The sequence below is a fragment of the Salvia splendens genome, chromosome 15 (assembly GCF_004379255.2).
Source record: "Salvia splendens isolate huo1 chromosome 15, SspV2, whole genome shotgun sequence".
NCBI classification, from domain to species: Eukaryota; Viridiplantae; Streptophyta; class Magnoliopsida; order Lamiales; family Lamiaceae; genus Salvia; species Salvia splendens.
Window position 1 is genome coordinate 14434495 of NC_056046.1, and position 143494 is coordinate 14577988.

General features: G+C 37.2%; 11 protein-coding genes and 2 pseudogenes across 22 annotated transcripts; 4 read left to right on the plus strand and 9 right to left on the minus strand.

The window, feature by feature from the left end:
• Nucleotides 1–3054: 3054 nt before the first annotated feature.
• On the plus strand, nucleotides 3055–3720 carry LOC121766735 (annotated as a pseudogene).
• A 646-nt stretch (nucleotides 3721–4366) lies between these two features.
• Nucleotides 4367–11537, minus strand: LOC121767475. 2 transcript variants are annotated; one of them, XM_042163745.1, is made up of 11 exons: nucleotides 11303–11537; nucleotides 9768–9917; nucleotides 9592–9690; nucleotides 8984–9088; nucleotides 7923–8039; nucleotides 7433–7540; nucleotides 6965–7072; nucleotides 6782–6877; nucleotides 6502–6648; nucleotides 5707–5764; nucleotides 4367–5607 (listed from the first exon to the last, which is right to left on the minus strand). In XM_042163745.1, the coding sequence occupies exons 1-11, from the start codon at nucleotides 11381–11383 to the stop codon at nucleotides 4616–4618; spliced, it is 2061 nt and encodes a 686-aa protein (XP_042019679.1). In that variant the 5' UTR covers nucleotides 11384–11537; the 3' UTR covers nucleotides 4367–4615. The 2 variants fall into 2 exon arrangements, with proteins under 2 accessions (XP_042019679.1, XP_042019680.1); XM_042163746.1 differs by having other exon boundaries at nucleotides 7932–8039; nucleotides 11303–11533.
• Nucleotides 11538–16231: 4694 nt separating this feature from the next.
• On the minus strand, nucleotides 16232–19317 carry LOC121766569 (tetraspanin-10-like). Its single transcript, XM_042162838.1, has 11 exons — nucleotides 19070–19317; nucleotides 18475–18587; nucleotides 18326–18380; nucleotides 18180–18235; nucleotides 17641–17688; nucleotides 17437–17485; nucleotides 17253–17336; nucleotides 17085–17152; nucleotides 16875–17000; nucleotides 16710–16785; nucleotides 16232–16592 (listed from the first exon to the last, which is right to left on the minus strand). Exons 1-11 carry the CDS (start codon nucleotides 19127–19129, stop codon nucleotides 16527–16529), a joined length of 801 nt encoding a protein of 266 aa, XP_042018772.1. The 5' UTR covers nucleotides 19130–19317; the 3' UTR covers nucleotides 16232–16526.
• A 528-nt stretch (nucleotides 19318–19845) lies between these two features.
• On the minus strand, nucleotides 19846–21832 carry LOC121767857 (LIM domain-containing protein WLIM2b-like). Its single transcript, XM_042164184.1, has 5 exons — nucleotides 21310–21832; nucleotides 20711–20810; nucleotides 20610–20629; nucleotides 20414–20506; nucleotides 19846–20330 (listed from the first exon to the last, which is right to left on the minus strand). Exons 1-5 carry the CDS (start codon nucleotides 21442–21444, stop codon nucleotides 19989–19991), a joined length of 690 nt encoding a protein of 229 aa, XP_042020118.1. The 5' UTR covers nucleotides 21445–21832; the 3' UTR covers nucleotides 19846–19988.
• Nucleotides 21833–21955: 123 nt separating this feature from the next.
• LOC121767858 (remorin-like) lies at nucleotides 21956–23636 on the minus strand. Of its 3 annotated transcripts, XM_042164185.1 has the most exons (5): nucleotides 23364–23633; nucleotides 23213–23236; nucleotides 23041–23128; nucleotides 22628–22709; nucleotides 21956–22311 (listed from the first exon to the last, which is right to left on the minus strand). In XM_042164185.1, the coding sequence occupies exons 1-5, from the start codon at nucleotides 23524–23526 to the stop codon at nucleotides 22111–22113; spliced, it is 558 nt and encodes a 185-aa protein (XP_042020119.1). In that variant the 5' UTR covers nucleotides 23527–23633; the 3' UTR covers nucleotides 21956–22110. The 3 variants fall into 3 exon arrangements, with proteins under 3 accessions (XP_042020119.1, XP_042020120.1, XP_042020121.1); XM_042164186.1 differs by lacking the exon at nucleotides 23213–23236 and having other exon boundaries at nucleotides 23364–23636; XM_042164187.1 differs by having other exon boundaries at nucleotides 23209–23506.
• Nucleotides 23637–43770: 20134 nt separating this feature from the next.
• Nucleotides 43771–48353, plus strand: LOC121769468 (myosin heavy chain, striated muscle-like). 2 transcript variants are annotated; one of them, XM_042166277.1, is made up of 8 exons: nucleotides 43771–44243; nucleotides 44473–44673; nucleotides 44777–44899; nucleotides 45040–45068; nucleotides 45163–45244; nucleotides 45472–47628; nucleotides 47717–47842; nucleotides 47945–48353. In XM_042166277.1, the coding sequence occupies exons 1-8, from the start codon at nucleotides 44166–44168 to the stop codon at nucleotides 48218–48220; spliced, it is 3072 nt and encodes a 1023-aa protein (XP_042022211.1). In that variant the 5' UTR covers nucleotides 43771–44165; the 3' UTR covers nucleotides 48221–48353. The 2 variants fall into 2 exon arrangements, with proteins under 2 accessions (XP_042022211.1, XP_042022212.1); XM_042166278.1 differs by lacking the exons at nucleotides 43771–44243; nucleotides 44473–44673 and having other exon boundaries at nucleotides 44992–45068.
• A 408-nt stretch (nucleotides 48354–48761) lies between these two features.
• LOC121769469 (pentatricopeptide repeat-containing protein At1g56690, mitochondrial-like) lies at nucleotides 48762–53229 on the minus strand. Of its 8 annotated transcripts, none has more exons than XM_042166285.1 (6): nucleotides 52865–53229; nucleotides 50160–52510; nucleotides 49307–49395; nucleotides 49156–49207; nucleotides 49013–49059; nucleotides 48762–48866 (listed from the first exon to the last, which is right to left on the minus strand). In XM_042166285.1, the coding sequence occupies exons 1-2, from the start codon at nucleotides 52997–52999 to the stop codon at nucleotides 50390–50392; spliced, it is 2256 nt and encodes a 751-aa protein (XP_042022219.1). In that variant the 5' UTR covers nucleotides 53000–53229; the 3' UTR covers nucleotides 48762–48866; nucleotides 49013–49059; nucleotides 49156–49207; nucleotides 49307–49395; nucleotides 50160–50389. The 8 variants fall into 8 exon arrangements, with proteins under 8 accessions (XP_042022219.1, XP_042022220.1, XP_042022218.1 ...); XM_042166286.1 differs by having other exon boundaries at nucleotides 49156–49210; XM_042166284.1 differs by having other exon boundaries at nucleotides 49013–49207.
• Nucleotides 53230–57919: 4690 nt separating this feature from the next.
• LOC121766736 (protein LURP-one-related 3-like) lies at nucleotides 57920–58753 on the minus strand. Its single transcript, XM_042162992.1, has 3 exons — nucleotides 58508–58753; nucleotides 58158–58388; nucleotides 57920–58054 (listed from the first exon to the last, which is right to left on the minus strand). The coding sequence occupies exons 1-3, from the start codon at nucleotides 58751–58753 to the stop codon at nucleotides 57920–57922; spliced, it is 612 nt and encodes a 203-aa protein (XP_042018926.1).
• A 13237-nt stretch (nucleotides 58754–71990) lies between these two features.
• On the minus strand, nucleotides 71991–73045 carry LOC121767934 (protein LURP-one-related 4-like). The gene is made up of 3 exons (XM_042164260.1): nucleotides 72735–73045; nucleotides 72427–72645; nucleotides 71991–72319 (listed from the first exon to the last, which is right to left on the minus strand). The coding sequence occupies exons 1-3, from the start codon at nucleotides 72960–72962 to the stop codon at nucleotides 72185–72187; spliced, it is 582 nt and encodes a 193-aa protein (XP_042020194.1). The 5' UTR covers nucleotides 72963–73045; the 3' UTR covers nucleotides 71991–72184.
• A 4219-nt stretch (nucleotides 73046–77264) lies between these two features.
• On the minus strand, nucleotides 77265–78090 carry LOC121768079 (protein LURP-one-related 11-like). The gene is made up of 2 exons (XM_042164431.1): nucleotides 77791–78090; nucleotides 77265–77693 (listed from the first exon to the last, which is right to left on the minus strand). The coding sequence occupies exons 1-2, from the start codon at nucleotides 78037–78039 to the stop codon at nucleotides 77352–77354; spliced, it is 591 nt and encodes a 196-aa protein (XP_042020365.1). The 5' UTR covers nucleotides 78040–78090; the 3' UTR covers nucleotides 77265–77351.
• An 18301-nt stretch (nucleotides 78091–96391) lies between these two features.
• Nucleotides 96392–100943, plus strand: LOC121769013 (probable LRR receptor-like serine/threonine-protein kinase At1g63430). The gene is made up of 13 exons (XM_042165652.1): nucleotides 96392–97126; nucleotides 97417–97555; nucleotides 97687–97758; nucleotides 97845–97988; nucleotides 98094–98240; nucleotides 98581–98697; nucleotides 98793–98857; nucleotides 99005–99259; nucleotides 99383–99588; nucleotides 99673–99805; nucleotides 99898–100055; nucleotides 100134–100349; nucleotides 100421–100943. Exons 1-13 carry the CDS (start codon nucleotides 97039–97041, stop codon nucleotides 100664–100666), a joined length of 1986 nt encoding a protein of 661 aa, XP_042021586.1. The 5' UTR covers nucleotides 96392–97038; the 3' UTR covers nucleotides 100667–100943.
• A 6569-nt stretch (nucleotides 100944–107512) lies between these two features.
• On the plus strand, nucleotides 107513–110772 carry LOC121768095 (tubulin beta chain-like). Its single transcript, XM_042164457.1, has 3 exons — nucleotides 107513–107997; nucleotides 108742–109011; nucleotides 109926–110772. Exons 1-3 carry the CDS (start codon nucleotides 107604–107606, stop codon nucleotides 110600–110602), a joined length of 1341 nt encoding a protein of 446 aa, XP_042020391.1. The 5' UTR covers nucleotides 107513–107603; the 3' UTR covers nucleotides 110603–110772.
• Nucleotides 110773–111013: 241 nt separating this feature from the next.
• LOC121768096 lies at nucleotides 111014–113062 on the minus strand (annotated as a pseudogene).
• Nucleotides 113063–143494: the final 30432 nt, after the last annotated feature.

The following is a 143494-nucleotide window of genomic DNA, read 5'->3' on the forward strand; positions in this document are numbered from 1 at the left end:
TACTTCATCCGTCCGCCATTTATAATCTCATTTGACTCGGCACGGATTTTAAGAAATTGTTTAATTTTAAAAAGAAAAATGAAAAAATGAGTTAGTAGAGTGTGAACCCTATTTTTATATTATTGATTTTATAATTGAATGTGAGTGTAATGAATTAGACGAATATTATGGTCCATGTATTTAGAATGGAAAAAAGGTAAATGAGACTTTAAATCACAGATACCCTGAAATAGCAAAATGAGACATTATTTCACGGACGGAGGAACTATGTTAAATATTTGTAAATGTTCTAATTGTGTTGATTAGATTGTCATAACAAAAAAGAGTTACTTCATTTGTCTACAAAAAAATAGTTTCATTTCGCTATTTTGGATTATCTAGAAAAATTAGTCTCATTTCAAAAATAGAAACTAATCTCTCATAACTTATTCATTTTGTCTCATCCCTCATATTTTACACACTTTTTTTACTTCTCTATTTTATTTTACCAATTCATCATTAAATCAGTGCCGTATATAAATGAGACTGTTTTTTATAGACTGAGAGAGTATAACTTTGACCATATCATTTGTCCTCACGTACAATATCATTTCAACAAAATGCTCATGCTCTTTCATAATTTATTTGGTAATTTGCCTACTAGAAAAACATGGCATGATGGAAACATGTTTAGAAAGAGATGGGAAATCGAAGTTTTCTGGTCTTTGAGGTCATCGCGGTGCCTCAGGGATGATGCCAATACAGTGGCACAAGAGAATTTTGCTTTAAATTTTAGATTGTGTAAGTAATTATTTTAAGAGAATTAAAATTGGTACTCCTTCCGAATTTGATTGTCAGGGAAAATCATCTTATCAATAAATAAACTACGGAGTATAACTTTCGAATATTATACTCAATGATCTTCATGTTTAATAAAAATCAAGTACTTTAAGTTTTAGAAAAAAAATTTAAATAAAAAAGGCTATCCACTTATTTAATATACTACTAATGAGGTAAGTATCAATTAATACCTTAATTTTCATAAAATTTTCAGTTTTAACACGATTTTCAAAAAATAATATGTATATCCATAATACGAGAATTAAGTGACAAAATCAATAATAGTTCAAAGTTCCTCTTAGGAACACTAGTCCAATTTGTGATTGTCAAATGGAATTTAAACTCAAACATTAGTTATTAGTAACAAAATGGCCACTGTAATAGTAAATTAATATTTGTGCCTCATATATTTGGTACAGGGCCGGACCTGAGGGGGGGCAAGTGGAGCGGCCGCCCTGGGCCCCCAAATTTGCAGGGCCCCTCCCTAGCCTCAGGTATATATATATATATATAGGGGTGTGATAAAATACAAACTCTCTAAAATACAAACTATACAAACTTTAATCATACTCACTTAATATAATTAATCAACGGTTAATATAAGAGATTTTTCTAATGTCAACATTTTGACATCGAAAAATCAGAATTTGGACACCCCCGTCGACAGAATTTGTACACTCCGTACATCCCCCGGTGACATAATTTGTACATTCTGTTGACATCGACCCCCGGTGACAGAATTTGTACAGTCCGTTGACATAATTTGTACACTCCGGTGACACAATTTGTACACTCCGGTGACATAGTTTGTATAGTTTGTATTTTAGAGAGTTTGTATTTGATCACACCTCTATATATATATATATATATATATATATATATATATATATATATGTAAACCCATATATCCTTTTCTACCTTTCTCTCTCTACAATTCGCTCCTCAACTAATTTTATGCTTTGGAATATCTCTCGCTCAAGAGTCATGTCGCCATGTCGGTATGCAATTGAAATTCGATTTTTTCTTCATTCGATTCTCTTTTGATTTATTTGAGCTCGTTTGTGGAATTGTGGTCCTTTCCCTCGTTATTTGCACCGGCAAAACTCTTCTTTTTTGTTGTATTTTGATTTGTTTGATCGATCGCCTGGCTTTGGGGTATATTTTCACAGGATTGGGTGTAGTCGACTGTTTATTTCTTCGATTGTTTGTTTATAACTGTTTATTTGTTTTCTCTTGTTATTTGTGTCAGCTATCCAGATTCTCTGTTTTGATATTGCTACTCATCCACCGATCGTGATCGTGAGCCTTCATCAAGCAGCTAGAAACACAAGTCACCAAGCAGCAAGGATTAAGGAACACAAGAAGTCAAGAAGGTATGTAGACAGTAGACATGTAGTACTAGTACGTTCATGTCTTTTGGCTTCAACACCGATTGATTGATTAATTGATCTTGATCAGTTCTTTTTTTCTTCTAAAACATTCTCTTCGAATGACACATCTGATGTGGAGGTAAATGATCTAATATCTGAGTTGAAGGTTTTGAAGCTAAGTTTGCCGGAAAGGCCAATGTCTTCTATGGACATTTTTGAGTATGTTAGAAAAATGGATTCTTATCCAAATATCTCAATTGCTTATAGCATATTATTTACTGTGCCTGTGACTGTGGCATCGGCAGAAAGAAGCTTTTCAAAGTTGAAACTGTTGAAGAATTATTTAAGATCTACGATGTCTCAACAACGGCTGAACGGGCTTGCCACTTTATGTATTGAGAAGAAATTATTAGACGAGGTTGACAGCAACACCATCATCAACGACTTCGCATCAAGAAATGTTAGAAGAAATTTTTGAAGGTAATATGTAATAATTATTAGAAGTGAATTTCTTTTGATATGCTATTAGTTTTTTGCTGGATGAAACTTATTATAAAATGGAAGGAAAAAATATATAAATAGGGCCTCAACTTTTAGTCTCGCCCCGGGTCTTTGGAACCTCAGGACCGGCGCTGATTTGGTAGCATAGAATCCCACTCTACTACTCTAGCAATATTGTTTGAATAAGTAACAACGACATAAAATTTGAATGGTGAATTTTATAGTAAGAAAAGTCATAACATTTGAAATGTCTAATTGATTAATTAATATACCAAATTCGTTATGCTTACGCAATCAATCCATGCATGCGAATCCTCTCTATAAATAACCCCCATTCCTTCACACCACAACTCATCTCAACAATATGCCTCCCTTCACCTTCCCAGCTTCCCTCATCCTGGCCCTGGCCCTCGCCCTCCTCTCCTCCTCCCACGCCGCCACCGTCGACGTCACCAACCGTTGCAGCTACCCCATGTGGGCGGCGGCCACGTGGCCTTCCTCGCCACCCCTGGGTCGTGGCAGGTGAACGTCCCGCCTGGCACCGTCCATGCCCGCGTGTGGGGGCGCACGAACTGCAATGGGGGGGCGGTGCGAGACCGGGGACTGCAACAGCGGCGCCATCGAGTGCACTGGGTACGGACAGGCCCCCAACACGCTGGCCGAGTTCGCACTCAACCAGCCCAACAACCTCGACTTCGTCGAAATCTCGCTCGTCCACGGCTTCAACATCCCCATGGAGTTCAGCCCCGTCAACACCGGCGAGTGCAAGAACCTGCGGTGTACGGCCAACATCAAAGGGGAGTGCCCGGCCGAGCTCAGGGCCCCGGGGGGGTGTAACAACCCGTGCACCGTGTATAAGGTTATCTTCTGCCCGTGAATTAATTAATTCATCTGTGTTATACTCTAAATAATAATTGTTCAGGGTGGTTTCATTAGCTCTGAATCTATATGTGAGTGATGTGGTATGTTGTGTATGTACAAGACCCCTTGTACTTGTTCCAGATTGAAATAATAAAGTTTTATTTATATTTCCTCGCTCCCACCACGCCTTCAGTCATTTCATTTTTCTACTCCATAACACTTGTTTAGCCATGAAACCATGAGACAATACATGTTTGATACTGGACTGCGGAGATTATTTATGGGACAAATGATCTAAATCGTTATAAATGAAACAACTCAATTTGGGCTTATACAAGTTGTACATTATAATAATACTATGAAATGGGATTAAACAGTACAAGCATAAAAACAGAAATTACCTTTTTTATATGAAAATAACAATGGATGAGAACTCCAATACTTTTCTGACGCGTGTAAATTCATTTTATAGTAATACTTATTTGAACTGCAGATTGCAGAAATTAATAAATTAGGTTCACCACCTTTCGTGTTTTCGTGCCCTTTTCAAAGAGGACAAAATAATTTCGTAACAAGTTAATTTCTGTTTATTTTCTAAACTTTGCCACATAACTATCGTGTCATGTAGATAATACTAATTAATTGAATGTTGACACAATAACAATCGGACACGTAACTTGTAAGCCATGTTGATATTTTAGGCCGTTTTTAGGACTTGAGAAGTACACATTGATGACCCAAGCTATAAATAGTCGTAAATACCAATCAAGAAACACACGATTGAAATAGTTACACAACACAACACAACACAACCCTTCCAAATATCAAATATGACTATCTAACAAAAGATGTTCCATCACAGTTGGGAGTATTCACAGAAAACACTGTAGTTTTACATGGACCACACTGATTCATAGTTTTGCATAATTGCGTCGACGTACACCAAAACATCTACACTTATAGTACTATCAGTTAAATCAAACACGACGATTTTATATTTAAGCACATGCGCTAGTACAAAAAATTCAACCATTGGTCCGGCATGCTGTTTCCTTTTGTTTCTTCTAAGGGTTAAATTTGGTCTGCGAATCCTTCTTCCCCACCTCTGTGCTAGGCTGGAAGTTGAAGCCACCGCAAGAACTGAAGCCCAGGCCAGAGAATGACACTGACGACGGATCAACACCATTTTGTTTCTTCGATGATTCAGAATGGGGTGGAAATTCGCTTTGGAAGTTAACGGGAGCATCAAAATTTGATTGCTTCAACCACAAATCAGCCTCCTTGAAAGTGGCGTCCAACGGCTCCCTTAAGCAACTTGGAAATGTCAGGGTATCCTCAATCGGAAACTCCCCAGTCAGAGTCTTCAAGGCGAATTCCAACGGATTAGTCCACGAGTCCCCAAAATCATAGCAAAGCTGTGAAACTTGTGATTGTTGACCATCAACGAATGGATTCGTACCAGCTGCCCCTGTTGCACCTGGCTGCTCTGCTGGAATAGTTGAGCCCTCTGTAGGCGTAGGCTTTTCAACTTCTTTCGGCTGATTAGCATCTTGACAAGTTTCCATGCCTATAACTACTTGCTCGACAGCCTCTTTGGCTGGCTCGATATTTGATGACTGAGAAATATCTGAAGCCTTAAGTGGAGCAATTGGAGAAGCAACAACTACTTTAGCAGTTGATCCTCTCAGAGCAGCCGTTAGAGAGGGTTTGTTCAAATCCAAGTTGATTTTCATCTCAGGTTTAGAACCTGCAAGCCTTTTCGAAGTTCGTGTTGGCGTGCTGCTGCTCTCCCTTCTTTTCTTGGGTTTTCTTGAGCCGGTCTTAATTCTACGGCCACTTTCTGGAAGCTGCTGATTGGTTGAGGGATCAGCCACAGGGGAGCTCGTAGCTGCATCTACGGCCATAACTCTAACGGCCTTTTTAGAGACATCATTTTCTGGTTCAATCTTATTTCCTATTTTGGCACTCTTGACAGAATTTTCTTGATTAACTTGCTCCCGTTCTAAAGTGTTGGTGTCCAATTCTGCTGGAACCTTTGTACCCGAACTTTCTGCACCTGCACAAGACAATTCAATCGAACTATCAGAATTACACAAGTTTATTAAAGGTTAACAAGGAGCATTAAATATAGCTAGTTTTACTAGATTATTCTTACCACCATTTGACTCTTCACCAAGAAAAGGCCGTGTCTTGAGCTTAGCTGGAGTTGAAGACTGAACAGAAAAGAGGTATTTCAAAAACTAACTCTGCCAGCAATTGTGTAATAGGAAAAAGAATATGAAGTTGGAAAAACAAATACAAAGATGCACATAAAAAGCATGACAGTTTTAGCGGTATAGCTTATTAAAACGATACCACTAAAGTCTATCCACATCTTCGCACACATTTTGCATTCTGGTTCTTAATTGGGCAGCTTCCAACACACATTAAACAATAATGGTGTCAAAACACTTTATCCATATGAATTGGAATAAATTTCTACACAAAGACACCCATCCTCATCTAACACATAAAAAAATCTGTAGACAACACTCCTTCACGAAAAACAGTTTTTTATTGAAAACTCCATAACAATATAAGTTACCTCATAAAACAAATAAACATATATTTATAAGCCTACTAAAAAAAACCCTGCTTTGAAAAGGAATGAAAATTCTAAAAGAAAATTAAGTAATAGGAGTACAATATTAAAATGGCCTGAAATGATGGAATACGGGATTTCAAGCATCACATCAAAAGTTATGTGTCATCACTTTCCATGTGCTTTAACTTGTATATAAAATTTCGACTAATGGTTTTTTGATAATTGGGAGAAATTTCACATTTAAATGAACTTCAATTCATATGCCTATGGATCTATTTGTGGCCCTAGTGTACCATGGAATTGAAGACTGGACAGGGGAGATGCACCAAAATGTATAGATGAGGATAACCAAGCAAGAAAACTCACAAGGTTTATGTTCTCAATTGATTTGATATCATCCAATTCCCTTTTCCGGGGTTTGCAGGCGCAGCTACCAATATCATTTGTTTCCAGATATCGCAAGGCATCTGGTTTAGAACGAAACATGTAACCGCTGACCGGATCTGTGTAAAACTGCATAGTAATATGATAACACATGAGATTTTGAAAACGCAAACAGGATATCACCATAAATAATGTCAAAATTGTCGAAAGGAAATTGAGAAATTTTTTGAAGAGCTAATAAAAGGTTAAACAAATCAATTACCGGATCTTTTCTTATCCTATCCCCAGATTTGCTTGTCCTGATTTCTTTTATCCAGCCATCAGGCAGGTCCTTATCAGTTGACCACTCAATAGCTACCTACTTAACCTCGATATGTCAGAAGCGAAATTCATTGGATAGTTTTATCGGATCTAGAGTAAGTACTGAACTGATCACAGCACAAACCATCACAAAAGAACTGATCCTCCTTTTCTTTTCACGAATGCCATCATTATTGGTCATGGATACGACCTGTGGTGACATCTCTGGAAATGGTTCACCCACATTGTCTATCTGAAAGAATTAAGTAACACAGAATCAATACTATGAGAAGAATTGCCAAATGGAACACAAAATAAAGTTCAATAAATGAAGCATCCATATACTAGCTTCTATAGAGTAGTAAAAGTTGTAAAACTGAACAACTTTAAAATAAAAATCAATCTATTACTTCTCTTATCTCAATGAAGAGTAACATAAGACATACAAAACCATATATTTAAAGCAAACTTTACATAACTTGACAAATGAGGCAGGTAAGGGGCTTTTTTTTGCTCTCAAAGTTAACCTAGAAAACCTCAATGCATTAAAGACTAAACAGTAGTATGGTTCTATTAGATCTAGGATACATATAGAGCTCATCAAAGCACAAACCTTTACAAGAGAGTTTCCCTTCCTTCTATCTTCATGGCCGGCATCATTATTTGTCATGGATTGGATCTGTGGAGACTGCTTTGGGACATTCTCATCCACATTATCAATCTGAAAAGATGAACACCCAAACATATATTAGAAGAGAGTAGAATATCATAGAATAGTGCTATGAAATATTAGCAAAAGGAATCATAAAGTGAATTCAACAAATGAAGCATCAATCTAGTATCTCCAAAAGTGTAAACTGTAAACTTAAATTTGATGAACCATTCAGTCCATCACCTACCTGTTACTACTTACTTCAAGTACAAATAATTAATGAAATAATTTTTTATTTGAAACAAACTTTATGTGAATAGTCTATGATCCAAAATGTGGCAGTTCATGCACGTCGTGCTTTCAAAGGCTAATCTAGAAATATTGAATCTAAAAGCTTATTATTAATAATAAATGTTCCTATCAGATCTTTGTAAGTATCTGAGGTCATTACAGCACAAACCGTTGTAAGAGAGTCGGCCTTCCTTTTATTTACAGAAATGCTACCAGTATTTCTGACAGGTGATATCTGCAGAGATGTGTCTATGAGTGGCTCATCCACTTTGTCAATCTGATAAGATTATTAGCATCCAAAAATTATAAGATGAAAACAATAAACATCAAGAATCGATGCTCGAAAACTATCAAATCACAAACCAAACTTTTACCATTGAAGCATCCATCTAGTGTCTCCTAAAATCAACTATCAACTATAACTAAAAAACGTAAACTAATGAATGCATATTTTCTCTCTTATCTCAAGACAAATAAAAATGAACAAACAGTATATATATTGAAGCAAACTAAATATGTGAAGGAACCACGCAAAAAAAATATCGATGATCGGTAGATAAATCAATAATAGTTTGCTTATTTTGCAAATACGACATGAGTTTTGAAGCATTGCAATAATACCACCTTCTGATGATTATTTTTAGCAAATTCAACATCCCAATTTTGTCAGCAAATTGTCCTTGAAACAGCTAGTTTCGTTAATGAAATGCTATTGTTCTAACACTAAATAGAATTACGAATGTACACTTTGCTTCGAATGGAAAGGCAGTGGTGCAGTGGTGGTATTATTTTAACATTTTAGAATTTGCAGAAATATGGCAAAAGTCATGATTTATTTAGCAATTATCCCTAATATTAAGATAATTATACTTCAGCTTATTAATTTGTCACTGAAAAAGAACATATATTCTTTTTAACAACTACATAGATTAAATGTGAACTATATTAATAAGAGAAGGACCTTCATCCTCTCATAAAAAGGGCAAGACCTTCATAAACCATTTGGAGATTGGTCACCAAGATTGACCTTAGCAAGTTACAAATTATTCACTAATATTTTCCCTTATCTTTTTCCCAAAAGTGTTGGCGACAAATCCAATTCAGTATTGACAAAAAAATGTTCAACTTTACATCTTTCACCAGGGACTAAATGCACTACATGAGCAATATAGGATTAAATCAATTCAAGAGCAATGATTTACTAAAAGATCCAGTGCATACTTTATTTTGCTTAGTCATGATGTCAGTATGGGCTATGTTATCCAAGTATCGAGTGACAGATGCCTTAGAATAAAATTTTCTTCCAGTTGACGATTCAGTATATATCTGCAAGGATACAAGAATGAGCAGGCATGTAAGTAATTCAATGTTTATACTGAGTGTAAGTAGAACGATGTAGCAGTAAATGACTAAAAATAAAGATGAAAGCTAACTTGTAGCCGAACTTCATAATAAAACAGAGAATTATATTAAGAAACCCCTTCAAAGAATGCCCAAGAAATAGGTTTACACCATGAAGGTAAGGAGAGACAAAATATAATAGAGGCTGAACATAAATTCATGCCCCTAGTCCCTAGTCCCAAAAAACTGCTGAGCCCATCTGATGCATATATCCAAGAGAAACTTAACCTACACCGACACAAGTGTGGTAGCTAAAGGCACATGACAAAGGAGATTTATTATCAAAAGGTATAAAAATGACTAATTGAAGAAATTTGGCAATTCAGCAGCCTTCTCAATAGTGTTCTTTCAAGCTTAAGAGATTCCAATACAGGAATTACATTGGTAAGTATTGAAAAACGGAATTTCTCATTATGTATGACACAGACCTTGTAAGATAATCCCGCTGTTGAGCCACTCTTTCTACTTCTTTCTTCCACTGTCCATCCATTAGGCAACCATGCAGAATCATTTGTTTTTTCTGCTATCTATAAAAGGTACATTTAGACAGGGAACAAATGTGCAGAAGAATAGAAATCTCCAATCAATTAGTGTAAAAATCTACCACATCAACTTTGGTAATTGAGGAGGGCCCACTGTCATCGGCACTTTTCGTTTGAGGTGTAACAAGCAGAATATTGTTGTTTTCTTTGGCACAACAAATGACCTCATTCTTGGAATTATATTTCTTACCGGTTGCAACATTGAGATAGTACTGCAACATTAAGACATCAAGTAAGTAAGAATTCTTTTAATTTTTTTTATTTTTGTTATTATAGTTTTCAAATATTTGAATCATTTTACAGTTGGAAGAAGTGGACGGGTGAGGGTCTGAACCCCCAACCATCACGTGACCCATCAGTTCTAATTTTTCAAATTGACATCACCTTTTCCTTCTTCAAGACTATATCCGCAAAATATCGCACGAAGATAAACCTAAATGGGTACCATACAGAAAATGAAATTCATCCACCAGCCAACAATCAACACACCCTCCTTTTCAGGTGGACCGTGGATCATTTCTAGAATGTTTTATATTCCCTCGCTATCCAATTACATATAGTACTCCATCCGTCCCCCATTAATTGTTCCCTTTCACTTTTACCATAAATGGTAAGTAGGCCTCACATTCCAATAACTTATTCCACTCACATTTTATTATAAAACCAATAAATAAAAGTGGAACCCATATTCCACTAACTTTTTAACACACTTTCCTTCACATTTCTTAAAACCCGTGCCGGAACCAAAGTGGACAATTAATGGGGGACGGAGGGAGTATAAAGCATATATTCCACTTTGGGATATATGTTGCCATTAGTACACTCGCTCCATATCCACAGAAATAACTGCAATTTTAAAGTGCTGCATGGCTAATTCAGAATCTTGTTGGATCAATATGTGGCTAATGAGATTCTAATACAACGTACTCCTCCCAGCATATGCCAAAGGAAACTCATAAGTACTGGGATTCTTTAAGAGGCAATAGCTTGCTTATAAATTGCACCGCCAAATTTTTAGTTTATAGCCTTCGCCTTTATAATAAACTACCGACCAAATTATAACAATCTAGCACATGACAGCTTCAAATTTTTTAGCATATTTCTACAAGCTGAAAGAACGGGAACTAAAGTAGCCAATCCACCAATTCTCTCTCACCATGTAATCCCAACACAATAAAAACAAATAAAAGTTTCACCTTACATACTCTCTACAATATGTATAAGCTCATAAAAATCACAACTTTACACCACCAAGCATTCGTATGCCTCGGTTTTAAATCAATCAACATAACACAAGGCAAATAGGAATTAAATTCAAGTGAATATAGCTGCTCCCACTTCGACATGCAACCATTCAATTCAACCAAGTCGAGTAACAATACAAAACCTAATTTTGATTGGAAGATGCCAAAGCCATATAGTTTTATAGGCACAATAGCTCCACGGATTCAATTACGAACTTGCAAAAACCAAGATTCCTTTCCATTTTTCACCCAACAGTTCACCAAATTTAGCAACTCAAAGTCATGCACAGTGAAAACTAAAATTTCTAATTTTATTTCCCACACAAGCTGAAAATAATAAACCAAGTGATTACCTTAACTTTCTTCCCAGACCTGTACTCAGCCTTGACCATGAAGCCAGGAGGAAGCCACTCAGGCGAGTCCGCAACGACCATTTCCGCCAAAATTCGGAGAGTAAACCCTTTGGTGAAGGTCGGAAATTGTCTGATTGAGAAAGATTTTGTTTGTGGGGAAATAGAGGAGAATCTATATTTATATTGGTTGAAAATTGAAATTGAGAAAGGTGGGTGAGTCGGTCCAAACCCTTAGGGCTAGTTTGGTTTGCCTTTATGGTTTCTCAAGAAAAGGAAGGGCTAGTGATTCCCTTTTCATGGCAGGAGAGAAATATTTCTATTATTTGGTTTTACTTCTATGGTTTCTATAGTTTAAATTCGAAGGTTTAGTTTGGATTTTAGGCACTTAAGAATAGCTTGTAATACCATAAATATATTCTCATATATTTTTCTTATTTTCTATATTATCCTCATCTAACCCTAGCAATAAATTTATTGAGGAGCCGCCAAAATTCACAGCCTCCTCGCGACCTCTTCATCAAGATTTCGTCTCTTCGCAGGCTTGAGTATCGATTTCACTTCAATTTGCTGGAGAACCCGCCAAAAAAGTGTTGATAGGATACACGTGTTTATATATACTCTGCTACAGTTGGAGAGTTCGACTGGAAAAAAATCTTAAAAGCACTCAAGGATAAAAGATCAGAAAATCGAAAAACAAATTATAATTGGGACCTCGGATTTCAGATGAGGGAAATCAGACATTACAAAATTTAATAGATTGTGATGTGAATCTATCTTACCGACTTTAACAAAATCCATGAAATAATGCACGACAAATAAATATTACGCTATCTATTTGTAAATATTAAAGCATAAAAAACTAAATAATAAAATGTCTTAGGATTCAATCCTCAATGTTTATTTTTCCTCTACTAATAAAAAAATGGGTGAAGATTACATTAATTTCCAAAGAGTTAATGTGGATGGATAGTCTCAGAGAGTCAGAGATCCAACTAAAGAAAATTTTCAATCTTATTGAATCGTTAGTTTGTTTATACAACTCTAATAACCATTGTTATAGTAATTAAAAAAATCTACTGTGACTGTATAACCGTATTAAATATTCCATATGTTAGCTTTACATCTAATATATGTATTACAAATATAACCAAAGGTATAGCCGCCACTATTGGTGAGAAATGAAGAAAAAGTAGTAGACGAACATGTGACTGAGAATCAGAGTTGCGAGTTTATGTGATAATTTTATTTTAATTACCTATTTATTGAGAGAGAAGTACGGTAACTTGGATCTAAATGCCATATGCATAGAAGGCCCAATGCAAAGACCCACACCAATGATCCTTTTCCTATGGGCTGGGCTGGGGGGCTCTGGCCTTTGTGCACTTTATTTATATCAATTAATTCCTTCTATTTTTATTGAAATACTAGAAAAAAACAAAAAGGTATAAAAAATAAATATGAATATAGGAACTCTAAAAATTATATATATCCTTAACTCTAAGTTAAATGATAAATAGGCCAAGTATAATATAAAATTTATTGATAACAACAATAATTGTGCATTTTATGATGAAATATTCAAATCTATATAAAACTAATAATAATAAATTATTAGTAGTATTATTCAAATATTTTACATTACTACTTCTCTTTTGTGTTTCTATAGAGATGGCCGAAAGATAGTGATTCGACTCTAATAGGGCCACAAGGGTATAATAGTCATAAGAAACATTTATGATTTCAAATTATTTAAATGTTTTACTAGACCATTAGAAAATGAACCAAATTTTATTTAAATTAGAGTCTGGTATAAGTTACTTTATAATGACCAAGAGCCCTAAAGCCCACCCTATTTATGATTTCAAATTATTAAAATGTTTTACTAGACCATTAGAAAATGAACCATATTTTATTTAAATTAGAGTCTGGTATAAGTTACTTTATAATGACTAAGAGCCACGGATGGGCGCCCTAAAGCCCGCCCTATGCACCGCCACGTCAGTATTTTATCCTCCTGCCCTTCCACCTGCAGTGGGGTGCCCTAAGCATTTTCTTCTATTTGAATACTTAAATAACTACAAAAATTGGGAAAAACCTTCATTTCATTTATAAAATTAATACATTACAATACGGATTACAAAAAAAATACGCAAACTCAGCGACGGCGGTTACGGGCCCACACTTTTTCAACCATGTCGTTCATGAGCTGCGCATGGTCGTGTTGGTTGCGCATTGAGGCCTGTCTAGATAGAACCTCATTGAAGCCTGTCGGTAATCCTCGAGCGGGGGGCTCGGTCACCTTGCTGGAGGAGCTAGATGCACTTTCGTCATCGGTCCAATCAGTGATGCTCCCACCTTCATGTTCGACTATCATGTTGTGCAAGATTATGCACGCATACATGACATCGGCGAGGGCTTCCTTGAACCAAAGACGGCCCCGGCCCTTTCATTATTGCCCACCGTGCTTGGAGCACACCAAATGTCCGCTCCACATCCTTCCGCGCCGCCTCCTGCTTTTGCTTAAATAAAACTCTCTCCTCACCAATTGGACAGCTGATCGTCTTCAGAAAAACAGGCCACCTTGGGTATATGCCATCGGCCAAGTAGTACCACATGTGGTATTGGCGCCTGTTGGCGGTGAACTCGATGGCCGGGCCGTTGCCGTTGCATTGCTCGGTGAAGAGGGTGGATGAGTTGAGGACGTTGATGTCGTTATTCGACCCGGCTACACCGAAGTAAGCATGCCAGATCCAGAGCCGATGGTCAGCAACGGCTTCAAGGATCATCGTTGGGTGGCTGCCCTTGTATCCACTAGTGAATTGGTCTCTCAACGCCGTCGGACAATTCTTCCACGCCCAGTGCATACAGTCGATGCTCCATAGCATACTAGGAAAACCGTGCGTCGTCTCGCGCATTCTCATTAGGCCCTGGCAATCTAAAGCTGTCTTTCACAAATATGTGTCGTTGTAGGCCTCCACAACTCCCCTACAAAATGTCTTCAGGCACTCGCGGCCTGTTGTATCCCCGATGTGGAGGTACTCGTCGAACATGTCAACGCTGGTGCCGTAGGCCAACTGACGGAGTGCAACTGTGCACTTTTGCAACGGCGTAAGTCCGGGTCTCCCGATGCCATCTTCCCGATACTGGAAGTATTCATCACGTGACTGTAACGTCTGGACAATGCTGAGAAAAAGGTAACGAGGCATTCTAAAACGGCGGCGGAAAACAGTCGGGCCCCACCGTGGTTGCTCGGCAAAATAGTCTGTATGTAGACGTTCGTGAGCTGCGGCGTGGTCGCGTCGGACAAACGTCCGACCTCGAATAGGCCTGGGGATCTGCTCCGCCGCTGCCGCCTCCTCGCATTGCATTATGGCTAAGCATTCCGCCATTGCGTCGTGCACGACTGAATTTAAGGCTCGAGTCAAGGTCGGACCACCGTCCTCCGAGGAACTCCGGTCGTCGTCGTGGTTCATTTTGGTTTGTGAGAGATGGAGAAACGTGAGAGATGAGAGAAATGAGAGATGCGAGAAATGTACGTATGAAAAATAGAATGACAATCGAGGTTTAAATAAACAAATTTTGAATTAAAAAAAAAAACAAAACAAAAACGCGTTGCATCGTCCGCGGCGCCCACAGTGGGCGGACAATAGCGCGGACGATGCCCTATCGTCCCCGGAACCACAGTGCATCGGGCGCGCTATCATCCGCCCCACTGTGGATGTCCTAATATCAATTTTCAATCAATACCTAACATCAATTTTCAATCAATACTTTATTAAATCCTCACAAAGTGATGTTGCATTGATTTTTCTTGTCAATTAGTGATTCCTAGTTTCCTACATTCGATGACATTGAGATGGTGTACTAAATATGCCCTTAGATTCGAATATAGTATGAATCGCCTTCACACTGAATTTTCATCATTTCATGTGTATATATGTCCCCAATTTCGATATTCTCAAGTCTCAACTCAAGAAGTTGGCATCTATTTTTCACACTTATTAGCTGTAATTTGTCAACACCATATTAACTATAAATACAACATGATCATAAATGTGTCAGCTTCCGACACAATTTCACAATTTATTCTCATCTTTGAAACATTTGTTTCTCCTTTTCCCCTCACTCAACAAATTTCGATCTTCATAGAAATTTTTATGCTTCAAGGTATATAATTATGTCATCATAAAGAGAAAAAGAAAAACTGATACAAAAGAAAGAGATGCATCGTCATACGATATCACAGGTCTGTTTTTTTTTTTTTCAAATACTGGAAATTACGAGTAATTAATGGATTTCAGTGTGTCCTTATTTGTTTTTGGTACCATACCTTCAATCAGGTTTATATACCAACACTTTGGCTACTTCTACCCTTCCTAAACCACGTAGTCAAAGCGGGCGATGCAGAGATCAGAAACGACGAGAAAGAAGCGAAACGACGCTACAAAAGGGCTCTGATATTCATCCTAGGATACACTATAATGACACTGATCTTCGTCATTTTCGTCTACCTAAGAAAACAAAGATGCAGACACAGAAACGAAGAAGCAGAAGCTGCAGCAGTACAGCACGACGAACATATCACAACAGCAACAAGGAAACTTGACACACGAATAATAGACTCGTTTCCAGAGATAATATTCCCGCAGACAGATGGCAAGTTTCACTTCACAGATTGTCACATATGCTTGGAAGAGTTCAAAGAAGGCGAGGGTTTAGTAATGCTACCTACCTGCGGCCACGCTTATCACAAGCACTGCATTTACCGCTGGATGGCCACCAGAAACTCGTGTTGCCCTGATTGCCGCCATGATTATGGGCTTGTCTATGATCATGTATAGCATTCATACCTCAACAATGTTTTGGGGATTACTTAGTTGATCAGGTTATATATCATAGCAAGATTTCAAGAAAACGTGGAAAAATGAATGTCGTATCAAGCAATGAATCGAATGATGTATTTAAAAAGTGTAGCACCAATGTACATGGCACAACACAACTCATTTTGGCAATCTCAAATACAATAAAGTAATATGAGCTCTCATCGTTTTATGGTCAACTGGCCTAGACCTGGAATGTGAATATGATGAAGCGAATAATGAATCTGGCTTTCTGTGATACCTCGCGAATCAGTAATCTGTGTCCACGTTTCCACAATAATGGCTAGGAGAGATGTCGGGAATGTTAATTCGCCTGGACAAAATGCCTGGACTTCGTATCCTTTTCACACTTTGGAGTTACTCCTGGAAGCATGTCGTCTTGCACAGCACCCAACAAAGTAGATCGTCGACTGCAATGAGATGAGCAGAAAATACAGGAAAAGGAATTAGATAAGAAAGCAATTTCTCTAGAAACAACGTAAGCAACAAATCATTGAAAACCGACCAAAAAGAAAACATGCTATTACCAGGACCACGAAGAGAATAATGTTGAAGATTGCAACAACCCTCCACTCGACTTTCATGTATTGTGCCACTCCAGCCCTTGGTTGTTGGTAACGTGGAATGAAACGACCTGTAAGACTTTATTGGCATATAAAGAGGAATATGGAAAGAAGTTTAGAGGTATATACTTGCAGGAGTCGCAACTATAGCACTTGGTAGCCTTAGAGTTTTTGTAGAGCCTGCAATCTTTGTTGGAACTTATCGGGTGGAAGCTCATGTCATAGAAAGAGGCATTGACAGCAGGGTAACCACACCTGATATGAAAAGATGATACCAATACGTCACCAGTGGAGAGTAGCTTGCCAAAGGCGAAAAAAGGAAGAGAATAGAAAACATACTCAGATGGTGGTCGACAACAACCCGCTTCAATGGGGCTCAATTTGGCGGATTTGTATTGCTTGAGAGTCTGCAACATGCAGGTCAGAAACACAAAATCGGACTGTGAAAAAATGAATTTGCAATAAAAATAAGAAGAAGATGGTGGGAACTAAAAGTCACATGATAACCTTGTATTTTTTGGAAAGGTTATTGCAATCATCTGATCTGACAAGACAACTCTTCAGTTGTCCCCAGTTATGAGAATTGTTAAGCTGAAACATAGGTGGAAAGTGGAAAACATGACTTCTACTCATGATTCGATTTGGTTAATGCTGATTGCCAACCTTCTATGATGTGTAAATGGAAGCTTACTTGTTTCAGAAACCAGGAACTATAATCCTGAAGCTGATACTCCTTATACCTAAATCGGGAGTAGTTGATATCTTAGTTGATAAGGAGTGAGATGCAACGAGCACTTAAGTGAACAGCGGGGTAACAACACTAGAGTGTGCAATAACAAGAAGGAAAAAAGAGCCGAACTAAGTAGTAACTAGTAAGTTGTCATACGACTCATACCTGAGACCTTCGACGTTATGACCAGAGCCATTGTTTGTTATTATAAACCTGCAGCAACGACACAGAAGATAAGTTCATACTACTTCTTAGTGAATGGTAGTCTAATGTGGCTTCTAAAAAAATATGAAAACAGATTATGGTAAAGTCTGTACAAATATCCAACAACGGAGAAGAATTTCGAGCAGTCATAGCTTAATAAAAGTAAAATTGAAGATATTGTGCTTACATCCAATTCTCCTCGAATAATAAAATTTTGAAGAGTTCTGGAAAAACTAAAGCCGAGTTGTAGAAAACCTTATTCAAGTAAGTACAGTAAATACAAGACCTCCCAAACTAAGTGTTAATTGATAGACATTTCGATCTCTCAAATTAGAAAGCAAATAGTGTGTGAAGGGCTCAAATAAGTGATAACACAAAAGATAAACTCAAACAAGCTTGGAAAAGAAACTGCGGAAGATATTCCAGTAAGATCTATTACTTGGAAATAACCACTAGCAAATCAAAAGATTATAACGGAATTCCACAATGAGGGTACTCACGCCAAGACCGTAAAGAGCAAAATCGCCACCAGTATAATGCAAAGCAAGATGAGATACTGCAAAGTAAACGCTAAGGAAGAACTGAGCATAAGTACAAAAGAGAGCAAGAAAAGAAAATTAGGCAAACAAGAAGCTGGTAAGGATACAATCCACAACAATATTGAATTGTTCTTCAATGCACCCAAAAATCCAACAACTGATCTGAAAAGATGAACAACACATTAATTGGCAACAAGTAAGATAAGTTTCGGATTCTAGCCAGTAAAGAACAAGTTATAGAATAACGAAAGCTTACACTACAAAGATAACGGCGCCAAGTCCTATAACAGGGAGTGTAAGAGACTTCCTACAACTGTCATGATGAGAGTTCATCCACACCCCAAAACCAACAATGCCCACAGCTATCAACTAAAAACACATTGAACACCACAGCTTTAAAAAATAGGCAATAGTAAAGGAAGAATCGGTGGCATTATAACTATCCACCTATTAAGACTTTCCAAAATTTTCAAGTCAGCATTGTGTATTAGTATATGTAGTATATAAGTTTTGAAGGTAAAAATTAAAGAAGCAGGTTAACCAAATGAAGCATCCACGATTTTCTCAAAATAGGAATTAGCCTCCAACAATGCGAAAAACATAATGAAGCATCATATTCAACACAAATACACATAAATATATCCACTTCAACGACGATTATGAAGCAATTGAAATCAAATGAGGTGGCATGATTTCCCTTGCTCTGCAGAAACTAAAGCATTAGTTACACGCTGCAAGAACCCATTTTTTAAAAATGGGTCGATCAAAAAGCTACAAAATAAATTAAAATCAGAAGCCCACGTGAAAAGAAGGGTCTTTTAACATAGCTGAACATTCAAAGGAGGTGATACCATTGTCAGAAAATTGATCCATCGGATTACAAAAGTACTTGTTCCTGCCTCTGAACTCATCTTTTTCTCCGCACCTCTCTCAATGTCAAGAACTCCACACACAAGGCAAAAGATGGACACTTTAGAAATGGGAGTAATGGCGGTTGCAGAGTGGAAGCAACAAGCAAGAGAATGGATAGGGACAAGGAAAGGTCAGGACAAACGGGCAAATTTGCCATCATTCTTTTCAATTTTAGGGAGAAGGCCGCGGGCGAAAAGCGAGGGTAGTTTGGAGATTTGGGGTGTGAGAGAAGGGTAGTTTGGGGTGAGGAAACAAATGCCCACATGCTCAGTTACCAGCTTCCGAAATAAGACGACAGAAATGAAGGAGTTGTTCAAGGTTTTTAGTAAACTGTGCTGTCATATGAAATAATTTTAATCCAAAGTCGAGAATTTTTTTGACCATCGACTTGTGCTTGTCTGTCCTCGTTTGAGTAACTGTAAGAACAATTACATTTATTAAATAATTGTATTTCTAATAAAAAATTAGTATTAAAATCAAAAGTTTGGCTTCTTTCCAAATTCCAATCAAGGCCCAAATAACCCTTATCTGGGCTAATCAGCCTTATCCAACGAGTCTTATGTCGTGTAAACACCAACAACTTTTCAATTTAGTAAAATCCTACATACATATGGAGTAATTAGGTAGATGAAATAAAATATAAAGAGATAAAAGTTTAAATGAATTCAAATTGTAAATAAAGAGCTAATAAGATACTACTTATTACATACGCGCAAACATTCTTAATCAATTGTGACCCTATGCAATCCTGAGAAATATAAAATCATACATGCAATAAAATTGGATGAAATTTCGAAATAAATTAGAAAACAATAACAAAAAAGGCAAGAAAATGATATAAATTGTTGTCTTCCCTCCCTAATTCTCAACTGCTTGGGGTGATCCACTCGGTTGATCAGCCTCAGGCTCGGGCTCGGGTTCAGGTTCAGCCTCAACGGCAGCCACAACCTCATCCTCGGGTGCAGAGGCAGGCTCGGGGTCATTGTCTGGCTCAGCCTCAGAGTCGTTGGGCGTGGAATCTCCAGCATTCTTCTTCTTAGTGATATTGGAGTAGCTACCTTTCTCCTTGAAGAGCTGAGCAAAGTGGATTTTGCAGTAGACTGTTCCATCCAAAGCAGCATAGGATGAGGGTGTGATGATGCACCCTCCATGAGCACACTTGAAGCAATTCTTGTGGTAGAAATCACCCTCCACTGTTATCTATATATACAACAATGTTTGTTTTGTATGTACTAGTATTAACTTAATTTTGTCTTCAAAATGACTTAATATCAACAATTTACCTTCTCCAATGGATACACTGTCTTCTTGCAGTTTGCACATTTTTCTTGAGTGCCAGAGAAAATGGAAGAGAATTTACTAGGGGTAGTCTTATTCTGCATTTAGTTACATACAGTATTATTTATTTATTTATTCATTCATTCTTATGCAAAGTGTATGGGGTTAAATACACTGGATATGATAATCAATTACATGTACCTGTGATTCTGCTGGTTTTGCTGCAGGAAATAAATTTAAAATATTAAACTTTTAAGTAATAATTACTTATTTTTTTAATTGAGTGTTTGGAAAAAGCTAACCTGGAGACTTGCTAAAATTGTAGTTTCCACTTTCTTTGAAGAGTTGTTCATAGTGAGGCTTGCAGTATAGTTCTCCATCCACAGCAGAGTAGCTACTCATCTGCAAACACATTCATGTTACTCCTATTTATCTCTTGTAGACTTTGTAGAGACAATCATCTCATCTTATAAAAGATTTTATTGATGATAGGCTCAATTAAAAAATAAGTAATTATTACTCTCTCTGTCCCATAATAGATGTCACACTTTTCTTTTTAGTTTGTCCCACAAAAGATGTCATATTTATTTTTTTTAGAAAAAGCTCACTCTCACATTAATATAAATATACTATTTTCTCTCTCCACCTAACACACAAAACAACATCACCTAAAATCTCGTGTCAATTCCCAAGTGTGTCATCTATTATGGGACGGAGGGGGTAATATGTATGTGCAATTGATAGGACATATTGAAACTATGTTTGTCCCATATAAGGGGTAAATGGCTTATTTATTTTAATACTAGTAAACATACACCACATGCATATGAAATATATAACATAACATATTGAGATTTTTTAGTATACAAGATTGAAAATATATAGAGACGAAGAATCATACAGAGAGACGTCCATTGCATTGATTGCATTTGAAGCATGACTTATGATATGGAACTCCATTCACGGACATCATCTCTACAAAATGTACAGTTTTATCACAACATTTGCATTTCTGCGTTGTCCCATAACCTGCCATTTTCTTTTTGTTGAAGAATTACTAAAACTAATAAATAGTCAGAAGGGATTAGAAATGTTTTTTTGAAAAGTGAATTGATCTCATTTTGTTCTTAATATGTTTGATTATGAGGCTAAAAATGAAGTGAGAAAAATATTAGTGGAGCAAACAAATTTAGCCTAATATCAAGGGAATGGAGTGGAAGAGCTACTTTTATTGAAACTTCAAATTATATACGGAAAATAGCGAATATGTTAGTGGATACGATTATTCTTAGTTGAGTAGGACCCTTGAAATAAAACAAAAGAATATACTATGATGAAAGAGAGATTTTTTTTCACTAAATTAATCTATAGTATTTGCCCAATTCACAGGTAAATAGCTCTTCCTGTCATGATAGTGAAATGAATAAAATTTCAAGTAGATGTACGAGAAAAAAACTTCCATTGAATTAAATCATGATTTTTTTGATGAATTAGATAAGTGTATAAATTTTGTTGTGTAGCATTATAACATAATAATATATTCCGACTTAAAAAAGAATTAAAGAGTTATAATTTATACAGAGTGATCCAAATATATCATACAGTAATAACAAACCAAGCAGAAACTACCAAAAGCTGAAGCAATGAAGAGAAAAGTAGGCCTAAAACATGAAATAAAAGTGCAATGGATGAGAAAGCAGAATTAGAAAGTAAAGCATGCACACGATTTCTTGGGTATGGTGGCTGTGGTTCGATATTTGGCAGCCATTTCCTCTGCATTCAAAGAGTCTTTGCTGCGATTTTCTTCAATCGTCGCTCTCTTTTCCTCAGCTGCCTTATGAATTAAAGCCTCCTTATTCTTCATCTTCTCTGCATATTCTGTCTTTTTTTTCTCAAACTTTTCCTGTTTTTTAATTAATTCATCAAAGTAAATTATGGATCAGTCTTGATTATTGTTTTACGGAGTATCTTTTTTACAGTACCATATTTTAGTGGTTATAGTATCTTTTTTATCTCATGGTATCTAGAGTTGAATTATTTTTTATATTAATAATTTTTGGTCATGTATGGTTGGTTAATATTTTTCACATATTCTGTTTCCATAAACATTTCAGTTTTGATGAAAACACAGAATACAACAGGCTGTATTAGTAAAGAAGAAAAACTTAAGAAAATTAAGAAGTTATTGTAGATGGTAAAACTGAGACAGAAATCCTTACCTCAATCTGCTTCAGTTCTGCTTCCACAGCTGCTCTTTTGGTATTCTCCCAAGCATCTATGGCTGATAACTTTTTATGTGCCCTGAATCATAGTAAAAAAATTTGTTGCTTTTAATCAAATATAATTATTTGAACACAACAAGTAGTCTATTTGCTTTGACATAGACCATAAAAGGGTTCAATGCTATAAACAAGACAACATTTTTATATGAATTTGCAGTTTTTTAAAAATAATGTAATCACAGCACCATCTTTTAAACGCTTATGATCACAACATTCTCAAATTTCATTTATAATTAATATTACAACTTATTTCTAGGGCCCCCTTCATACAAATTCTATTATAAAAAGTTAAAAGATTTAAATTACTACAAACTAAATAGTAGGAGTAAAAGAGAGTAGTGTAGTAGTACTTGTTTTCAGCTTTTGTTTTCTCGTTTTCTTCCCATGCTTTGATAAGAGAGAATTTCTTTTCAATCTCCACTTTTGCAAGCACAGCATCTAAACATAGAAAACCATAGATGCAATTGGAATAAATCCCAAAAAAGGAAAATCCAAGAAAGATTAGTAATAGTAATTACCCACCCCTGTCCTTGGGCATCCCTGCAGCTTAATTTCCCAACAACATTTATTTGACAAAAGGAATAGAAAAATTATCATTTACTATAAAAAAATCTAATGCAATAGTAATAATCTTCAAAAGAGTCACATGTAACAAAAAGATAAAGAGAAATACTTAAAGAAGTAGGAGGTGGATAAGAGATTAATGATTGAGAATCCTGCAATGAAAATTGGGTGATTGGTTTTTCACTATCATCTGCTTTTTCTTCAGCAGACAAAACTGTGGCTGCTGCTGTTGATTCATCTTTCCCATTCACCGATTTTGTTTCTTCTCCCATCTCTTTCTCTTTGTGAAGTGTGAGTTTAAAGAGTGGGATGTGAGATAAAGAATTGGAGATGAAGAGTGAGTAAAAGCAAGGTTTGGAAGGTGGGTGAAAATAGGATACCTATGCAGTTGGAAAATGCCAAAATAAGGTGGTCACATCACATCATAGTATTGGTAAGTTCGGTTGAATATAGCTCGCATTTTTTTGAAAAGGAGAAAAGAATGAAACTTTTCAAAAGAAAATATTAGAATTTCTTTGGATTAGTTTTATAGTGGAAAAAAAAATCATGAATAGACTAATCGCATATGTGAAGTTGAAGTCTACAAAAATATAAAATCAAAGAAACAATGACTCCATTAACAGGTGGAGCATCTTACATGAAGAGAGAGACGCCGAAGAAAATATTTTTTTTCCAAAAAAAATATTTTCAGATTTAATCAATGACAAGATTTGTGTAGTTTTTAATTAATCAGTTATATCCACATTATTTCGTGTCGCACTTGGGAGTTTAGTGGCATATTGATATTCAACGTCAGAAATTGATTTAGGTGACATAGATATTTAGGCCATGTTTGGTTGGCGAGAAAGTAAAGTTGGCAAGGAAAACGATTCCTGGGAAAATGAATCCCGGGAATATGATTTCTAATAACTTTACTTTCCCGTGTTTGGAAAATATCAAGATTTGAAAGTATATATTTGATTTAAACACTAAACTAAAAATATACTTATCATTTTTTATTTATAAAAAATAATAATACATATTATTTAATAAATTATTAATTACAAATGATAATAATTATATTATTTTATTTATTATTACGATGGATAGTTTAAATATGGATTATACATCATAATATATAATAATATAATAATAAATAAGATTATTATTATTATTATAATTATATTTACTTAATTTTTAATTGAATAAATTTTACAATTTAAAATTTCACTACAATTTTATTGTTAATTACTAATTTATAAATTAATAATTATTATATTATTTTATAATTATAATTATATTTAATTATTTAATAAATAATAATTATTATTATGATAATAAAAATAAATATTAATAATATAGTTGTAATTATGATAATTTGAATTATAGTTATTTATTATCCTGAAATTAAGTATGGTTTATACTTTTAAATTATTTTTAAAACATTGTTATAAATAATAACAATAATGATGATGATGATAATAATAATAATAATAATAATAATAATAATAATAATAATAATAATAAACTGTACTATATTGCATTAAATATGTAAGAATCCTAAAACTGGGAAAAAAAATACCTAAGAAAAGTTAGGATTCAGAATCCTGGAAAGTTGTACTAACTTTCCTTGTTTCAGGATTTTGATTACTTTCCTAGTTTGATTAAAAACGGAAACAAGCACAGGAATTTAAAATTTAAGGAATCAGATTACTTTCCCAGATAGAATCCTGACAACCAAACATGACCTTAAGGTTTTATTCTTGAAATGTCTCTCACTGGCTATTCAGTTTTTCTAATCTAAGCTCCGTTGGAAATAGACAACCAAGAATATGTTCTAATTAAGGATTTACATTCCACTATCTTTTTTTAATCAACTTTTCTTTATTTTTTAAAAATTTGTGACGAATTCAAGTGGGACGGAGGGAGTAGTATTCTATTAATATAATAATTAAGATTGATCACTTCTCACCAGTGGCGTCACTTGATTGGGTGTACCTGTTTTAGAAGTCAATGTAATTGATTGCCTAAAACTTTGCTTTCTGTACTACTGTTAGTAATTAACTATATATTAATAATAGTAGTGATAATTAAATAGATAATTAGTCTAGCCGACCATATATGCTCAGTTGACAAATTGACCCAATGGTTATTTATGTTTATTTTAGATTTGTTGATGTGAAAATTCAGTACCCATATTTAATTTAACTAGAGAGTTACTATTAGAATTGAGCCCATCATCAAAGGGCCCTCCAACTAGGAATCGCTCGGTTTAAAATATTATACTATCTCCTAATTAAATATATATATGTTTGATTTAAAGCATCCCCATCCATGCTGTTTGCCAAGAGCATGAATGTGGACCCGGACCTACTTTTATTCATTTTTTACTCTCGGCTCTTTGGCAAAAGCATAACACTCACATTCATGCTCTTCCGCAAGGACATGCTCAAGGGTCCCATCATTCTATTATTCAATTAAAATAAAAAAATTTCCACAATATTAAAATGCATTAAAAATACCCAAAATACTATTACTAATTACTAAAAAATTAAAAATTACTTAATTAAAATCCTAAAAATTAAAAATTAGAAAGGGTTTGAGTGAGAGAGGAAGATGTAGATGAGTTGTATGAAAAAATAGATGATGAATGTGTGTATTTATAGATGATTTTTGGATTAAATTTTTAAAAAAAAAATTCAAAAAAATTTCAGAAAAACGCTAATATAACGGCTATATTTTTGGGAATCCGGAAATATTTTTTTGTTATTTTTGGTATTATTTTTGCTTCTTTTTTTTTAAAAAAAAAAGAAAAGAAAATGCCAACGTCATTGCAGTTGGTCAATAGAAACGCGTCACGTCGCCCTGCTCAGCGTCACGGACGTGCTCGATGTATCGAGCAGAGCCGTGCCATCGGCGGACAGGGGCATGCCGTGCCGACGGCACGGGCGCCGTCCTTCCCCACAAGCACCGATGCGGATGCTATATGAGATTGAATCTTGCAACTTAATTCTAAATAGATAATCATTCGATGATTAGTAATAGGCGTTCCCTTCTAATTAAAATAATATTATAACTTAATCTTAAATGAAACCGAAAATACCATAATATTCTAAAAGCATGAATATGATGATTGGACAAGTATTTTGTTTGTGTATAGATGAAACATGAAGGATGAGATCTTTATGTAGTTGTACGACTAATTAAGCACCAGAATGATAGTAGAATTGTTGAAAATATCTCAAATGTATGCAAATGCAATGCAATAATCTCTCCAAAAAAAGCATAAAGATCACTTAAACTAAAAGCAACAATCAGTTGAAAATACTGCTGGAAAATAAAGTTTTTTTAAAAAAAATTCGACTCATGCAACCCAACATATAACTTTTTACTGTTCTAGTCCAATATTTTGTAGTAGGAATTAATATCCAAACAAGAGCTTTGTAAGTATTTTGCAACAATATGAAAAATCAACAAACCAAAGACCGAACTCAGATTCACCTGATATATATTGGATCATGGTTACATAATGAAAGCCTTTCAATGACCTAGTGTCAGACTTAACTTTCCAAAGAAAAGTTGCAAATATTCCCATACAGATACTGAGATACAGAGTCCTTAATATGGTCCTATAGTGTATATTGGTTGAACTTGAACCCTTCAGCTACTAAGCTAACTACTACTACTACTACTTTTTTTCCTACCCAAATCAGTATCAAATACACATATTACTAAAACGCATAAGCCTCTTTCCTTCCTGAAACATAATATGGGGTTAGCTTAGGTATCTAATGAGCCTTTTTTAAATAGTACTACTATGAAGACTGGTATGATAGTCAAATCAAGGTATCATCATTATTGGTGTTTTCGCCTATACATGTTTGATTATTAACATGCTAAGAAAGGCAGTCCATGTACACACTCAATAATACTCGACCCAAAAATAACATAATGAGAGTGGTTGCATATGTGCACACTTCATGATACTTGTATGAATAAAATTAAGTATAAGGATGCAAAAACAGGAACCTTTAACTTGCACATAGACAAGACACAAATATCTTCTCCTCATTCTTAAGTTGGTAAACTGATTCTAGATCCATCTTTACCTGATAATTTATTAAGTAAGATTTACAAGGAATAGAGTTTGTAGGTGCATACAATCTCTAAGGTCAAATAAAATAATTTGCAGACTTCATTCACTTATCTGCATGAATAGAAGTAGGTACTTTTCCCATGTCTTATCTTTGACCTAGAAGTGTAGTGACTATTGACCACAAATTCCATATTTTCCAATTTAATCAATTTGATATTTCGAAAATTACATATCACAACAAAACTTATATATACCTAATAAATGAAATATAAATCAATTAGGTGAAATATAAATCAATTAGGACTTGGTATTGATTACTCCATCCATCCGCCATTAGGAGTCCTATTTTTTGGTGGCACGGGTTTTAAGAAATGTTAGAAAAAGTGGGTGGAAAAAAGTTAGTGGAATATGAGTTCCACTTGTATATATTAGTTTTAAATGAAATTTGAGTGGAATGAATTAATTGAATGTGGGAACCTATTAGTAAAATGAATGAGAGTCTTATTCGCGGACAGACTAAAATGAAAAAACGAGACTCATATTCGTGGACGGGGGGAGTATTGAATATTCCTGACCTAACTTGATTTTTTTGAGTACATGATATATGACTTGCTTCATATGGGTATGGATTTGGGTAGGATAATTTCTAATTTTATTCGGGTATCAGGTATTACCCGATTTTGACCAGTAAATTTTTAATTTATTTTATTTTAAATCACAATTACAACAATTTAGAAAAATTAATTTCTCAATTCTCAAATCAATTCACCCCAAATCATTTCCACTTTTCGAATCAGTTCAGCCACAACCCAAGTGAGTCCTTCCCAAATTTCCCCCAGTCATAGGCCTAAATCGTCAATTTTTTGGTGAAGGCCCGACGAAATCGAGCTGGCCTATTGCGAAATTGCGTTGTCGCCGCCGACTGAGGCAGAGGCAGGGATGGTGCCACTCCCTATGGCAACGATTTGGCATCCTACTGGATGGTCTCTCCATCCAATTTGTGCGGTAATTCTCCGGTTAATTGGAACATTCTGGCACCGCAGAGAGCCGTGGCCCGAATCTCAGCAGTGGCCCTCACCAATATTTCTATTTTTTTTAAAAAAATAGAGTACTGGATACCGAAAGGAATCGGGTTCATGTATTAGGTATAACAAATCGATATTTTCAGGTTTCGAATCGAATATCCAAATTGGCAGCCCTAAAATCAGCACAACTTTGAACCTTAATAACATTTGAATTTTTACCAATTTGATGCACAAACACAATATTTTTATATTCTTCCTCCCCCTACCTATGTTGTTGTTTGTGTTAAAGTGGGTTAACTATATAGGCCTAATTTGTTTGGAAAAATTAAGACAAAGTAGTGAAAATTATGAAAAGGATTTAGGAAATCTGGCAATTTGGGTAAACTTAAAGAAAATTTGACTTGTCAAACCTATCCAAATATTTACAACACACATATTTATAGGACTCTTGTATCCTAATTTGAATTTTCCAATATAATATGTTAAATTTTTTCTATAACAATCCATATATTTTTAATACAAAATCTAGATTTTTCCATTCATAAATATCTAGATATTTTTACCATAACAAACTTATTTTTTCTAATTCAACAAAATCAACATATATATATATATATATAAGTATTTATTTTATAGTTAAATTTGTATTTAATCAACCATTAAGTTAATAACTAAATAATTTATTAATAGATCAATTCAAATTTAAATAAAATATTTGTAGTCCTAATTACTAGTACAAATTATAAACAATTACTATATTTTTGAACAAGTTACAACTTACACGTAGTAAATATGTTAATTTAATACTATCAGTATTCAGTCTAACAAAAAACTACAAAAAAAGATATACATTATTTATGAAAAATACTATAATTAGTATTAATATGAATTTAACTTTAAGTTTCTCTCTCAATTTAGTCACTTTCCATTAGGTTAAAAAATTAAGTGATTTTGCTCTCTAATATCTTTAACTTTCCCAAAAATTTGCTAATTTTCATGAAAAATAAAATTGGTACGAAAAATCACAAACTTTGAATTAGATTTGCTCAGATTCGAAAATTTGGCATATTATTTTTCAGTGGAGGGATATTTTTCACAAGTACAGTCTACCTTTATAATAGAAGATTTTGGTAGCATATTGCTACAACATTTAATATTTTAATTTGGTTGAATTTCCATTTAGGGTCTCGTCTGCTGCAACCTAATTGGTCTCGTCCACTATTGCGACGAACGAGCGGCGAGAGGAAGAAAATGACGGGCGAGAGGTCGTCCGTGGGTGTGAGCGGACGTCCGTCGGGTCATCCGTCGTGTCGTCCGCTATTGTGGTGCAATGACGGACGTCCCGGCGGACGTCCCATTTTCCGATTTTTTTTCCAAAACTCTATATATACGGCTCGTTGCACTTCATTTCATTTGCACCACTTGTATTAATGAGTTTCTCTCTTTCTATTCTCATTTCTTTTGAAGATAAATGGAGCACGACCGTGATTCTCTCACCACGAACGAGTCACAAACGCCGACATTCCCCGTTGGAGGTGGGGGAAACGTCGGCATAAATGCAGGGTTGCCCGGGATGGCGGGGTGATGCCCCAAATGCCGGGAATGATGGGCAGGTACTATAATATGTACCCTTGGATGGGTGGGATGGTGCCCCAAATGCCTGGGGTGAGTGGGGGGATGACGGGGATGGCTGCAGGGATGATGCCCGGGATGGCGGCGGGAATGGGTGGCATGATGCCCGAGATGATGATGCCCGGTATGATGCAGGGCATGCCTGCCGCTGCTGGGGGGAGCAGAGTGGGGGTCCCCCAATCACCTAGGGACAATGTCTATCAGCCCTACATGGATTTATTATCCGCCGGTTCCCAGAGTACTCCACTGGATACTCAGTTCACCGGCATTGAGACTTTCTCTTTTGAGGAGTTGGGGATATCTCTATCAGGGAGTCTCCTACCGAGATACCACCGGCGGTAGAGGACGAGGGGCTTCGGCAGGGAAGTCGAAGAAGAAGGGCAAGGGCAGGGGCTGATTCACTTCGATTTTATATGGTTTTAGAGGGTAGTTTTACTTGGTTTTGATCATATATTGTGTACTTTGAGACATGGTTATAGCTACTTCTCTATAATATTGGTATTTTGACTATTTTGTGAAGAATGTGTAGAAAAATGTACAAAATATGTGAATGTGCAACAGCTTTGGTTCGAGACAGTTTTTCTGGAGATTTTGAAGTCCAATCAGTCCATATTGCATATTATTCTCTTCGTCTTCGAAAGAGCTTCGCGTGGATATCTTAAACATCTCATCGAAGTTCGGTAGAAGAAGTTATGACCGTTTCACAAAGACTGCGCGGAGCAGTGACATAGCTGGCGACCCGCCGGGTTCGCATGCAAATGAACCTGGCGACCCACCAGTAAAACACGGGAAAAACGCCGTAGGCAGCTGGCGACTCGCCAGCTTCAACACACAACAAACCTAGCGACCTGCCAAGTTTGACCGACAGCTTATTTCGTGCCCAAAGTCAACCCTAGGTATATATATGCCTGAGAAACACCTCCCAACACATTCTACACGCCTCCTACCCCAAAAATCCCAGTTTTTCACCTAGAAAGAAGAGAAGAACGAGCAAAGGACAAGTATTCATCGCAAGATTGAAGACGAGGTCTCCAATCCGCCCAATCCAATTCTAGGAGTTCATATTTTAGTTTTATTTTTGTCCAAACAATGTTTTTAAATATTTTTTTGAATATTTCTTTGACTTTTGTGATGAACATGAGTAGCTAAATCCTCCTTAGAGTTCTACGGGGGAGATACAATGATTCTTATGTTTAATTGATTTCCTTTTTCTATATCATGGCTCATATGGTTATTTTGACTTCTCTTGTGCTTATACATTTATTTGACTGATCACCTTATAAATGCATGTGGATTTTACTACAATACTCGGGAGATGAGTAGTTTAATTTGAAAGAAGATAAATTGACGTCTTTGCCAATATAATCGGGAGATTTGAGCCTTTGAATGAAGCTAAGTATCTTAGGAGCTCTTAGGAGTTGTTGTCTTAGTTCTAGGAAGGACACTTCGGTTCTAGGTAACAATCTATAAATTGTATGCTTCGGGAGAAGATATAGTTTTACTTTAGTGATAGCTTAATAACCCTTGAGACCCCTTGTTGGCATAGATTGGAAATTAGTTGAGCATATGATAGTTGTTATCGATCCCGTAGGATTCTACCTTCCTCATCCTTGATCTACATCCGTTCTCTTTTAATTGCTTTTAGTTCTCTAGTTGTTTTTAATTGTTTTCACTTTGCTTTTAAGTAGATTTAGAAAAACAAAACCATCTGATTCATCTAGATAGTAGTTGAGGTTGGTTCGTGGACTTAGGTTGACACTCATTGTCTCTATGCATACGATACTCTTTGCTTACTGTTTGCTACATTAGCTCCGTACACTTGCAGGTATACTTGTGTTAAAAATAAGTTGAGTCAAGTTTTTGGCGCCATTGTCGGGGACAATTTTGTGTTACTATAGCCTAATATCGTTATAAAAATTAAGATTACTAATCTAGATTTTACTTGCTCTATTTTTTTTCTTTTTTTGAGTTATTCTCACTTTTGTGTTTTTCTTTTCAAGTTGTATGCGCACTCGCTCTAAGGGGCAACCATTAAAGTTATTTGATCCTGAGATCGAAGCATCCAACCGAAGGAGGAACGCTCAGAGAAGGTTCAACCAAAGGATCCAAGATTCATCCCCGATCCAAGGCCGATCACTTCCGCATGGTAAGAGAGAATCGCCTACTCCTTTTGCAATAATAATGGCGGACAACAGAGAGAACAATGCACCACACCCAGATCCTGTAGTCCAACTCCAACAACAACTTGCTGATGTGGTGAAACAACTAAAAGAACAAGATGAAAAACAAGTCATAGTGCTAGTGCAAAACATGTTCGCTTACAGAGAGGTAGCGAACCCACCAATTGGCAATGATCAGATCAATGGCAACACTTTTGAGCTCAGAACAAGATTGTTTAATATGGCAGAGGCTAATGCTTTTGGGGGAAGGACCAATGAAGATCCCAACAAGCATCTCACCAAGTTTATTCATATTAGCAACACGGCGAAGCTTAATGGGGTGACAGACGAACAGATCAGACTAAGGTTATTCCAATTTTCCTTTAAAAAAGTTGTTAGAGACTGGTACTACAACATGGGACCAGGATCTGTTAGAAAATGGGATGCCATGGTTGACTTATTTTTGGAGAAATACTTCCCACCCAGTGAAGCTCTAAATAGGCAAGCAGAGATAATTCAGTTCCAGGTGAAGCCTCATGAGACAATCTGAGAAGCATGGGCCAGATTCAAGACACTGTTGAAGAGATGCCCCAACCATGGTCTAAGTCCGAGACATCAAGTCATAGCTTTTTACATGGGGTGCATTCCAGATGCAATGCATGAACTGAATTGGAGCGCAGGAGGGGCACTCCTCCACTTAGGAGAGAATGACGCTATGCAAGTGATTGAGCGAGTAGCTTCCACTGATGAAGGATGGAACAATGACGAAAACAAGTCATACAGGGTGGCCTCTGCTACAGAAGATGATAGAATAGACAGAACGTCAAAATAGCTTGATCTTTTGACCACACAATTGGGAATCATGGAGATGAGACAGTCAAGGCCAGAGATTCAAGGGGGAGTTGAAAATGTCAATTATGTGCACCAAGGAGGGAATAACATGAACTTCAACAACTATCGCCCCAACCAAGGTGGTGGTAAATATAACCACTATGGTAACAAGGTACATCCCAATCTCTCTTATGGGAATCCTAACAATGTTTTGCAACCACCACCAGGATTCACAGTAGCTAATGAAATGGTCGATGAGCAGAAGAAGCCTACTACAAAAGATATCTTGGTAGCATTCATGATTCAGACTACCAAGTACATGGAGAAAACTGACAAGTACATGGAGGTTACTAATCAAAGGCTGGGAAAAGTTTAGAATGACGTCCAAAGCTTGAACGTGCACATGAAGTACATTGACAGGGGCAGGGGCAGGGTGATGCACTTTTTATTAGCACTATAAATATCTGCAAGTATACAAATTAGGAACAGTATAGCTAAAGGTCAGTACCAGATATCGATCACGGGGAAAACAATCACAAATTGGCTACCTCCTACTAAAACTCAATTACTATTTGGAAAACCGAAAGATTTTGAGAATTTTGAAAAAAAAGAACAATTTGAAAGCAATAAACAACTAGATGCAAATAAATCACGGAGATAAAAGTATAGAGATAAGGGAATTCCATGGATGTGCGTTCACAGTTATGGTTATACAAGTTCCAACTACAATACCCTAGTACAATTCTTACTTTGATAGGACGAGTCACCTAGTTTATGCTCATGTGATACAAACGTTGATTACTAACATTAGGGTTGTCAATTCTAAATATGTAACTCCTAAAAGCTCCTAAGACCATTGAAAAGTCCTCACTCTCAATTAACAGTGTCGTTTTAAAGGAAGCTAATTGTAGTGTCTACTAAGTGGATCTAACTCGCCAACCTCATCTCACGATTATGTAGCAAGTTATATTAAATCATCCAAGATTGTGTCACTCAATCATGAAGCATCATTATTCACTTAGAGAAGAAACAAAGTAAAAACAAAACGGATATTAAATAGAAAAGGAATTGTATAACCAAAGTCATTACTAACACATCCCTAGAATCCTATGAATTTAGTTACACATGATGTAATAATCTAAAGACATAGATTGAAGGGAAAACAATTAAAACATAAAACTAGAGCAAATAAAACCCAAAGGTTGAATCCTTGTAGCTTTGATGCTCTTGAATCCTTCTTCAACTCCCTGCACAATGAAGCACTCTAACTTTTAATCTCTAGAAAATATGTTGCAAAAAGAGGATACTAATAATGAAGCTTGAGGGGGTATTTATAGGGGAAAAATCACCTCTCTCAAATAAGGAAAAGGGTTACAAAACATGGTAAATCTTGGAGAGGAAATTAGGGCAAATCTGCTCGCCACTCTTTTGTGGCGGACCGCCGCACCTTGGCCGGCGGTCGCCGCGCATTAATTCGAAGCTTCTGACTCTTTGGTGGCGGTTGCCATGAACTTCCCGGCGGTCGCCGGGGGTGTCTTCATTCCATGCACAGATTTCCCGAAACGGGCCGCTACAGAAGGGGCGGTCGTTGGACGCTATCTGAAACTCCAAATTTCCTACTTCACGTTTTGACTCCCTTTTTATGCTCAAATATGCACATTTCACACAAAACATGTCAAAATACCAAAATAGATAAAATATGCAAATAATGGACATGTAAGGTAACTTTGACATTAAAAACGGACCAAATAATGGCCTTAAAACCATGCAAAATCCGAGCATATCACAGGGGCGTTGGTGAGTCCTCGCGTGGGGAGGACGAGTGGGAGGCGGGGGACGAGGGGGAGGAGGAGGCCGGAAGGGAAAGAGGACCGTCTGGAGCGAGGCGGAGTGCGTTGCTCTGGCAAAGGCCTGGGTCGGTGTAGTTGAGGATCTCATTATCGGCGTTAATCAGACTATTGACAGGATGTGGTGGCGCATTAGCCAGGCCTACGTCAAATTCTGCCCGTCCGGTTGGAAGTATCACGGGTGTGAGCAGTGCCAGAAACAGTTGGAGCGGATGAGGAGGGCCATCACCTGATTTGCTGGCATATACGAAAACAACACCCGCACGGCAACCAGCAACATGTCCATGGAGGATGTGAAGAATTTGTCTATGCAGCAGTAACCGAGAAGGGGCAGTTCGGCAACTTCAAATACTGGGATGCCTATCTTGTGCTGCAGGAATCCGCCATGTTTCCGTGCGGGTGTTGAAGCTGGCTGGCCGAAGTGGACGAAGCTCAATGCCTCCGGCGAGTACAGCAGCAGTGCCGGTTCCCACGACCTCCCCGAAGAGACCCCGACCCCTCCCTCGTTTTCCCGCCGTCGTCGCCCGGTTGGGCAAAAGACCGTGATGCGGATGTCTAGGGGAAGCGCCAGCGGGTCCCACGAGGTCCAATCGGCAGCTCCTAGCGAGCTCAGTCCCGAGCTCACCCACCTCGCGCACATCTAACAGCAGCAGAGCATGATAGACGTCATACAAAAGTGGAGTACGACGATTGACCCCTTACACAAGGAGATGCCCAAGGGGGTCATCGACAGTATGAGACACGATTTGGGGGCTCCTACCCCTGCCCGGGAGAGCCGACGGGACTGGCCAAGGGGACGATGAGGAGTAAGAAGGGGGCCGCATGTGTCGAAGCTTTGGGGCGTTTTTTTATGAACTATGTATTTTTTTTAAATTTAATTATGTACTGCCTCCGTCCATCTATAGTAGAAGCGTTTCTTTTCGGCATGGAATTTAAGAAAAGTTGTGTTATGTGAGTTAAGTAAATGTATAATAAAGTAGGAAAGAAATAGTAGAGAGATGAAGAGAGAATAAAGTAGGAGAGAGTAAAGTAAGAGAAAAGAAAAGTTGTTGCTTTTTGCCAAAAAAGGAAACGACTCAGCCAAAGTGGGACAACCCAAAAAGGAATACGACTCAACTACAGAGGGACGAAGGGAGTATGTTTTCTTTTTTTGAAATAAAATCGTTGCATTTTTCCCGTATTCGTGTCAAAATTTTAATTCCGTAAATTGCATATTTGTGAATTTGTGAATTTTTATTATTGCGCTTGTCCGCCGGAATGTCCGCTATTGTGCAGTAGGATGCCCTTATGACGTGACAGTGCAGTGGGATGTCCTTATGACGTGGCATGAGGTGTTTTTGGGATGTCTGTGAGCTTGTCCGCCGGGACATCCGTCCCTATTGTGGATGCTCAAATACTTTGTGTGTGTATTGCGTATGCAGTACAGATATAAATAACGGAGGTATCTAATTTATAACTATTTGAAATTCCAATTATCCACTTCACATATGGAATTTGAATTATGGAATCGAGAAATTTGAAATTGTAATTCAATTTTAAATCCAAATATTTTTATGATACAAAATATTGAATTTAGAAATGAAGAATCCAATTATAATTATACACTGCAATTTGCATGTACCAAATGGAATGTTATTAAAAAAACAAGCCTTTGTGAAAAAAAATGATTTCATGAACTAACTAAACCATGAAAATTGTTGTGTTTATATATTTTGACCTCTTTCCATTTATTACTTCCACGCGCAAATTGAGGTACTTTCGTGTGATTTTTAGAAATATTTTCCAATGAAAATTGATTAAATCAGTTAATAAGTATTTAAATAGTAGTAATTCTAAAATACTCCGCCAAATTTATAATGGGCTGGCCCGATAAGGTATGATTAGCATGAGGCCCAACTAGGTTCACACCCCATGATTAGAGTAGGTTGAGGCTTTGTAAATATATGGGCCCAGTCCACGCTACTTAGTAAACTGGTTGGATTTGATTTTACAAAATACTTTTTTTTTTATGTTTTGGAATTACTCGTTTATTTTAAATTAAAATGTTATAAATTAAAAATAGTAACAATCGAAGGATTTCAGGTTCTTTATAAATTTGTTTTTACTATATAGCTCATATACTACAATATTTATTAAATAAATATGTATATATAAATAGGGATGTACCCTAATTTTTCCCTATATAACTAATCACAAAACTACCTAAAATGTATCTTTACCTCCAACACATTAAGATTAATCATTTGTTATTTCTGCAGTTTCATAATTCTAGGCATCTACTAAAACGATTGGTTGGTCAGGAGGTTTAATTGTAATTTTCACTAATTATTATAGTTTAGAATGTTTTTTTTCTTTTTCTCTTTTCGTTTTTAATCCTCCTCTACAAGTAAACGGCTTGTGAAATTGATATGGCATCTTTATTGTGATCATGTGAAATTAAAGATAAAGTTGCCTCATAAAGCAGTCATCTCCTCGTGACTATAACTCATCATTTGATCTTTTCTCAAGATTTGGACATTATTTTTTTTGTCTCATCATTGTAGCATCACATTAGATATTGAAAATATCTTTCTTTTCTTTATAATAGCCAAGTTCATTCATTGCAGGAGAAAACCCGAAAAAGTGAAAGTTCATGGCGAAATTATCTTTTACTATTATAGTACTAGTATATATCCATTTATCAATACACGTCAAATATCAAATGCACACACACACACACAAATGAATGCAAAATGTTGTATATATATTGATAGGTAGGTGAGGTTTTATTTTTATTTATTTTTTGTTTTTTTAAGAATAGTTAGGTGGGGTTCATAAATCACCAAACCCTTTATCGAATTCAACATTGAAATTATGGTGTTATACTAAATGTAGAAACTATTAGCTTGTTATGAACTCTTAATCAATAAATCAATCAGTCTAGAAGTAATTAGGAACTCGTAATCAATAAAATCAATGTAGGAAAGACTAAACTTTAATCAAACAATTTGAATTAGGTGAACCAATGCCATTCATGTTTAATGCGAAATCCATCTCAAGATTTGCCTTATGAAAGATAGTATCACGAGCATTTACTTAAGTCCAAATTGAGAATTCAAATACTTTAATATTTTTTTCCATTGAGGATTTGACTAGCAAAATATCTAGAATGGTGGCAATTCAACATAAAAAAAGCACAACATAGCATCAAATGTATGTACATCAAAAGAACAAAACATAAGCTAACAAATACTTGATATAATCAAGTGAACAACAACTCGAGTAATCTTCAAATCCCAACTTAAAGGATTTGGATACTAGATGATAGAAATTCATGAGTTCTATCATAAACCCAATTGGTGATAGGAGGAGGGGCTCATGAGACTTATATAGTGATTTCAATTCTCTTTGTACACCGATGTGGTATAGTAGTAATATATTTGTGTACTAGATAGATACGATGGACATCTTGAAGTTGATTTGAATAGGAAACCTTGTGAGCATCAAATGTCGGTATTGAGAAAGTTGCAAGAACATGTGATGGTGGATTAGTACAAAAGCGAAGTATTAATCTTCCTGGCTGGATGATGGATTGCCTCTATCTCTCAACTAATTTGTTCTTATTAGCAATTATATCATGATTAGCCATTAATTATATATATAATCCATCCAACACGTTCAATTTTGTTACTCTAATATGTGGATTTAAGCGTCAATTTTGAAGTAATAATAGCAGGAAGAAAGGATAAATCTTGACGAGGATAGTAGTACTAATATGTACTCCCTCTCTCCGTCCCACTAATTTAGAGCATCCACAGTGGTGCGGAATTCCCGGCAGAATTCCCCGCGAAATTCTCAAAAACACCTTCTGCCACATCATAAGGAATTCTCACTACACTGCCACGTCATAAGGAATTCCCACTGCACAGTGGCAGAATTCCCTGCAGAATTCCCAAAGGAATTCCCTCAATTAAAAAAAATCACAAATTCACAAATTAAATAATTTCCGGAAGTAAGAAATTTACGGATTTAAATAGTCGACACAAATAGGGAAAAATATTCCATTAATAAAATAAAAAAAGAAAAGTACATTTCACCAAATTTAAAAAATACATTTCAATAATGTTTCACCCCCACATCAACGACGACCACTCCGCTGCCATACTTCTTCAATAATATCGTTCTGGAGTTGAACATGGACTTGTTTTTGGCGCATGTCGGTGAATGCACGGACTCGATCGACATCGTCGTGGGGTATCCCCATGCGGACATTGCCAGTGGCCACGCCGTGGCTTGGACCCGCAGCATCAGCGTCCTCGTTGGTCCACTCAGTCAGTGCTGGACCTTCATCTTCGACAATCATGTTGTGTATGATAATACATGCGTACATGATGTCGGCGATGCTGTCAACATACCACAGCCGTGCGGGACCCTTCACTGCCGCCCATCGACCCTGTAGCACTCCGAATTCCCGTTCCACATCCTTGCGCGCTGCCTCCTGACGTTGCGCAAAGTATATATTCTTTTCATCTACTGGGCACCTGATCGCCTTCATAAAGACGGGCCACATCGGGTATATCTCATCCGCCAAATAATAGCCCATGTTGTGCTGGTTGCCGTTGGCGACGAAGTTGATGGCCGGACCGAGGCTCATGCACTGGTCGTTGAAAAAGGGCGACTACTGGAGGACATTGATGTCGTTGTTCGACCCGGCTACTCCAAAATAGGCATGCCAAATCCACAGCCGATAGTCAGCTACCGCTTTAAGGATCATCGTGGGATTCTTGGCCTTGAAACTAGTAGTGTACATCCATTTCCAGGCAGCGGGGCAGTTCTTCCATTCCCAGTGCATACAATCTATGCTGCCTAACATCCCCGGAAACCCGTGCTGATTCTCGTGCATATTCAGCAGAGCCTGACAATCTTCGGGGGTAGGCTTTCGAAGATACCTATCCCCGAAAATCTCTCTAACGCCCTGACAAAAATACTTCAGGCAGTCGCGCGCAGTCGTCTCGCCGATGTGGAGGTACTCGTCGAACATGTCGGCCGAATCTCCGTATGCCAACTGCCTAAATGTGGCAGTGCACTTCTGAATTGGCGTGTGGCCGGGTTTACCAGTCGCACGCTCCTGCACCCTAAAATACCCGTATCGACGCTCCAAAGCGTCCTCGATACGCATAAAGAGCAGCCGATGCATCCTAAACCGTCGCTGGAATAGGTTCTCCCCAAATCGTGGCTCCGGCGCAAAGTAATCCTCGTACAACCGCTTGTGGGCAGTGAGGTGATCCCGGGAGACTATAGTTCGACGATGGATGGGTCGAGGCACCGCAGGCGCCGCGGCCGCTTGTTCCTTCCTCTCAGCAGCCTCCCGCACACGTGCGTGTATCATCCGCATCATGTGTTCATAATGCCCACCACCACCACCACCACTACCACTACCACTACCGGCCATTATGAATATATAAAAGAAATTTAGAGAGAGAGAAACTTGTTAATACAAGTGGTGCGAATGAAATGAAGTTCAACGGGATGTATATATAGGAACCGAAAAAAAAACATTTAATGCATTAAACAGGAATTCCGTGGGCGTCAACGCAATGGCGGAAGTCCGCGCGGAATTCCGCCGATGGCCGCGGAACTGCGAATTCCTTCGCAGAATTCCGTATCCGTGGAAGGGGACGCGCAATGGCGGACGTCTGCCACGGAATTCCCGCACTCCGGTGGGAATTCTGCGTGGACGTCCGCCATTGCGGATGCTCTTAGGCCATTTCAATTTTTTACACATTTCAAAAATATACTGGTCCCCTTTCCGAGCCATTAATATGTGTGCGTGTGTGTGTGACACGATGCCGATATATGGAATATACTCCGTAATATTTGCGGTTAAACCGTTAAAAGGCATTGGTGGATTAATTATAGAATATAAATTTGTAATATAGCTTGCTTTGGATTATAAATGTATAATCACAAAAAAATGAAGCATTGATTTAATGTAAAATGACATTTTCTCTTTAAATTTGTACATACTTTTTTGGTGTGGATAGTGACAGAAAACCTCATAAAGGGAGAGTGGGCAGAGTTCACGTGGGATTCATATGCTAAATCACAACGATGCTCTTTAAAGCCAAGATAACAAATAAATCTCCACCCATCAAACACACACCCTTTTCCCCTTTGTCCTCTTATTTTTTCTAACGCCATATGTCCAATTATTGGTATGGAAATAAGCCAACAATTAACAATGTGGTCATAATTAACGAGGATGACGTTGGTCTTTAAAGGGTTCGATCGTAACAGACTCTCTTATTGTCACCGCATCAGTTGTGCAAAGTAATAAATAAGAGGTTTATTGACGAAATGAACTCTTTCTTTTAATTGATTGAGTTTTACTAAATATAACAAAAACTCGTCACTAAGGCTTCTTATCATAGTCAAATGCAATAAAAAAAACCACACAATATTTACATCAATTTGCATTGTTTTAAAAACCACAACATTTATATCTATATCGAAAGCTAGGCTGGAAAAGATGGTCATGCGTTATTTGTTATTCTAATCAAAGGTATAGTTAACCTTATGATTTAATTTAATAGCAAAGTGTAAAATAAACACATTAGTTATAAATACTACTAGTAAGTTCATATAGTACTATATAAATAAATGGGTCGACAAAAATATACGTAGGGAAGGAAGGTTAGAGTAGAAGTTATGCTATAGAAACAAAGAGGGCGGTTTTAGCCAATAGTAAAATAGTGTATGGATGTCTTGGCTCATTTGATAAGGTACCCAGTTTTCATCTTTAGGTACCACACATCCACCAATGTTTCTTGTAACAAAAGTTTTGGGTTAAAGTTAATAAAACAATACTTATCAAATAAATATTTCACATGCATTAGGTGGACCATATGCAGGGGCGGACGCAGAAATAAGCATTAATAAGGGCTATATTTTCAAAATATTATTTGAAAACAATTTTCTATGTGATTTAAATTACTAACAAGGGCTTTAATTATTTGAAAAAATTATAAAACTTTATAAAAGAAAAAATAAAAAATATAAATTCATTAGGGGCTAAAGCCCTACCCTCTCTCCACATGTGTCCACCTTGACCATATGTACTCAATGAATGTAATTTTTTTAAACTTTTAATATACATTGGAGGCCTTTGTATAGTAGTAAGTAATAAATTTAGGGATGCATTGGAATAATCAAATTACTAACAAGGGCTTTAATATAATTATATGTATAAATTATGAAAAAATTATAAAACTTTATAAAAGAAAAAATAAAAAATATAAATTCATTAGGGGCTAAAGCCCTACCCTCTCTCCACATGTGTCCGCCTTGACCATATGTACTCAATGAATGTAATTTTTTTAAACTTTTAATATACATTGGAGGCCTTTGTATAGTAGTAAGTAATAAATTTAGGGATGCATTGGAATAATCAAATCTTAATATAAAACTAATAATCAATATTAATCATTGATTTTGAATATCTAATAGATATAAATAAGACACTACATAGCAATATAGTATAAATATTACTGAAAGACATAAGAATAATTACTTAATATATTAAAGTTTTGTTTATGCTATATGTTAGATTTTCCTTTCCCTTTATTCAGATATGCTATATTTTTGTCCAATCTGATTTGATTATCTTAATTAATTCGATTCTATCCCTGTCATATTATAATATAGATATAATTTGACTCATTGACTGTATGATGTAAATCTGTACGTGCTTAATTAAAACGATTTTATTTCCATTATAAGTATTAATATATGATAGAAATATGTTTGTCATACGATAAATATAGGAGTACTCCATTACTCAATGATGAAAAATAGCTTGTTATAGGATAAATATAGTATTGTTGTCTGATGAAAATCTATTTGATGCATGATGAATGACGAGGGTCAACCTTTTGCATCAAACCATTTGGTGTGGTCATGACTTTTAGAAAATTTAACGAAAAAATAAACTAAGTTACGTTGTGGAAGGATACAATAATAAGCAAAGAAAATACTAGATACTTATAATAAACGTATAAAATAATAATAAAATTTATTTGAAAAATAGGTATTAATCCCTCCGTCCCACAAAGTTAGTCTCAGTTTGACTCGACGCGGATTTTAAGAATTGTTTGACTTTGTATTAAATGGAGGTGTGTAGTCGAATAGGGTCCTACGTTGAGGAAATTGAAAGGTGTATTTAATGCCTATTTTTGATAGATTTCAAGTGGGATAAACTTTGTGGGACATACGAAAATGATAAAATAAGACAAACTTTATGAGACGAGGGAGTGCTATATTAAGTTATAAAGTTATTTTATAATTAAATATAGCTAATCTAATTATGTAGTGTATTAATTAATATTGTCGTAATCAAGTCATAATATAAATCAATGACTTTTTTTTCCCCTAAAATGGTAGTGTTACAAAATCTCCAAAATTGTGGAGTATAGAATAACTAATTATAAAATTATTTCTTAAAAATAAAACTAAATTAGGAGTTATTATGCATATACAGAGTATAAATTATGTAAATTTATCTTTTTTCTCATTTTATTAGGATTTTGCATTATTAATAATGATACTTCATTTTTTTATCCCGCTATTTCTGAACCGCGTGCACCTCTAATTAATGATATTTCATTTTTTTAAAGAAAAATAAATATAAATTTAAAGATTATGTCTAATGTCATAAATTTTAGATTAGCATCTACTTAAAGGTCGTGTTATAATAATTCAGAATCTAAAATATGTCTTTAACTAATCATTACTCATTACATAAAACACAATTTTTTTGAATTTAGCAAGATCACCTTATTCTCAAAAACATAAAGCAAAATAAAAAACAAAAATGGGAAATGGTTCGTCGTCATCGACAGCAAGAAAAGACAACCTATAAATGCTAGAAAACAAAAGGTTATCGCCTCATACAAGCTTCATCTTCATTTTTTCTCTCCCTCCCAAAAAAGTAAACAATAAAAACAACATTATAACACTGGTCCATACTCATACATCTACATAAACGCAAAAGCTCCCAAACAAATGAACTCTCTCTCTCTCTCTCTCTCTCTCTCTCTCTCTCTCTCATACCAACAGCCAGCCAACCTATACAGTTCTTTTATGGAGTTATGCTCAACAATGAACACACGATGAAGAGACCTAAATCTCTCCACTGACTCTGCTTCACCACCGCGCTTCTTTTTTTTCTTCTTCGTCTTCTCTGTTCCGGTCTCTTAAGCTCCAAATCTCTAATTAGGCATTTCCAATTTCTCACCGCACTAACGGAATTAGGTCTAAATAATCCCCCATTTCCGGCGTAATGCGGAGGTAGAAAAGGTAGTAGATATGTTCAAGCCGGTGCGATGGTGGAGCGACAAGAACAGAATCAAAGCTGTTTTCAAGCTGCAGTTTCATGCATCTCAGGTACTCCATATATATTTACAAAGACTCGATTTTTATGTCCCTTTTTTGGGTTTTGTGATAACATATTGAAGCATTCTTCAATGACTGAACATGTTTGGTGTGGATAGAATTAGAAAGAAACACAATGCAGTTATAATTATGTATCACATTATCTAGTTTAAGATTAGCATTTCCTAAAAACGGTATAGAGAGAGGGGGGGAGAATTAAGCATTGTGTGAAATTGATCAGGTGACACAGGCTGGAGGGGATGGATTGATGGTATCCGTTGTTCCCGGTGACACCGGAAAGCCCTCTTCTAAATCGGACAAGGCAGCAGTTCGAGATGGGGGCTGTGTGTGGGAGAATCCAGTCTATGAAACTGTCAAGTTCAATCGGGATCCGAAATCTGGCAGGATTCAGCAAAAGACATATTACTTCATCTTAGCCACGGTACTGTAGCTTGCTCAGGAAGATGGCATTTGTTGTGTTTCTTTGCTTTTGTTGAGATGATTGATTCGTTGCTGAGACTGTGCTTTCTTGATGTTTTTCGTAGGGTTCATCGAGGACAGGAGCTGTGGGAGAGGCTTCCATTGATCTTTCGAGTTATGCTGAGGCAAGCAAGCCCTCCGTAGCGTCTATCCCACTCAAGAACTCAAATTGTGAAGCCGTGCTTCATGTGAGTTCCCCTTTTAATCGAGCATTCGTGTAATACTTGAATTGCATTTTCTATGAGTTGGTTGAGGGATCCTTTTCCTTCCCTTTTTTTAGGTTGTGTTTTCTTGACTGATTGCTGATCTGTTAAAGATGTCTCAACAGGTATCTATCCAGAGGGTTCATGATCAAAGGTAGTGATGAATACTGTTCTTTATGTTCTAGTTTCATGTATTGATGCTCGTATATATTCGAGAATAGTACTTGATTTACTGACTCTTTCCACAGGGAGATTGAAGAGAATGAGATTGCAAGTTTGCATTCTCAGGATCGTGATGTTGATGGAACAGTCGGAAGCAATTTCGTTGAAGTAATCTCATGTTCTCTACAACTACTTCCTTTCAGGGCATTTGCTTTGGGTGGTACATATCTTAGACTGATATGAATACCATAATGGGATTGAGCAATTTTGAAGTTGTTTGATCATTCAAATACTCAATCCTATGAGTGTTTTCAATCTAATATATTGCCCAAAGTGAAATTGTTTAGTGATGAGTACTGGTGTAGAGTAATTCTCTTGATGTTCTTGTTTAACAGGATGCACCATCTAGTAAGGCTGAATTTGAGACAACACTTAGGGCTTCTAGTGGATCGGACATCACCCTGTCGAGCTCTGGGAGCAGCTCTGGGCTAGAAACACCTTGGGAGATGCAGATGAAGACCGAGCCTGTTGAGTACTTATCGTCTTCGACAAATTTGGGGCCAAAATCTGACACGCCCTCCCCAGTGCATAAAGAGCACCGGAGGTCGTGGGAGTGGGTGAGGGACTCTGCCCCCAATGACTCTCCAACCACCTTAAAGGAAACTTTTCTAGATGAGGAGGCTCCGGATGTTCTGATCGAGAAGCTGAAAGCCGAAGTTGCTGTGCTGTCGAGACATGCTGACATGTCCGAGTTAGAGCTGCAAGCGCTACGGAAGCAGATTGGGAAAGAGAGCAAAAGAGGGCAGGATCACTGGAGAGAAGTTGTTTGCTTGAAACAAGAAAGAGATGCTTTCAAGGAAGAATGTGAGCGGCTACGAGGCAAAACTAAGGGTAATTTCCTCTTTGATGGAGTGGATTCGCAGACAGTTGTTGATGAACTCAGGCAAGAACTGAGTTACGCTAAAGAGTTGAACACGAACCTTCTTGTTCAGCTCCAGAAGACTCAAGAGTCGAACTCTGAACTGATTCTTGCAGTGAGAGACCTTGAGGAAATGCTGGAGGAGAAAAATAAGGAGATGGATGGAGAATCAAGACAATTGGCAGTCATTTGTCAGCTCAACAACACCGATGATGATGAGGATGATGAGGATCAGAAGGCGCTGGAGGATATTGTGAAACAGCATGGTGAAGTTGAGGGAACGTCTCTTCTAGAACAAGAAATTACCGAGCTCCGAAATGAAATAGAGTTCTACAAGAGGGATAAAGACGAGCTGGAAATGCAGATGGAGCAGCTAGCCCTTGATTATGAGGTCATGAAGCAGGCTAATCACGACATGACATGTAGGCTCGAGCAGAGCCAGATCCACGAGCAGCTCAAGATGCAGTACGAATGCTCGTCTCCTGACACCAATGCTGATGAACTCGGGGCCTGCATTGAGAATCTGGAGCACGAATTGCAGAGTCGTACGAAGGAGTATGAATCCTCACTTGTCAGAATAAGTGAACTTCAAGGCCATGTTTCAAGCCTAGAGAAGGAAGTTGAGAAGAGAGCACGTGGTTTTGAAGCTGATGTGGAAGCCCTCACACGCTCCAAAGTCGAGCAGGAGAAGAGAGCAATAAGGGCTGAGGAAACACTGAAGCAGATGAGGTGGAAAAATGCCAATGCAGCAGAGCGGCTGCAGGATGAGTTCAGGAAGCTTTCTGTGCAGATGGCATCGACATTTGAGGCCAATGAGAAGTTGGCCACCAAGGCTCTGGCGGAGGCAAATGAGCTCCGTGTGGACAAGGCTCGTCTTGAGGAAACACTCCGTAGGATTTCTGAAGAGCACCAGTCAGTTGAAGGAAATTATGAGGCTCGATTGCTAGAAGTTACAGTCCAAGTTACCACGATGAGCAACCAAATAGAGAAGCTGCAATCAGATATACATGACCGAGGCATTCAGCTGGAACGCCACAGAGAGATTGCTGGAAAAACGGAGAGACTCCTCTCGAATGAAATCTCAATGCTCAAAGAGGAGATTAAAGAACAGATTGCCAAGAACAAGATTCTGTTAGAGGAGAAGGGGAGTATGAAAGATGTGGTGCACGAGCTTGAGAGAATGAAAATTTCGATTAAGGAAATGGAGTTGGTTGTGGAGCAAGGGAACGACGAAAAGGTTGAACTCGAGAGCAAAGTCATGGTTATGAAGATGGAGGCTGAAGAGTTGGATAAAGAATTGAACAGACTGAGGTCTCTAGTGAAAGAAAAAGAACAAACAACAGGGAATCTGCAGTCGGAGCTGGATTCTCTTCGAGCTCAATGTATGGAATTGAAAGATTCTCTATCAGTTAATGAGGTGGAGAAAGAGGGTTTGAGGAAGCAAGTTTTGCAGTTGAGAAGTGAGCTCAAGAAGAAGGAAGATGCATACAAAATCATAGAGAGGAAAACTAGGGATGGCAGTGGTAGAACAACAGCTGCTGATGCAGTAAAATCTGGTCCAAAGACGAGCAAGCCCGTTTCTCGTGGATCCAAGGAGGCTTCAAATCTGAAGGAGAAAATAAAGTTGCTTGAGGTAAGTAAGTCTGCACTTGTTATGAGTTTTAGCAGACTATTGAATGTATTCATATGTATATACTGATTTCCATTACTGTTTTCAACAGTGTGAAATCAATTTGAAGGAGACTTCTCTTGAAAAATCAGCTCATGCATTTTCGGAGAAAGAAAAGATTCTTCACAAAAAAATTGAAGAGTTGGAGGAAAGACTGAATGTAAAAGAAGTTGAAAAGGTTGGTTAAGTTAGTTGCACGTCGTTTGTTTACCCAGCAAATGATCTCTCTTCGAACTTTTGTTTCACAACAATTTCAATAATGAATTATGCTGCAATGCAGCCACTTTTGGAGGATCAAGCTTCCAAGGGTAGATTGAACGGAGAAGCAGCAGGCAACGGCTTATCAGACATTGAAGAACTGAAAAACGAAATGGGATTAGTAATGGAAAGAAACAAATCAATGGAAAAGGAATTGAAGGAGATGCACGAGAGGTATTCGGACATGAGCCTCAAGTTTGCAGAAGTTGAGGGTGAAAGACAACAGCTTGTAATGAAACTTCGCAATCTAAAGAACATGTCTCCTTCGAAAAATATGTTTGCTCCAGTTAACTGGTAAGGATGTTTAGTGTGACTATTTCATACTCAAAAACTTGTAAATTGTGAAAATTTGTTGTTGGTTCATTAGAAATAAGATGTAACATACATTTCAAGATTGATCTATACCTTGTAGAGGATGCATTCAGACACAATTCTTTCATTCTATTTTTCTTGTCTTGTAGTATTATATAGCCTGAATGTTGGTTTATAGCTATTGAATTTGGAGTAATTCTTTTGGGTTAAAAGTCGATTGTTGCATATCACGATTAATTTTGGTCAAAATAGTTGTAATGTTTTGCACAAATCAAACATAAATAAAGAAGATATATTGAAGATAAAAGCTACTTTTAACCTTTGAATTAATGATTCATTAATAAGAAAATCAATGAAAGAGATGAAATTGGTAGCTGCACTAGTTAAGGTTTGGTTTAAGATTTACAATTATGCATCAGCAAAACTGTATCTGTTATGCATCTCTAAATTCAACTTGTAACAATTTATGGTATTATCTCTTCCAAAATCAAATAACCAAAAACTAAAATTTGAATCCACATGTTAAATAAACGCAAATTTTTGTATTATTTCTACAAAATCAAACCATATTGCCCTCGTGAAAATAACATGTAACAGAAGATGGAATGGAGCTATCCTTCGAAGTCTGTCACCTAATATTATAATTTCATATAAGGTTTTCTGTCAAATACACAACTACTACTCAACCAAATAAAGTTAGAGATGTAGGATTGTAATTTACTACTCAAGTCCGAAATGCTTTATGTGCAAAGAGAGAAGCACGGCAAGATAGACTTACCGTGTCTCCTTCAATATCAATAGTCTCCAACATTCTTTTCACACGGCCTGGCTCATTAGCAGAAGTTGGGTTTCAGAAAAATCAAGTAAGGATGCATCATAAGGTGCAAGATGGCGAAGAGTAACAGTGAGCAATAACCTCACCTCCAGCGCTGGCATCCTTTGCTTCCAAGTTAGCTCATCTTTTAAACAACACCTGCTGTGTCACGTATAATGTATTACAACTAAATTCGTTTCATGCCATTAAAGAACTATGATCCCTGCCATCTTGTCAAAAAAAAAACTACTGTTCTACCTGGATGCAATTCAGATGGCCATAGAGACATGTGAGATGAACAGTATCGTCATCTAATACTGGTTCATCAATGTTACCATCAAAATTATCTGAAAATGCACATAAGTTCGGAGAGTTAGCAAACAAAACAACCTCAAGCTTTAATTTGCATCATAAATAGTATAGAATGTTTGCTCTGTTGGCTAAACTCAGACTAGCGGTCACTAGCCAGCCATTAGTTTTGATCTTACTGAATAAAACAATTCACCAAAATATGCAGACAACATAAAACAAGATATTTAATTAACATGCACATTCTCACAGGAATCCAGCAAGTAAAAGAACTCCAATAGATTTGCAGAAAAAGGAAGCGAAACAGTTGCCAACATACAGGCAGCCCAAGTTACTGACACTAAGACACCAACCATAATAAAAAAGTCTTGTTTATTAGATTAGCAAGACCAGAATCTGTAATTTAGCACACATCCACATAAGGGAGTTGAGTATGATAAGCCAGACAATTTTCTCACGCCCTCATCACTAAACACAATGATATATCTAAATTCTCCTGATTAAAGACGAACCAACCAATAGTACGAAAACTGATGTTCAAAGTGACTAACAGAGATTAAAGTGCTTAGATTGCTTATAACATGCTATCAGATATGAACAAAGAACAATGTGCCTTGCACTGCTTTATGTATGCCAATGAGGTTATTGAGTATTGTTGTCAGCTTTCCAAATTACATTTGATTTACAAGTAGTACCTGAATATATGTAACCCAAAATTCTAACAGTTTTTTGTTAATAAAATACCATACTGAATCGAAACTAGGATGGGTCTACTGTACACCTTAGAGTGTAAGAAACTTACAGCTTGAACAATGCCCAGGTACACTATCATTTGAATACATCAGCACTACACACCATTAAAGCCAGCAGTCACTAGAGTTGATTCTCTGGGCTTGACTTGCCACAGTCCCATATTCAGCACTAGATGTCAGCAACATCATCAACATCACTAGGTGTTCCGGATTAACACTGCTCTTCGGATTTTTCACTTTACGATTCTGAGAAAAGGATAAGATTGAAAAGAAACACCAATCACCAATAATCATTACACGAGCAAAGTCCATCTTTGAAATGATGAAATCTATTTGCATCCCTCAAGATAATCTCACGTCCAGTAATCTTCGAGATTAATTTAATAGCCGTATGACAATCTCCACAAACCCTCAGGTTTTTCATAACTCGAATAGGTACCCCTTCAGGTAATTTCACAAGTCCAAACACCACAGCCAACTTTTCACTGTGATGTGTTAAGTTTTGTGCCTTTTCTTCCTCTTCCACATCATGGAGGGAAAAGGCTCCATCAGGGCTATATCCAGCTTCCCTTAACATTCCACTTAGCTTCTCCCACGTTCTAATAATCAACATATGTTCAGGGTGCGGTGTGCTCTGTCCACCAGTAAACATATGCACCTCTTTGTCCACCTCAATCCAACTACAACCAGGTGATTTGCTAACCTTCCTACATTTCATCTTCTTCCTCAGCGTAGCAACATCGCCCCATCTACCTTTTGACGCGTAGATATTTGATAATAGGACAAAGGGACCAGCATTTTTGGGTTCAAGTTGGACAAGCTTCTTCGCGGCAACTTCTGCAAGATCAGAATTCATGTGGTTCCTACATGCACCCATCAGAGAACCCCAAACAATGGCATCTGCCTCTACAGTCATTTCATTTATCAAATTATAAGCCTCATTCAGTTGGCCAGCTCGCCCAAGCATATCAACCATGCAAGCATAGTGCGCAGTGGTTGGCTCAATCTTATATTTTGACTTCATGGAATCAAATATTTCCTTCCCTTCCTTCACTTTTCCACTGTAACTGCAACCAGATAGAACTCCGATGAATGTTATATCATCTGCATGGATACCTGATGAATACATTTCTCTGAACACTTGTAGCGCCTCATCTCCTAAACCATGTTGGGCATAACCTGTAATAAGAGAGTTCCACATCACTATATCCTTGCAAGAAGATCTATCAAATATTACTTTCGCCTTGACAACATCACCACATTTCATATACATAGTCATCAAAGTAGATGACAAATATACATCATCATCAAACTTGGACCTCAATACTTGGGCATGTATCTGTTTACCATGATCTAGAGTGGCAAGAGTGGCACAAACTGAAAGAATACTGATTAGTGATGGGAAATGTGACTTGACTCCCTCGCTCTGCATCAGACGAAAAAGACTAAGTGCTTCTAATTCAAATCCTTTCCGCTCATAAATCTTAATCATAGCCTCCCAGGTCCCATTATCCTTTTCCCTCATCAGGTCAAAAACTTTCCTTGCTCTAGAAACTTCCCCATTCTCTCCCAACCCAATAACCATTGCATTGCAAGCAACAACTGATTTGATTGGCATAGCCTTGAAAAGCTCCCAGGCATCCTCAGTCCTCGCACATTGAACGTAGCCCATAAGCATTGCCGTCCAAGTTACCTCATTTCTTTCAGGCATGACCTCAAAGAGTTTCCTAGCGATATCTGCCTTCCCATTCTGTACATATCCTGAAATCATCGTTGTCCAAGAAACTACATTTTTCTGCTTCATGCAATCAAATATCTCCCGTGCCTCATCCAACTGACCTTTTGAGCATAGCCCTCCTATCATAGTAGTTTTGGCGACAACATCCTTCACAGGCATCAGATCATAAATTATTTTAGCCTCATCAATCCTGCCTTCACGGATCAGCCCATTCAACATTACTGTCCACGATATAACATTCTTCATTGGCATCCGCCAAAATAATGCCTCCGCCTCCGAAACCAAACCTTCTTCCACATACCCCCTAACCATGGCAGTCCAGGTTATGACATTTCTTTCTCTTTCAGGCATTAGATCAAATACTTCTCTAGCTTTCTTTACCATCCTATTCTTAATGTACCCAGAAATCAAGCCATTCCAAGAAACTGTATTCTTTTCTGGCATTGCATCAAACAAGCATTGTGCTTCATTCGGCTGGCAGTACTGAAAGTAGCCAGATATTATAGAGTTCCATGAGGCAATAGTTTTTTGTGGAGTTCGATCAAACAACTTTCGTGCCATTTCAATTTCACCCAGACGGACATAATAAGTGATTTGAGAAGCAGTTGCCATGTCAGTGCAAGAACAATATCCTCTGTATTTAATTCTGAAGCACTGCAGTGACTAAAACTGGGTCAGTTGTCCAACTTCAAAATTTCAACTTAACTGTAGTTTAAAATAACAACATATAAATGTGATTCTACACAATTTTCCCCCTTTCCATCATAGATTTTCAGTCCATAGATATGTTATGAAACTTCTTCATTTCTCCAGTGAATTTTATGAATCGTAGAATGCAACAGATAGATGAAACATTGATGTCATTGTTATGCAAAATAATTCTCTTTTCCTTTTAGTAAAGCTAAGCCCCTCTTAAAAATGATACTGCATTGCCAGTTTTTTATGCAATCGTTCAATTCTCATGAAAATCATTCACAATAGTTACCAAATACTATACCTAATTACTAGATCATGTACCTTTCTGATATGTGCTTCGGCGGCAGAGGAGCAACAAAAGGATCGGAGGTTTAAGAAGAGAAAGGGAATTGTGTCGAGTTTAGACGAAGCAGTTGCAATGTTGATCAGCGGCTTAAGCACCACAACAGTCGCCATCTCTCGCTGCAGTCTCTCCGACTCTGCTATGTTACTTGAGTGAGTAGGGTATCGCAATCGAATCTTGTGATGTTTCCTATCTATAACTATATGAGAAATTCAGTATCTGCAGTATAAATATAATAGAATCAGTATTTGGTTGTAAAATTTATTTAAATGTTTTAAGAAAAACAGAGTGGTCATGGCCGCCCCCGCCCAATCTCCGCCTGAGCTCTGAGCTCTCAACTGTGTGTGTGAGATTTGAAGAAGACGTTAGGTTGAAGGAGGAGTAATCATTGGGCTTATTTGTATTGGGCCATTGTTAGGCTTGCTTTGGTATAACAAAGCCCAAGTCCAACTTTCCAACTCTTGAAACATGATTAAAATTAATTAGCACTAAAAAATAAGTAATTGAATTAAATAGGAATTAGCAAGCTACTGATAACTTGAAACTAGCATATTATAAAATTACTAGTGCCACACACCTGTGCGATAGCACAGAAATTTAATTTATTTGTTAATTCAAATCTATAAAAATAACAATAATTATATAAGGCTTAACATCAATATATAGAGAATAAGATGAACTATTAGACTTAACATGAATAAATCAAAATAAAAATTATTTTTAGAAATACAATGATTAAATCAATACATTATGTATAACACAAATAAACCAAATAATTAACTATCCATTCTTGCACCAAATAAAACCTAAAGAAGAGTCTTGTGCCTCTATCAGAACTGCCAGAAAATTTCAGCGACGACAAATGAGAAACAGAAATCCAAAACTTCGCACCACCAACGCTACTTATCTTCCCTTCATCATTTTACAAAATCAATTTCAACTGAAAACATTAAAAGGTTTCTCTACAACTGACTACCCAACACTCTCCAACGTCATATATCATAACTTAATCAAAATCGACGACATTTCGTCACCTATAACACCAAAATCTACTCACGAAAAATTCTAACAAAACTCACCACTATAAGATAATTAAACAAAGAAATAGTAGGACTGATATATAATGGATGCTCATTGAAAAAATAATGTACCGATTACATCATTTTTTTCGCAAGAATAATGAAAGGAAAGTCACACATTCGACACCTCGGAAAAAAAATTGCTTTGAAATTACCCTGGATACTTCCCCTTTTATAACCTTCATCTATAAAGATGAATATTAAATTTATTATCATATTAATGGACAAAAAACTGTAAAGCATTTATTAGTATTTATTTAACTTATTACTAATAATATAGGACTAAAAAAGTCATGAGAAAAATGTTAAGCACTACCTATTCCATCAATATTTTCCTTGAAAACGGTTCAAAAACTGTAAAGCATTTGTCAGTATTAATTTAATTGGGTGAATTGTACCAAATGACCCTAACTTTTGCATTTATTATACCAATGACCCCTAACAAAAAAAATTGCATCAAAGGGGCCTAACGTTAAATATAATCACGAATGAAGTTTTTTAGTCACTTTTCAGACGAAAATGCCCAAATAGCTTGAAGGGCATTTTTGGCAATCCCTAAATTCACTGACATATGAATTCTGTCACATTTCTATCAGCAGCTTCTTAAGTGATTTCCTAATAAGTTCTGGTACTTCATACGTGATTAAAGTTTTGTCAATATTTGTAAAAAAAATTCTTATGTCCCTCTATTTCTAGTTAGTGGTAACAATATAGTACTAGTTATATCATGTAGAAAATTCATTGAGAAATAAAAATATGAAAAAGTGAAGTTATTTATGCAATAAAATCCGAATCAATAATACACATAATAAAAAATATTTCACATTTAGTTAAATGATACAATAATTATTTTATTGAAAACATTGACATTTAAAATATTATTTCAGTATATATTATCGAACTAATTTGTTATTCTAAGCCTAACTTTAAGACGATTTTTATGATTGATATTTTATTGAGCTAATTTTAATTTAGCTCAAACTGAAATTTTTAACATCATATGAACATTCAATCTTTAGATATAAATTTGCATAGTTTCTTGTCATTCATGATAAAATTGAAACTGTGAGTAATATTTTAAAAAATTCAAGCATATGGTATTAGCTATTTAATCCTTCAATATTTTTTATTAATAATAGTATTTGAAATAAGACAATGTAAATTTATAAATTAATACTGCAAAATTAGAATATTTTCATAATAAATAAAATTGATCCATAATCAATGTAAATAAAATAAATTAGGGGAAAATAAAAACATGGAAAAAATACCAGAAAATGAGTTTTATAAGGAAGAAATGGTCTCATTTTATTATGTACATATTAATTAATGCAGATAATGATAAATATGTATATTATAAAAAAATTAGAAAGTGTAAATAATGACAAAATTTTAATTACGTATGAAGTACAAAAACTTATTAGAAAATTACATAAGAAGTTGCTGAGAGAAATGTGGCAGAAATCACAAGTCAGCAATATAATGGAGTGACAAAAATGCCCTTTTAGTGCCTGAGGGTGTTTTTGTTTGAAAAAACATGATTCATTATTATATTTAACGTTAGGCCCCTCTGGTGCTATTTTTTTTTTGTTATGAGTCACAGGTGTAACAAGTGCAAAAATTAGGATCATTATTTGGTGCAGTTCACTCAATTTAATTTATAACCAATAATATTGAACTTTAAACGTATGAGAAGAATGTTCTTTTATTAATGGTGAAAATCCAAAGCTACAATTTTCGTATATATTTTTTATCTCATGAGTTTATGTCGCATGCTAATATTGATCGATTTTACACAACTACTGAACTCATTTAGATTAAACAATTGAAATGTTTACTACTCCATAACAAAACTACTCCTATTATGATTAAAATCTTAAAAACGATATATCAGTTATCTTTTATTTTATTATTATAATAATGATTCATAATGATATTTATGCACATATAATATTGTAAGTTTTATATTAGTTGAATAATAGTGCAACTCATCTTTATACATTCAAATATATATTTACATTTCATTGGTTGTTAAAAGGCAGCGATGATTGGCCGTTACTTTACGTTTTATTAACTTCAAATTCAAATTAGTCGTAAATCTTAAATATGTTAAAATAACGTTTTAGAACATATTATACTAAAATATTAGCATTTAATTATTCATAAGTTATATTTATAAGTAGAGTGGTAACGGTGACTAATTATGTTTGAATTAGTTATAGATAGCAAATATTCAAATTCATACACTAAATTTTTAAATATTTAAATTTATATCCATAATTCATAAATATTCACATTAGACCTGCCTATTTTAATAATTATATGTATAGATACTTACTGGTGATGTGCGAAAAAATTGTGAATTTAATATATAGACCTGCCTATTTTTTCATATTAATAACCACATGATTAAATGAATAGTTTTATTGGATTGATTTATAGCGTATATTGTCGGTTACAGCAAAGAAAATATAGTCGGCGTCACATAACTTCACAATCAGTTTAGTGTTGTAATTAATGTCAGTATTTGTTTTCGGATTTATAAAGCAAAGGGAGTTTGTATAATTCAGCAACAAATCACAAGAGGCGGATTCATATTCCAATATACGTGCTATAATTCTTTGGTAACAAAGGATCCTCACCAGCTCACTGATTTACATTTTGATTACTTTTGAATAATTGGAATCTTCTGAATTTATGTGATGCACGTTTTAAGTTGAAACATTCAATTATTCATGTGTTTAGTCTTGCAGCATTCCATTTTTAATTTGACATGTTCGCTTCTACATTTCACATTTCCCAACATCTTCATTAACCCCTAAGAGCATGGCGCCCGTCCCGGCGGAATTTCGACCGGCATGTTGGAATTCCGCGGCGGACGTCCGCCATTGTGCATGGTATGCACGGATATGGAATTCCGCCGAGGACACCGCAGTTCCCCGACGTTACGCGGATTTCCGTCGCGACGGGAGTGCGGACGTCCGCCATTGCGTTGACTCCCACGGACGTCCGCGCGGAATTCCCGTTTATTGCATTAAGAGCATCAGCAGTGGCGCGGAATTCCCAAAAACACCTCCTGCCACGTCATACGGACTTCCCACTGCACTGCCACGTCATAAGGACTTCCCACTACACAGTGGCGGACATCCCCAAGGACTTCCCGAAGGACTTCCCACAATTAAAAAAATTTAATGCAATAAACGGGAATTCCCCGCGGACGCCCGTGGGAGTCAACGCAATGGCGGACGTCCGCACGCCCGTCGCGACGGAATTCCGCGTAACGCCGTGGAACTGCGGTATCCTCGGCGGAATTTCATATCCGTGCATACCATGCACAATGGCGGACGTCAGCCGCGGAATTCCGGCACGCCGGTCGGAATTCCGCCGGGACGGGCACCATTGCTGATGCTCTAAATTTTTTTAATCGTGGGAAGTCTTTCGGGAAGTCCTTGGGGATGTCCGCCACTGTGCAGTGGGAAGTCCTTATGACGTGGCAGTGCAGTGGGAAGTCCGTATGACGTGTTAGGGGGTGTTTTTAGGAATTCCGCGGGAAATTCCGCGCCATTGTTGATGCTCTAATTAATATCGCCCCATGGGGAATTTATGAACAATGCATTATTTTAATTTTGTACTATTATTTCTGACCTATGGCTTGATTTGGCCATAGTCGTTGGATCAAATTTCCGCCCACATATTTATACATTAAACCAGGGGCATAATTATATAAGTCTGACATTCACGCCACAAATTGTAGCCCTTTACTTTTGTATATACGTTAAAATTTATTCTTTAATTTACAAGAATGGAGTTCATGTACATACACTCCAAAAAAACATGATTTGCTCCACAAAAAAATGCTCAATTCCTCAACAAAAACCAAAAAAAAGAGGAAAAAAATTGATTAGTCACTCTCTTCCCAAATATCTAAAACAATATGAGCTACATATATATAATTTACAATTTTTTGTTAAGCATAGCATACGTTATCACTAGAGCCATAACTAAGGCTTGATCTACCTGCGGTTCTACAACTAAAGTTAGCACATCATCGCCCAATGCAACTCCACCTGCTGTTTGCTTTCCTATTACCTACACATTAATCAAAAATTATCTCAATCTTGCACCAACAACAATCAACTTGAGGCTTAAATTTCCACATAATTAACCACATTTAAATTAATTAATTACTCACCTCCGCCAACACTCGCCCCTCGTAATCCATAATCTTAAACATCAATTTCCTTTGAAATCCCAAAATTTTCAACATTGATGTAACGTTATTACATCTCAAATCAGCATGGCAAGAAACAAATTCACTTGCAAAAACTTTCCACTTTTTGTTCACTTTGAACAATGTCCCCTCCCTATCAACCTTTGAGTTATTCCATTTTCGCCCTTCCCACCCTTTGAAAAACACTAGTTTCTGCAAAAACATACAAGAGCTACACAATATTAATAAGATTATTGCATTACAACCAATAAGTCAGGAATTCGAGACACCTAATATATATATATATGCATGCATGAATAGTACTCCATTACCTTTCTTCTAATGGAGAAGAGCACTTGGCCATGCAAGTTCATGAGTAGGGTTTCCGTGGTAGACTTTGTTTGGTAATTATCGACACGAAACACTACATCGCCTTTGGAGTTGAAGACGGTGCAGCCATTGCCATTGATCACAAGGGATTTCATCCAAACGGTGAAGATCTCTCTCTTTGACGAAGAGTACACTTCATCATCGGAGCAACCCTCAATCATCGATCTTTTCGGGTATACCTTAGCCATTAAACTCACCTTCTAAATGACTTGGCTGACCTTAACACACTCAAATAGGGTATAAATATGATGATCGGATTTTATGTTTTTTTTTTCAAATATTTTTAGAAATTAACAAGAATACGTGTGCAGGTTGTTGGCAATTGAAACTAAAAAATATAACATATAACTGTCTCACATCGGTGTCAAGAGAAAACTGAAACTAGTATATAAGTCTCATTGGCCCCTCCTCCTATTACCAATTGGTTTTAGGATGGAACCCATGGATTTCTATCATGGTATCAGAGCGGGTCGCCGACTGTGGGTTAAATTTAACTGACCCAGCAGTATATCTGGGCCGAAACCGAAAAAATGACTGACTCAGCAGTATATCTGGACTTAAAAATTTTTGGCCAAGTGGTCCAACCGATCGAAAAAAAATTGGGCCGATTGTCCAATCGATTAGAAAAAAGTCCAACCCCTCCAAGGTTCACCTTGAAGGGTTTGAGGGAGGGTGTTGACAATTGTAACTAAAAAATATAACATATAACTGTCCCACATCGGTGTCAAGAGAAAACTGAAACTAGTATATAAGTCTCATGGGCCCCTCCTCCTATCACCCATTGGTTTTAGGATGGAACCCATGAATTTCTATCACAGATAACCTCTCCAAGATAGGATGGAACCCATAGATTTCTATCACAGGTAACCTCTCCAAGAAAGGCCAGATTAATTGGAGGAGGAAGCAGCCGTGTGCAGCTGCTAAATATTTTGACTTTGTTAAATTTATTACTAATATCTGCACGTTTGAGTTGTGCTAATGCCAGTTTGTCATCATTTGAAGCCTGTTTCTCTAGACTATTAAATTATTTGTATCATTTTTATAAGCCTTGTTAAGTCAATCATTTAATTTTTTTGGCACAAGGTTGTTTGGGAAGACAATTTTATCTGTAGTTATGTTTTATATATCTAATGATATTAAACAAATATCACAGAATGAAAAGGGAAGAACAATATTTATTTAAACTTTAGATTGGTGTGAAATGCAAAATTCAAACTTTAAATTATCACTTTTGCACATTTTGGATTTTTTTAGTCCAAATTACCCTTCAACTCTTAAGGGGTATTTAGCTGTTAAGGGGCATTTTAGTCTATCTGTGATGAGAGAGACTGCCACCGTTTTCTTTTCTAAATTTGGAGAGAAATAGAATAAACTTGTGTACAATAAATCAATCCTAATATTAGGATAATTTAATTTATTTGAATTTCTCTTTCATCAATAGAGTAAAATGCCCTTTTTGGACGGGAGGATAATTTGGACCAAAAAAAATCTAATAAATGTAAAAGTTCCTCCCGTTATATTAAATCAAAGTATGTGGACGTGCGGTGATATTTTTAAGAGTGAACTTCAAAAATGGTTTTTGATATTTCAGTTTCGCACAAAAATGCTATATAAAAAATATCAGAAACTATATTTGTGCGAAACTGAAAGATTATATACCATTTTTGAAGTCACTCTATTTATAATATTTGAGTACCGCGTTTGATACATCCAAAGTTTGAGTACAAAAAATTTAGTTTGTTTATTTAGGAGGTGTGCTCACGTTTTTTATTTTGACGATGAAACGCACATGTCAATAAGTAGCTCCCGTGACTCCGTCTAACTTATAGTCGGCAATACGGTCCCCTCTAAGGGTTCAAACCACCTAAATGGTTACCGAGGAGATGCATTTTTATTCATTTGATAAAAATAATGTTTGCAGAACACGAAATAGTTAGTCAATTACTAATCCTGAGACATAATTAATTAATCTATGTTGACAAGGGATTTCATATTCATTCTTGAATGTTCACAATGAAAGGAGTTACACGCCTAAAATAGGCAAATGAGATTTTACATATGGTAAGATATTAACATGACGTACCCTAGCTATAAATCAGGAAAGATTAATTGTAATTGATCTCGTAATCTTTGCATATCTTTCGTAATTTCTTCTAACACTCCCCCTCAAGTTAAGTAATGAGATTTCCCATTTTTAACTTGCCCAATACTTCACCAAAACTTCTTGCATCTACAGCCTTCGTGAGGATATCTGCTAACTGGTCCTTTGAACTAACAAATGGAAGATCTATCACCCTTGCTTCTATATTTTCTTTGATGAAATGCCGGTCTACTTCAACATGCTTTGTTCAATCGTGTTGTACCGGATTTTCAGATATACTAATCGATGCTTTATTGTCACAAAAGAGTTTGCACGGCTCTTTTGACATCAAGCCAAGTTTTGTCATTTACTTCTTCAGCCATAGGATCTATGTCAATCCACTTTTGATCCCACGAAATTTTGCTTTTGCGCTTGATATGGCTACCACCTTTTGCTTCTTACTCCGTCAAGTCACCAGATTACCCCCAAGGAAGGTAAAGTACCTTGCTGTCGATTTTCGATCATTCGGGTTCCCTACCCAATCTGCATCTGTGAACCCATGCACATCCAAATTCACGTGGTTCTCGAATAAGATCCCGTGCCCTGGTGTCCCCTTCAAATAGTGCACAATTCTCAAGGCTGCTTCCCAGTGATCGGCTTGAGGCTTATGCATGAGCTGACTGATTACTCCCACGGCATATGCAATATCAGGTCTAGTATGAGAGAGATAGATAAGTTTACCCACCAGTCGTTGATATCTTGTTTGGTGAGTGAGTTCGGCTCCTTCAGTCAGTCGGAGACCATGATTCTGCATCATTGGGGTTTCTGCGGGCTTGCAATCTAGCATCCCTATTTCAGCCAAGAGATCCAAAACATATTTTCATTGGCTTATAAATATTCCCTTCTTGGATTGCATTACTTCAATGCCCAGAAAATATTTCAATTGGCCCAAGTCCTTCATTTCAAATTCGGCAAATAGGTTCTTCCTCAACTGCTTGATTTCTTCCTCATCTCCTCAGTAAGGATCATATCGTCCACATAAATAATCAGACATGTGATCATCCCTTCTTTCCTCTTTAGGAACAAAGTATGATCTGAATTACTTTGTTTGTATCCATACTAATTCTTTACTTCCGTAAATCTTCCAAACCATGCCCTTGGTGACTGCTTTAAACCATAAAGAGTCTTCTTGAGCTTACACACCTCTCCTGTCTTGAATTCCCCATCAAATCCTGGCGGGGCTTCCATATAGATTGGTCGAGTCAGCTCTCCATGCAAGAAAGCATTAGTTACATCAAACTGATGCAGTGGCCAGTTTTTTGTTGCAGCAACAGAGAACAGTACACAGATAGTATTCATCTTAGCTACTGGTGAGAAGGTCTCTGCATAATCGACTCCATAGGTTTGAGTATAGCCTTTTGCTACTAACCTCGCTTTGTAGCGATCAATCAACCTATCTGGTTTCCTCTTGATTGTGAACACCCAACGGCACCCAACTGGTCTAGATCCTTCTGGTCTCATACATACTTCCCACGTTTTGCTTTTCATTAGTGCATTCATTTCTACAAGCATTACCTCTCTCCAATGTGGGATTCTCATTGCTTCTTCCGCCGTTCTAGGAAGCGCTTCTTCCTCATATAGGGCCGCCATAAAGGCCCTTGCCATTATCAAGATTTTTGTAGGGAGACAATTCACCAAGTAAACAGATGTAGCAACTGCCTCAGGCCACAAAAATTTTGGAACATTAGAGTAAAAAAACAAAGCACGAGTGATTTCCATAATGATCCTATTTTTCCTTTCGGCTACTCCATTTTGTTCGGGGGTATATGGGCACGAGGTTTGGTAAACTAACCCTTCATCCACGAAAAAATTTGACATTTCCCGATTGACAAACTCCCTCCCATTATCAGACCTAAGGACTTTTATAGTCGTCTGAAATTGAGTCTGGATTAGTTTGTAAAAAGGGATAAATTTTTCGTAAACTTCAGATTTGTTTTTTTAAAAATATACCCACGTCATTCTTGAACAATCATCCACAAATAATAAGAAATATCTAAAATCATGATCACCAATAACGGACGCGGGGCCCAAAACATCAGCATGCACAAGTGAAAAAAGGCTCTTAACACGAGTTTCAGTAGACTTAAAAGATTGTCTATGGCTCTTTGCCAAAACACAAGATTCATAATCAAAATCCTTAAGATGGGAAAATTAGGAAAAAACAGTTTAAAATAACCAAGAGATGGGTGACCTAAACATCTGTGCCACAACCAAGCGTCTCGAGTTGCAGATCCGTGAGCCAGCATTGCGGCACTGCCTTGGTGAGCCATCTCATCAACATAGTAGAGGCCTTGACGCTTAGTGTCACGCCCAATTATCCTCCTCGTCCTGATATCCTGTAATACACAGAAATTGGGATGCATTAGTAATGTACAATTTAATTCCTTCGTCACGTGGCTAATAGACATCACCTTATGTGACAGTTTGGGAACATAGAGACAATTTGACAGTTTGAACGTCAGTGAGATCTCAATTGTTCCACTCCCCTCTACTGAAGTAAATTCCCCATCCGCAGTTTGTATATGACTTTTCATAGTACCACAAAAATTCACAAAATCCTCTTTATCATGTGTCATAGTATCGGTCGCCGCACAGTAAAAAATCCACCTGCTATCCTTTTTTCTAGACTTATGTTGTACAGTACATGCAATAGGTAGTTTATGCAATATTTCAAAACTGTTGGGACTAATATATAAATCATCACATAGTATGGGGTTCTTTTCCGGATTAGTCAAAGTATGGGGGGAAAATTGCATAATATGGGGTATTTTTTGTAATTTTCAAAAATTAAGGGGGTTGGGCTTTAAAATATAAGAAGGGCAGGGGTTATGAAACCCCTTGCCCATTACCACCTTCGGTTGAGCCGCCGCCCTCTGCTCCTCCGATCTGACCGGCGAACGCCGCCTGCCCCACCTCTTCTCCTCTTCTGCCGCCGCCGTTGCGTGGGGCTCCTCCTTCGGCGACTCACCCATGGGCGACAGTCTCGGTTCCGCCGATTTCCTCCATTCCAATGGCCAATTTCGCCTTCCCCTTTTGATTCTCATCCCACCACCCCGGAAAACCGATCAATTTGAAGCAGGTTTCCCGGGTATGCTTGTTCATCCCACAGTTTGAGCACCATAATTTGGTCTTTTCGGGTTTGGTTGCTCCGTGGCGGTTGTTGGTGGCAGCGAGATTTTGTCCGGGATGGGGCGGCGCTTGTTGAGGAGGAAATCTATTCCGGGCTCCAAATCCGAGACCTACTCAGTTCGTTGCGCCGGTTGGGTCGGGGTTTGCCGCCGGCATGATTTTCAGCTGTGTGGCTTCCCGTTTCACCCATCCGTACGCGACGTCTACTGGTGGCGCCGGGCTCTCCTTGAGGATATCCCTTCTGGTTCCTTCGAATTGGGGGTTTAGTCCCGCCAAGAATTTATATAACCTTCGGGTATTGATGATATTTCGGTACTCACCGATTCCTTTGTCGCAACAGGTGATGGTATTGGTTTGGCATTGATCAATTTCGATCCAAACCCCGTGCAGGGTTCTCCAGTAGGTCTCCAGATCCATGTCCCCTTGGACGATCCGACTTGCCTTGTCTTCCAAGTCGTATATCATATACGAATCTGACATGCTTTGGTACGTCACCGCCAGGCTCTCCCAAATCTCCTTCACACTTTGGTGATGTGCGAAATCTCCGACGATCTCGATTTCCATATTGTCCACCATCCAGAAGAAGACCACTAAATCGGTCTCCTCCCACTCCAGATACTCCTTATCGGTTGGTTTTGGGGGTTCCGACACTCCGTTGATGTGCCTTAACGCCCTTCTGCTCCCAATGGCGACTCGCATCAGCCGAGCCCATAGTGGATAGTTCCGTCCATTTAGCTTGAATGCTACTGTAACATTCTTGCTTGCTTTGAGTTTGAGTTCGCCGGATTTAACGTCTTCTTCTTCTGACATTTTCAGGTTTCGAAGGTCCTCTGTCTTCTGGCCGGGACAAGGTATATGGCTATATTCTGAGCCTCTGCTCTGATATCATGTTGAGAAGGGATTTCATATTCATTCTTGTATGTTCACTATGAAAGGAGTTACACGCCTAAAATAGGCAGATGAGATTTTACAGATGATAAGATATTAACATGATTTACCCTTGCTATAAATCAGGAAAGATTAATTGTAATTGACTCGTAATCTTCGCATATCTTTAGTAATATCTTCAAACAATCTCAATTTATGTCACAATTAGCAAAACTAATTAAGTAGCTAGGCGTTGCTATAAATTGCGTATTTAAAAATGATTGTCAACCACATCAACGTGCATTATTATATTTCGCTATGATGTGAAGAGTTATATAAGTTGTCACTCAATTTCTATATATATGCCATTCATTTTTCAGTCAGGGTTTAATTCACTATTTTCACACAAAAATTAGCCTCGACGAATGAAAATATTACACACATGATATATAAGTACTCAAAAATCAGGAAAGCATTTCTTATTAATTGATGGTGTTGTATTAATATATTGCATAATTTTCAAAATTCCACACGGATAAATTAAGCCGATTTGCTATTAGTATATAACTATATATATAGCACGACAAAAGAGTAACGCCATACACATATCTATCTCAACACCGTCTCAATACCCTCTAATCCCTTAACTATTCATGGGGTTCACTGCACTTTTTATCTCCTCTCTTAACTAAAAGACAAAACCTGCAACCCACCATCTCTTAACCATCTCATCCCTTAACTATTCATTCAATTTCATTTTTTATTTTTATTTCCAACAAATTCAATTAATAAAAACACACTCCATTAAATAAAAGAAAATTACAATTTAAAATCCTAAAAATTAAAAAACACATAATTAAAATCTTTAAAAAATAAAAAAGATATAATTTAAAATACTACAAATTAAAAATTGCACACATAAATTATAAAAACTACTCCGCCGGCGAATCATCCCCCGAAGGCGGTGGCGGTGCACCCGTTTGAGGCGGAATACCAAGTTGTCTTGGCAGATACGCAATGTCGGCAAGATGGGCTTGATATTTGCCAGGCGTCATGCGGGAAGTGTCAGCCATTGTGGCGGTGAAGTACATGGACATTAGGGAGGGTGGCGGCCCTTGGGAGCCCACCTGGCTTGATTCGCCTCGGCCCCTCCCTGCGCGAGCTTTAGCTGCATTCTTCGCCTTGTTCCCTTGCGGCCGACGTCGTGTACCGGAGGAGTCCCCTGCATCGGATGTCGGGAACTCAACCTCTTGTGAGACGTTGCCTTTCCCGCCCTCTCTAGACGAGTATTGGCCACCCGCAGTTTGCTTCGTGCGTTTTGAGCTCGAGCCCGTGCTGGACTGGACACCGTCAGCCCACCTATCAAGCTCTTTGACCGACTGCCAAACATTGGCATGTTTGAAATCTTTTTTGGTGTTGGCTTTAAAGACTCGCAAAGTCGCTCTCAGAATGTCAGATCCACTGGCTCCGCTTTGGTAATTCTCTGCTTCATGCTTGTAGACCCCACGAAATAGTTTGATATCATTGTCGGCTCGCTCAAAATGACTGCGAAGCATCTTCATGTTGCGGCGGAAGGTCCCCTTTGGCTTTTGCTCGTTGTATATGTCGGTGACCTTATCCCAAAAACACTTGCGGGTTTGTTGATTCCTGACGATGGGATCGTACGACGTGTTGAGTCAAGCGTCGAACAGAGCCATCGTCTCCGCGGAGCTGTATGGATGACGGCCTAGGTCCTCCATCGTCTCGTCCTCCTCCTCCTCTTCCTCCTCGTTTCCGGATCCGCGACTGGCGGAGCTTCCATCGCCTTGTCCTCCTTCTCTTCTGGCTCGTCCTCCTCCGTCTCCTCCTATTCTAGTTCCTATCAGAAGGTTTTTCGGAGTGTGTTCCTTCGGAATATTCTCTCTAATTTGGGATAATCTATGTGTTTGCCCATACCTCGGGGCGGAGGGACGATAGTATGCATCAATTGGAAAAGATGGTTTTTGGTATGCCGGCGTCGACGAGCCTTGGGTGCCCGGCAACGAACCGGAACCGGAAGCACCCAAAACATTGTACATGCCCCCAAGTCGACAAACGCGTTCTAGTCGTAGCCACCCTCGCCACCAGAGTTTCCGTCACAGGACATTTTTGCAGAAATTGGAGAGGAAAGAGAGATGATATGATAGTGATGAGAAGAAAAAAACATGAGAGATAGTGTGTGTGTGTGTGAAATGAAAGAGGTAATGGGAGTATTTATAGAATAAAAAAAGAAAAAAATAAAATTTATCGTTTCAAACGGTAATATTACCGTTTTAAAATTTAAATTAAATTTTTTTTTCGGAAAATCGATTTTTTTAAAAAAATTATTTATTGCGTCAGCATGACGACGCCCACTCACGGGCCGGCGAGTGGGCGTCACGCCTCGCGACGTGGCGAGCTGGCTCGCCAGCTTCATCGAGGCGGAGGGCCACGGGACGCGACGGGAGAGCCGCATCGAGACGGTGATGTGGATGCTCTAACACGCGATAGATCATGATCTCTTCCCAATATTGATTAGGTGAGAGCCTGACTTAGTTTAGTACTTATATTGCAAGTTGCTCTTTTGTCTCTATAATTTAGTTCGAGTTGTTCAAGTGCATTATTTTTTAAGTTTATAAAAATTTCGAAATGATTGTATATATATTAATTAAACAAAAAGCGCATAACATGCATATAAGTGTCATAAATTAATGTATAATTATTTCTATACATACCAATCAAATGAGGCATCTTTATTTGCTTGATGTGATGATCTCATTTCTCACATGCACACATATTGTAAACTATTTACATCAAATCACGCTGATCTAATCTTATGAATGCATGTCGTTTGGCATTTTTCTTCGACATCAAAAAAATCAACGCGCACGTGAATATATTAGCATATATAGTGAATTAAACTCGAGATTTCATTAGGGAATTCAATGCTAGCTATCTAGTAGCCAATATTTTACTCATTAATCCATTGTTAGGCGAAGTAATCCAAGTCCAAATCAAATAAAATGTAGAATCAATTAGTCAGAGATGAAGTTCTATCAATATAAGACATGCAATTAATGTACATGATTCCCATCGCTAGCACATGATGTACCACTCTAAATAAAATATTTATATGTCTTGGTATATCCAAATGTCGATGTGGTCGATAACGACTTATTTCTTTCGCTAATCGTTTCAAATTAAGTAGTTGTTGAATATCTAAGATAAGTGCTCATTAATTTAGCTAATAATCAACGCCGGTTATTCTAAATTCTAATTATTGTTTTAATTAATTACGCCGTGTCGAACAACGCCTTTTTATTCTGCTGATTTCACCTCTCTTAGCGTGTTAATTTCTACACAACCAAAATTACAAAATAAAAATGAATCATTAAATTAATATAAGATCATTTATAATCAATTCTCAACGTTTAGATATATTGTTGCAAATTAACTTGACCCAATTTTTCGAAACATTTGAGTGATGTCTATATCTTTTGAATCATAGTACGTAGTATAGTAAATTTCTCTCTTATTTTTCTAGCTCTCTTTAGAGATGAGTTTTAGTAAATTGAGGACCTTTGAAAACTATTATTCGAACTATTCTCATATATTGTGGATTTCATGGAAGGCCTTCAATCTATTTTGAGTAACGTTGAATGTACGTCTAAATTTGAGCTCCAAACTTGCCCAAAGAATAAGATAAAAGAACTTAACATATCACGAATCAGAAGGTTGAGTTTGTTGAAACTTGAAACAATTTGAAATCATTCAGTCTAATTTGTAATAGCATATATTGAACGGTTGAGATTTGATTTATATAATTTTCTTATTCTAGTATATATATAATTAATAGGTTTAGTTAATTTGTCGGCAATAGTCCTCATCAATTAATTTTGTAAGAATTCTTTTCTGATGAGGCATGCATATAATCAATAGAAAAAAAATCTTGAACAAGCTTTGACCCTTAATTCATTATTAGGTACAATATGTTTGGCCCTTATATTTTATGTGCGAATCTGGCTCACCAAACATGTTTAAGGGCATAAATTAATTTAGTACTACTACTATTTGAAGAGCCAATGAGGTTCACTCTTATTTCAACATTTGCTATGATTTTATTGTAGTACTATAAATAAAGTTGTCGTACATGATGAAGGGGCTTTGAACACGTCTATTATTTGTGGCTCAAGGACTGGAGTTTATATAATATAAAGGAAAATATACAATTTAGTTCAAGTAATTTGTCTTTTCAAATATTCCATTTAATCAAAATATTTTAATTAACAGCATTACCCAAAACAAGTTCTCTGAATTGCAGTTTGACTCCCTCAAAAATTGTGTTCTGGTTCCTTTAAAGTTTAAAATTTGTCATTTGGTACAAGAAAGTTGAGAAACGAATGATTTTGTTACAAATTCACTTTCATGTGGTGAAGTTCTTGTACTGTTTGATCACCATATTAACTTTCACTAAGCAAAATATACCAAGTACTACTGCTATTTTTCCGTTCCAGCTAAGATGACATACTTTTCTTTTTAGTTTGTCACAAATAAGATGACACATTTCTATTTTTGATAATCTTCTTTCTCCAATTAATATACCCAACCAGTTTTTCTTACTACAATTAAAATATTCAACTCTTTTTCTCTCTCTATTTAATACTTAAACCCACTTTTTATCTCTCCAATTAAACACATTAACTAATAACTCATAAAATCTTATGCCGACTAAGAAACGTGTCATCTTAGCCAGAGGGAGTACTGTATTTCTCTATTAGATGTGTTTTATGTTGAGAGTGACTAAGATTTTTTTACATATTGTTGCAAGATTTTAAATCACTTCGAAATTGACAAGATGCTGTTTGCAGTGTATGATGTTCAGTGTACCAAACTTATTTCCACTTTAAATATTTCCTCTTTTTTCTATTCTTTAATTCCAATATTTTAATATTGGCTTAATTTTGCAGTTTATTCCATCCAGTTGGAATATTATAAGTTTTTCTATCATTAGCATCCACATCCGTGCTCTTGCCAATGAGCACGGATGTGGGCCCGGACCCACTTTTACTCCCTGCTCTTAGGCAAGAGCACAACACCCACATCCGTGCTCTTCCGTAAGGACAAGTTCAATGGTCACACCATTCTATTATTCAATTTAAATAAAAACATTTCCACAATATTAAAATGCATTAAAAATAACCGGAATAATATTACAAATTATAAAAAATTAAAAATTACATAATTAAAATCCTAAAATTTAAATTTTCATAATTAAAGTCTTAAAAATTAAAAATTACATAATTTAAATCCTAAAAATTAAAAATTACATAATTAGATTCATAAAAATTACTCGTGGCCGAATTTCACCCAAATGTGTTTGATTAGGTCTTCTTGTAGCTCAACGTGGGTTCGGGTATCGCGCATTGTGTGCCTTGTTTTGATCCTCTCACCCACCGCGGTATGCACACCTCGGCGTGGGGGAGACCTCGCTGTTGAGCTTTCGGCTTCATCCTTGTCGTAAAAGCTAGCCGCCCTCGGTCCTTCGTCGGCTATAATCGTGTTGTGCAAGATAATACACGTGTACATGATGTCGGCGATATTTTTCACGTACCACAGCCGAGACGGGGCCTTCACAATGTTGAATCGGGCTTGAAGGACCCCAAAAGCTCTTTCGACGTCTTTACGAGCGGACTCTTGACGCTGCGCAAAAAGAACCCGTCTCGGGTCTTGCAGGTTGCTGAGCGTCTTCACGAAGGTCGACCACCTTGGGTAGATACCATCGGCGAGATAGTAACCCATGTGGTATGTATTTCCGTTGACGGTGTAGTCGATCGCCGGTGCTACACCATTCAACACATCATTGAAGAGTGGTGAAGAATAGAGCACGTTCAAGTCGTTGTTGGATCCGGCAACACCGAAATATGCATGCCAAATCCATAGGCGGTAGTCGGCGACCGCTTCAAGGACAAGTGTTGGGCCGCCGCCGCTTAAGTTTTGCCCCCTCCAAGCAGTCGGGCAATTCTTCCACCTCCAATGTATGCAGTCAATGCTGCCAAGTATACCGGGAAAACCATGGACTGTTTCGTGAAGACGAAGCAACCGTTGACAATCATCGGTGGTGGGTGCCCAAAGGAATTCATCCCCAAAAGCTGAACGAACACCCTCGCAAAAATTTTTAAGGCAAAGGATTCCAGTGGACTCACCGATATGCAAATACTCGTCGAAGAGGTCAGCCGTTTGCCCAGTAGCAAGTTGTCGGATGGCACACGTACACTTTTGCAACGCCGAGAGACTTTGCCGACCGGCTGCGTCTGTACTTGTTTGAAAGTATTCAACACGGGCGGACAATGAGTTGACAATACGGATAAACAAGCGTTTTGACATGCGAAAACGAAGCCGAAAGTAATCTTTCGGAAACCGCGGCTGGTCGGAAAAATAGTCGGCAACGAGCCTTTCGTTGGCCCTCTCCCGGTCACTATGGATGTATCGGCGAGTTGATCTAGTTGGTTGAGAAGGAGGGGTGAGGGTATTCGTTGCGACATAGGCTTCATAGGCGGCACGATGTTGTTCATAGTATTCTTGTTCTTCGCGCTCTGCTTCCGCAATGAGATGAGTGAAATCAATTTGAGGGTTTGAGTGAGAGAGGAGGATGTAGATATAAGTTGTATGAAAAATATGAATGAGAGATGATTTGATGTGAAAAATGGATGATGAATGTGTGTATTTATAGATGATTTTGGGGATAATAACAATCAAAAAAATAAAATAAAAAAAAATCCAGAAAAAGGGTAAAAAAAAGGGGGCCAGATTTTTGGGATTCTGAATTTTTTTTGGGGTATTACTTTCGATTTAAAAAAATTGAATTTCCAACGGAAATGTCGTTGGCCAATCAGAACGCGCCACGTCAGCTGCTCGCTGGCACGAACGTGCTCGATGCATCCAGCAGCACCGCGCCAGCGGCGGACAGCGGTGTCGTGCCGCTGGCACGGACGGACGGACAGCTTCCTGCTCACCGCTGCGGATGCTCTTATTAGCTAATTCTTATTATTAGGATTGATTAATCTAAAGTTGGGATGTGACAATTTTAAACAAATTTTAGAAATAAATTAAAGTTATACTATCATACTATAGCAAAAAAAAACAATCTTTATTCTTATAGAAATTAATTTAAATATCGATGTTATAGTGATATACAAAGAGTAGATATCTTGTAGGAGTAGTACACAGAATTGTAGAACACAGAATTGGATCGATTGCAATTTGTAAATAGTAACAGTAACTTGTACAAGACATAACAGAATTAAACTATCAAAACATATACTAGTACAAAATTGAGTCCCTATTTGCACTATGAAAATGCTGGTAAAGATCCATTTTTCAAAACTATCATTTTCTACCTAAGACTTTACACTCAAGACAGTGCATGGATTGATTATATCCAATAAACTCATCTCCTATTTACATCCCTTAATTAATAAATTAATCATCACAGTTTCCCACAAATCAAGCCGTAGAGTGTTACAAGTGCCATCACAAGCGATTGATCTGCACGCGCCTCCACAGTTAATCTCAACACATCTTCTCCCAAAACAACCCCTTCTGCTGATTGCTTTCGTGTTGCCTGAAAATATTTTAAAAAATGTTAAATCTTCAGTAACAAATTACATCGCCTTTTATTAATCATTATTTAACACTTATTTAAATAGATTAATTATTTAATTAACTAACCTCAGCCAAAATCTGGCCGGAAAAGTCTGTGATCTTCAGATTTGATTTCCCTTCAAATCCTGTGATTGTGTAACTGCTTTCATCACATCCCACTGAAACTTGGCACGAATTATCCTTTCTCAAAATCCCGCCATTTCGCCTTACTCGAATGTACGGTTTCTCCATTCTCACGACTGAATCGATCCATTTGAATCCCTCCCAACTTCCAAACCCCAATTTCTGCAAAAATCCGAAAAATCAACTGTCTCAGCACAAATTCACAAATCAATAGCATATAAATTAACAACCGAAATCGAGTTTCGAATTACCTTTCTGTTTAAAGAGAAGAGGATATTGCCGGTGGAGTCCATGAGAAAGGCCTTGCTGCTGCATCTCTGTTGATAATTATCGACTCGGAAGGCGACGTTTCCGACGGAATTGAAGACGGTGCAACCATTTCCATGGCAGACGAGTGATTTCATCCAAATCGTGAACGTCTCCTTCTCCGATGAAGATGAACAAGTGTTTGCCGATGGATTCGGGTGAACTTTCGCCATCGATTTTGATTTAATTTGTGGATTAATTGGAAAACTGAAGCCCTAATTTGTGTGTGTTTTTCGAGTTCACGGAAACGGTGTATGTATATTATATATATAGACCTTTATGTGATGAGCGAATGAAGGCTCCTTTGTGTAAACTTTAATTAACGATTAATTTATTTGGGTCATTTAATTAACTAAATAAGTAATTAAATATTTGAAAGCAGTATTATTACGACATGCTAATTTATTTGTTTTTATTGGAGTTTGGCGTCACTAAAGGTCGACAAATTTCCTTTACTTAATGGAGCGACCACTATGTAATTAAATTTGTATTTACAAATAATCAAAAAGTTAAGTGGTGGTGGACCCTAAGTGCTTCTCCTGAAACTTTAATTAAAGTTTCATTGTTATTTATATATATGAAATTTGTAACATTGCGCATGACGTAGGTGATACGATAATGTATATTTATCAGTTACCAAACAAATTTTCTCATAATATTAAATTTGTGATCTTATCTGTTCTATTGATTAAATGTATCTTTGAGGGGATTATTACGTTTCATGTGGCATTAGTAAGATGACAGTTAGTATATATCTTTTCTATGTTTATCTTTAATTAAAATTTACTAGTATAAGAAAACCCTAATCTTGCCTCCTCACTATGGAGGGAGATCGTTTTAACTTTTAACTTTTACACTACTTTTCTAATTAAAAAGGCATAAAGTTTATTTGCCACACAATTTCCAAATCGCATTAACATTACATCAATATTACAACTAACATATTTTGGTTTTTGACATAATTTTGCTTTCAAAGAACTGAACTTCCAATTATTTCGAAATTTTGTGCAATCTCCAAATTATGACTAATTGATATCATAATTGCAAACATCTAATTAAAATGTTCCAATTACTTCGAAATTTTGTGCTATCACCAAATTATGACGAATTGATATCATCATTACAAACATCTAATTACAATGTTTAATTTATTGATCATTTAAGTTACATATAGATACTTGAATATCAATCACATGAAGTTTCATGAATTTAAAGACAAATTTTATAGATCCAATATAAAACAAAAAAATGCGTATATTTAAGCATAATTAATTACCCTTTAAATTACTATGAGATTCGTTTGATATCGATAGATTCAGAAATTAAGTGGCATTCTAATCGTTTAAGTTACATATAGATATATACTTGAATATCAATCACATGATCAAGTTTCATGAATTTAAAGACAAATTTTATAGATCAAATATAAAACAAAAAAAATATGTATATTTAAGCATAATTACCCTTTAAATTACTATGGGAGTCGTTTGATATCGATAGATTCAGAAATTAAGCTGCATTCTAATCGAAAAGTATTTAGAAAACGCTGCATTTGCACTTAAAAATATTATCTGCACGTTTCGGGCCAAACATTAATTATTAAATTGTCATAGTAGTTTATTTTTTATGAGTATGATGATTTTATTTGTCTGTCTTTACTTGAGCACACGGTTGTTGGACAGAAAAAAAGACTGGGCAAAAACTGCAATAAAACTTTTCGAGTTCAATTATGTATGTATGTCTGCCTGTCTATATATATAAATAATTGAAGAAAAAAGTACCTTTGGAAAGATGCCGTAATCCCCCTCAAAAAGAATAAGAAGATGTCATTACTAATATGGAATCCATAAACAGATACACTTATTAGGTAGACAACCAAGTTGCCCACATCACATAATATATAGTTTAGTTCTTTTATTATTAATTAAGATTTTTGCAACGGTTCAAAGCCTCAAAGGATTACTGTAGGAATGCACTTACTTAGACCCCATATTTCTTTGTAATTTAGTGCGAGGGCATATGCATGTTTACACAAAATTTGGTGTATCTAATGTACATATATGATAAATTATTTTAGGATTCATAATATGGGAACTAAAAATTGATCCTAACCATTAATCGTTTCAAACGATGATAACTGATAAGCATGATTGTGTAACATAATTTTTCAAAATAAGTATCCTGATGAATTCATATTTCTTTTCAAGAACAATTTTATGAAAAAGTTTCATTTAGTCCAATTTGACATAATTTGATAGCGGAATGATGAATTAGTTTGTCATATTCTTAATTTTATGGGACTACAGTTTTAGGCAGGGAACAAATTTATGATGAAAATCTTAATTTTAAATATGGGATGAATCTCTTTAATTAGTACATTTACGCATAATTTTCGTAAAATGCATTAATTTTGCATAAAAATCGAAAATTGAAAAACAAATTATATTATTGGTACAACGTTGTAAGTGCATGTGTATAACCAAAAATGACATAAATATAAGTATTTTACAACAATTAATCATCCATATGTTTCAAATGACAATTGACTAAATCAAACACAGTCAAAGACCCAGGATCTAAATTTCTGAAAGTAATATAGTGTGAGGGATAAATTATTTATGTGATTGAAAAAATAATTAATGAAGTCTCGGTCAAATACAAATCCAAATCTTGGATCAGAGTTCAAGTTCTGAAGCATCTCCATATTTATGTACAATAAGATCTCGATCTTCACAAGCACATGCAACCTCTAAAATAAACTATAATTAGTGACACACGCTGGCCAAATCCAAAAACAGATCGATGTGTTGGAGAATCATTTATTTACTTCTGATATATATTAATAAATCAAGTTTGTTCGTTTAAGCATTATATATCTATTTCCCAATCTTTTTTTCTGCAGAGTTGAATGTATTATGTGTTGTGAGGAATTTCCACTATTTTAAAGTATTTCGAAGAGTAGGTGGCCATTTTTTTTATGCTTAATTAAGTGTTCGATTATCTGGAAGAAGTAGGAAATTGAGGTCATACGTAATGAGGGAAAGTTTTATTAAATAAGACAATATTATCCCTTGCATGTAATCTTTATTTTATTTTTATCTACGTGGAATATTATTTCGGTTGAGCTACATGGGTTGCTAACTTGATTGTATAACAGAACAAATGTGTATCGTTTAAAATATTTTGAATAGTTTGTCTTTTATCGACGTGAGGGTGTTAGGCCGTGGTTTTGACTTTTGAGGTAAAACCTAATAATACCATTAGAATAAAAAGGTAAGGAAATTTTTTAGTCAATTAAGGAGGTTAATTTATGTTTTTAAATACATCATCATCTGCACTTTGAAATGTGTTTTCAATATTGGCGATCCGACTAAAATTAAGGGAACAAAAGCCTCTCAGAAAAACCAAAAATTTAAGACGTAGTAGACAGTTGTGTCCTTAACTTAAGGATGTTTTTCTCCGCATCCCCAATTTTGGTCATTTTTCTAAAAATCAAGATAATTAATTGCGTCTCTAATTTTGTATTTTTATAAAATAAGTTTCTTATAGTGAAACGCTTCCATAGTTTTGTAAAGGTTTCTTCAATTGAATAGAACAGTATGTGTTCTACTTATTAGACAATCCATTTAATTAATAGGATAGAATATGTTTTTTTTTTATTTAAAGACTGTGGTTCCCATCTACCCCTTTTACACCATATAAAGTGTGTCATAGATTAGGAGGTTTAAATAAGTATTCTTAATTAATTACAAGACCATTTTTTAAATCCCATGAGTAATTTTAAAGTTTAGTTTTTTTGAGTTTAATGTAATTTACAGCATGGGAGTGTTATATTACTAACTCAATATTTAATTACTAACTATAATTAAATAATAGTCATTAGATATTCAAATTAAGAGCCTAGATTATCAGCCCCGAAATGTCAACACGATAAACAAAAAATGTCAATAAGGGTATTAAGGTAAATTTACAACAAGCTAGTTGTAACTAACTTTTGAAAAATATCACATAACTTTAAAACGCATATAACTTTTTTCGCACAACATATATCAAATTAAAGATAATTTCATAAGGATTCTAACGAGATCTCACTTGCATATGTTCCGATGTCAATACAATGCTTGTACAATGTCAATATGAAATTGTATTGACATTGTCATGTCTTTGTGTTGATGTATGTCATACATTGTATTGACATTGTGTTTCTAAACCCTAAATTTGATAGTTGCTATTATTTTTTTGATATTAAAAAATAAAAAATGAAATTACACATGGCAAATTGTAGACCACAAGATATCTAAAATCATATGGTCTTAAATTAGTTGTAGTTAGCGATTAAATAATAAGTTAGTAATTGATCCCCATAAGTGCATTATATATTTCATACTATAATTTTTTTTTAAATACACATAATTTTCACGAGATCCAACCCTATATAATTGTATATTTATGATCGAAATAATAATCGATGAATCTTTCTTAGCCAAGAAAATTCACTTTGATTACATATATGATTTCATTTTTCATCTATACTCAACTAAGCTACTACCAATTAATTAGTGTTATAATTTGTTGTTAATCAAGCCGTAAAGTGTGACAAGAGCCATAACAAGTGAATGATCAACATGTGCTTCCACTGTTAATCTCAACACATCATCACCCAAATTAACCCCTTGTGATGATTGCTTTTGTGTTGCCTCTGCCATAACCCTTCCCTCAAAATCTCTAATCTTCAAACTTGATTTTCTCTCAAACCCTTCAATCTTGTAGTTGCAGTAACAGTCATCACTCACCACACAGCACACCCCTTTCCTCAGATCTCTCCTCATGCGAAAACACGCCTTCTCCGCTCTAACATTCGAATCACTCCATTTGAAGCCCTCCCACCATCCAAACCCTAATTTCTGCTAATTCGCAACTCAATCATCTCAGCACATATTTTACGAAATTAATTAACATAAATCAACCAACGTTAATATATAAATCTCGAGTTAAAATTACCTTTCTGTTCAAAGAAAAGAGGATGTTGCCGGTGGAGTCCATGAGAAAGGCCTTTGTGCTGCATCGCTGCTGATAATTATCGACACGGAAAGCAACTTGGCCGTTGGAGTTGAAGACTGTGCAGCCATTTCCGTGGCAGACGAGGGATTTCATCCACACCGTGAACGTTTCCTTCTCCATTGAAAAAGAAGAAGATGATGATGATGATGAACAAGTGTTTGCCAACGGATTCGGATGGATTTTTGCCATCGTTAATTTTAGATATTGAAAAAAAGTTGTGCCTCAAGTTGGGGAGGAGAGTGGTTTTTGTCTGTGTTTTTGGAGTTGAAAAGTGTGTTTGTATATATATAGGTGAAGTGAAGGAAGGATACACTCGTTTTGAATAATTACAATAATAAGAAAACATGGATGACGAGAAGTTTCGCTTTATTTTGTTTTTAAGCTTAATTACGAATTTCAAATTGTAATTTAATTGTGGGCTTGATCCGAAACGCTATATTTGATTAGTTTAATGCAGCTTGTCATTACTAAATAGCAATGTTTTTAGGCTCTTTTTGCACGTCGTGAAAAGATTAAATAATATTTTAATCAAGAATGCCTTTTCTCACACTTTCAACATTTCTGGAACACAATATTATAAATTTCAGATTAGTAGTAATAGTTGTTTTATACTCTTAATGTATTTTGCAGTCTAGGTTCTCCATCTCATCTTTGATGCTCAAATTGTGTTCTACTATTAACGTTAATTTTTTCAGGCTCTATAATTATAATTCAGTATAAACATTTTTATAGTATACTCCGTATTTTGTTAATTTATTATTAGGAGTGCTATTTCTAAATTATCAGATCATACTATATTTTTTTGTAAGTTTCATTTCCGTCTAATAATATATTTATATTTACGATAAATATGGAGTATTTAATTAATAGTAATATTAATAATGGATAACACAATAACGCAATACAAAAAGCTGCATAACATTCACTATAACAAAAAAACGGCTAAGGACAATTTTTAATATATACCGTAAGGATGCTAATTTGTGCTTTTTAAATATATGACTAATGCTTCAAAAAGTGTTTTCATTCTTGGTATCCACCTAAAATTAGGAGAAGCAAATAAAAACGTCATAGTAAAGCAAAAGATTAAGATGAAACATTTTCTTTTGCTTCCAAAATTATGGTAATGTTTTAAAAAAATTCGACCCAATCAATTCGCCTCTACTTTTGTGTTCCCAAAAGACACAGTTTTTTGTACTGATTGGTGCGTAACTAGGACATAGATGAACATAGATGTTAGAAGGTATCAATGTTTTTAGTAATTACATTTAGATAGGACTTAGTACTATTAATAGATTAATCTTAGAAATTTCGTCAATATTTCTGATTTCAACTTTTGAACATCATATATATATTTTACGGGACAGTGCAATAAGATGACGAGTTCATTAAATATTTAATAAATCTAACTAATTGCAGTGTTCTAATTGGATAATATCGAAGATTGGTTGATACTGTATCTCTATATATGCATCATTCGTTTTGTTCCTTTTGTTTTAAGGGGGTAGTTAATTGTCTTTTTCTAAAATACAATCTTATCAACTCATGAATCGCATCTTCAATAAATAAATAATGTTAGGAACAACGGTCTCCTAGATTATTGTCGAAATAAAACAGGCTTAGGGCATCCACAGTGGGGCGGATGATAGGCCGCCCGATGCCTCGGGCGCGCCATCGTCCGCCACTGTGGGTGCGCGGACGATGGACGATGCGTCGTCCTCGCCCGACAAATAGTCCGCGGAGGAAGCACGGGCGATATGGCATCGTCAGCCCACTGTGGGCGACGAGGACGATGCAACGCGTTTTTATTTTTTTTCGAATTTTGTCTATTTATTAAACCTCATTTCTCATTCTATTTTTCATACGAACATTTCTCTCATCTCTCACATTTCTCCATCTCTCACAAACCAAAATGAACCACGACGACGATCGGAGTTTCTCTTAGGGCGGTTGTCCAACGTTGACTCAGCCTTAAGTGCAGCCGTTCAAGACGCAATGGCGGAAAGCTTAGCCGAAATGCAGCGCGAGGAGGCGGAGGCGGAGGCGGCGACGGAGCAGATCCCCAGGCCTCAATGCGCAATGAGGACGTTTGTCCTCCGCGAACACGCCGCAGCTCACGAACGTCTAGTTGCGGACTATTTTGCCGAGCAACCAAGGTGGGGCCCTACTGTTTTCCGCTGCCGGTTTAGAATGCCTCGTTACCTTTTTCTCAGCATTGTCCAGACGTTGGAGTCACGTGATGAATACTTCCAGTATCGGGAAGATGACATCGGCAGATCCGGACTTACGCCGTTGCAGAAGTGCACGGTTGCACTCCGTCAGTTGGCCTACGGCACCACGGCGGACATGTTCGACGAGTACCTCCACGTCGGAGAGACAACAGGCCGCGAGTGCCTGAAGAGATTTTGTAGGGGAGTTGTGGGGATGTCAGGGCATGATGAAGATGCACGAGACGGCGCACGGCTTTCCTGGGATGCTAGGGAGCATCGACTGTATGCACTGGAAGTGGAAGAATTGTCCGACGGCGTGGAGAGGCCAATTTACTAGTGGATACAAGGGCAGCCACCCGACGATGATCCTCGAAACTGTCGCTGACCATCGGCTCTGGATCTGGCATGCGTACTTCGGTGTAGCCGGTCGAACAACGACATCAACGTCCTCAACTCATCCACTCTCTTCACCGAGCAATGCAATAGCAACGGCCCGGCCATCGAGTTCACTGCCAACAGGCGCCGATACCACATGGGGTACTACTTGGCCGATGATATATACCCAAGGTGGCATGTTTTCCTGAAGACGCTCAGCTGCCCAATCGGTGAGAAGAGAGTTTTATTTGCGCAAAAGCAGGAGGCAGCGCGGAAGGATGTGGAGCGGGCATTTGGTGTGCTCCGATCACGGTGGGCAATAGTGAAAGGGCCGGCGCGTCTCTGGTTCAAGGAAGTCCTCGCCGATGTCATGTATGCTTGCATTATCTTGCACAACATGATAGTCGAACACGAAGGTGGGAGCATCACCGATTGGACCGATGATGAAGGTGCATCTAGCTCCTTCAGCACGGCGACTGCGCCCCCCACTCAAGGATTACCGACGGACTTCAATGAGGTTCTATCTAGACAGGTCTCAATGCGCAATGAAAGACAACAGGGGTGTGTAGGTGTCGTTCAAGCAAGGATATATCCTACTGGTCAGGATAGAGATCCTAACTAAGCCTAGACCCTGGTTACAAAGAATCCTCAACCCTCTTCTACTGGGTAGTATAGTGAAGGTAGGGGTCGAATCCCACAGAGATGGTGCGTTTAAACTACTGCAGTGATATTTGGAAAGGTTGGTTAGCTACCACGCTTGGGTTGAGTCTCTACCTAGACGGGAAATTAAGATGGTGTCCTACTGACTAGGAAGGGTGAATGGTGGTCGACATGTAGTAGTGTACGTGGAATTATGGTGGATGCGGTGTAACAGAAAATATGCGGAAAGTACTAGGTTACTATAAAAGGCTAAACAGAAAAGCAGAGAATAAGTGGTAGTTGTGGTGACTAGGCTGACAGATCTGCAGGGTGTACTAAAGGTGAAAGACAAAAAGCAAAAAGCATCTAAAAAGCAAAGTGGTCCCAAACTTGGATATGGACATCATCTTCTTCAACAACCACAAACTAAAATCAGTAAACAAACCAGATTCAGCATCATAAAAACGCAGATTAATAACTCACGAACACAGATCTAAAATAAAAAATTCCAAATCGAAAATCAAACATTGAAACTGAAATCCCGCCTACTGATCAGCATGGAAAAAGACAAGAAACACATAACTGCACCTTGCATGAAACAAACCTCTATGAAATAACAGTAAATAGATCATGCTAACTCGAAGAAATAAACTACTGACTGGAAACACACGATTCGATACTCAAAACGACCAGAACCTCTAGATTTAACTAACTAGGCAGAAAAGAAAGAAAGCAGCTCGACAAACTGAACAGAAATCAACTACATAGCATTAAACATTGTTCGGATCTTCAACAAAATACTTCAAAGCAGTGAAATTCAAAAGCAGCAAGATCCAACGTAAGGAAAATGCAAGTAAATTAAACTACGAAAGCGAGATAAAAGTGTTTTGCCACTCCGGGTGATGGAACTCCTAAACTATGATCTTGCTGGCTGGAATAAGGATGACATGGAACTCCGAGAACATCTGGGCGTCAGGTGATCATGGCTGTGGCGAGGCAAGAAGCGGGACACGGCTGAAAGACTGGTATTACCGAGAGAACTCTCTACCTAAAGATGGTAGTGAATGAGTGAATGTCTCCCATTTCTCTCTCCAAGTGGCTTCCTTTTATAGGGAGGCTTACCCTTGATTTTAGGGTAAAACCTTGCGGTGAGATGACTTCTTTGCCCTCAATTATGGGTAATCCGTCCCAGCTATCCGTCTTCTCCATCTCAAGCCGTTTCAGCACGAATACTGATCAGTATGAGATCATGCTGGCGCCCTTTTTCACCCGAACATTCCGAAACTTCCCTACTGGCTAGAACACTTAACCTGCACACTTTGAGCAACTGTTTTGCAGATATAATCAATTTTGCACATCATACTGACCAGTAACCAAGGCCTAGAATACGACTTATCACGCAACCAACAAGACCATACTCAGCTCATGAACGACATGATTGAAGAAGTGTAGGTTCGTAACCATCGTCGCTGAGTTTGCGTATTTTTTTTTAATTCGTATTGTAATGTATTAATTTTATAAATGAAATGAAGGTTTTTCCCAATTTTTGTATTTATTTAAATATTCAAATAAAAGAAAATGCTTATGACGCCCCCTAGAGCGGCTTATAGGGCGTCCCACTGCAGGTGAAAGGGTAGGAGGATAAAATGCTGATGTGGCGATGCATAGAGCGCGCCTTAGGGCGCCCCACTGCTGATGCCCTTATAAATGTGATTTTGTTGGTTGATTCCAAAATTGTATATCAAGCAGTCAAGATATTTGATCTCCACTAGGATTGATTGTGCATAACTAAGTGCATGTGTGAGTTTGATTTGTTCGAGTCACCCAATTAAGACTTGGTTTGTGAGTGTTTTATTATTATTATTATTATTATTATTATTATTATTATTATTATTAAAAAGTGTTGGAGTTTGTTCTCTAGCTAAGAAAATATTGCTATCCTTGTGCACTATCTAAAAGTGATGAATTTTATGCATCTTTATAAATATATACATATAATTATAGGGTTGTTGTTAATTAGCTTAATTTGCTAACTTGTCAACTCCGTATATAAAAATATCAATATGATGATATTAGTATATCAACGCAAAGACATTCACATAACTATGTCAATTAAATTTATATTGATATATAATGTCACCGTGTTGCCATTTTTAATATGCGATACTGACAAATTAGTAAATTAAGTTAGTTAACAATTAATCACGTCCTATAACTATAATCCTATAATTATAATGCTAGTAGTTTCTTCAAGTAGTGCTTATTTATACATAATACAATGGTCCATATTAATTTTTAACCAATACAGTACAAAAGAAACAGTTTTGATTCGATTATCCTCAAATAATTTGTATCCAATTATGTGAAAGAAGTCTGTGCGGACCGGCCAGATTATCATAACATATACTCCCTAAATAGTATCGGCATTCTAAATGTGCATTATTAATTTTCTTGTAATTAAGTATGTCCATAAATGACATGGTTTACTCATTATTTAGAGAAAATTATGCAATAATAATATATTTACATGTGCACGACATAGATATAACTTTGTCAATATCAATAATACAGTAGTACATTATAGTCTATATAATAAAATTGTTTAAGAGGATAGAGCCTTTAAATAATCAGAATCAAATGTATGAAGTCCACTCAGCAGGTCGTCACCTTGGAATCTTAGACTTTTCTAGATAGAGAAGGCCAAATGTTTTCCAAACACTTACTATTATTTTTCAATTATTTTACCAAGATGAGGGTTTCTTTCTCCGCCCTTTATAAAGTACTGATCAATATTTTATTTTAACTGATCTCAATCAATGAAATGAGGTGCATGCAGGAAAGTGAACAAATTGTGTGCAATGTATCCACCACAAATAAGTAAAATAACATATCTTTTTCGCAATATTATGGCTGCATGAAAAGATTAATATGACAATCTTAACCTAGATAACAAAATAATCTCTTTTTTGCAATAAATTGATTGCAGTTTAAATCTATTATTAATTGCTCGATATTGTCGAAGAAATGTGGAATAAGCAAGTAATGCAAAATATCAAGAGAGTATTAAGTACGCTTTTTTAGAAATAGTATCATTCTTGTCTTTTGTAGGCTTCGTTCCTTTGACACGGATTGTGCTCTATGAAAGTAATCTGATTCTCAATTGTTAATTTTTTGTGTTTGATGTAATTATAAGAAAATAAGGATAATAGTCTTATTCCCAATCAATAAATTTCAATGTGTAATTATAAGAATTTGAGGAGGAAAGTAATGTAATTCCTTAAACGATGGAAAAATAACATAAAAATCTAGGATTATTTTTCCCCGTCTCAACCAAGGTATTCTGTTTCCCGTCGTCATTCCTAATCGTTCTCTTCTCTAGCTCTATACAAATTGTTTCTTCCGTCAACGGATATTCTCCCTTCATTCATTTTAGTTTCTAAGGAATCAAGTCCAAATTTCTGATCCTGTATATGAAGCGTAATTTGTGATGGCCTGTTACGATCCCCATATCTTAGGTTTACCCAAATATTTTTTTTTGGCTAAAAAAAAACTAAATATTTGGGTAAACCTACGATATGGGGATCGTAACATGGCCACTCGAGTTTTGCTATGTTCTAATTTTTTCTATCCGCAAATGCACTCAATTTCTAAGTTTAATTAGCAAGATTTTCGTTTTATGTGTATTGGGCTGAGTCAGTTTGCATATTTGGTTTATTTTCAAGATTTTCCGTTAATCTATTAGTGATGAATGAATGAAGTGTTCAAATTATTATTTGAATTTCGAACGCTTTATTAATTAGTAACTATAAATAGTCCATAAGTGTTTTACCAAACGAAGTGCCCTTAAAAAATTTAAGATTTGGATACCGAATTCTAACTTTGACATGTATTTATACGCTGTTGAAATCTATCATAGTAAGTACTACTAAACTTTTTCATATTTATAAAGTTACAACACTTTTGCTTATCTTATCATATCATATTTAATTCTAAAAAAAAGTTAGAGATTTTTTTTTAAATATAAACGCGAGATATAAATTTGCAATAAATAAAGGGGTCCATTGTAATAAGAGTTATGTTAAACCATTATTCGGCCCAATATAGAATATTTAGGCGGTTGTGGAAAATAGCTGTGACTGGGCTGAGACTTGGCTTCAGCCCACAAACTTAGAAGCTAAAGAAATCCCTAAACTGAAGACTTATAAATTCTTGCATTACTAAGTACTCCTATTACATTTGTTGTAAGCTTCAAAAGTTGAAATTTTTGAATAAAATAAACGAATATAAAAATCGTTTTTTTTTTCAAAATGTGGTGTGATCAACTTTTTTTCTCTTTCCTAAAGAAAATTATATTGATAATTGACTTACCCCTCAATTCATTTTGGAAAATTTAGTATTATGAATTAAAATAAAACATTAATTTAATTAGGCGATGAGTCAACGGATTGATCAAAACTACCTTTTCTTATGGAGTATTAACAAAGTCAAATTGATGTGACACCATAATTCACTGTAAAATGCTGGCTATATATAAATGAATAAAGATGACGTTATTTCCTAATTAGCTTTGCAATATAACTGATGGATCCGCGAATTGTTGATGTTAGCAAAGGCTGGTAGAGAATGAAAATACAGACACAAAGAATTTACGTGGTTCGATTTACTGAAGTAAATCTACGTCCACGGGAAAAAGGGAGGGCAAGATTGTATTGCTTGATCTGCCAAATACAGCTTACAACACAGACTTGCTATATGATTGTTTCTCTAGAGAGATTCTAACCTCTTCTATCAGATCTAAGTTCTATTTATACATTGAACTAAGATCGTGGCTTACATCATCACTCTAGGTCGTGGAGGTCGTGTAGGTCATGGCCTAAGATCGTGGCCTGAGTTGACGCCACGTGGTAGTGGGTGTGTTGGAAGTTGTGGAAATCCTGCATGGGTCCACTAACTCCTTGTTCGGTCGAAAACTGAGACCGAACTGCTTTGGTTGCCGATCTGAGAGTAGAGCTTGATGCCGACCTGAGAGCAGAGCTTGATTGGTTGGCTTTTACCGAGCTGTAGGCTGAGGCCGAACTCTTTGGTAATGCCGAACTCCTCCGAACTCTTTGGTAATGCCGAACTCATACTCTTCCTTGGGCTTTGGGCTGATGGGCCGTCACTGCTGTTGGGCTTGTTTAGTTCGTACCCCATCACTACCCCCCCTCGAAAGACGAAGTGAATCACTTCGGCGAAGCGAGTCACTTCGGCATTCTGGATAAAGGTACGGGGGAGGCTGACGTCAGGGGACGTGCCTTGCATGTGACTGCATTAAATGCGACAGTAAAATCCGGCCGTTGAATCCTGAAAAGGTGGGATTCGAAACGGTGCGACGATTTTGAAATCTTCGCCGAATCTGATAAATATGCTCTTTCTTCCTCATTTGAACATCTTTGCTGTTGCGTCTTCTATACTCTCTCTTTCTCGAGAAATTTTCTTCCGCTTTCAAGAGCTTCTTCAGACTTTCTTCACTTTCAAAAAGTAAGAAAAATGTCTTCTTCTTCTTCTTCGGTGTCGGGTAGCGGTAGGAAAGGGGATAAGGGGTCTTCTAGCCGGAAAGAATCCGGGGAGAAGACCGTAGAGTATTTTCACAGTATCTTGAGTAAGGATACTGTGATATCCCTTCACGAGAAATATTTTTTACCTGGGGGGAAGGCGGTGGTTCCCGACGATGATCATAGGGCTAACGACCCGCCGGAGGGTTATGCCACCGTTTACGAAGCCTGCTTAGAATGCGGGCTTCGTTTTCCTCTTCCCCCACCTTTTGTAGAGCTTCTTGATTTTTTTCAACTCCCTTTAGGTCAGGTGACTCCGAACTCTTGGAGGCACTTATCGGCTTTTGCTGCCGAACTGCGTAGGCTAGATAAGGATCTGTCTCTGAGGGCAATCCTTAATTTTTTCCAGTTTAAAAGGAAGGGATCTTGGTTTTACTTGATCCCCTTACAGCCTTTTAGGGCCTTCTGCAAAACCAAGTGGCCGAAATGGCAAAACCGTTTCTTTTTTTATAATAGGACTTCGGCTCCGGGCTTTCCTTGGAGAAGGCCGAAGTCCGTGATTCCCCATCCTCGGTTAGAACCGTTGGCCGAGCTCGAGGGCGAGCTCAATAAGATTCCTATGATTAGGAAACAGTATTCGGAAACTGAGCTCGTCAAGGGCGACCTCGTGTTCAATATCTCGTCTTCGGACGAAGAGGCCGAGGGTGAGGATTTCTCTTTATCTTTATGCTCTACTGCTTTAACGAAGAAAACTAACCTTGTTTTCTTGCTTTTTGGCAGTGTTCATGCTGAATAAGGCTATCCGAAAGTCCTCCGAGCTTGAGGAGCCGGAGAAAGAGAAGGCTACCAGCTCGGCGCCTGATGCCGAGAAGAATCCGAAGAGGCAAAAGACCTCTTCGGGTCCAAAGAAGCCGGAGTCGACTTCGGCAAGTAGGAAGGGGAGGACCCAGAAGCCCCCGAGAGCGCCAGAGAAAGACGTGGTCTTGGCGCCTCCTTCGGAGCATATCTGTGAGCCATTTTTATGGCCCACGGACTTCGCCGAGGTGAATTGTCTTCTTGATTCTTTGGCCTGGCTTCTGTCCTGTATTTTTGGTGCCCTCTGTTGACTTTTTTCCTTATCCATTTTCAGAGGAACGATATGCTCTCCAAGCTCGTCGCCGTCGAACTCTCCAAAGCGTCCAATGACTATGCCGAGATGCAGAGGAAGTTGGCGGCTGCTTGTCATCGGGCCGAACAGGCTGAGGCTAAATTTGAGAAGGCCAGAGCTGCTAGGATTTCGGCCCAGGATGAAGCTCAGTTTGCCAAAAACCAGCTCGTCATCCAGCGAGAGCAGGCGAAGCGGAGCGATGCTGCTGCCGTGGTTGCCCAAGGGGAGGCTCTCCGTGTTTACACGGAGAAACTCTTTTTGAGCAGCCAGTTCTCGGCCTTTGTCGGTAGCCTGGTAAGGCTAATTGCCGATAAGGGCGAGCAGGGGGCCGATGTCGTGCTGCCTCTGTACAGCCGAGAGATAGCAGCTCGGCTTCAGAATCTGCCGCTCCTTGAGGAGCTCGCTTCATCCTCGGTCCTGCTTTCTGCAGACCGAGTCCGGAGTTGTCGAGCTGATCGGGACGAGAACCTGGAGGCTATCTTTGCCTCCGTGGGACCCGTTTCACCCGCTTCGACTTACAACGGAGAGGGTGAGGCCGAGCCGCTGGAGCGGGAGGCCGAAGTCGAGCGAGCCGGGCATCCGGAGAAGGAAGCCGATCAGGAGACGCAGCAGATCGGCTACGGTGGCGCCGAGCAGGCTGAGGAGAGCAAGGAGGCAGAGGCTGAAGCTGAAGCAGATAAGGAGAAGGAAGCTGAACCTCACCGAGAAGGTGGAGACGAAGCTAGCGAAGTATGATTTCGTCTCCCTTCTCTTAGTTTAGTTTCTTCCTTTATGTAAAATGGCCTTGAAGCCCTCCTTGTATAGAAAATTTTTTTTTCTTATGAATGAAAAAATTCTTCTTTCTGCTCTTGTGTCTTCGTATAGCCTTTCGTACTCTCTTACTCCTGTTGTGGTTTACTACCTGCTCGGTAAGCTGAAATGCCGAACTGACGTAGCTGCTTTGTATTTTTAACTCTCAAGGAGCTGGAGGTACTTCACTGGAAGCGGCTGTACTCTTCGGCTTTAGACGAAGCTGAGAAAAGAGCTATAGCCGATCAGACGAAGAATGACGAGCTTCTGGCTCGTTTAGTGAAGCTGGATGCCGATAATAAGGACTTAGAGTCCGATAAGAATGATCTGGAGGCCGAGCTGAACACGACCATTGCTGAGAGGACTGCGTACGAGGATTACATCCGTGTGCGCGGGGGAATGACCATATCAGATGTTCAGAGTCGAGTTGACGAACTGTGGGAGGAATATAATGTACTCCGGAGGAACAATGCGCTGGAGAGCTCGGCTTGCCAACAAGTCGTGACATCATTGCGGCGCTGGGCTTCTCGGTACAACATTGTTCTTTCTCGGCGCCCCTCCATAGAAAGATTCCTTCGGCATATCGTGCCAACCGATGCTCGCACTCCAGATCAAACCTTTGATTCACTTGCTCAAAACCGTACTCCAAGTCAGCAACGAACTCTGGAACAGCCGGAAACGTCAAGACGAGAACAGGCTGAAGTTCGTAGAGGAGCTGTGATTATGAGTGAGCAAGACCAACAACTGCTTCGTGAAGAGACTCTTCGCCGCCGAGGTGCTAGGGCTTCCCGGGCTCAGAGAAGAGGTGGCAGGTCGATTAGAGCATCTCGTCGACCTGCTTATTCTGCAGCTGCCTGGAACGCCCGAACTCAGCTTCACGAGGATTTTGTGAATAGATGGCTCAACTTTAGCAACCCTGGACAGTAGAACAGTCCTTTGTAATAGCGTAACGCCATCTTGTAGGGTAGCGGAGTTGTGTGCCGAACAAGATTTGAAAATGAAATTTTGTTTTTGTTTTCGCTTCTAACACTGTGTATTTACAGCTTAGCGAAAAAATTTCATCGTACTTGTCCTCGGTCTTATGAAGTAAACTTCTTTGACCGGACTTGTCTTTGGTCTGATGAAATAAACATCTTTGACCGGACTCGTCTTTGGTCTGATGAAATAAACATCTTTGACCTGACTCGTCTTTGTGTTCTAATTTGGCGATTTTCGTCGCCGGGATCGAACTTTCCCTTGTCCTAATTCGGCGAGTTTTATCGCGTGGATCGGACTTTCCCAGTTAACCGAAGTGGTCTTATGCAGTAAACCTCTTTGACTAGACATGGTCGTCCTCGGTCTTATGAGGTAAACTGCTTTGACCGAACTTGGTCGTCCTAATTCGGCGAGGTTTATCGCGTGGATTGGACTTTCCCTTGTCCTAATTCAGGCAAGTTTTATCGCGAGAATCGGACTTTTGTTGCAGTTCGTTTCAGACGAAGTGCTTGATTCTTAAGCAGAATTGTGGTCTTGTATCCTCTTTAGAAGCTTTGACACACAATCGTGGGCTTGTTGCAGCTTGTTTCAGACGAACTGCTTGTTTAAGCTGAATTGTGGTCTTGTATCCTCTTTAGAAGCTTTGACGCACGATCGTGGGCTTGTTGCAGCTCGTTTCAGACGAACTGCTTGTTTAAGCTGAATTGTGGTCTTGTATCCTCTTTAGAAGCTTTGACGCACAATCGTTGGCTTGTATGTTCTAAAAAGGGGATCAGCCTTTGAAGAACGAGATACCTCAGTTTTATTTGTAAGAGACGACACTCACATAGACAGACACAACGCACGTAGAGACAAGAACAAGTAAAAAACAAAGAAAACACATAAGACTGACCGACCGGACTGTCTCTTACAAATGGAACTTTTTGAGGTTGGAAACGTACCATGTTCGGGGTACTTGTGCTCCCGACGCGTGAGTCAATTTGTAAGACCCTTTGCCGAGGACTTCTGACACCCGATATGGACCTTTCTATGTGGGTTCGAGTTCGCCCAGCTTTTCTGCTCGGCTTACTTCGTTGTTTCTCAAGACGAGATCTCCCACTTGAAATTGCAGCTTCTTCACCCTTTGGTTGTAATACCGGGCTACTTGCTCCTTGTACTTGGCTGCTTTTAGGCAGGCCAATTCTCTTCTTTCTTCGGCAAGATCTAGTTCGGCTCTCAGTCCGTCACCATTCATTTCTGAGGAGAAATTGAGTTCGGGGACTGGATATGCCGATCTCAACCGAATCACGGCTTCAGTGCCGTACACCATCGAGTTCGGCTCCGGTGTGACTTCGGTCATTTCGCCGGCCTCTGATTCCGGCTGCTGTGATTGCTATGCTCGATGGTGCCGAACTGATTGCTCGGCACTTTTAAGCGCAATCTGCGAACACACTTGCTCTTTTTCGATCACCTCGAATGACCGCTATCTCTCCTTTAGTGGAGAAGGTGTTCGGCGAGGATGCCTCTGATCGCTATGACCGGGCTTCTTTTTGTCTTCTCTAGATGAGCTGTCTAAAGACCGTTTTCGACGGTCTGCCTCATCGGCACGAGAAAACTTGTCCGCAATGTCCCACATCTCTTGAGCTGTTTGCGGACCGCACTCCACGAGCTTTCTGTAGAGAGCTCCGGGCAGGATTCCATTTTGGAATGCCGAAATGACAAGTAGATCATTGAGATTATCTACTTGTAGGCATTCCTTGTGGAATCTCGTCATAAAATCGCTGATCTTTTCGTCGCGACCTTGACGTATAGAAAGCAGCTGAGCCGAAGTGCTTCTGGCTTCCGCTTTCTGAAAGAACCTCCTGTGGAAAGCATCCATTAGATCTCGGTAGGATCTAATGCTGCCTTTGGGGAGGCTATCGAACCACCTTCTGGCGTTCCCGATAAGCAGTTCGGGAAACAGCTTGCACATGTGGACCTCGTTGAGACCCTGGTTCGCCATGTTATATTGATAGCGTCCCAAGAAATCATGAGGATCCACGAGTCCGTCATAGGTTATCGACGGAGTTCGGTAGTTCTGTGGTAGGGAAGTTCGGGTAATATCGTCCGAGAACGGAGTCCTCAATGCTCCGTACATGGCGAACCCGACATTTCTTCGGTATGGAGATGGAGTTCTCCTGTGATTCCGGTACCGAGGATTTTTTCTTCTGGAAGACATGATACTACTGCGGTAGTGACTGTCTCGTATGGAGGGAGAGGGAGAATCCGCCGTTTTCGCCTCCGGCTGCTTTTGGCTTCTCTGCAGGAAGGTTAAGAATTCCTCCTGCTTTTCAGCCAAAAACAGCTTGACAGCCTCGTTCAAATCGGGCTGCTGGGAAGACTCGGTGTGACGGCTTTTGGAGCGGCTTGTTCCTTCGCCATGAGAACTGGTGGTGGATTTATCCCTAGGCTGTTTTCCAGACCTATGGGATGGATTGGCTTCCTCCTGGTTCTCACGGGCAGGAATACGGGTATTCTGCGATCTGGTATGCATTTTTTGGGTTGAAAAAACGGTCAAAAATTCGCTTTATCACAAATTTGGTTCTCTGTTTCCCACAGACGGCGCCAGTGATGGATCCGCGAATTGTTGATGTTAGCAAAGGCTGGTAGAGAATGAAAATACAGACACAAAGAATTTACGTGGTTCGATTTACTGAAGTAAATCTACGTCCACGGGAAAAAGGGAGGGCAAGATTGTATTGCTTGATCTGCCAAATACAGCTTACAACACAGACTTGCTATATGATTGTTTCTCTAGAGAGATTCTAACCTCTTCTATCAGATCTAAGTTCTATTTATACATTGAACTAAGATCGTGGCTTACATCATCACTCTAGGTCGTGGAGGTCGTGTAGGTCATGGCCTAAGATCGTGGCCTGAGTTGACGCCACGTGGTAGTGGGTGTGTTGGAAGTTGTGGAAATCCTGCATGGGTCCACTAACTCCTTGTTCGGTCGAAAACTGAGACCGAACTGCTTTGGTTGCCGATCTGAGAGTAGAGCTTGATGCCGACCTGAGAGCAGAGCTTGATTGGTTGGCTTTTACCGAGCTGTAGGCTGAGGCCGAACTCTTTGGTAATGCCGAACTCCTCCGAACTCTTTGGTAATGCCGAACTCATACTCTTCCTTGGGCTTTGGGCTGATGGGCCGTCACTGCTGTTGGGCTTGTTTAGTTCGTACCCCATCAATAACATAATTATAAGACTCTCCTTTCTCCTTGCCTTATAATGCACGTTTGGTAGCACGAGGAAATGCAATAATTGTAAGTCTGATATTTTTTTCTTACTTGTCAATAAATATATGCACGATTTTCCCACACGTATAAAAACAAACTAGTGGGATAGTACTATTGATTAGCAATTTGAGAAGAAAAAAAAAACATATTTTAGAAAGTAAATATTGGATCTTAGGAGTATATCATTAGAATGCTTCTTTTAAGATATTTATTCGCGGTCTAGATTTTAAATATTCATGTCAAAATTTACATAAAATATTGATGTGAAATTGTATACTAGCTTTTTTATCCCCTTTTTGACTATTGTTAATGTTGTTGATTTTCCAGAATTATATTTGTTTGTATTATTTTACAAGTACAAGTATAAATTAAGGATGAAGATATAATTTTTTGAAATGGCCCATTTAATTTAATTTTTAATTCTTACTACATATTTTTGTTTTGAATCTATAATTTACAAGTAAAAGACTAATTTCCAGAAAATCATGAATGAACGCGTGACACATTCCTAAATTTTATTCTCGTAATCGATTATGCAAAGTTCGTGGTTAACAGCTGGATTAATTGAAGATTACAAATTTCTTCTTCTATCATTGAGTACTAGTACTATTATTTTCTTTCAAAAGCAAAATGTATCCTTCTTCGATTAGATCATCGATAGTTTGTCTGGTAGCCGACACTAGATATCATTTATAAGGTGTCTATTATTTTCTTTAATTTATTTTTATTATTTTATCCATCGCATTTAAGATAATAGTTCTATAATTTTTACTCCATCTCACTCAAATGACATAATTTTAAATTTGAAAAATTAATTTTTTAATATATTCTCTCTAACAAATTAAATAATGGAGTATCTCATAAAATAAATTAAAAAATGGTTCGTTTAGAAATATTATAGAGGGACTACTATTATTTTATTTTATTTTTTGAAATTCTCCTCAATTATTTAGCGGTGCTTTCAAAATGTGTGCCGAGAAAGACCCATGATTAATGGCGCAGGATTCGGCAAAAGTTTTAACTTTTGATTATTAAGTTCGCATGTTTGCGCATTTATCCCTTACAACTCATAATTCTTTATTTAAGAAATATGATATCACAAATAGAGATAAACAGAAAATTACAATTACAAGTATTCAACTGGATATTTGTGTATTCCCTCAAAAAAACAAATACGTATATTTTTTAATCCGAAAATGATAATGTGGAGGTATGTCCTTCAAGAATTTTAGGGTAAAGCGTGTGGAGCTTGTCCTATAATAAGGTGTGTCGGTGTTTGGTATTTATTCCATGAATTTTTTGTCTCATCTAACACCTATTAATCTATTATCAATTCGTTGCTAAACGAATATAAATCATAGATATACCAATTATATCTAATATTATAGTATCAAAATCGAGCAAAACATATAATTTTGTAAAGAAAAGAGAGAGAATTATTATATGATCAAAACATGTTCTCAAATGTATTTCCAATACTTGTGGCTTACTTGTGAAAAGTTGCCAAATACTATAACTCATAAGTTAGTTCTAACTTCTAAGATGACCGGTTCCTTGGGGGCTTTCAAAAATAAAAATTCAGACTTTCTTTATAAATAAGTATGCAATCTAAATTTTCTTTTTACCAAGTTAGAAAGAAAGAGATTCTAATATAGCCTTAATCTGACCCTAAAAAAAAAGAAAAAAATTAACCCACTCCACTTCACCCCAACAAAAAAATGGAAAAAAAAATTGGGTTGCAGCGTCAACGTTTCTAAAGTTGCCTTTGATGTGTCGTCTAACCTAATTATATAAGGAGTTGGTAATTTTATTAATGAATCAAATTAGACGAGTAAACTTCCTACAAACCCCATTTAATGTAATATGAAAAAATGTAAAACATCTTACCAACTTTTACTCCAAAAAATAAATACAGTAGTACTCCATGCAAATTCCAACCTTTCTAAGACTATATAAAACATATACTACTACTACTTTTTTAGGTGACAGAGAAATTGTTTAAATACTATTTGGATCATCAATAAATTGAGATTTTAGACTTATAAGATCATAACATAAAATATATAAATAAAACTCAGAGAAATATGATAAAGTGGATAAATTTTAAGATTTTGATTTCATTAACCATTTTGTAAATCTAATAAACATATTATATGTTTTCCCAACCAAGACAATCACTATAATGATCTAAAGCTCTTCTCTTGAATCTCGCATCAACGCGTTGATTATTCAATTATTGGTCAAATAACTGAAAGTATTAAAAACTAGAATAACTAAATTAAATTGACTTTTAAACATAATTTATAAATATTAAATACATAAATAAAAGTAAAAAACAATAAAATCTGAAGTGGACCAATTGTTTTTTCTAGATCTTCGGTAAATTCCTACTATGTTTATATTCTTAAAATTTAGAATTATGGTGGAATAATAGCATAATTATAGCTAGGTCATACATAGGCAATTTATCTTTGTACAATTCTTTCTGAATAAGATCAGAAATATTAATAATATTAGAATTTAAAAATATGAATTAGAATAATTCCGATACTAGTTATTGTGTAAATAAGAATTGAAACTTAGCTCATTTAATTTCAGTGTGCTTCGTTCATATCAGCCAAAAATTATAAGTAGTCATTTAAATACTATTGTAGGGACTATCGTATTTAAGAGTCAAATATTAAATATTTTGATGGTTTTATTTGTTGGGGGTAGTGTTTTAAAAACCGGATCGGACCAGCCGGTTGGATTGTAAACCGGTAAGTAATTCGGTCCGATTTACTATATTGAGCAGCCTTGAACCAGTGCAACCGGTTTAACGGTTGAACTGCGAACCCGAAACCAATTTTCATAAAAAATGCTTAAAACTTTGTTGTTAAGGAGGCTTGAACACAAGACCTTTTGTCAAATTAGTAATACCTTTACCACTCCATCGCAATACTTTGAATGTTATAACATGAACATTAACTTAATTTATATATTAAACGTGATAAATTTTTATTTACACTAACTTATAATCCAAATTTAATAAATAATTATTAATTACATTATATGCAACTATATTTATCATTCACTAAATTTTATTATTATTTATATATAATCAATTATACATAAGGTTTAATATTTTTATATATTATTAATTGCATTTTGTTACTATATGTTATATTATTGCTTCAAATAAAACATATTTTGAAAAAAATAAACTTTATTTGTTTTTATCATAAAATATCAACAAAATTTTAGTATATTTAAAATATACTTTATTATGAAAAATATTAGTATAAATTTAATATTCATTATATTTTACTGTTCTTTATATAATATATTTATATATAAGTATACATAATGTTTAATTAGTTTTAGTGATAAATTATTAATTACATTTATCATTCATTATTTAATATATATTTAATCATATATGTTTATAATAATATTCTGGTTCGAACATTGAACCGGTTGAACCAATGAACCAGTTACTTCACCGATTTACTTACCCGTCCGGTTTTTAAAACATTTTGGTGCGATGCTAATGTCCATATTCTCAAAATACTTATTAGATTTAGCTTCACGTATAATCATAATCATTATCTTTAATGAAATGCTAATAGTTACGCCACTAATCCCACTACTCCCCGTTTATCGCCTCTGCTTCAACTTCTTCTATGCTCATTATTCAAAGCAAAATTAACGCAAATTAAATAAAACACACACACACACACACACACACAAACACAACCGCCAGATTTTTGCAGTCATTTTGCTCAAGAAAACAGAGCAAGACATTCCAGAGCTTCTCTGTCGAACTCCAACGCATTGGTGTTTGTAGTAAAATCGCAGTCTTTCATTCTATTCATCTCCCCTCTCTCTCTCATTGAAACGAATCCTGTCTTTGAATCAAAGTCTTGCTCGTTTACGAACTTCACTTTCTCATTCGCCGCTGTCATTGCTGTTACTGATTTTGATTCCTGATTTGGCTCTGCAGCTCGCATTCTTCTCTTTCATTTTTCTTTTTCCTCCGCTTGGAATAAAGATAGAATCTTGGTTTCTTATTGTGTTCTTTTCTTTTAATTCTTTATATTCTTTGTTGATACTCTTTAAATTCTTTGTTGGGACTCCTTAAATTCATTGTTGATACAACAGTTGAACACCCACATTTGAGCTGGATTTTGAACAACCTTGCTCCATATTCCTTTTTGGGTTTTCTTTCACTCTGTTTTTGTCGATTGGCTCTTCAAGAACATTAGTGTGTATATGATCCAGCTTGAAAGATGAGATGGTTTACTTCATTTGGAGTTGTTGTTTTGTTGAGTTTAGGACTCTTTCTGGCAGACGGTGCCGCATTCCCCCAAAATGAAGGTAATATATTTGTTCAATTAGACCCACACATCATGATTCTTGGTTGATTTGCTATGTATAGTACACCATTGACTGGTAGTTATTTGATAACTGTTTGTTTTTCTTGAAGAAATGTAGGATATTTGTTTGATTTTGTGATAGTGGATCTTGGGTTATAGTTGTTCATAGATAAGTACTTATAATGTATTTGTGAGACTGTGGTTACAGACTTACAGCTGAGCTGAATAATGTAGTGAAGTTTTTATTATGTGTTGGTTTTGTCTTACGTTAGACTTGTGGGTTATGTTCAGTGGAAGCTTTGAAATCCTTCAAGAGAGAGATTTTGGAGGATCCAACACATGTGTTGTCGAATTGGAATTTTCTTGACTCCGATCCTTGTGGTTGGCCTTTCATTGCTTGTTCCATCGGTGGCGATCATATAATAAAGCTGTAAGATTTTCTGCCAGTATTAATTAGTGAAAGAGCAAAAGATTCTGCACAATGTTGGTTTAAAATAATTTGTGGGAAAGCTGTAAGTGCACAGCATAACTTGCCATTTATGATGCTACCTGGTTTTGCAGTAATGTGTCTGGAAAGTCTTTGAAGGGGTTTATTACACCAGACTTGTACCAGCTCTCGGATTTGCAAGAACTGTAAGCTCTTGTCTTCCCAAATGTACGAGATTAGCTATTGTAGCTCGATATATGTAGCTGATAGTATGTATGTGGTGCATGAGCAGAATTTTGCACGGAAACTTGTTGATTGGTGCAATTCCTAAGGAAATAGGCCTGCTGAAAAACCTCAAGGTTTTGGACTTGGGTTCGAATCAGCTAACAGGAGCAATTCCCCACGAAATTGGGAACTTAAGCAGCATTGTGAAAATGTTAGTGAAATATGGCTGAGGACATCAGTGTATTTGTGGTATCCTTCCTCTGTTGCTTGGCCGTTACCTTTCCTCTTAGCATTTGGCTGTCTTCTGTTTTTACAGAAATCTTCAATCCAATGGGTTGACGGGGAAGTTACTTCCTGAACTTGGGAACTTGGAACAACTTGAGGAGCTTCGACTGGATAGGAATAAGCTTGGGGGCATTCTGCCTGATAATGGTTCAGATTCTTCCTCGGATACACATGGAGTGTAAGACTAAAGTTCTTTTATGTGTTTGTCTCACGAACTTCGTATTAACATATTAACTTTAAATATGGTTGACCTCTAGGGTTTTATCATCGTGCAATTTCTTCTTTAAAGTTACTCTAGTAACTCATTTCCTTGGTTAGAAAATGATGCCATAACCAGTAACTTATGTCCCAGTTTAGTAGTTTGGGCTGGGTTGAAGTCTTTTATAATTTGTTTACTATAGTTATTTCAATAGCATTCCATCAGAGAATATGTTGCATCGAAACATATACTGGATGACTAATTCACCTAAACTTTACCTAACTTGTCTCTGGATGTTGTTCCTTGATACAATTATTAGGTATGCTTCAGATAGCCAGCTCAAAGTGTTTTGTCGATCCTCCAAACTAAAAGTAGCTGATTTCTCATTCAATTTTTTGGTTGGAACCATACCTCAGTGCTTGGGATATCTTCCCAGGTATATTAGCTCCTTTGTTGCATTTCTCTTCATCTATTTTATTAACTCTTTACTTTTTCCATAATGTACTTAAAAATATGATTTTATTATTATAGGACAAGTTTTCAGGGAAATTGCCTTCAAGACAAAGACGTGAAGCAACGATCTGCGGCACTATGTGGTAGGCAATCCAGATTTATGCCTAGCTTTAGTTACGTATTTTGTTTGACTTGGTTAAATCCTGCAAAGAAATTATGAAAATTTCGAATTAGTTTGGATCTAACACTGTTGTGTAATGACACTAGAATTGACAATATTTCTTCCGCAGGTAGTATGCAACCTGCTAAAGGCCATTCAGTTAACCCGAAGCACCTGCCTACTGCAGAGGTAGCGAAGGGTCGAACTAATGCATCGAAACCTTTGTGGCTCTTGGCTCTTGAAATTGGGACTGGAACTATTGTAGGCATTCTCTTTGTCATTGCACTTTTCACTGCCTCCCAGAAGTGGAAGAGAAGACATTCAGTCATGATCCCGTGGAAGAAGTCTTCGAGTGCTAAGGACGACGACTTTTCAATTTATATAGGTTGGTGTCTGCGAACATTACTTACAGCAATTGAATTTTTAATTCCCTCAGTGACCAATATTTTGCTTAGGACAAATCCTCTTTATCGACTGTTGAGTTTCTAATAACGAGAGGCTTATGCAGATTCTGAAGTACCAAAGGATGTAGTAAGGTACAGGAGACAGGAACTCGAAATAGCCTGTGAAGATTTCAGCAACATCATTGGCTCGTCTCCGGATAGCTTAGTATATAAAGGGACCATGAAAGGTGGACCAGAGATTGCCGTAATATCTCTTTGCATTAAAGAAGAACAGTGGTCAAGCTACATTGAGCTTTATTTTCAGAAAGAGGTTCTTTTTCTAAGTTTCTATCTTTTTTTTAAAGTAAATTTGCTTGATTCAAACATGCTTTAAGAAAAATGTTACATAATTCAGGTGGCCGGTTTGGCAAGATTGAACCATGAGAATGTGGGAAAATTGCTCGGCTATTGCACGGAAAGCAAGCCATTTACAAGGATGCTGGTTTTTGATTATGCCTCGAATGGAACACTCTTTGAGCACCTTCATTGTATGTAATTTTCTTTTGTCTTTTTTAGACTTGGATCTTCATCATGGTATAGTTACAACAGCTGAAGATGTATACTTTTTGATTAAGTGTAGATGGAGAAGCATGCCAATTCTCGTGGACTCGGCGCATGAGGATTCTTATTGGGATTGCCCGGGGTTTAAAGTATCTTCACTCCGAACTTGACCCGCCATTTACAATATCTGATCTGAATTCGAGTTCCATTTATCTGACTGATGAGTTTTCTCCCAAGGTAAGGCAAGATAACTTGTTAATCAGTCCCATGATAAGGCACAACGTTCTTAGTAGATACCCCCATCTTTTTCTGCAGCTCGTCGACTTTGAGTGCTGGAAGACAGTTCTTTCGAGATCAGAGAAAAGCTCAGGCACCATTAGCAACGAGGGTGCAGCTTGTATTCTCCCAAAGAATATGGAAGGACGCCATCTCGATATCCAGGGAAACATATATGCATTTGGGATTCTACTGCTTGAAATCGTCAGCGGGAGACCTCCATACTGCGAAGATAAAGGGTGCTTGGTGGATTGGGTAGGCCTCTCTCAACTCATCTCACTGAAAATTCACCATCTCAACTTGTTTTAATTGCGTTGTAATTGCAGGCCAAGGAATATCTGGATTTGCCTGAAGTGATTTCGTATGTGGTGGATCCCGAGCTGAAGCATTTCAGATACGAGGATCTGAAAGTGGTGTGCGACGTTGTGAGCCTATGCATCAGTCCCAGCACAAGCACGAGAACGTCGATGGTGGAGCTGTGCACCATGTTGGAGAGTGGCATAGACACATCTGTACCTGCAGAGATGAAGGCGTCGTCTCTGGCTTGGGCTGAGCTCGCGCTTTCTTCATAGCGAGTCTTGGCTTATGCTGTAAATCTAAATTATATAATGCACCTTTGGCAGGTTGCTGCAAATCTCTTTGAGGTGCCTGAGTTGTTGTAAATGCTTCATGATTCTTTGTTATTGGAGATAGTTAGGTAGGTCCAAAATTTTGCTTCAGCTGTCGACTCTTTTTGGTGTTGTGTGATTTTTGGCTGAGATGTTATTGGTGGTTGTATTGAGCCTTTGGCATCCTGACTCTCTGAATCATTATAAGAGAGACTCTGCATTTTTTGTGCAGATTGAAACATTTTGCTGAATTTTAGAAATCTCATACAGTTACGTTATGATGTACTACTCCATATATAAACACCTTGGTGCCTCTATTCCTTTTATGTACATGTTTCATTTATAGTTTATCATATTTTTTCAATCTGAAATGTTTTATGTATTTCTATTATTTTAAGAATATTAATTAGGATTCACTAATCCAATTAAACTTTATAATTATACTCCATCAGTCTCACAAGAGCATGCACTCTTTCCTTTTTATTATGTCCCACAAGAATATGCACTTTCTAATTTTGAAAAGTCTTTTCACTCTAATGAGATTCTAATGAGATCGAGACTCATTATCCACTAACAATACTTTAATTATTTTTTTATCTACTTCTCTCTTACTACCAATTTTACATTAAAACTCGTGCCAAATCCAAAGTGTATATTCTTTGGGGATGGAGGGAATATGTTTTTTTTTAATTGTTATGAATATTAGTTAGGGTTCGCCATGTGGTAGTAATACTTTTTATTTGTAACAAATCTTTATAAATTGTGAAATTAACGACGGGACACCCAAACTTGTGGAATAAGTATGTTATATGGTGGCACAAAAAAAGCAAATAGTACTAATATAAGGATAGTAATGGCATCGATTCGATGATACACAAATTCGCTCAAATACCGTCTGTTTATCTTAGGCCATAATAAAGCAAGCTCAGCTGTTGTTTTTATGAGTTTAATCTAATGTGATTTTAGCAAAAAGACTATCAATCATGATAACCATGGTTAGAAAAATTGGGGCCAAGAAATAAAAATTGATTACCAGTAACACTTGTAGTGCTAGAAATGTACTTTACTCGGTCCTAAAAAATAATTCATTTTGGTCATTTTTGTTCGTCCCATAAATTTAATTTACATGTACTTTTAAGGCTTTTTGCCATGCATTAGACTACTTTAACTACTTGTTCTCTATGTCTATTATATGGTCCCAGGGGCGGCGGATCCACATAGACTTATAGTGGGGCAATTGCCCCTGCTCAAAAATTTACTTCTATACTTATTTTTTCTTCAATTTTGAATATTTTTTTGAGATTCTTCTTAAATGCCCCCTTCTCAATTATTCAATTATTTGCTTATGTATATTTTTGCCCCTCTTGAGTTTAATTCCTAACTCCGCCCCTGTATGGTCCTATTGATATTTTCCGATGTTAGACCACGTCAAATTTTCTATCCTACTTTTAATATCTCACTCTATTTTTCTAATTGTTAATAATTTTTTCTTTTATTTTTATTTTTAATATCACTTCGAACGTTGATATATAATGCTATATATTCCAAACCCATGATTCAAAACCTTAAACCAAGGGAAATGATACACAATCAGGCTGAAAAATGATACTCCCCTGTACCGTTAAATTTTATACTATAATACACAAATATTTTGATATTTGCACAAAGTGAAGCACGATACTTTGTCGGTAGTGCTCGTGCACGACGGTACTTGGCCCTATCTTGTGCTTAATAGGCTAGTATATAGTACTACTCTGTTTTAATTTTTTTGATCATTTGTAGTTTTAGTCTAGGCTACCAGTTCAGAGCCTAGCACAAGTCCTACATAAATCTGAAGCCAGCAAATATGTAATAGCATAAATTCAATTTGATTGCATATGGAGTAGTAAGTGATGAGTGATGACAAATTCACATGGGTTATTAATAGATAGTTGAGACAACCCACGTCTCTAAAATTTGTATTGGGTAAGACTCATCGACCTATAGCTTAGTTTGTTGCATTGAATTGACATGATTAACATTGGATATTAATTTCTCATCGATTGCGGGCCCCTAAAGCTTTGAACTAGATAGAAACACCCAACAATATATCATTGCTTTTAGCCTTTTAGCAAGTCCTGACAATTCCGAATATTTATCAAAATTAGCTAAATAATAGTAGTAGTAATAATGAATGCACCATAAATTAAGTAAGGATGAGTGGGGCTGCAAGGGAAGTGGGTGGTCACTTCACCAACATACAAAACATTCATGTCTACTATTATTGCTTCTTCACTACAAAACTAATCCCAAGTTCCTCTTTAATTGTTTCAACACCAAGGTAATGATGAAATATATAGCGAATAATTACAAACATTGAACTAATTAAATTATAAACAATCAATTAAAAGTGATACATTGACATATGTTTGCCACAAACCAGAATACCAGATCATTCTAAAATAGGAACTATGATGAATTTATTATGAAAAATGATGAAATAAAAAAAAAATGGAATTTTCACCTTTAAATTCATGGCCACCAATTCATTCAATGAAGCGATGAATCTAACGTAGATCTTCATGATCCAAATAGTGAAAAATTTTCATAGACTAAGTTTTAGAATGAATATTTATCTTATATAAGGTCAAAAAAATAAAAAAAATATAGTGTGAGTTTAGTTTGACAAAATAGTGAAACAAACATGCATGAGTTTTAGTCATGCAAAAATCGGAGAAAATGTAACCTATAATACTTAGTGCATGAATAGGTATAATTGCCATGGATCTATAATCATGTGGAATTATATATATTTATATTGCATGAATCTTTGTAGTAAGGGTAGGAAATCCTTGTCTGTGTACATAGAATCAATCAAGTAGAGTAAAATAGAAAAAAGGGATGATGGTGAAGTATGAGCTTATCTATCACCACTTTTGGTTGTCAAGTTGAGATCAAAACGTGTATTTGTCAGAGATTTCATCTGTAACCAACATGCTTAAGGCTGCTCTTTCTTCTTTGCTTTTTCTTTACTCTTAAAGGAATTTATACCATGTTACTCATTCCATAAACTTCACTTAATACTGTATAAGAATGAATATAATAAGGAGCACTTATAGTATTGTTAGGTTTTGACTTATGATCCCAATAATAGCACCATTTTTGCATCACATCTTTTAGTAACAGAGAGGGGGGAAGGGGCCGGACCACAAGGCGAGAGGTCCGGTCCAGCACTTTGCTGGTGAATCGAGGCACACCAGTAAGGGCAGTCTCGCACTACGCACAAAGGGGCGGTCTCACATATTTAATCCATCTTACTTTGTTATATTGTCATCTGTCTACTTTATTCTTTTTTTATCTATCTATTTTTAATTATTTTCTTCTCATTTAATTCACTACTATTTTCTTTTCTCGTGTTTTTTGCAATTGGGTTATTAGATCTTTAATTACAAATTAAGCCATCAAGCCTTGCATTTATCATCATTTGAGTTTCCAAATGATTTTGTAGTTTATGTTCAGTCTTTGTTACTAAAATGAATGAACCGTACAAAGATAGTAGGATTATGTTTAATCAATTGGAGTCTAAAACCCGTTGCAAACATAGCTCCGTCCATAAAATAATGTCTATTTTGCAATTTTGGGATATCCGTGATTTAATGTCTCATTTGCTTTTTTCCATTTTAGGTAAGGGAACTCATTATTCACCTAACCCATTGCACTTACGTTCTATTATAAAACTAATATATAAAAGTGAGATTATTCTTTCCTAACTCATTTTCTCATTTTTCTTCACAAAGTCAAACAATTTTTTAAAACTCGTGACGAGTCAAAATCGGACTATAAATGGCGAATGGGAGGAGTATTCCCTATTTTTTTATTTCTATAATAATGCGAAGTTGTTGATTGTGTCCAATATTAGAACTCACATAAAAAAGATTTAGATTAAATTATACTACAAAATCGGACTATAAATTCATTATTGACGAATTTTTTGTGCGGCCGACTTTAATGATGGTTATTACTAATAATAATTTATTACTCGCAATTGTAGTTTAAAATAGGCTACCACTATATTTATTAAAAATAATTAAACTCCAATTGTCAAGTATAATAGCGCGACCGTATGTTGATTATTGGCAGCCGGGGTTGGCTAAGTACAAAAGAGCATCCACTACGTTGTCCCCCACTGTCCCTTAAACTACTATTTGAGGGCCCTACCGTACTTTTTTTACTCTATCCCTAAACTAAGGGACGGAACCTGCAACGCTCCGTCCCTTAACCGTCTCTTAAACCGTCCTTTAAATTACTATTCATTCAATTTCATTTTTTATTTTTATTTCCAACTCAATTCAATTTAAAAACACTGCATTAAAAAACACCCAACATAAAATAAAAGTACAACTAAAAAGTTAATAAAATAAAAAAAACACACAATTAAAATCCTAAAAAATTAAACGTTGCATAATTTAAAATACAAATTTAAAGAAAATAAAAAAACTACTCCGCCGGCGAATCATCCTTCGAAGGCGGTCGAGGTGGAGGGGGAGTCCGAAGGCCAAGTTGTGCTGCCATATGCACAATTCTGTTCCACCAGGCCGCGTATTTGGAGGGAGAGAAGCGGGAAGTGTCGGCCATTGTGGCGGTCATGTACACCGCCATAAGGGTGTCCGAGCCTCCCCCGAGCCCGATCGCGCCTGGCTTGATTCGCCTCGGCCCTTCCTCGCTCCAGCCGCCTTCGCCGCCTTGCGGCAGACGGCGCCCACGGCTGGATCCCCAGTCATCGCCGGCCGTACCCGCAAACTCCTGCGGTGCACCCTCTTGTCCGCCGCTGCCCTCACCAGTGTCACCAGACGAGTATTGGCCACTCGCCGTGTGCTTCGTGCGCTTTGAGGTTGAGCCCGAGCTGGAGCGGACACCACCGGCCCACCTTTCCTCGTCCTTGACAGCCTGCAAAACATTAACATATTTGAATTGTTTGCCGGTGTCCTGGTTGTAGATGCGCAAAGCCGCGCTCAGAATGTCGGCACCCGTGGCGCCGCTTTGGTAGTGCGCCGCTTCGGTCAAGTAGATGCCGCATAATTTTTTGACATGTCTGTCGACTCGGTCAAAGTGAGAACGGAGCTTTTAAATGTGCGCTTGCGGGAGCCTTTCGGCTTGATCTGGTGGTAGAGCTCGCAGACCTTTTCCCAGAAATGCTTCCGAGGTTGTTGATTCCCGACGATGGGATCGTACGAGACGGTAACCCAGGCGTTGTACACCGCCAGCGTTTCGAAGTTGTTGTACGGATGCCGGCCTAGATCCTCTTCCTCTTCTTCCTCCTCCTCGTCGCCCGCCTGGGGTTCCAATCTGGAGCTTCCACCGCCTCGGCCTACTCCCGGCGTGGGATCAACGGGAAAATCCTCCCGAATCTGGGATAATCCCTGCGAATACCGCGGGGCAGAGGGACAAACATATGCATCAACGTCAAAATTGGTTGGTTGGTACCCCCGGCGTCGTCGAACCATGGGTACCCGGCGTCGACGAACAGGAACCACCGAGTGTGTTGATCATGGTCTCTCAATCGCCGAACGCGTTGAGATCCCACCCGCCGGAGCCTCCACCGCCGGAGTTGCCGTCGCGGGACATCTTGTGATGAGTTGTTAGATGAAAATTGGAGATGAAATTGAGATGATTTAGGAATAATAGATGTGTAGTTGTGTGTGAAATGAGGATGAATTAGGAGTATTATAGAGTAAAAATATTAATGAAAAAAGAAAAAACGGTAATAAATAAACGGTAATATTACTGTTCGAAATTTTTTTATTTTTAAAAAAAAAACTGATTTTTTTTTAAAAAAGATTTATTTCGTCAGCACGTGACGACGCCCGCGGGCCGGCCAGTGGGCGTCACGCACGACGCAGGGGCGCGCTACGTAGCCAGGGCGCGTGGCGAGACAGCTCGTCGCTTGTCTCGCAGGCACGGGACGCGCTGGCGACGGGCGCGGGACGAAACGGCTCCTCGCAACGCGTCGCGCATCAGATCCATCTCTCCGCGACGGAACGCGCGACGGCCACTCGCCTCGTAGTGGATGCTCTAAAATACAAAAGCTAGTCTTATAACTCCCCTTAACTACTGAACTTTTTTTATTAGAAGTTAATTTTATACAAAAGTTTACTACACTTACTAGTAACTAAGAGCATCTCCAGTGGGCGGACATCCCACTCGGACATCCACTAGGACATCCCAAAAACACCTCCTGCCACGTCACTAGGACATCCCACCCCACTGCCACATCACTAGGACATCCCCTGCATATCCGCCCTTCCCATCGCCCTTCCCACTAGGACATCCCGCAATTAAAAAAATCACAATAATTTAATTTGTAGAAATGAAATTTGTAGTAAAAGAAGAGAGAAACTTGTTAACACAAGTGGTGCAAATGAAATGAAGTTCAACGAGCCGTATATATAGAATTAAAAAAAAAAAAAAATCAAATATCGGACGTCCGACCGGGACGTCCGACCTTCGCCACAGTGGCGCCCGTCCACCCGCCCGTCCCCGGGACGTCCGTATCCGACCTCCGACCTCCCAACGGCGGACGTCCCGTCGCCCTTCCCGTTGTCCGACCGGACGTCCTACCGGAGGGGCGCCATAGGAGATGCTCTAAGATTAAATTATTTGATTTGTTGGTGTCTATTGTGAATTTGTGATTGTGCTTAATAAATACCTCCCCCAGTGAGACGGCGACACGTATCTAAACCACAAAAGGCTGTGGTAGAGTCTGCCGCAGCGAATCAGAACCCAAATTCAAAAAATTTGCCTTTTCCCTCCCCATAATAAAATATCCATCCGTTTTTCCCTTTCTCTTCAACATTTCCGCGAAACGCAAATCCAGAAAAGCAAAACCCTCTTTTGCCAATTCTCTCTCTCTCTCTCGGAAAGAATGCGTGAAATCCTTCACATCCAGGGCGGCCAGTGCGGCAATCAGATTGGAGCAAAGTTTTGGGAAGTGGTATGCACTGAACACGGCATCGACTCAACCGGTCGCTACAACGGCGACTCCGATCTGCAAATTGAGCGCGTCAACGTCTACTACAATGAGGCTAGCTGCGGCAGATACGTTCCCCGAGCCGTGCTCATGGATCTCGAGCCAGGAACCATGGACAGCGTCCGCTCCGGGCCGTTCGGTCAGATTTTTCGCCCCGACAACTTCGTCTTCGGGCAGTCCGGGGCAGGCAACAACTGGGCGAAAGGTCACTACACCGAGGGAGCTGAGCTCATAGACTCCGTCCTCGATGTGGTTAGAAAGGAAGCTGAAAATTGCGATTGTCTCCAGGGTAAAAATTGCCGTTTCCTCTATTTTATGCCGTTTTTTGCCCCATTTATCTCTGCGTAAAATAGCTGTACTCGCGCGCGTGTATATGTATGTGTGTCAGTGTGTGTGCGTCCGTGTAGATTAGATAATTATTTTACGGCTGATTGACGAACTGTATTTGCTTTTATGTAAAATGTTTAGGGTATTTGAGAAGGTATCGAAATTAAAAGGGAATTCATGTTAATTAATACGCTGTGTATAAGTGAATCGTTATTTGAAGGTCTTATTCGCATTATTTTTGAGAGGTTTCGTCTTATTTGTGCTTGTATGAAGTTTTCGTAGTTTGTTGTGTTGAAGTCTTGTTATGTGCGGCTTTACTCAATGGTAGTGTTTGCTAACCTTTTCGTGCCACTTGAGTGTGATCTGTACCATCGCGTTCATAGATTGAAAACTTCACTTTTACTTTTGGTATCTGTAAAAGCATGTGGCATGTCCGAATGAGATGCAGATATATTTTACTTGATATGATTATTATGAAATTTCATTTGTGTCGAGTATTATGTGGAACTTTGTTGTGTATCTGGATCGCCTTATGTTACAAAAATATTAAGTAGACAGTAGTATGTTAATAAAGACTCTGGACAATTGATTATTTTAAAATACTGATTTCCATGTTTTCTTTAGTAATATATTTGAATACTTTGAAAGCTTCGCTTAAATCTTTTGCTTGGAAAGCTTAGCTTAACTGATTAATCATGTTCTTCAGGATTTCAAGTATGTCACTCTTTGGGAGGTGGCACAGGGTCTGGGATGGGAACCCTCTTGATATCCAAGATAAGGGAAGAATACCCTGATCGAATGATGCTAACCTTCTCTGTCTTCCCATCTCCAAAGGTGTCTGACACAGTTGTGGAGCCCTATAATGCTACCCTTTCAGTGCACCAGCTTGTTGAGAACGCTGATGAGTGTATGGTCCTTGACAATGAGGCTCTCTATGACATTTGCTTCCGAACTCTCAAGCTGACAACTCCCAGCTGTAAGTCTCATGCTTCATCTATTATATTGATTTCTGTACTTCGTCTCTACTATTATTAACTACGCATTCAAACTTTTTTTGCTTTATAGGAAAGAAATTAATTAGACTGTCTAAAATACTTTCAATTCCATTCCGTTCTTGCTGTGGTATGCATTCTAGCTTCTACTTTTTAGGAACAAAAAAGACTTGTTTTCTTGGAACAATCTAAGTAATAGTACTCCGTAGTAAGTTTTTCTTAATATTAACAGTTACTGGTTGTGTTTCAGCTAAAGAAATATTTTGTTGTATTTCTTCTGTGTTGTATCCTTCTGATGAATCATACTCCCTCCGTTTCACTATAGTTGAGTCATTTTTCTATTTCGGGAAGTTTCTTCTTAGTTGAGTCATTTCCATATATAGTAACTTTTTTCTCTTTCTTACTTTTCTCTCTTACGTTATTCTCTCTATTTTATTCACTTTATACTTTATTCTCTCTAACTTTTCCTCTCTCTTTACTTTTTTAACTATTTATTTAACACACCCAACATCCCTTTCTTAGACTCCGTGTCCAAAAGTTCCGCCTCAACTATAGTGAAACGGAGAGAGTAACTAGTACTCCCTTCGTTCCATAATAATGGAGGTGTTTCTTTTCGGCATGGAGATTAAGAAATATTGTGTTAGGTGAGTTAAGGAAATGAAGAATAAAGTGGAAAATGAGAAAGATTGAGAGATGAAGAGAGAAAAAAGTAAGAGAGAGTAAAGTAGGTGTGGAAAAATGTGTGAACTTTTACTAAAAATGGAAATGACTCTATTACTATGGAACGTACCAAAATGACAAAATGACTCTATTACTATGGAATGGAGGGAGTACTAATTTCTTATTGATGGATTGTTTGGTATCTTTGCATAATCTCTCTCCTTTTATTGGCAAACAGTTGGAGACTTGAACCATTTGATATCTGCTACCATGAGTGGTGTCACTTGCTGCCTTCGCTTCCCAGGGCAGCTCAATTCGGATCTTCGGAAGTTGGCTGTGAATTTGATACCATTCCCGCGACTCCACTTCTTCATGGTTGGCTTTGCCCCACTTACATCTCGTGGATCACAGCAATACCGTGCTCTTACTGTTCCTGAGCTGACCCAGCAAATGTGGGATTCTAAAAACATGATGTGTGCTGCTGATCCCCGCCACGGACGCTACCTCACTGCATCAGCTGTCTTCCGTGGCAAGATGAGCACCAAGGAGGTGGACGAGCAGATGATCAATGTACAGAACAAGAATTCTTCCTACTTTGTTGAGTGGATCCCGAATAACGTCAAGTCCACAGTGTGCGACATCCCACCCACTGGTCTGAAGATGGCGTCCACATTTATTGGCAACTCAACATCCATTCAGGAGATGTTTAGGAGAGTCAGCGAACAGTTCACTGCTATGTTTAGGAGGAAGGCTTTCCTTCACTGGTACACTGGTGAGGGAATGGACGAAATGGAGTTCACTGAAGCCGAAAGCAACATGAATGATTTGGTTGCAGAGTATCAGCAGTATCAAGACGCTACAGCTGACGAGGATTATGAAGATGAAGAAGATGAGTACGCAGAAGAGGAAGCCTAAGTACAATTAACCCATTCTATATTTTAGTATCTACATAGCCTATCTAGGATGTATGTCTGGTTTGTGTTGCTATTTTCAGACCTTTTCATATGCTTGAATTAATTAGGACTTGTGTATTATCTGGTGAAATTTCGGGTTTTACATTCTACTAAGAGATGCCTACTACCTTAGTTATGTTTTTTTTACTACCTTAGTTTATATATGTGTTTATAATTTGATGATGGCCCAAAAATATGAACTCTTGTATTTTTTGAGATAAAAAAGAATAAAATTAGGGTGTTTTATTGCATAGTAAGATAAATATGACTTGAATTACATGCACCAATATACGTTTCATCCTCAGTAAATGTAGCTTCTCCTTGCTTCTTATACCTCTCATTTTCTCATGATGAATATGTAACTCCTTGATAATAATCTCCTAACACACGATTTTTTCCAAGTTCCAACAATTGTTTAACATAGTAGGGATCATACATATCAGTGTTGGAAACACTATTGACTTAAATCTTAGAGGGCAGCACATTTTTCCCTGTCTCAGCAACTGCTCTTTGTGATTGCAGCTTCTGTTTGACTTTGAAGAGGACTGAATGAACTTCATCAAAATGAGGTCTTGTTGCATTCTTCGTATCATCAATCCACTCCATAACTCCTTTGTGGGGACCCAGGATTCGTTCTCGATCTTTCTCATCCACAAGCTGCATTACAAATAACACCACATTATGGTCAGATGGTTTGATGTTTATACACAGAAATAATTGTACTTGACCACGTTTGCATCCCTGCTCATTAATGATCTAACTCTAAAATGTGGAAGAGAATGTGAAACCACACTGAATATGATATGACTACAGCTTTATTTGTATCAACTGACTTGACCACATCTATGAAGGAGATATTACAACATCATCACATAATACAAACTGCTACTTTAAACAGGTACAGAAACACAATGAAGCATGGCTCATTACCTCAAGCTGCATGATCTCACATACTAAACTAAGATCAGCAATTGAAGGCTGAGTGCTTCCAAGTAAGAAACGCCCACTTCCTTTAAGCCAGAAAGATTCGATCTTAGCAAGAGAGGCTGAAAGAAGTTTCTCGCTTTTAGCTGCTGCTTCCGGATTCAGAGGCAGCCCGAGTGCAGGTCCATGAGTTGAATTAAGTACATATCCAGCTGAAAGTGGCACAAAAGGTTTTAAATAAGCTAGTTGTAATAAGAATCAACCAGCATAGCATGGATATTTGGGTCGACTATTAGTTACATTAGAGCTTCTACATAAAACGATGGCAACAGAATCATGGTAAGACATAGACAAACAACAGATATCAGTACAAAGACCTGCGCCACTACGCAAATTTGAGTGATGCCAATCTAGCACAGAGTGAATTTTCTATCTCAGGAACAGGTCAGCCGGATACCTAGATGACCGAGAGTTAGGTTACAAATAAGTGACGAAAAACATAAGTTCTAAAGAAACAAAGATAGGATCTCTAAACACAACTTATTCATGTAGGAAGCATTGTACCCGAAAATATGAAAAAGGGAGAATCGAACGTACCAATGATCAGCAATTCCAGGAAATGCACAAGCCAAATATATCATAATCGCGTGACTGCAAAACATACCAAAAGTGCATGTGTGTCAATATACAGTTGCAACAACAAAGCAGTCATTGAGCTTTTGAAGCTTAAAATTAGAATAATGCACATAATCAAATAAACACTAAATTTACAAAGTGCATGAATACAGAAGATCATGTTCCTATGCACTGCACAAAATCAAGATGCTCTAACAAATGGATCAATCATACAAACCATTGACCATTCTTATAAAACAGAAAAGAAAAGTGAAAAAGAAATACTACCTCTCAAAAAGCTTGAGTCTTCCATCCACTATAGCAGGCACTCTCATCATGGAATTTATTTCTAACAGGAAATAAAAAACAAATGGAAAATAGTCGGACTAAAATCCACTGAAGATAATTGAGTTGTGGGATATGATTGGACCTTGAAATTCAAGAGTTAACTGCTGGCGTTTGTTGATCTCGATTCCCACCTCTTCAAAATCTATCCCATTAACTCTTCAACACACAGAAATCCACATATATCATCAAAATCAAATTATCAGTTGTTAACAAAACAAACTGCAAGATTCAATTTTTACTTGCAGAAAATGATAATTGCTCGGGAAGGTTGCGACATGCGATCTGCATACACTGTCAGCGCCATCTTTCTTCTCTCCTTGTACAAGAACAGCAAGGGTAGTTCGATATGCTTTTCGAGTTGTACTTCCGAATTTGGTGCCTCTGATTCGTCCATGTCAGTTGGTTCATCCGCAGTTTAACCGCGAAAACGATCACTCCATACATTTCCAAAAACATCTCCCAACACAATATTTTATCTTCATCCTTGTCTCTCCTAGTTGTATCTAAACAACTGTGTTAACTGTTTTTACTTTTTACCAAGAAATGAAGGTGTTAAAATGGAGTATGTACATAGTAATTGTACTAATCATTTAATTTATTTAGCTAATTATCATAATTTTTGCTTATTTTGTGATAATTGTTAAATAAATAAAATGGGGGTGCAGCAAATTTTGTAAAGAAATACGTAAATTTAAAAGATGAAAAGAATTAGTACCAAGTATAACCCACAACATTTCACATCCCAGAGCAAAAGTACTTTCACACCTCACCTTTACATTCTAGACTTTTGAAACAAAAATTTTCTTTAAACTCGCACACTTTTCACAAAATTTCTACATCACTCTTTCAACTTTAAAAAATAGAAGTTCTGACTCAAAACTCAAAACATACTTTAACATCAACTTTCATCTTTCATGTAGAACGTTGGAATTTTTGGGCTTCCACATGACTAATTTAATGTGTATGGCTATCTTTTAGTTGCCCAATTAAAGTGATCTATTAAGGATTAAAGTTTGGGCTAAAGTGTATTTATTTGTTATGGAAATAAGTGTAGATACCATTTTGTGATTTTCTATTTGATGAGGGACCGAATAGAAAATAAAGGTTCTTATATTTATATAAATATAAGATTAGGTTATGGTCCCCAGACGTCAGAAGAACGTTCAATATCTCTGTATTCTCTCGGCAGACTATTGTGAAGGACGTCTCTGATCGTTTGGAAGATCCATAGCCGCTGCAAAGCAATTCCACCGTTTAATTCGTTATGGATCAAGGTACGCTTCCGCTCTACAGTTTATGCTCCTTCTCCGTCGTTCTTGGTTAATCATCATAGAGAGCTTTACGTAATTGTTCATTCAATTATTACAACAAGTGGTATCAGAGCCGCTCTATTGATGATTCTCTGAGAATTGGAAAAGGAGAATTATGGTTTATTGTTCTCGTTTATATTACGGATCAGCAAATGAAATTTCTTGATATTAGGGTTTTGCGATTCGTTTTATAATTATGCATATATGACTGCCGTTTCGTAATCAATTTCCAAATTTGAGTTTTGGAAAAGTATTTGCATATATGGCCGCCGTTGTTGGTGATTTAATTTTTTTTTTCTTTCGTATGCGTCGAATTGGTTATGGATCAAGGCATATTGAATTGTCAATATTGCTTTGCACAATACGTGTTTTATTTGGGTTGCTGATTTTGGTGTTATATTTTGGTGAATCAATTTGCGTATACATGAATTGAATCAAGTTGCTGTTTTGTTGTTCAATTACTGCCGCCGCACATGTTGGTTTTACTGGTTAAGATTTGGTTACTGCTTGTGCACTGCTCCAGATTGTGTTGATGATGAATTGAACTCGTGTTTACCGGGAAGAAATATGACTGAATTGATTTCTTGATTCCTTATTTCATGCGTAAGGTTATTTGGAAACTGATTAATTGAGAATTCCTTTTACAATTCGTGCTTTTAAAGTATATATGCTACGGCAGCCGCAACGAAGTCTGATTTGTTCTTATAAATTGGGAATTCTGTTAACACGTCTTTGATTAATTCAGTTTATGTTGAGAATTTGCAATTTGTATATTCTTGTCAAGTGATTAAGATTTTCGATCCTGCATATTTTGGTGAACCCATAAAATTTAGAATTCTTCAGTTTTGGGTTTGCATGATTAATTCGGAATGAAACGGTTGTTTCATAATTATGGTAATATTTTTTTAATGCGAAATTCTATTTATATGTATGCATACGTTATATGGAATGTGATTTGATGATTCAGTTTATATTTTTATTATGCATACGTTATATTATATTTAGTGTGAATTAATTATTCAATTTAATGTGTTTTATGCACGTTTTAACGTCTTACATTAAGAAAGGAATTTGAATAATTAATTCACATAAAGTCTCTCAATTAATTGGCTAATTAATTGGGAATTAAGAATTCTTTTGAGAATTTAATTAAAGTTTTAAATTCAAATTTTAGGGTGCATCTCATGTTCCTTCATTGACGTGTGTGTATTTTAATGCGGATATTAGTCGGCCAAAAGGAAGATTAATATTTGGCACGAAATACACATATACTTGTGGTAATAAATACGTGACAATTATTCAGTTTTCTTGTGAGTGATGTGATTCTAAAAGGTGGACGCTACTTAACAGGATCTTATTGTCAGTGTTTAACCACTGTAAGGAGGTTGTCATTTACAAGTTCATATTACTGTCAAAAGACTTGATGTGGATGTTGTGCTCGGAACCTCGTAATGTTTTACTAATGTTCAAAGTAGATTAGTCGAAGCTAGACGTTGCAAAAGTAACCTCTCTTGCCTAGACTTCCTTATTGCGAATGTTAGGACAGTATGTGTGTATGTATTTTAATGCAGATGTTAGTCGGCCAAAAGGAAGATTAATGTTTGGCACGAAATACATACATACTTGTGGTGATAAATACGTGATAATTATTTAGTGTTCATGTGAGTAGTGTGATGCCAAAAGGTGGACACTACTTGACCGATCTTATTGTCAGTGTTTGATCACTACGATGAGGTTATCAATTACAAATTCATATTACTGTCAAAAGACTTGATATGGATGTTGTGCTGGTACCTCGAGATGTTACCTTCTTATTTGAATTTTATTATGTGAGCATGACAATTATTTCGGTTTTGTTCTCTGTTCATTTATGATGTCTGCTTCTGCGGTTTCTTTCAATATGAACAATATGTTAGTGTTGAATGGGTTAAATTTTAAGGATTGGAAAGATAATATTCTAATTACTCTGGGTTGCATGGATCTGGATTACGTGCTAAGGACCGAGCAATTTGTTTCTCGTATGGATAATAGTACTCTTGATCAAAAGAGAAACTATGAGAAATGAAAATGCTTGAATCGCGTAAGTCTAATGATCATTAAGTATAGCATCCTAGAAGCCTTTCGAGGCACTACATCTGAGAATATTACTAAGGTCAGTGAATACCTTGCCAAAATTAAGGAACGTTTTGTGAAAACGATAAGGCTGAGACAAGCGTGTATGATCTCAATAAAGTATAAAGGCAAGGGCAACATAAGGGAGCACATTATGCAAATGTCTCACGTTGCTTCACTTAAACTTGAATTCTAAAGACTTGTTTGTATATTTGGTGTTGCACATTTGGTCATTATCTCAAGATATAATCTAAAAGGCATTAAAAAAAAGTTTATTGAGAATGCTACTATGGATAAGGGTTCATCACAAAGGTAACAACATAAGGATAATGATAGTTGTTTCTTTTGTGGTAAAAATGGATACAGAAAGGAGAATTGTAAATATCTCGCATGGCGTGCAAATGAAGTTACAATTCTTGTTTTGGTCTGTTCTGAAGTTAATTTGGCTTTAGTCCCTAATGATATTTAGTGGGTAGATTCTGGTGCTACTGCTCACATAAGTATCAATGCAAGGTTGTCTGAGCTGTCGAAAGGCAACTGATGGTGAAAGATACATCTAAGTGTGATATGACAAATCGGTGAAGTATAGGCTGTTGGGCATTGTAGATTGTTATTGAAGACTGGAATTATTCTGGTTTTGAAGGATACTTTATTGTACTGTCTTTAGACAGAATTTGGTTTCTATTTCTGCTTAGAACAAATTTGGTTTCTCTTGTTCATTCAGAAATAGTAAGTTTCTTCCTTCAAATAATTCCAATATTGTGGGCACTGTTTCCTTAAGTGCATATGACAATCTTTACATGTCTAATTACGTTACTCCATATTCAAAAGCTCTACATGTTGAATTAAAGGGATTAAGCAAAAATTAAATAATGAAAATTCAGTAATTTATGGCACAAGTATCCAGCTCATATTTCGAAATAAAGGATTGTGAGACTTGTGTCAAATGGTATATATTGAATACACTTATCTTTTCAGATGGTGATTTGTGGGTTCAATGTATTGAAGGAAAACAGATCGAATATTGGAATTAGGTGCCGGTAGAGGTATAGACGTCTTAGAATTGATATATACAGACATTTGTGGTTCATTCTCTTTGGTTTCATGGAATGGTCAACAATATTTTATATCAAGTATAGACGACTGTTCTCATTATGGGTACCTATATTTAACCAATGCAAAGTCTGAGGTTCTAGACAAGTTCAAAATATTCAGAGCTGATGTTGAGCTCCAACTCGACAAAGGCATTAAGAAAGTCAAATCTGGTTCGTGATGGCGAATTCTACTACAGAAATGACTGCTCAGGTGAACAATGTCAAAGACCTTTTGCCCTCTATTCGGAAGAGTGATTGTCCCTTAGTACACCATGTCGGGATCGTCTAGCATGAACGGTGTTGCTGAAAGACGAAATAGAACTCTTAAAGATATGTGAAGGAGTATGATTTATCACTCTTCTTTGTCACATTCGCTTTGGGAAGAGGCATTAAAGACTATAGCATATATTCTCATTTGGTCATCCAGAAAAATTTAGGGATTTTTAAATTTTATGATCCCACTAAAGGAACTAATTTGGGATGAGATATATAGTATTCTTTGAGGATGTTGAGTTTGGGGGGAAGAGTGTATTAAGGAACATTACTTTTGAGGAGGAGTCTGTATAGACACCTACTACTGCTTCTGACAATGTTCAAGTATAAATTACTATCATTGAAGAAGAAGCAGATTAAGAACCTCAAGATGATAATGTTATAAACATTCAATCCCATGTGGATAATGTTATTTAAAGTCAATCTCAACAACCTCAATTAAGACTCTCGTAAATGGTACCACAATTTTTATAAAGTAGTTCTTTCATTTGGATTCAGAAAGAATGCTATTGATGGTTGTGTGTATCACAAGTTCAGTGGGAGCATATGCATCTTCTTGGGGAATATTGCACAACACCAAGAGTCACTCTCGAAGAAATTTGAGGTGAAAGATCTTGGGAGAACCTCTTTTGTATTTGGAATCGAAATAAATTGAGATAACTCTCGAGATATTCTTCGGTTGTCACAAAAGGGATATATTGAAAAAGTGCCTAAAGTATTTGAGATGCATAATTGCAATTAAAGAAATACCCCTATGACTAAGGGAGACAAACCTAGTCTCATTCAATGCCCTAAGATAAATCTTGAGATTTAGAAAATGCAGAAGGTTCCATATGCTTCGGCAATTGGGAGCCTAATGTGTGCTCATGTGTTTATTAGACCCAATTTGGTTTAATTGTTTATATGTTGGGCAGATATCTCAATAACCCGATATGGATCATTATGAAGCAGCGAACGGGTTATGAGATATTTATAGAGAACTAAGCATTACATGCTCGCATACAGAAAATCAGATCATTTGGAGAGATCTTTAGGCATTTTGATTCTGATTTAGTTAGATGCCAATACAGTAAATGATCCATTTTAGGTTACGTGTGTCTGTTGGCCGTGGAGCCATTTCGTGGAGAAGTGCTGAGCAAACACTTGTAGCTACTTCTGCCATGACAACAGAATTCGTAACTTGTTTTGGGCATCTAGTTATTGAATATGACTGTGAAATTTTGTCACTAAGCTGCATATTGTTAAAGGTATTGAAAGACCACTAAAGTTATGTTGTGACAATAACCCTGCAGTATTGTATTCCAAACAACAAGAGCTCTGCTATGTCATATGTTCTTGGTTGTGAATTAAAGTTAAGAATGGACAAATACTTATAGAGCATAAGGGAACGCATTTGATAGCAAATTCGTTCACTAAAGGACTAACAGTTAAGGTTTTTCATGGGCATGTAGCCCAAACAAGTGTTATGTTGTTTAAGGGTACTTCCGTTCAGTGGGAGTAATTTTGGTTATTGCTCTATATTGTGTTTTGAACATGCAGTTATAAAACTCATGTTATTCTCTGCAGAAATAAAGTATTATGTTTTGTCCATTATTTGTGTTATTTGGTTTGAGTTTGATCTCACTAAGGATTTGGGAGGACCAGTTGGAAATAGGCATGTATGATCACCTTGCATGAAGTTTCCATGCTACACTCCATAATTGATCTGTTGTTGATTATGTTTGCATATGTGATTACTGATGGGTTTAATCATGAAAAAATATGGTGACTGCCTCTTTAGTCCTATGCCGATATGGTTGATAATAAGATTGTTCGGGAATACACTATGTGATAGCATATTTGAGCGCTCATTCGGTTTTTTTTTTACACATTTATTTGGTGTCATGTGTTGCCCAAGTGGGAGATTGTTGGAATTTTTGGGCTTCCACATGACTAATTTAATGTGTATGACTATCTTTTAGTTGCCCAATTAAAGTGATCTATTAAGGATTAAAGTTTGGGGCTAAAGTGTATTTATTTGTTATGGAAATAAGTGTAGATACCATTTTGTGATTTTCTATTTGATGAGGGACCGAATAGAAAATAAAGGTTCTTATATTTATATAAATATAAGATTAGGTTATGGTCCCCAGACGTCAGAAGAACGTTCAATATCTCTGTATTCTCTCGGCAGACTATTGTGAAGGACGTCTCTGATCGTTTGGAAGATCCATAGCCGCTGCAAAGCAATTCCACCGTTTAATTCGTTATGGATCAAGGTACGCTTCCGCTCTACAGTTTATGCTCCTTCTCCGTCGTTCTTGGTTAATCATCATAGAGAGCTTTATGTAATTGTTCATTCAATTCTTACAACACAACAATCCATCGTTCCTCTTCAAAACTTCATCATCTTTCTTTCTCGAAAACATTCTCATCTTTCTTTCTCAAAAACTTTTCCATCTTTCTTTCTCAGAAACTTTCTCACCTTCCTTTCTCGAAAACTTTCTTATAAAAATTTCTCACAAAAAAATATATTACCTCTTTCTCGGTTGAGCGTGGCGAAGCGGGATGTTGAGCCTTCAATTCACAACCTCATAGTCTAGAGAAACAAGTCTAGACTAAGACTGAAAAAGACTCTCGGGTCCAGAGCGGAAAGAAAAATTGCTCTGATACCACTTTGTCATGACCGCATTTTCTAAGGATAGAAAACACGGTTAAATCGCGACTAGGGGAGGGTTAAAGAAGCGGGAAAGAAAGGGGAAAACAACAGAACTCGACCAAAGCTCGATATAATAGAAACAACCCGAATAAAATCAGATTATCTCAACAATCAACAGATCGAAAAGCATATTATCTCATCAATATAAAAACTCAAAAGAAAGACAACTACCCAGCGGAAGCATTTCGAGAGTAGAATAATGCTATGTATGAAGACACAACATATTCCAAACATTTGATAGACGTTCTTCACTTTTATGCTCAACACCCACCGCGATCGTCACAGCTCAACCTGCACATAGGGAAAATACATGCAGGGCTGAGTACTTGATGTACTCAGTGAACAAATGCCAAAACAATGTTATAAAAACAGTTATGTCATGCCACCATTGTGTGAATCTCGGGTTTCACTTTAAAATGCCGAGAAGCACTAAAAATATTTCAAAAGCACAAACTTTCGACACATCCTCAAATCATTCCTCATAATTTCAAAACACAACCATTTCTCCTTGATTTATTTAAGAAACTGCCATATCTGTTCTTTAGGGTGCCGTGTAAGGGGACCACTTTCCACGAGCACGAAAACCGGCCAACCCATTCGATGATTCACAGTCTTCATCATATACACTAGTCCAAGTAGGGACGCACCCTTGCTAGGATTCGAATTCGATTAAACTCATAGTAGGGACTCACTCCCCACTAAGCAATCATCAACATCATCATCTCAACAACCTCAACATCAGGTGAAACGAGAATGTGGCCTCAAACTCGTTCACTAGACCGACCGATCCAAAAGATGGCTCACGATCCCCAATTGTGTACACTAGCCTGAGTAGGGACTCACTCCCTAGTCAGACCCGAATTCGATTTCAATAGGTCTAGTAAGGACAACTCCCTTGCTAAACAAACAGATAAGGCATTTCTCAAAACAAAAAAAACATGGCATGACATACCATGTGCAAACTCCATTTTTCTCATAAAACGTATGTGAAACATAAATCATTTTTCGATCAAGGTCGAGCATCAATTCACTTCACATCAACAAAGTGAAGCAATTCACAATATCACTCAATAAATCAACACATATATCACATAACATCACTTTCACTTTAACACATATATCACCTCATCATGGAATAAAAATAATAATAATTTCAATCACACTTTCGTCACATAAAATGATGCTCAAACTGATATATTAAATCGAAAGCTCTTAAAAATACTTTAGTTCGAAAGCCCTCCTCACCTTACGTGAAATTCCAAAATGGAATTGAAATCCTCTTCTCAAATCAAACACACGTTGTCACCTCTCTCTCTCTGCTCACTCTTCTACAGCTCTCCGTCGAGCAGCTCTTCCACACGGGGGCGTTCATCGCCCACACACAGACCATCGTCGCTGTTCGCTCTCTCTCCGTGACAATTCGCCGCCGCTACCGTCTCCTATTTCTCTCTCAATTTGTTCCCAATTCCGGAAAGAACTCGTCGCCTGCATTCTCCTATCCCAAAGCAACTTCTTCTTCCCCAATTCAATTTCACTCTCTCAATTCCGCCTCCCTCCTTATGCTCAAATCAGTGGAGTCTCGGAGCGATTACCACTCCCCCTTCTCGCCATCGCCGGTGAGCGCCAGCCACCCTCCTTCTCCATCTCACTCTCTTCTTTCTCTCTTTCTCTCAAACTCTCTCTCGCTGCCCATTCACAGACGTTGGACTCCGTTGCGCTCCTCTTCCTTGGCGAAATTCCATGAAAGTACCTCATGGGAGCTCTTATCCGCCATTTGTACCCGTAAAAAAAATTCCAATGAAGGGAAAGACGCGAGCGCCTCTCACGTGTTTAAATGAAACATGCGTCTCTCTCTCGCGTGTATAAACAAAGACGCATCACTGTCTCGCGTCTTTTGAGAAACACGCATGAGTCTCATGCGTGTTTGCCTTTGATACAGATCCGGTCGGCACTGCTTCTGTCTTACTCTCACCTCGCGAACCACTCTCACTCCCACCGCGACTGCCCTTGCTCACAACATCTCCAACCAATGAAAATCGACTTGAATCCAACATCTAGCTGCTCTCATTCCTATTTAAGTGTTGTTAGGTAATTTTTATCCTTAATTTCAATTATTATTGGTATATTTTAGTTGGATTTTAGTTGGGTATAGATTTAGGGTTCATGGTTTGAAATTTATACATTGTGTGAGAAGAAACCATTAATTTAGTTATATGATTGTAAACTAGATATATAATCGGTGCATTATTGAAGTTGGTATAGAAATTGTAAATTAGGGTAATTTATTGTTGAATATTTAATTTTGTTGAATTTAGAGTATATGATGTTTTATCGTACTTGAGACGCGTGAGAGAGACGCGTGTTTCATTTATACACGCGAGAGAGAGACGCGTGTTTCATTTAAACACGCGAGCGCCTCTCGCGTCTTTCCCTTCATTGGAAATTTTTTTTTGCGGGTACAAATGGCGGATAAGAGCTCCCATGAGGTACTTTCATGGAATTTCGCCCCTCTTCCTTTCACTGAAATTTGCAGCACCGCTGCCGTGGTAGTAACGGAGGCGAGTTCGCCGCACCGCCTTCTCTTTCGGCCACTGAGACACCGCCTTTAATCGTTCGCCGCCGTCGCGGCCAATGATCAGTTGCTGTCCGCCTTTGCCTCTCATCCGCGCCTCTGCCGGGATCGCCATCGCTGTCTCACCCCCTTCACTCTCGGTGTCTCTCTAGATACTTTTCCCTCTTTTTGAAACTGAATGAATGATATGGGGTCGTGGAGTTGTGGCCAAATATATACTCCCTCCGTCCCATGCTACTCGCACTTTTCATTTTAGGCCGTAAATTTGGGATTGATTTTTTAGTGTGATTAAATTAGAATTTTAAGTGTAATGAGACATCACTTAATAAAGGAGCTCTTAACTTAATCTAACATATTAATTAAATGCATTAATTCTAACTTAAACTATAAATAGTGTAAGGAGTTTGTGAGGAGCCGAAAAGCAAAAGTGCATTATATATCGTGTGCAGAAAGTGGCCAAACTAATTTCCAGATTTTGTGGGACGTGAGAGTAGGCATTGCTAATTGCTATCCTCTTTTTTGCTGCCGGTTTCAAACGATTCAAGAAGGAAAAGGAAAAGGAAAAGGAAAAGGAAAAAGGAAAAGGAAAAGAAAATGTTTGGGCTCCCAATAATTGGGTTTTGAATTGGGCTAAAAAGAATAATTGCTCCAGGCCTAAAAATGAAGATGAAAAGGTTTGGTTACAAAGAATTGGACTTCATACATATAAAGAAAAAGATCATGGCCCAAATTCAATCAACATCGAAAAGAATTGAAGGCAAATTTTTCGGCTACACAAACGACGTCCTTTCAAAAATAAATAAAAAGGTAGAAAAAGTCGGGGTGTTTCATTGGTAGGCTTTAATATAACTAGCCCAATTTATTTAATTAAATTTATTTAGGTTTCGAGTTTCAGTCTCAGCCATCTTAGGTTTTAGGTTTCCATTTATAATGAATCGGCTTGGTTATTTAATTTAATTGGTTTATATAAATTATTGAGCTATTTTGGCAAAAAAGGAAGCCAGAAGTAATAAAAGGGATAATTGATGGTTGGGCGAATTTTTGATGGTGATGAATGCAGGAAAATACAGATTACGACACAGAGATTTACGTGGTTCGATTTACTGAGGTAAATCTACGTCCACGGGAAGGAAAGAGGGCAGAGTTGTATTGCTTGATCTGTTTTTTACAGCTTACAATACAGACTTGCTATTTGATCTTTGATCTCTAGAGAACTTAACCCTTCTTTATCTGATCTGAGTTCTATTTATACATTGAACTAAGATCGTGGCTTGCATCACCACTAATGATGGTTGTGAATGTCGTGGAGGTCATGGAGATCCTGCATGGGTCCACTATCCTGCATGAGTCCACTATCTCTGTGCTTGGTCCACTATCTTGCATGTGATCCTGCATGAGTTGACTATCTTCCAGTTCGGTCGAATACTGAGACCGGACTGCTGAACTATTGTCGATCTGAGAGTGGAGCTTGATTGGTCGGCTTTTACCGAGTTGTGGGCTGGGGCCGAACTCTTTGGTAATGCCGAACTGATACTCTTCCTTGGGCTTTGGGCTGATGGGCCGTCACTGCTATTGGGCTTGTTTAGTACGTACCCCATCACTACCCCCCCCGAAAAGCGAAGTGAATCACTTCGGCGAAGCGAGTCACTTCGGCATTCTGGATAAAGGTACGGGGGAGGCTGACGTCAGGGGACGTGCCTTGCGCGTGACTGCATTAAATGCGACAGTAAAATCCGGCCGTTGAATCCTGAAAAAGTGGGATTCGAAACGGTGCGATGATTTTGAAATCTTCTCCGAATCTGATAAATACGTCCTTTCTTCATCAGTTGAACACTTTTGCTATAGCTTCTTCTGCACTCTATCTCCTTCGCGTAAAAATTTTCTTCCGCTTTCAAGAATTTTTTGAGAATTTCTTCAGACTTTCGAAGAGTAAGAACTATGTCTTCTTCTTCTTCTTCTGAGTCAGGTAGCGGTAGGAAAAGGGGTAAGGGGTCTTCTAGCCGGAAAGAATCTGGGGAGAAGACCGTAGAGTATTTTCACAGCGTCTTGAGTAAGGATACTGTGATATCCATATATGAAAAATATCTTCTTCCCAGGGGGAAGGCGGTGGTTCCCGACGACGATCATAGGGCTAACGAGCCGCCGGAGGGTTATGCCACCGTTTACGAAGCCTGCTTAGAATGTGGGCTTCGTTTCCCTCTTCCCCCACCTTTTGTAGAGCTTCTTGATTTCTTTCAACTCCCTTTAGGTCAGGTGACTCCGAATTCTTGGAGGCACTTATCGGCCTTTGCTGCCGAACTGCATAGGCTAGATAAGGATCTGTCTCTGAGGGCAATCCTTAATTTTTTCCAGTTTAAGAGGAAGGGATCTTGGTTTTACCTGATCCCTTTACAGCCTTTTAGGGCCTTCTGCAAAACCAAATGGCCGAAATGGCAAAACCGCTTCTTTTTTTATAATAGGACAGCGGCTCCGGGCTTTCCCTGGAGAGGGCCGAAGTCCGTGATTCCTCATCCTCGGTTAGAACCGTTGGCCGAGCTCGAGGGCGAGCTCAATAAGATTCCTATGATTAGGAAACAGTACTCGGAAACTGAGCTCGTCAAGGGCGACCTCGTGTTCAATATCTCGTCTTCGGACGAAGAAACTGAGGGTGAGGATTTCTTTTTTATGCTTTAGTGCTTTAGCGGCGAAAACTAACCTTGCTTTCTTGCTTTTTGGCAGTGTACATGCTGAATAAGATTAGCCGCAAATCCTCCGAGCTTAAGGAGCCGGAGAAAGAGAAGGCTACCAGCTCGGCGCCTGATGCCGAGAAGAATCCGAAGAGGCAAAAGACCTCTTCGGATCCAAAGAAGCCGGAGTCGACTTCGGCAAGTAGGAAAAATATGCAATCAATTTCGAAGAACTAGTATTTTATTTGAAATTCGAACGTAAGTGATCATGGATATAGAGAAATACTTATCGTCTTCTAAAAATAAAAACTAAATTCTATTTTAGTATATCCCGTAAATTTATGCACTTTTGATTTTAGAAAAAAATCCATCTCTAATGAGGTAAGAGTATTATTCATTGAACAAAATGTCAATTACTTTTTCTTTCTCTCTTTTATTTTATCAATTGTGCATCAAAAGTCGTTCCCTTTTAAAAATTCTTATTTTAACGGACAGAGAGAGTAAAAAATTAACTTAAATCAAAACTAATTTAGTTGTTGTTATTTAGTTATTTATTTTTAAATTTTATTTTATTCTTTAATATAATAAAAAGTAACTTAAATCATAAAATCTACATAATTGAGGTTTAGATAGATGAAGATTGTGTGCAAACTAATTATAGTGGTGTACTTGAATTTTATCTATGAAATATTAAGGTGAGGAGATTGGAATTATAGAGTGTGCAACTTTATACTTCTTTAAGAATTAAAATTTGGACAATATGGTGACAAGTGTCCACCCTTGCTTACAATAAAATTGAAAATAAGTAAAAAAAAAGTAAATTAAAAGAAGAGAGCAAAATTGATGAAAAAAGAATTTCTCATCGGCTGCTTTGTTATGTGGGGCTTAATTATTTAAACTTGCACTTATTTTTATTATAGTATTATTAAAATTCAATGGAATATAGTTAAATAAATATAGTAAAGTTTAAGGCCCAATAGAATATTAATTGAAGCCCATTTACTATCATCTTCTTCCCCAAATTTTTTGAGCGGCGCAAACTGTGAAATTTTGGACTAACTGCCGGGGCGCCGTGGGAGGGTTCCGCGACCGGCCAAGCCCCCGCTCAAGCGGTGGCTTGGCCGCTGGTATCTCCGTCCCTGGTTGAATGCAATGAGTATATGGGCAGTTAACCCCACAAGTGTACGAGATAAGTAGCACGTGTCAAGCTAAAATTATCGATCCCCGAAGACTAAAAGCTGGTATGAGTACTATGATGCAACTTTGAACACTATCTAGACTAATAAAAGGGGTTTTTGGTTTTCTTAAACTAAGAGCAAAGAGTAAACAATCAAGTAAAGACAATTAACTAAGTAAATCAAGTAAAAGATGGTTTTTCACACAAATTGAGAAAGGATTGGGAAATGAATCCGTTAGAATGGACCAAGGATGTCATCTAAGGGTCATGCTCATCTATTGGGCCTCAAGTGTGGTTAGGAAAGTTGGGAATGTTGGTTAGACCCCCTCTTGGGTGCATCTAACACGTGGATTAATCTCTAGAGTAGGAGCCTCCTTCATATAATTCGAGATTGACTCCCTAAAACAACGGACCCAAGCCTTCTCTCTAGCTCATGCATCTCTCGATCACATGTAATGCACGAAGTTGTTGATTACACATCTATCCTAATCATGCATTTCTCAATGACAACAATTAGGCAAAAAGGATGTATCTATTTGGTAGCTAAGCAATTAGATATTAAAAGCTCAAGAATCAACAAAACCAACACAATGAGATAGATAAACATTCAACCATAGATTCAATCCATACAATCCATTCAAACTTCTCTAAATTCCTAATGGAAATCTAGCTACTCATGGTCAAAGACAAAACAAAAGGAAATACAAAAGAAACAAAGCAAAACATGGATGGAAATGGAAACTAGAACTCCATATAGGTGGAATTGATGTGGGGGAGTCTTCTTCCTCAATCTCTTGAAGATGGAAGCTCCTTGCCTTCAAATCCTCTTCAATCTCTCGATTTCTCTCTTAATTTGGTATTGTGGGAGTTAGCGTTTGGAAATGTATGTGAACCCTTTTATACCCGGAGTGAAAAATGGGCAAATATGGGCATCTGTGGTAAATGCCTAACCGGGCGATTTGCAAGTGAGAAAAAGCCCGACCGGGCGTTCTGAGAAAATCGCGATGGTGGCCAAAACGCCTGACCGGGCAAACTTTCTGGAATCCTCCGAAATGCCCGGGGCGGGCGTTTTGTGGCTGAAAAACGCCCGACCGGGCGAAGTCTCTGGAATAGACCCGTTCGCTTCCGTTTTGCACGTTTTAGACCTATTTTTGCATCAAGACTCCGACAAACTCGTTAACTCTAAAAAATAACTAATAAGTGGATGAAACCTAGATTTTATACCTCAAAATATTCAACAACATGTGTTAATCACCCACCTAAACATCTAAACTATGAGTTTGTCAGCAGTAGAGTTCTCGGTGGTCGGTTGTGTAAAGTTGATCAAAGATCAAATTTGTGTCCTCTTAACTACCGTACTTGGAAAAAGATGCCTTCAACTTTCAAAAATATCAAATTTGTGTCCTCTTAACTATCGTACTTGGAAAAAGATGCCTTCAACTTTCAAAAAGGGGATGACTGATTTAGCTAGAGTAAAAATGTGCACATCAAGTAGCTCCTCACACTTTGAGATCCCAAAGTTTTGCAAGGAAAAAAAGCAAATTTGTACTAATCTCACTTGGACATGTTATTTTGATTCTTGTTATTTATTCGTATACATATAGTATTGTTGCCGGAATATTAATATTCTTTATTGCAAAAAAAGAAACACAAAAGAAATAATAGAGTACCACTCAAATGGAGTTGGATCTCTTTTGTGTTTCTTTTTTTGCAATAAAGAATATTAATATTCCGGCAACAATACTATATGTATACGAACAAATAACAAGAATCAAAATAACATGTCCAAGTGAAATTCATACAAATTTGCTTTTTTCCTTGCAAAACTTTGGGATCTCAAAGTGTGAGGAGCTACTTGATGTGCACATTTTTACTCTAGCTAAATCTGTCATCCCCTTTTTGAAAGTTGAAGGCATCTTTTTCCAAGTACGATAGTTAAGAGGACACAAATTTGACATTTTAGAAAGTTGAAGGCATCTTTTTCCAAGTACGGTAGTTAAGAGGACACAAATTTGATCTTTAATCAACTTCACACAACCGACCACCGAGAACTCTACCGCCCCTATACTCATTGCATTCAACCAGAGACGAAGATACCAGCGGCCAAGCACCCGCTTGAGCGGGGGCTTGGCCGGTCCCGGAACCCTCCCACCATTCGTCACCCTCCTCGCCAGCGCCTCGGCGCCCCGACACTTAATCCAAAATTTCACCGTTTGCGCCGCCCAGAAAGTTTGGGGAAGAGGATGATAGTAAATGAGCTTCAATTAATATTCTATTAGGCCTTAACCCTTACTATATTTATTTAACTATTTTCCATTGAATTTTAATAATACTATAATAAAATAAGTGCAAGTTTAAATAATTAAACCCCACGTATCAAGCAGCTAATGAGAAATTCTTTTTTCATCAATTTTGCTCTCTTCTTTTAATTTAATTTTTTTTACTTATTTTCAATTTTATTTTAAGCAAGGGTGGACACTTGTCACCATATTATCCAAATTTTAATTCTTAAAAGAGTATAAAGTTTGCACACTCCATAATTTCAATATCCTCACCTTAATATTTCATAGATAAAATTCAAGTACAACACTATAATTAGTTTGCACACAATCTTCATCGATCTAAACATCAATTATGTAGATTTTATGATTTAAATTACTTTTATTATATTAAAGAATAAAATCAAATTTAAAAATAAATAACTAAATTACAACAACTAAATTAGTTTTGATTCTAATACTTTTGTTTATAAATTTATTTTAATTCTAATTCATCATTTAAGTTAATTTTTTACTCTTTCTGTCCCTTAAAATAAGAATTTTTAAAAGGGCACGACTTCTGATACACAATTGATAAAATAAGAGAGAAAGAAAAAGTAATTGACATTTTGTTCAGAGAATAATACTCTTACCTCACTAGAGATGAATTTTTTTCCTAAAAGTGCATAAATTTAAGGATATACTAAAATAGAATTTAGTTTTTAGAGTGAACTACATAAAAATTCTCTAACGTTTCTATTTGTTACACTGCAGGTCCCTGACAAAAAAATATCGCCACAAGACTTTAACCTTAAACATAATCACATATCATGTTTTTGTAGCCAATTTTCGGACTAAAAGACTCTTATGCCTTGCAGGGAATTTCAGTCATATTACCCTTTCTTGCAGGCATACTCTGCACACAGTTGCACTTTTGCATACATTAGATCTGCACTTTTGTCAAATCAAAGTTGATGTTTCCCAAGGCTGTGTACTAAAATTAATTTAAGTCTCTGAAATTAAGTGTCTATAATTTAAGTGTCTGAAATTAATTTCTCTTTCTCTTTCTCTTTCTCTTTCTCTTTCTCTCATTGTAAAATTGCAATTATATTGCCAAAAGGTAGCTTTATGCTCGTCATCGCACATTTCCTTGTCTTTTTCATTATTTTCTTTATAATATAACAAGCAGCAGTTTGCAATAATTTGAACAGTAGATTTCAACACAATAATTTATCGAATTTGTGACTATAGTATATTTTAAATAATTGCATTTATAATATAATCTTCTTTTTTTTACAATCATAACATACATTTTCCTCCCTAGCAGTGACATTCCCGTTCGTTCGAACCAATCATTTCACAGAATCAAAAACCATTGTATATATGCACATGACAGAAATTTTGAGGATGTTATAATTCCAAAAATTAAAAGATTTTATTGTAATAAAATATTTGTAAAATCGTCTTGTAATTGCAAATACAACAAAAAATTACGTTAGATCTTTCAATCGTGCTATCTACATAAGTTCTATTTTATAGTACAACTCAAATAGCTAGGTAAATTAATGAGTCAAACTTTTTAAGAGTATTCAACTCTTAGTAGGATATATAGAAAATCGTTTGTGCTAATTTAGAAAGTTCATTAACATAGCAGTTGCATATTCGGAGTCTCCAATGAAAATAGTTATTTGTTCATGTAAAAAAAATGCTTTCATAATCTTTTTTTATTATTCATACGACATATTAATATTTTTTATTGTCAGCATATTTTATGTTATTTTCAAATAGAAAATCATAAATTTTTTTCATTATTAATAAGGATGCTCACATAAATAAGGGTTGTGAAATTTTTGAAATTTATTTGATAAATCACAAATGGAGTATTGTATATGTGGCGTGTATATGTGGTGTAATACAAACCGCCGCTAACGCACAGACATAATAACTGACGACTGACGCACAGACGTCAAATCGCGACAGGTTGCAGAACTCCATGTGACATGACCATAATGCCCTTTTAGGGCTGAAGGGTCTTTTTGTCCGAAAAAACATGATATGTGATTATGTTTAAGGTCAGAGTCTCGTTGCGATATTTTTTTTTGTCAGTGGCCTGTAGTGTAACAAATGGAAACGTCAGAGGCTTTTTATGTAGTTCACTCTAGTTTTTATTTTTAAAAGACGATAAGTATTTCTCTATATCCAAATCACTTACATTCAGATTTCAAATAAAATATTAGTTCTTTGAAATTGATTGCATATTTTTCTTTTTAGTTAGGTTTGATTTTTAAAATTGAAACAAAACATTAAATCAAATTATATATTATATAAATTATATATATAAATTTTCAGCACCAGCTAATTTGTTTTTCTAGTTCCGTCGCTGCATTCAACAACAATTTTATCACCATTTCTTAAGTTCCAGACATCTCTGGAATGGAATATAGTCCTTTTTTACTTAATTGCTTCCATCAGTACCTGAGAGTATGTATAAACTAGTCATGGAAACTAAGTCAAACAAATTATTTAAATTTCATAATGCACTTACTTTGAATTATGAGATCATCATCATCATCGCCATCGCCATCGTCATCTTCACTATTAAATTGCATTTCATCTTATGATTGTGTCTGGAGCAGCTTGTAGCAACTTGTTTGGGGGAAGAGTTGTTGCTCTTCGGCTCACCATTCTTCAATGGTTTGAGCATTTTTTCTCATAAAAAAAATCTTCATGATTGTGTTGTGATTTAGGCCACCCGCAACGCGTCACGCGAGTGGCCCGTATTCCGTCACGAAGGGACGAGACGGCGGCGTGACGCGTTACAGCGCCCCGTCTCGTCCCCAGCCCGTTCCGCGTTCCGTCCCACCGTGACTAATGGCGAGACATCTCGCCACGGGCCGAGGTGACGTGGCGCGCTCCGGCGCCATGCGTGACACCCACTTCCCGGCCCGCGAGTGGGCATCGTCACGCTGACGCAATAATTCATTTTTTTAAAAATGGAATTAAATAAAAAAAATTAAAAAATGAAAAACTGTAATATTACCGTTATATTACTGTTTTTACAATTTTTATTTATTTATTTATTTTCTTTACTCTATAAATACTCCTAATTCATCCTCATTTCACACACAAATACACATCTATTCTTCCCAAATCATCTCCATTTCCTCTCCAATTTTCATCTAACATCTCATCACAAAATGCCCGGCGACAGAAACTCTGGCGGTGGCGGCTCCGGCGGGTTCGACATCAACGCGTTCGGCGACTGGGAGGCATGTACAATGTCCTCGGTGGTGGTTCCAGTTCGTCGACGCAGGGGGTACCAACCACCCCATTTTGACGTGGATGCATACGCCCGTCCCTCCGCCCCAAGGTACTCGCAGGGATTATCCCAGATTCGGGAGGATTATTCCTTTGACCCCACTCCGGAAGAAGGCCGAGGCGGTGGAATCTCCAGGGCGGAGGCGGACGAGGAGGAGGAGGAGGAGGATCTAGGCCGGCATCCGTAGGGCCCCAAAGAAACGCTGGCGGTGTACAACGCCTGGATCAGCGTCTTGTACGATCCCATCGTCGGGAATCAACAACCCCGAAAGTGCTTCTGGGAAAAGGTCACTGAGGCCTACCACGAGATTAAGGGGTCCCGCCGCCGCACATATAAGATGCTCCGCGCTCACTTTGACCTAGTCGACAGAGAGGTCAAAAAATTTTGCGCCATCCACAAGAATAAAGCGGCTCATTACCAAAGCGGAGCCACGGGAGCCGACATTCTGAGGTCGGCTTTGCGAGTCTACTTCGACGACACCGGCAAACAATTCAAATATGTCGATGTTTGGGAGGTCGTCAAAGACGAGGAAATGTGGGCCGGCGGTGTCTGGTCCAGCTCGGGCTCGACCTCGAAGCGCACGAAGCACACGACGGGTGGCCAATACTCGTCTAGTGAGGGCGGTTCGGGCAGCGCCCCACAAGAGTTTACCTCGCAGGAGGTTGAGGCCCTGGCAAACGATGCCGGGGGGTCCTCCCGTGAGTGCCGTTGGCCGCAAGGGAGAAATGCGGCGAAGGCGACTAGAGTGAAGAGGGGCCGAGCCGAATCAAGCCAGGCAGGCTCGGGCTCGGGGGGACCCTTGAACTCCCTTATGTCCATGTACATGACCGCCACAATGGCGGACACTTCCCGCATGACGCCTCCCCAATACCAAGCCTATCTTAACAGAATTGTGTTTATGGCAGCACAACTTGACATTCCGCATCCTCACGGCTTTAGTGCACCTCCACCGCCTTCGGGGGATGATTCACCGGCGGAGTAGTTTTTTTTATTTTCTTTAAAATTGTATTTTAAATTATGTCATTTTTATTTTTTAGGATTTTAATTAAGTGTTTTTTTTTTATTTTTTGAATTTTAAGTTGTATTTTTATTTTATGTTGTATTTTTATTTTATTTTTAATGAAGTGTGTTTTTTTTATTTGAATTTGGTTGCAAATAAAAATAAAAAATGAAATTGAATGAATAGTAATTTAAGGGACGGAGGGTTGCAGGTTCCGTCCCTTAGTTAAGAGATGGAGTAAAAAAGTACAATGGGGCCCATGAATAGTAATTTAAGGGACGGATAAGTGACAGCGTTGCGGATGACCTTAGTATATTAACTCACCCTTAAATTGCTAACTACAACTAAATGGTAAGACACAAGATCTTCAAAATAAAGGCCAAGATCATTCAACTTCGAGCATCAATTCATGGAACAAAAAATGTCAATTTTTGATACAACATCGTATTTATTTTTAATATTATATGAACTTATTTGTATTTTTCTTTTTAGTTATATTTTTCGTTTCTTTCCATCCATTTTTATTCATTACTATATTTTTCTTTTTAAGATTGATGTTACCACCATTTTTTTCTTTTTGTATTTTAATAATTGTCACACCCCAACCCCTCTGACGTATATATTTATAATAAACCTATACAAATTAAAGTAAAGAAATCACATATTAATCATTTCACCACCCAAATATTATAATTACAAAATCCATCATTTATTAGACTTATTTACAAATACTCTAAGTCCGCATATATAAATAAACATCAAATATCATAAACAATTTCAGATTCATATGCATATGCTTCTCTGCTCAATTTATTATTGTGTGACAAATCAAGCCTGGTATATGTCCGGGATTCCATTGTATATGACCCGAAGGTCCCATTGCCTTTGTATATATATATATATATATATATATATATATATATATATATAGGAAAATGATCAATACAAAACTTGATCTCAATACAAAATCCTGACCAAATCCTGACCATGAGATTTGACAATCCAATGGTCAATAATTAAACAAACACACGGAGGGTGTTTTGTATTGATCATTTTCCTATATATATATATATATATATATATATATATAGTTGTGATCATATGATGACCCCTAAATCACGTAATAACCATATAACCAAATCTGAACCACACATATTTTCTAATCTTGTGGTTGAGATTCAAACTTAGATTTACTTCATAAAAAAAAGCGCGGGGTAAATATGTCATTTCCCTCATTTAATTTCTGAATTTCACCAAATATCACGTAAAATGATAAAATGATATATGTTAGGTTTATTGCATAGAATGATAGTTTTGCCGGATAGAATGATACTCTGAGTTGATAAAATGATACTTTTGACTGACTGATAAAATGATATATGTTAGGTTTATTGCTTAGAATAATAAAAAAAACAGGTTTATTGCTTAGAATGATAGTTTTGCCGGATAGAATGATACTCTGAGTTGATAAAATGATACTTTTGACTGACTGATAAAATGATAAAATGATATATGTTAGGTTTATTGCATAGAATGATAGTTTTGCCGGATAGAATGATACTCTGAGTTGATAAAATGATACTTTTGACTGACTGATAAAATGATAAAATGATATATGTTAGGTTTATTGCATAAAATGATAGTTTTGCCGGATAGAATGATACTCTAAGTTGATAAAATGATATTTTTGACTGATAAAATGATAAAATGATATATGTTAGGTTTATTGCATAGAATGATAGTTTTGCCGGATAGAATGATACTCTGAGTTGATAAAATGATACTTTTGACTGATAAAATGATAAAATGATACTCCATCCGTCCCGCACTACTTGCACTTATTTCCTTTCTGGGCGTCCCAAGTTATTTGCACTCTTTCCATTTTTAGTAACAATTTATACATACAGCCGTAATTGTTGACTTTGTCTATCACTCATTCCTTAATCTCCGTGCCCAAAAGGAAAGGTGCGAGTAGTGCGGGACGGAGGGAGTACTTAAATAAGATTTTACGTATTTAAATGAGCGAAATTTGTACATCATGGGAAATAAGATTTTACGTATAACTGAACCTCATACATACGTGTAACTGAACCTCGTATATCTGTATATCATAGGAAATAAGATTTTACGTATTTAAATGAGCAAAATTCGGATACGTAAATTTTATCATGAGCGAAATTCAGAAATTAAATAAGCGAAATGACATATTTACCCTCTGCGCCTTTTTTATGAATGAAAGCTAAGTTTAAATCTAGACCACGTGATTTTAAAAATGCATGGTCCAGATTTAGTTATAGGGTTATACGGAAATTATGGTTATCATTATAATGCACCCCTATATATATATATATATATGTAGAGTTGTGATCAATGTCGAACCCTTCTTAAAGACCGAACTAGAGACCAAATCTCATCCACCCATTAATCACATCTAATGGTTATTAATAATCAAATATTATAATATTTTTTTATTGATAAAAGGGTAATTTTGGAAGATCAAATCTCTCTTTCTCCATCCTTCATCTTCACTGCTGCCTTCCCTTTGCGACGTCCGCTGCTGTCTCGGAGAAGGTCTCGCTGCCGCTGTTGTTGGCGTTCAGCCGCCATTGCTGTTCAGTTTGTGGAACAACCATCAGTCCGTACTCCGTCGCCTCGCTCCAGGCTGTTCGTCACTGAGCAGCACTCAGAGCCACTGCTGTCACGGTGTAGTCAGCAGCTCGCCCGTCACGTTTCTGCAGCCGGAAAACAGAAGGAAATCTTCACCGCCGACATAATTCAGTATGCAAGCTGGGAGAGTCATTTTTCGGCTTGAATGCAAAGTGCAATTTGTTGATGATTGTGCTGCGGGTCAACCACGTGGATAGATTGGTTGTGGTAAAAAATGTGTTTGATTATATACTCATTTTACGAGAGGTGGAGAAGTGGAAATCCGGTGCTGCTGCAGTTGATCGCGAAGACTGGGAAGCCGCAGTAGGATTGCTGTCTTTGTTGAGATGGAAGTAGGTAGCTTATGTTGGGACCGTTGCCGCAACTCGCCGGCGCGCAGGCTTCGTATCGATAGTCTGCTGCATGGCAGATTTTGGAGATGATGATGATGATGAGAGATAATATGCAGGGAGAGAAAGTGTGGAGGTTGTCTGTATTCATGTCTAAATTCTTGGTAGAAAAGTGAACGTCTGTCTTCCATTTTAACTACTTGTTCGCCAAATAATCCAGCAGTACCAAATTGACTAAATCACTACTTCATTTGATTAAATCACTATTTCATTTTATTCTATTCTATTACTTCATTAAAATAGTTTTATCACTTCATTCGACTAGATTATTACTTTAAGGGATTTTTGAGCATATGGGGAAAAATGATCACTACTTCATTAATAGGATTATAACAATTATACCACTTCATCACAATATGATTTACTTCATTGAACTTCAATTGGGTTATTACTTCAGTACATTACCTTATTAAATGAGGTTATAACTTCATCAACATTGACATACATCATAATAAAGAATAAATACTTCATTTTGAAAACACTTCACACGGTCTATTTGCTTTTTAAATTTTGTAAAAAGGTTAAACAAATTCAAATTCAAAGTGGAATGAAGTAATAATCTACTGGAATGAAGTAATTAGATATTGGAATGAAGTAATAAATCTATTGGATGAAGTAATAAACTATAAATGTAATTTTTTCACACTTGTTGTAATAAACATATCAATATGAAGTAATTTATTTCCAGTAGGTATTACTTCATTTTTGTAGTTTTTTATTTCATTACAGTAAGTTTATTACTTCAGTTCATTATCTAATAAATTGAAAATGAAAATGTTTTTACTTCATTCAAGTAAGTTTATTACTTCATTCCAGCACGTAATATATTGAAAATGAGTAGATTTTTACTTCATTCCATATTACTTCATTTAAATGAGTCGTTATTTCATTCAAACAGGTTTTTAGTTCATTGCATGCAGTAGGTTTTCAAATGATTTAACACATGTTTCATTCGAATTCATTGAACTAGGTTTTTACTTCATTCCAGTTGGTTTTTACTTCATTTCAGTTGATTTTTACTTCATTTAAGTAAGTTTATTATTTCATACCAGCACGTAATATATTGAAAATGAACAGATTTTTACTTCATTCCATATTACTTCATTTAAATGAGTCGTTACTTCATTCAAACAGGTTTTTAGTTCATTGCATCTAGTAGGTTTTCAAATGATTTAACACATGTTTCATTCGAATTCATTGAACTAGGTTTTTACTTCATTCCAGTTGATTTTTACTTCATTTAAGTAAGTTTATTAACGAACAGACTTTTAATTCATTCCATATTACTTCATTTAAATGAGTCGTTACTTCATTCAAATAGATTTTTAGTTCATTGCATGCAGTAGGTTTTCAAATGATTTAACACATGTTTCATTCGAATTTATTGAACTAGGTTTTTACTTCATTCCAGTTGGTTTTTACTTCATTTCAGTTGATTTTTACTTCATTTAAGTAAGTTTATTATTTCATTCCAGCACGTAATATATTGAAAATGAACAGACTTTTACTTCATTCCATATTACTTCATTTAAATGAGTCGTTACTTCATTCAAACAGGTTTTTAGTTCATTGCATGCAGTAGGTTTTCAAATGATTTAACACATGTTTCATTCGAATTCATTGAACTAGGCTTTTACTTCATTCCAGTTGGTTTTTACTTCATTTCAGTTGATTTTTACTTCATTTAAGTAAGTTTATTATTTCATTCCAGCACGTAATATATTGAAAATGAACAGATTTTTACTTCATTCCATATTACTTCATTTCCTTATAGTAAATTATTTCGTTCCAGTAGGTTTCGTTCGATTTTTTCACGCTTGTAGTAATAAACAGATCAGTATGAAGTAATAGTTTAGTTAAATGAAGTAATCACCAGAATCAATGAAGTAATATTAGCATTACTAGGTTGTATGCATAAGTAAGAAGAAAGAAGAAGAAGAAGAAGAAGAAGAAGAAGAAGAAGAAGAAGAAGAAGAAGAAGAAGAAGAAGAAGAAGAAGAAGAAGAAGAAGAAGAAGAAGAAGAAGCTTATTTCCTTACAGTAAATTATTCCATTCCAGTAGGTTTTCGTACTTCATTCCTGTAGTTATTTACCTCATTCTTGTTGTTTATTACTTCAACACATGTTTCTTTCAAATTCATTGAACAAAGTTTTTTTACTTTATTCAATCTAAATAATAGTACTCCCTCCGTCCCGTGCTACTCGCACGTTTGCTTTTCGGCTCGTCACAAAGTCCTTACACTATTTATAATTTAAGTTAGAATTAATGCATTTAATTAATATGTTAGTTTAAGTTAAGAGCTCTTTTATTAAGTGATGTCTCATTACACCTAAAATTCTTTTTTAATTACACAAAAAAATCAATCCCAAATTTACGGCCTAAAATGAAAAGTGCGAGTAGCATGGGACGGAGGGAGTACAATTTATTCCAGTATATTTATTACTTCATTCGAAAAAGTTATTAATTCATCCAGTAGGATTTCAACTTCTTCTACAGATACTTCGTTTCTGCAGTGTCCACGGCAGAGCCTTCAGCTTCTGAAAACCAAAAATCCTCTCTAATAATTGAACAAATGGATTTAACAAACAAAATGCATCATCTCTTCCGCACCAACTCACTTGCTCATCGCATTTTTAATCAATTATGACCATCATTTCAGGATCCAAGAGTTATTTGTACTTAGAAACATCGGCGAGGCGGTTCTATCCACAGTGGTGACTCGACAGCAGCAACGAGCACGGTGAATAGATGCAGCGCGAAGAAGAATCAAATACTTATGTACAACAAAAACTGATATAATAACATCAAAACACCAAAACAAGGTTTGAGCAATATAGTTTCAATTATCAAATCATACTAATTTCACGTATTTATTTATTTATAAAAATAAACACTAATTAAGGAGTGATCAAACGCTTAGAAGAAATCAACATCTGGCCGCCGGCGTCTCCGAAATGCTCTCCAAATGAGGCCGCCACAAGCCAACGCGGCAGCGCCGCCGATCTCTCTGCATCGAGATTTTCTCCGATAGAATCTCGCTCAGATAGCGATCGGAAATCAGAAGATTCGCCATGGAAATACTGCATCCGGTCTTCTCCGTCGTCGTGGTGGTTCGCGCGGAATCTCTCATTTTCCTCTTCGATCGCGAGTTCTCTGGCGGCGGAAGAGGCATGAGAAAGTAAATTTTGCCTCGCTTGAGCTGCGCGTCGGGCGGCACGATGACGATCCTAGGGCACATACCGGATTCCGACGTCTTTTTAAGGACGTGTTTGGGGTGGAGGTTCATGATCACGGCGGCGGTGACGGCGCCACTGATTTCCTCAACGCGGCCGTTTGTGAGGATGATTCGGATGACGTCAAGCGAGCCGCACAGTAGAATACAAGAGATATAGTAAATATTTACCTAAATACAATTTTACCAAAATATCCCTGGGATGAAGTAAATTGTGTACCTAATGAAGGAGCCAAATTAATATAACATGGTCTAATCTTATCCATTAAAAACTAGATCTAAGGGCCCTAATTTGGTCTCTAGTTCGGTGTTTAAGACTAGATTTGTGAATAATGTGACTCTATATATATATATATATATATATATATATAGTAGTGATCTATGTCAAATGTCCCTTAACCAAATAACTAGAGAACAAATCATAGCCACAAGACCAAGAAAATCAAGGGCTAGTATTAATTTTCGAATTTAAGGGGAAATTAGTTCCCTCAATCACAAATTTACTCCATAATAACAAGGCAGGGGTATAATGGTCATTGCATATCCAAAAATAGGATACGTCGGCAAACTAGAATTCATCTCCTCTTCTTCTCTTCTCCATCCTCATCACCGCCTTGTACCTGCCGTTGTCGCAGCGGCGACAGGAGATTCAACCTCATTGTGCGATTCAACCTTTTCTTCTCTCTTCTGCAAAATTCACGCGATTCAACCTTCTCGTCGATGTTGGCGTCGCCGTCGTCACGTTCTGCAGGAATCGGACGCTGAATTGGAGGAAAAAGGCGTCGCTGATGGTGGAATTGGATGCTAGAGATGAGCGAATCCAGGTTTTGGAAAGGATTGTGGAGAAATTAGAATCGGAAGATTTGGCGGAGTAGGAAATGCAGATGTGCTTTGATGAGAAGGAGATGGTGATTAGGGAGATCGGCGGTGGAAGGAGGTGGATGGTCACAGCCATTGCCACTGCTGCTGTTGTCATATTCTACTTCCATGCTCACAGAAATCATTGATTTTTGTTGATTAGAGTTTCAGTTTTGGATAATTGTTGCTAAATAATGCACTTAATTTGCTTCAATTTTGTGTTTGCTGCACTGGCATATATTTTTGATCACTACTATTATGAGAATTTGATTTCTTGAATCTTGATGGTGCTTGAGTTTGGAATTAGATCACTTCATATTTATGTGTTGTTCTTTGTGTTTTGTAAACAAGAGTGAAGTAAAATAAGAATAAGAGTGATGTAATTTGTAAACAAGAGTGAAGTAAAATCAGAATAAGAGTGATGTGTTTTGTAAACAAGAGTGAAGTAAAATCAGAATAAGAGTGATGTGTTTTGTAAACAAGAGTGAAGTAAAATCACAATAAGAGTGACGTGTTTTGTAAACAAGAGTGAAGTAAATTAACAATAAGAGTGATGTGTTTTGTAAACAAGAGTGAAGTAAAAGAGTGATTTGTTTTGTAAACAAGAGTGAAGTAAAATCGGAATAAGAGTGATGTGTTTTGTAAACAAGAGTGAAGTGTTTTCTGAACAAGAGTGAAGTGTTTTGTGAACAAGAGTGAAGTAAAATCAGAATAAGAGTGATGTGTTTTGTGAACAAGAGTGAAGTAAAATCAGAATAAGAGTGATGTGTTTTGTGAGCAAGAGTGAAGTAAAATCAGAATAAGAGTGATGTGTTTTGTGAACAAGAGTGAAGTGTTTTCTGAACAAGAGTGAAGTGTTTTGTGAACAAGAGTGAAGTAAAATCAGAATAAGAGTGATGTGTTTTGTGAACAAGAGTGAAGTAAAATCAGAATAAGAGTGATGTGTTTTGTGAACAAGAGTGAAGTGTTTTCTGAACAAGAGTGAAGTGTTTTCTGAACAAGAGTGAAGTGTTTTGTGAACAAGAGTGAAGTAAAATCAGAATAAGAGTGATGTGTTTTGTAAACAAGAGTGAAGTAAAATCATGCTAAGAGTGATGTGTTTTGTAAACAACAGTGAAGTAAAATCATGCTCAGAGTGATGTGTTTTGTAAATAACAATTATTAGTATTTCCTTCTTTACAATTAAAAAATAATAAACCAAGAAAGTCTACTAATTTAAGAGAATTGCAAAGTTCGGCCGATTGATTGCTAAACACTATTTTCCACAATTATAAATAGTTTAAAAATGTTCGGCCTATTGATTGCTCAATAGTTGTGGATTTAATATTTAAAGGAGAAAATAAGACCAGAACTTTGAAACTTCAGGTTGAAAACTAGGCATGTGGAAATAAATGATTTGCCCCTTGTTTTAACTTCTTGCCTTAGCATGATTGCAACGGCAGAATTAGAAGCGGAAAGCCTACAGAAAAATCACTAATCCCAAACTATAATCCGCCATTAAATCAGAAAACGTTGAAGACAGTCAGAATCAAGTCCCCATCCACATTACTCACTCTCTCACTACCAGCTTCGAATTCATAATTCAGACGCTGCTGAGCTAGCTCATTTTCTTCTACATGTCCTTCGTAGCTGGTTTGGTGATCGGATTGGTTGTCGGCTTAGCCCAATCGCAAACGCGCCGCGCTGGATCCTCAGAGATTTCCCGCCGACGCTGATCCCGGTGAGTCCGACGTAGAGGTACAGCCACCGACGAACGATGCATACAGCGCCGGAGCCGAAGAAGTCGACGAGATCACCACCGACGGCGGCGGTGCAGCCGCCGGAGCCGTCTAAGAAGGCGTCGGAGTGGGCGGAGCCTGCGGCAGCTCCGCCACAGAGACAGCTAGCGCGGCGCATGGATTTCACGATGATTATATGTTATTCATGAATTCACATTGATGTATTGAATTCCCAAAATGCCCTTGGACAAGTTTTTTTTCATAAAAATCTGAAAGTTTATTTAAGCCATAGGATTAATTTGGAGTATTAAGATGTGTGGCTGAGATTTGTTCTCTAGTTATACACTTAAGATTAGTTATATCTTGATTACTAACCTATATATATAGGGATGTATTCATTTCCTTTTCCCATATTTCCTCCTATTTCCTTCTTGATCTCAACCGTTGATTTCCTACATCCAATGGCCTAAATTATTGGCTTTAATCATTAATTTTAATCCTTTAAAAAACCGTGTAGGGCAAAATTGGTAAACAATATTTTGTTGGTTATGGAAAATTCCTTAATTTACTCCGTTGAAGATCTTCCTTAATTTGTTGGCCACCAATTTGCTGATTTCCGCCGACGGAATCCTCAAAGTCGCCGATTTTGGCCAGGCATAGATAAATTGATTAGTAAATTTAGGGCTTTTCCTTTCTGTTCATTGCTCGAGTGTGTAATAAATTTGAAAGCTATAGAATGTGTAGTGGTTATCTTTTGCTTAGAAAATATGACGAATTGCGATCTTCAGTGTCTCTACATTTCATCTTTGATAATGAATTTACTGCTAAAAACCTTAGCTAGCAAGCAACTCAGCTAGCACATAGATATTGCCTAAAATTAACCTTGGTGGTTGTTATGGAAAATACCATGCTTTTCTCTTCCAATCTCAGCGGTAATTTCTATGGAGATCACGTTCAATTTGTGGTATCTTTCTAAAATTTATGCGTCTGCACTCCACAAATATCATCGCGCCTGAAGTTCGTCGCCGGATTTGGTTATTGAAGAAAACCGTTCGTTTATATATTGCAACAGTAGATGTGCAGTCTATTGCAACCGTTCGTCGCCGATTTATGGGTGTGCCTCGTTGGTGTTTGTTATTAATTGAACAATGCAAGAAGGTGCATATCGTTTATGTTCCAACACTGTGTTCGTCGCCTAAAGTTCGTCGCCGGATTTGGTTTTTAAGCAGATATACATAATGTACATATTGTGTAGTATAATGCGTAGTTTAGTTTCTGTAATGCATTATTTGTGATATGTAATGAACATTTAACCTTACCCGTTTAATTTAAGTTGTGTCGTGTTTCGATGTTTGGCGCACGTTTCTTATTTTCCCTAAGGGTTTAACAAGCTTGTGGGCTAGGGTGTAGTATGTTCTAAGTCTAAAAAACATTGTCCAAATACACGAGCTGCAGTAATTCGTCTGAGGTTGCACATGCATAGCGCGTAGTTATTTTTTAAAACAGATGTACATAATTTATATATTGTGTAGTATAATGCGTAGTTTAGTTTCTTTAATGCATTATTTGTGATATGTAATGATCATTTATCCTGACCCGTTTAATTTAAGTTGTGCCATGTTT

Bases quoted from the DNA above. Each gene is read 5' to 3' on its own strand.
- LOC121768079 (XM_042164431.1), bottom strand. From the start codon at position 78,039: ATGGCAAAAATCCATCCGAATCCGTTGGCAAACACTTGTTCATCATCA. The intron at 77,694-77,790 runs GTAATTTTAACT...GCGAATTAGCAG, and splicing joins TCTTTTCTTTGAACAGAAAG to AAATTAGGGTTTGGATGGTG.
- LOC121769469 (XM_042166285.1), bottom strand. From the start codon at position 52,999: ATGGCGACTGTTGTGGTGCTTAAGCCGCTGATCAACATTGCAACTGCT. The intron at 52,511-52,864 runs GTACATGATCTA...ACCCAGTTTTAG, and splicing joins CCGAAGCACATATCAGAAAG to TCACTGCAGTGCTTCAGAAT.
- LOC121766569 (XM_042162838.1), bottom strand. From the start codon at position 19,129: ATGAGTTCAGAGGCAGGAACAAGTACTTTTGTAATCCGATGGATCAAT. The intron at 18,381-18,474 runs GTAAGCTTTCGT...TCATCTTTTCAG, and splicing joins GGCGCCGTTATCTTTGTAGT to ATCAGTTGTTGGATTTTTGG. The intron at 17,689-18,179 runs GTGAGTACCCTC...TCGTTGCTGCAG, and splicing joins TTGCTCTTTACGGTCTTGGC to GTTTATAATAACAAACAATG.
- LOC121767858 (XM_042164185.1), bottom strand. From the start codon at position 23,526: ATGGGAGAAGAAACAAAATCGGTGAATGGGAAAGATGAATCAACAGCA. The intron at 22,710-23,040 runs GTACTACTACAC...ACTATGATTCAG, and splicing joins AAAACAAAAGCTGAAAACAA to GGCACATAAAAAGTTATCAG. The intron at 22,312-22,627 runs GTAAGGATTTCT...ATTAAAAAACAG, and splicing joins CAGAACTGAAGCAGATTGAG to GAAAAGTTTGAGAAAAAAAA.
- LOC121767857 (XM_042164184.1), bottom strand. From the start codon at position 21,444: ATGGCAGGTTATGGGACAACGCAGAAATGCAAATGTTGTGATAAAACT. The intron at 20,811-21,309 runs GTATGATTCTTC...ATGTGTTTGCAG, and splicing joins AATGCAATGGACGTCTCTCT to ATGAGTAGCTACTCTGCTGT. The intron at 20,331-20,413 runs GTAAATTGTTGA...TTGTATATATAG, and splicing joins CAGTGTATCCATTGGAGAAG to ATAACAGTGGAGGGTGATTT.
- LOC121767934 (XM_042164260.1), bottom strand. From the start codon at position 72,962: ATGGCGAAAGTTCACCCGAATCCATCGGCAAACACTTGTTCATCTTCA. The intron at 72,646-72,734 runs GTAATTCGAAAC...GGATTTTTGCAG, and splicing joins TCTTCTCTTTAAACAGAAAG to AAATTGGGGTTTGGAAGTTG. The intron at 72,320-72,426 runs GTTAGTTAATTA...AAATATTTTCAG, and splicing joins CCGGCCAGATTTTGGCTGAG to GCAACACGAAAGCAATCAGC.
- LOC121768095 (XM_042164457.1), top strand. From the start codon at position 107,604: ATGCGTGAAATCCTTCACATCCAGGGCGGCCAGTGCGGCAATCAGATT. The intron at 107,998-108,741 runs GTAAAAATTGCC...CATGTTCTTCAG, and splicing joins AAATTGCGATTGTCTCCAGG to GATTTCAAGTATGTCACTCT. The intron at 109,012-109,925 runs GTAAGTCTCATG...ATTGGCAAACAG, and splicing joins CAAGCTGACAACTCCCAGCT to TTGGAGACTTGAACCATTTG.
- LOC121767475 (XM_042163745.1), bottom strand. From the start codon at position 11,383: ATGGTCGTTGCGGACTCGCCTGAGTGGCTTCCTCCTGGCTTCATGGTC. The intron at 6,649-6,781 runs GTAATTGATTTG...ATTACTATGCAG, and splicing joins ATAGGATAAGAAAAGATCCG to TTTTACACAGATCCGGTCAG. The intron at 5,765-6,501 runs GTGAGTTTTCTT...TTTTCTGTTCAG, and splicing joins CAATTGAGAACATAAACCTT to TCTTCAACTCCAGCTAAGCT.
- LOC121769013 (XM_042165652.1), top strand. From the start codon at position 97,039: ATGAGATGGTTTACTTCATTTGGAGTTGTTGTTTTGTTGAGTTTAGGA. The intron at 98,858-99,004 runs GTAGGCAATCCA...TTTCTTCCGCAG, and splicing joins ACGATCTGCGGCACTATGTG to GTAGTATGCAACCTGCTAAA. The intron at 99,806-99,897 runs GTATGTAATTTT...GATTAAGTGTAG, and splicing joins ACTCTTTGAGCACCTTCATT to ATGGAGAAGCATGCCAATTC.
- LOC121769468 (XM_042166277.1), top strand. From the start codon at position 44,166: ATGTTCAAGCCGGTGCGATGGTGGAGCGACAAGAACAGAATCAAAGCT. The intron at 44,674-44,776 runs GTACTGTAGCTT...TGTTTTTCGTAG, and splicing joins ATTACTTCATCTTAGCCACG to GGTTCATCGAGGACAGGAGC. The intron at 45,069-45,162 runs GTAGTGATGAAT...CTCTTTCCACAG, and splicing joins CAGAGGGTTCATGATCAAAG to GGAGATTGAAGAGAATGAGA.
- LOC121766736 (XM_042162992.1), bottom strand. From the start codon at position 58,753: ATGGCTAAGGTATACCCGAAAAGATCGATGATTGAGGGTTGCTCCGAT. The intron at 58,389-58,507 runs GTAATGGAGTAC...ATGTTTTTGCAG, and splicing joins TCTTCTCCATTAGAAGAAAG to AAACTAGTGTTTTTCAAAGG. The intron at 58,055-58,157 runs GTGAGTAATTAA...ATTAATGTGTAG, and splicing joins AGGGGCGAGTGTTGGCGGAG to GTAATAGGAAAGCAAACAGC.